This window comes from Rissa tridactyla, chromosome W (genome assembly GCF_028500815.1).
Source record: "Rissa tridactyla isolate bRisTri1 chromosome W, bRisTri1.patW.cur.20221130, whole genome shotgun sequence".
Classification (NCBI taxonomy): domain Eukaryota; kingdom Metazoa; phylum Chordata; class Aves; order Charadriiformes; family Laridae; genus Rissa; species Rissa tridactyla.
This window is the reverse complement of record NC_071496.1, coordinates 25231985-25376163: the sequence shown is the minus strand read 5'-3', so window position 1 is coordinate 25376163 and position 144179 is coordinate 25231985. Positions and strand designations below refer to the sequence as shown.

The following is a 144179-nucleotide window of genomic DNA, read 5'->3' as shown; positions in this document are numbered from 1 at the left end:
GTGACTGGAAAAGGGGAAACATAACCCCCATTTTTAAAAAGGGAAAAGAAGATGAACCAGGGAACTACAGGCTGGTCAGTTTCACTTCTGTGCCTGGCAAGATCATGGAGCAGATCCTCCTGGAAACTCTGTTAAGGCACATATCACAGAATCGTAGGGTTGGAAGGGACCTCTGGAGATCATCTAGTCCAACCCCCCTGCCAGAGCAGGGTCACCTAGAGCAGGTTACACAGGAATGCATCCAGGTGGGCTTTGAATGTCTCCAGAGTTGGAGACTCCACCACCTCTCTGGGCAGCCTGTGCCAGTGCTCTGCCACCCTCAAAGTAAAGAAGTTCCTCCTCATGTTTAGGTGGAACTTCCTATGCTCAAGTTTGTGCCCATTACCTCTTGTCATGTCACTGGGCACCACTGAAAAGAGCCTGGCCCCATCCTCCTGATACCCACCCTTTAAGTATTTATAAGCATTGATAAGATCCCCCCTCAGTCGTCTTTTTTCCAGACTGAAGAGACCCAAATCCCTCAGCCTTTCTTCATAAGAGAGGTGTTCCAGTCCCCTAATCATCTTGGTAGCCGTGGAAAATAAGGAACATGGAAAATAAGGTGATTGGTGACAGCCAACATGGCTTCACGAAGGGCGAATCGTGCCTGACAAAATTGGTGGCCGCCTACAATGGGGTTACAGCGTTGGTGGATGAGGGAAGAACAACTGACATCATCTACCTGGACTTGTGCAAAGCATTTGACGCTGTCCGACATGAAATCCTTGTCTCTAAATCGGAGAGACATGGATTTGATGGATGGACTACTCGGTGGATAAGGAATTGGCCGGATGGTCGCACTCAAAGAGTTGCGGTGAACTGCTCGATGTCCAAGTGGCAAGCAATGACGAATGGAGTTCCTCAGGGGTCGGTACTGGGACCGGTACACTTTAACATCTTTGTTGGCAATATGGACAGTGGGATTGTGTGCAACCTCAGCAAGTTTGCCGATGACACCAAGCTGTGAGGAGTGGTCGACATGCTGGAGGGAAGGGATTGCCATCCAGAGGGACCTGGACAGGCTTGAGAAGTGTGCCTGTGGGAACCTCATGAAATTCAACAAGGACAAGTGCAAGGTCCTGCACCTGGGTCGGGGCAATTCCATGCACAATTATAGGCCGGGCGGAGAACGGCTTGAGAGCAGCCCTGAGGAGAAGGACTTGGGGGTGCTGGTGGATGAGAAGCTCAACATGAGCTGGCAATGTGCGCTTGCAGCCCAGAAAGCCAACCGCATCCTGGGCTGCCTCAAAAGAAGCGTGGCCAGCAGGTCGAGGGAGGTGATTCTGCCCCTCTACTCTGCTCCGGTGAGACCCCACTTGGAGTACTGCGTCCAGCTCTGGGGCCCCCAACATAAGAAGGACATGGACCTGTTGGAGCGAGTCCAGTAGTTGGAGTTTAGTTTCTGATTTTCAGGAATGTATGCAGTCCAGTTTGTATACTTCCATGAGAAGTTGAGGTACTATTGTACATATAATTAGGCATCATAAAAAATAATATTGACAATCCCTGTTTTCCTGATAGCAACACTTGTATCATGCCATATATTTTCCAAGTGCTCTATAAACTATAATAATCTATTGTAAAGGTAATATGTATCCCACTTATAGTGCAAAGGAAAATATCAGAGCACACAGCTATAAATATTTTAAAATTAAATAAGTACATATCAGCTCTCAGGTACTTTTATCTCCTTGGAGTTAAGCAACTGGGACTCCTTTGGAGTTCTATTGTCACCTGGAGATGGTAATAATGCTTGTTCTGAAAGTTGTCTGGAGCTTTCTGTTCAAGTAAGGAACACTAGCAATTTTATATTCATTAGAGTATGAAAGAATTAATATTGACTTTTTCTGTTGCTGTTTTAGCATCTTAGCTTGCACATGCCACAGCACTGGCAAGAAAATTCAAGACGTTTTTGGCAATTTTAATGGTCCCTGTATTTTGATGTGTGCCAATAGCTTTTGCATTTTCTCAGTCCTCTTGTATATGATACTGTCCATTTAGCAACTACCTGGAAGGTTTTTGATGGGTTTGATTAACTCGATGTTTTCTTTGTGGATATGGTAATTAGAATATATTATCTTAGCACTTGATTTTCCTTTAGTTAGTCATTCTGAGGAAGAATATCCTGAATGTGTCTTTCAAATTTTTTCCTACAAAGAAAACAATACCTGTATTTCACTCCTCTTATGGAGATTTTTTTCCCCAAACTCTCCTCTCCTCTCCTCTCCTCTCCTCTCCTCTCCTCTCCTCTCCTCTCCTCTCCTCTCCTCTCCTCTCCTCTCCTCTCTTCTCCTCTCCTCTCCTCTCCTCTCCTCTTTTTTGCACTCAGTCAGATATTTAACTCTGATTTCTACAGTTTGTGTACATGTGTCTTAGCTAGCATGCAGACCCTGTATTTAGCAATAATTTTGTATTGACAAACTTTGACACCTCCAAATCAAGCTTAAGTAATTCTGCAAGCTTTTCCCTCACCTGTACTGTGTAATAAAGAGTGGGAAGAGGTTCCTCTATCACAACATACTTATATAACCATGTATTTTTCTGCAAGTCTTAGGCATTCATAGTTTTGAGACTGAAGTGTGATCAAGCATTTAAGAAGAAACTTTTTCAGAAACCATTCCTTAGAATGATTGTATTAGCTAAAGGTGGAAATATGACACACAGGTATTTTTTTATGTTAAAAAGAAAAGTTAAAACATAGCATAAACAAAATGATCAGGTAAGCAAGGAATTTGAGTGGGGATTTGAGCCAGGCAGATTGCACACAGCCAAGGCACACTTTCCCTTTCAGACCTGAGCAGTCCAGCTCTCTTATGGACTAGAAATTATATTGCTTTCCAACTTTGTGGCTTTTGTGAGAAAGCAGAAGTGAAATTTTGCTTGTTCTTGTAAGGTGCAGGTAGGAGCCCTTCTTATAGTGAGGGACGAATCTCCCTTGCACTCAGAACATCTCCATGAGCTACATTTATGTCATCTATGGGGGGGGTAGGGTGAAGAGAGACATGTCAGGTTATACACAGGATCCAGCGATATCTGGTTGCCACTCTCAAGGAATTTGAGAGCTTTCTAGCATATTTGATTGTGTTGCCTTGCACCTATGACATGCCTTCCCTCTCTGGAAGTCCAGAAAAGCAGGAGAAGCTTGTGAGTGACCTCTGCTCTCAATAAGTAAAAATAATTGACGATTTCCTCAGTTTGGAGGGAAAGGAGGCGAAAGATGAAAGAACCTATTTCAAGAAGTAGTATGTCTACCTGCATGCTGCTTTTTCGCTGTAGTTTGAAAAAGAATCATGAGCTCTTGGAATGGGTCTCTCTTTTTTTTAATTAACTTTGAGTTGCAGTTGACTATTTGAGGTTTCACCCTATGTGAATAAGACTGAAGTTGTTGTATCAGCCATGTCAACCTCAGACTTCCTGCACCTGGTACAGTGAATTCCTGGAGATCTTGTCTTTGCTGCCAGCTTCACTGCAGTGTTTGGAGAATTTGCAGACTTCACTGGTTTTGTCCTTTTTTTTTTTCTTTTTTTTTTTCTCCTTTGCTTTCATGGGTTCACTGAAAAATGAGAAACAAAGGTCCTTTTAAAAATGTATCAGCTGATTAAATTAGTGAATGAATGAATACAGATTGAGAAGACTGTTGACTCTCAGCAAGTTTGCTGGTGATACAAAACCTGGAGAAGTGGCTGATATGCTAGAGGGTTGTGTTGCCATCTGGAGGGACCTGGAGAGGCTGGAGAAATGGGCTGACAGGAACCTCATGAAGTTCAACAAGGGGAAGCACAAGGTCCTGCACCTGGGGAGGAACAACCCCAGGCACAAGTACATACTGGGTACTGCCCAGCTGGAAAGCAGCTTGGCAGAAAAGGACCTGAAGGTCCTGATGGACACCAAGTTGAACATGTTCCAGTGATCGACTGATCTCTGTAAAAAATTTCTTACTTATATCGAGATGAAATCTGTCCCATTACAACTTGTCCCTTGTCTTCTCCATGTGACTCTTTTTGAAGAGAGAACCTCCATCCTCTTTGTGGCCATCCTTTAAGTACTGGAATACCGTGATGACATTCCTCCTTAGCCTTCTCTTCTCCAGGGAGAAAAGACCTAACTCCTTTGGTCTTTCCTCATAGGGCATGTTCTCCAGCCTTTTGATCACCTTCATGGCCCTCCTTTGGACCCTCTCCAGTCTGTCCACGTCTTTCTTGAATTGTGGGGACCAGCACTGGACACAGTACTCCGGGTGCAGCCTGACAAGCACTGAGTAGAGTGGGATGATCATATCTCTATCTCTGACAGTAACGCCCCTGCGGATGCAGCCCAGGATATGATTTGCCTTTGTTGCTGCAGAAGCTCACTGCTGACTCATGTTCACCTTGCTGTCTACCAGGACCCCCAGGTCCCTTTCAGCAAGGCTGCTCCCCAGCCACACAGATCCTAGCCTGTACTGAGCTCTTTGGTTATTCTGACCCAGGTGCAGGACTTTGCACTTGTCTTTGTTAAACTTCATACTGTTCTTGCTAGCTCACTCTTCCAGCCTGTCCAGGTCTGGGTAAGATGGCTTGCCCTTCTGATGTGTCCACCTCATCACCCAGTTCAGTGTCATCAGCAAACTTGGTGAGGGTGCTTTCGATCCCATCATTCAGGACATTTATGAAGACGTTGAACAGCATGGGGCCCAGTATCGACCCCTGGGGGACCCCACTTGTGGGGTCTGCCACAAGACTGCCAGCCTGAGTAAAAACCATTGATCACCACCCTCTCAGTGTGGCCCGTTAGCCAATTTCCTACCCATCTTGCAGACCACCCATCCAGTCTTTATCTTGCCAGTTTGTCCAGGAGAAAGAAGGCTGTGGGAAACAGTGTAGAAGGCTTTGCTGAAGTCCAGGCAAACAACATCCACTGCTCTCCTCATGTTGATAGAAGATGGTATTTTACTCTAGATGGTGATCAGATTAGTCAGGCATGATTTGCCCTTATTAAATCTGTACTGGCTTTTTCCAATCACCTGCTTCATTTGGCTTGTGATAGTTTGTAGGAGGACCTGTTCCATTACTTTCCCGGGGACTGAAGTAAGACTAATGGGCCTGTAGTTTCCCGGGTCCTCTTTTGGGCCTTTCTTGTAGATGGGTATGACATTTGCCCTTTTCCAGTCATCAAGGAAATCCCCTGATCTCCACAACTTTTCAAAGATTATAGACAGCATCCTCACAGCAATGTCAGCCGCTTCTCCTAACACCCTGGAGTAGATTCCATCCTGGCCTGTAGATTTATGTGGGTTGAGCCCTTGCAAGAGGCTGCAGACCAGCCTTTCCTCCACTAGTAGTGGGTTGACACATGTGTTGCTGTAGCTACTCAATCCTGTGATCTGGGGTCCAGCTATGCCGGTAAAGACAGAGGCAAAGAAGGTTCTGAGAATCTCTGCCTTGTCAGCATTAGTAGTGATTAGCTTCCTTGCCCTGTTTAGCAATGGGCCTCTGTCTTCTCTGTGCTTCTGCTTACTGCTCATGTACCTGAAGAACCCTTTCTTGTTGTACTTGACATCTCTGGCCAATTTCAGTTCTAGATGACCCTTAGTCTTCCCGACTGTTTAGCAACAGGCCTCTGTCATAGAATCATAGAATCATAGAATTGCCTAGGTTGGAAGGGACCTTTCAGATCATCTAGTCCAACCATCAACCTAACACTGACAAAAACCATCACTAAACCATATCTCTAAGCACCACGTCTACACATCTTTTAAATACCTCCAGAGATGACGATTCCACCACTTCCCTGGGCAGCCCTTTCAGTGTAAAAAATTTTCCTAATATCTAATCTAAACCTCCCCTGGCACAACTTGAGGCCGTTTCCTCTTGTCCTATCACCTGTTACTTGGGAGAAGAGACCGACCCCCACCTCTCTACAACCTCCTTTCAGGTAGTTGTAGAGAGCGATAAGGTCTACCCTCAGCCTCCTCTTCTCTAGGCTAAACAACCCCAGCTCCCTCAGCCGCTCCACAAAAGACTTGTTCTCCAGACCCCTCATCAGCTTCATTGCCCTTCTCTGGACACGCTCCAGCACCTCAATGTCTTTTTTGTGGTGAGGGGCCCAAAACTGGACACAGTACTTGAGGTGGGGCCTCTCCAGTGCTGAGTACAGGGGGACGATCACTTCCCTAGTCCTACTCACCACACTGTTCCCGATACAGGCCAGGATGCTGTTGGCCTTCTTGGCCACCTGGGCACACTGCTGGCTCATATTCAGCTGGCAGTCGACCAACACCCCCAGGTCCTTTTCTGCCAGGCAGCTCTCCAGCCACTCTTCCCCAAGCTTCTGTCTTCCCTGTGCTTCTGCTTACTGCTCACGTACCTGACATCTCTGGACAATTTCAGTTCTAGATGAGCCTTAGCCTTCCTGACTGCATGTCTGCATGCCCTAGCAAGATTCTCGTAGTCCTCCATGGCTATTTGGACACCTTTCCATTACCAGTACGCTTCTTTTTTGCTTTTCAACACACCCAAAAGCTCTTTGTTAAGCCAGAGTGGGCTCTTGTTCCGCCTTCTTCCTTTCCCTTTGTAGGGGATGGACTGTTCTTGTGCTTTCAGGAGGCTGTTCTTGAATAACTCCTGGCACTCACAAGCTCCTTTGCCCTCCATGGATGCTTCCCATGGAATCCCTTGCAGCTGGGGCTCTGAGCATCTTGAAGATGGCTCTTCTAAAATCCAGGATCTTTGCCCTGCTACTGGCCTTCAGCATGCTCGGCAGGATCTTAAACTCCACAATGTTGTGGTCGCTGTATCCAAGGCTACCATTGGTAGTTATGTTGTCAAGTAAGTCTCCTCGGTTTGTGAGCAGTAAATCTGGCAATGCGCCATTCCTAGTTGGCACATCTAACATCTGTAGCAGGAAGCAGTCCTCAATGCATTTCAGGAACCTGATGGGCAACTTGTGCACTGCTGTGTTGCTTTCACAAAAAAATGTCTGTATAATTTAAGTCACCCACGAGGACCAGGTTCTGTTGGCCTGAGACTTCCTTGAACAGCCAAAGTAAGGTTTCATCAGCCTCATCATCCTCATTGGGAGATCAGTAACAGATACCTAACACAAGATCCCCCTTGGTGACGATCCCTCCAATCTCGATCCAAAGGCATTTGATAGAACATTCGTGGCCTCCACAGCTCACCTCCATACACTCAAATTTCTCTTTTACATAAAGTGCAATTCCACCTCCTCTTCTTCCCTTCCTATCTTTCCAAAAGAGTTTTTAGCCATGCATTGTGGTCTTCCAGTCATGTGAGTTTTCCCACCAAGTTTCTGTGATTCCTATCACATTATATCTCTCAGACTGGGCACGGAGCTCCAGTTCCTCCTGTTTGTTGTCCAGACCGTGTGCATTGGTATACATGCACTTGAGGTGCCTGAACTTAGGATTCTTGCCTTTGGAAAGGGTTGGGGAGCATTCCTCACTACTCTGGTAGTAATCGCTCATCCACCCTGTTGCTTATGGATACACAGGTGTTACAGCTGTGGACCCTATCCCCCCAAGTTTGTTGGTTTAAAGCATGATTCACTAAGTCAGCCAATCTGCTAGTGAAGATTCTCCTGCCTCTTCTAGATAGGTGGATTTCATCTCTTCCCAATAGGTTGTATTCATCGAAGAACGTCCTGTGACCATAGAAACCAAAGCCCTGGCAATGACACTAGCCATGAAGCCAGGTATTGATCTGCATGATGAGTCGACTTCTGCCTGCACCCTTATCTCTGACTGGCAAGACAGAGGAGATTGCTTGGGCACCTGTCCCTTTCATTTGGGCCCCCAGGGCTCTGAAGTCCTGCTTGATCTTGCCCAAGTTTTGCTTCACCATGTCATTGGTGCCCACATGGAAGAGAAGTAGTGGACAGTAGTCTGTACTTTGTACCAGTTGTGGCAGTCTCTCTGTGACATCCCGGATCTTAGCTCCTGGCAAGCAGCAAACTTCCCTTGACTCTATATCAGGCCAGCAGATGGATGCCTCGATGCCTCTCAGCAGAGAGTCACCCACTACTGGCACCCGCCACTTCCTTTTGCAGCTTTTAGTATGTGCTGCTGGTGTGGTTTCTTCCTATCAATCTTGCTCATTGGTTTTGTCCACTGCTAAGGCTTCATATCTGTTGCTGGTTGGCACATATGAGGAAGGGGAGTGAAGTGATATCCTGTTCCCATGGGTCACTAGAGACCATGGTGCCTTCTTCTCCAAGGTGCTGTCTGTTCACTGTGGATACTCTTTGTCTGGTAGTCCTTGGAGGACAGTGTCACAGGGACCTAGTATTTCTTCTTGCAACATCTTGAATAATACTCTGTTTCTTGTTCACCCTCCCTAATACAGCATAGCCTTCTGACTTCCTCCTGTAGCTCCTCCACCTGCTGCCTGAGTGACTCCACCATAGCACACCTTGTAGAGGTGGAGCTTCCACCATCCTCCACCCAGGAGTGTGGCGTGCAGTCTTTGCAGCCTTCCACATGGACAGCAGCTTCCCTGACAGAAAGCTCTGTCTGGGTGGCTGCCTCCACTCATCCCAGGCTAGCATGGCTAGTTAGCAGATTCCTGTCCGCTGCAGAGTGCAGCCCTTGCCTGGTCTCTACCACTATGCTTCTGACAACCTCAAAGCACTGCCTAATAAGCTCTTCTAAGTCCCTGGAGATCCCAAGCTGCTGGGTGGGCTTGCACAGCCACTAGTTAGTTGGGGTGACCATCGGGGCCTGACAGCGGCCGAGTGCACTACCTTTCTTGTGCAAATTGCAAACTAACATGCCACTCTGTTCGCATGCCAGTTATATGTGGCTTCCCGTGGTTTGAACTAGCTGTGGGGACAGCTGACACTGCTCAACTCTTGCCCTCCCTTCTCGTGAAACCTGTCACCTGCTGGCCAGTTCCTTCCCTACACAGCCCAAGGGTGCTGGGGGCCCAGAACCCCTCTCAGTCACCCTCTGGGGACCTCACAAGTCTCGCAGTCTTCTCAGTATGCAGCAACAACTGTTGCTGATGCTGCTGGCATTGGCTTCCTGTGGTTTGAACATTGTTTCTCTGAAATAGTTCTATTAGTTAGCCATGATAGCAAATCAAGAAATTCCTCTGCTGCCATTTACTGTGTATATGGTAAATTATTTGGGAAACTGATAGCATAGCCTTCAGTCTCCTTAGCACTATTGTGATGATCCAAGACTGAAAGTGGATTCTATCTGACAGTCATAGAAAAATCTCTTGGTGCTGTTCTGTTGCCTCTGATCTCAGAGCATGATCCAGACAAAGTGAAAAGTGTGGCTAATAGAAGGGAAATGCGGGGCAGTCAGGAAACCTTTCCTGTTCGGCGGCAGCGTTATACATTGTTTGGCCTTGGAGTGGTTCTTGATTATCATATTCCAGAGAGCAACATGGTTACTTCAATCTTTACAGAAGTGGAATTTCCAACTTCTGGTTCCAGCTCTGAGCTCTCCAGTTGTGTCCAGGTCTGTTTTTGTTGTGTCATTTCTATGTTTGTTCTTGAAATCTTTCTTATATATTGCATCTGTTTCAAAATTCATTAACACAACAACTTTTTCTAGGTAAGAAAATGTGCTGCCCCTAGTTCAGAAACAATATTGGCTACCTGTTACTCAACCACTGTGCACACTCAGTACATCTACACTAATTTATTGTCACTGTGAAGAGCTGTTAACTATTGTAGCATGGCACAAATTCAAACTATTGCAACAGCAGATATTGCCATAGGTAAGGAGTAATGTATGAGATAGGCAAACTAGAAATGGCTTTCCTGTTACAAAAAGAAAGAGCTTTTCTGGCAGTGGCTATTCCGCAAGTGGAAATTGAATCCTTAATAATGAAGTTAACTTTTTAAAGAGAAAATTAACATGAAGACTGATTGTTAATATGATCATTAAATGAGCAGAATTTTCATTATCAATGCCCTTCAAAATATTAGAAAAGTAATGAACATGTCATAGGAAAGCCAATTTTTTTTTTTAATTTATAATTTGTGCTCTCAGATTGAAATAGCTATAAAAATTCTATAGAGGATATTATGTTGTGAGTTTCTTTTTAAATAAAATATCATGGTAGATGGGGGGGGACGACGACTTAACAGTAGAAGCCAGGAAGTAATGAAGTTAGGAAACCTGCAAGCAAATAAATCTGGACACATTAAATTCAGAGCAGAGACATGGTAGAAATACTTGTGAAGATAATACATATAGTGTTGGACTTGACTTAAAAGTAAACACATTGCATTGCTCTGATTGCTTTAGTGATTGTGTGGCAGTGGCACTTAGGGACAGCAAATGATTGGCTACACAAATCCTGGTCCATCTACATTAAATTGAGGGAGGTTAAAAAAACAAGCAAACAGGAAGTTCAGTGTTCTTTGCATTTGATTTGGTTTGAAAGACATAAGTATGTTTTATAGGGGGCCCGGGTCAGAGACGTCACTAGAAAACTTCCCAGCCTGGTTCAGCCCTCAGACTACTACCTGCTGTTGCTCTTCCACATGGGCGGTGATGAGGTGGCAACACATAGCCCAAGAACAATCAAGAGAGACTTCAGGGCCTTGGGAAGGTTAATAAGGGAGTCTGGGGCACAGGTTATCTTTTCTTCTGTTCTCCCAGTTACAGGCAGGGCCTCTGAAAGAAACAGACGTGTGCAATATATCAACACGTGGCTCCGTGGCTGGTGTCACCGCCACAATTTCGGGTTTTTTGACAATGCCGTGCTTACACGGCACCAGGCTCGTTGGCATCAGACAGGGCTCATCTTTCTGAAAGGGGGAAGAGGGTGTTTGCTCATAAGCTAGCAGGGCTCATTGACTGAGCTTTAAACTAGGCTTGTTGGGGGAGGGGGATATTACCCGACTTCCTCGTGACAAGCCAAGGGACGATGCTCCAAGGTCTGAGGGGTGGGTCCACTAGTGAAGGCCCTCAACCTGTTGCTCCGAGATGTGCTGGGTATGCTGCAGCACACTCGAAGTCTTATGGGGACGAGCCAGGGGCTCCTGAGGAGATAGGAACCAGGGAGTCACAGATAAAACACCCCAGAGGAAGACCACCTGAAGAGCAGCATGAAGGAAAAGCAGCCACTCCAGCCAGTGAGACAGCTTCATTGGGCGCCCAGCTGAAGTGCATTTACGCAAATGCACGTAGCATGGGAAACAAGCAAGAGGAGTTGGAGATGTGCACACGCCTCCAGGGCTATGATCTTATTGGCATCACAGAGACGTGGTGGGATGGCTCCTATGATTGGAGCATTGGAATGGAGGGATACAGACTCTTCAGGATGGACAAGCAGGGGAGATGAGGAGGCGGTGTCACCCTCTATGTCAATGAACAGCTGGAGTGCATGGAGCTCCACCTGGGGATGGATGAAGACCCAACGGAGAGCTTATGGGTCAAGATTAAAGGGAATGCAGGGGCAGGTGCCATTACGGTAGGCGTCTGCTACAGGCCACCTCACCAGGACGACAGAGCGGATGAGGCCCTCCATAGACAGATAGGAGCGGCATCGTGTTCACAGACCCTGGTCCTCATGGGGGACTTCAACCACCCCGATATCTGTTGGAAGGACAACACAGCGGGGCACAAGAAATCCAGGAAGTTCTTGGAATGTGTCGATGACAACTTTCTTCTTCAAAAGGTAGAGGAGCCAACGAGGAGAGGAGCGATGCCGGACCTTGTCCTTACCAACAAGGAGGGGCTGGTGGGGAGCGTCAAGCTCAAGGGTAGCCTCGGCTGCAGTGATCATGAAATGGTAGAATTCAAGATCCTTCGGGCAGCGAGGAGAGCACGCAGCAAACTCACTATCCTGGACTTCAGGAGAGCAGACTTTGGCCTCTTGAGGGACCTGCTTGGCAGGGTAACATGGGAAAAAGCACTGGAGGGAAGGGGGGCCCAAGAGAGCTGGTTAGTATTCAAGGATCACCTCCTCCAAGCTCAGCAGCGATGTATCCCAAAAAAGAAGCAGTCAGGCAAAAAAGCCATCAGGCCTGCATGGATTAACGAGGAGCTCCTGGACAAGCTCAAAAGCAAAAAGGAGGCCTACAGAGGGTGGAAGCAGGGACGGGTTGACTGGGTGGAATACAGAGAAACTGTCCGAGTGGCCAGGAACCAGATTAGGCAAGCTAAAGCCCAGATAGAATTAAATCTGGCTAGGGACATCAAGGATAACAAGAAAAACTTCTATAAGTACGTCAGGGGTAAAGGCAAGACTAGGGAAGATGTGGGCCCTCTCCAGAAGGAAACAAGAGACCTGGTCACCCAGGATATGGAGAAAGCTGAGGTGCTGAATGACTTTTTTGCCTCGGTCTTCACCGGCAAGGGCTCCAACCACACCACCCAAGTTGCAGGATGCAAAGGCAGGGTTTATGAGAATGAAGAACCGCCCACTATAGGAGAAGATCAGGTTCAGGACCATCTGAGGAACCTGAAGGTACACAAGTCCATGGGTCCGGATGAAATCCACCCACGGGTCCTGAGGGAGCTGGCAGATGAAGTTGCTAAGCCGCTTTCCATTATATTTGAAAAGTTGTGGCAGTCCGGTGAAGTTCCCAGTGACTGGAAAAGGGGAAACATAACCCCCATTTTCAAAAAGGGAAAAAAGGAAGACCCGGGAAACTACAGGCCGGTCAGTCTCACTTCTGTGCCTGGCAAGATCATGGAGCAGATCCTCCTGGAATCTCTGCTAAGGCACATGGAAAATAAAGAGGTGATTGGTGACAGCCAACATGGCTTCATCAAGGGGAAATCGTGCCTGACAAATTTGGTGGCCTTCTATGATGTTGCCACAGCACTGGTAGATAAGGGGAGAGCAACCGATGTCATCTACCTGGACTTGAGCAAAGCGCCCTGCATGACATCCTTGTCTCTAAATTGGAGAGACATGGATTTGATGGATGGACCACTCAGTGGATAAGGAACTGGCTATATGGCCGCACTCAAAGGGTTGCAGTCAATGGCTCAATGTCCACGTGGAAACCAGTGATGAGTGGCGTTCCTCAGGGGTCAGTACTGGGACCAGTGCTGTTTAACATCTTTGTCAGGGACATGGACAGTGGGATTGAGTGCACCCTCAGCAAGGTTGCCAACGACCCCAAGCTGTGTGGCACGGTCAACACACTGGAGGGAAGGGATGCCATCTAGAGGGACCTGGACAGGCTTGAGAGGTGGGCCTGTGCAAGCCTCATGAAGCTCAACCAGGCCAAGTGCAAGGTCCTGCACCTGGGTCATGGCAATCCCAGGCACAAATACAGGCTGGGCGGAGAATGGCTTGAGAGCAGCCCTGAGGAGAAGGACTTGGGGGTGTTGGTGGATGAGAAGCTCAACATGAGCTGGCAATGTGCACTTGCAGCCCAGAAAGCCAACTGCATCCTGGGCTGCATCAAAAGAAGCATGGCCAGCAGGTCAAGGGAGGTGATTCTGCCCCTCTACTCTGCTCTGGTGAGACCCCACCCGGAGTACTGCATCCAGCTCTGGAATCCTCAACACAAGAAGGACATGGACCTGTTGGAATGGGTCCAGTAGAAGGCCATGAAGATGATCATTTGTACTACTGTATATTCATTTTGTACTTGGGCAACCTGTTTATTTTTATATCCTTCTTTGATAAGGTCACCAGCATAGTGGATGAAGGGAAGGCAGTGGATGCAGTTTTTCTGGATTTTAGTAAGGCTTTTGGTACTGTCCCTCACAGCATCCTTCTGGACAAGTTGTCCAACTGTGAGATGAGCAGATACACAGTGTGCTGGGTGAAGAACTGGCTGAAGGGCAGGGCTCAAAGGGTTGTAGGGAATGGGGCTACATCTGGTCGGCGACTCGTCACCAGCGGTGTTCCTCAGGGCTCAATTCTAGGGAGAGTTCCGTTCAATATTTTTATCAATGATCTGGATGCAGGAGTTGAATGCACCATTAGCAAGTTTGCTGGTGATACCAAACTGGGAGGTGCTGTTGACTCTCTCGAGGGACAAGAGGCCTTGCAGAGGGATCTGGATAGATTGGAGCATTGGGCAATCATCAATGGCATGTAATATAACAAGTCCAAATGCCAGATTCTGCCCCTAGGATGGAGTAATGCTGGGCACAAGTATAGATTGGGAGAGGAGTAGCAGGAGAGCATCCCTGCAGAAAGGCATCTGGAGGTGCTGGTTGCCAGCAAGCTCAATATGAGTCAGCACTGTGCCCTGGCAGCCGAGGGAAAACCGCATCCTGGGGTGCATCAAACACAGTATAATGAGCTGCTCAAAAGAGGTGATTATCCTGCTGCATTTAGCATTTGTGTAGCCTCATCTTTAGTATTGTGTGCAGTTCTGGGCGCCACAATTTAAAAAGGATGTTAAGGTCATTGAATCCATCCAGAGGAAGGCAATAAAGCTGGTGAAAGGGCTGGAAGGCATGTCCTATGAGGAGCGTCTAAGGACTCTGGTGGGTTTGTCTAGTTTGGAGAAAAGGAGACTGAGGGGTGACCTCATTGCTCTCTATAGCTTCCTGAGGAGGGGAAGTTGTTTATAGCTGTCCTGGTTCCGGCGGGGATCAGGTTAATTTTCCCTGGTATTCCATGCCATGTGAGCCATGCCCACCCTGAGCTGCCGGGGGAGGGGACAGGTAGTTGCCAACGACGCTTGGAGCGGGCTGGGGCATCCTGGGTCCGGGCGGGGAATGGCGGTTCCGTAATCGTGTTTGTATATTCCTCTCTCCGTGTTGCTGTTGTTGTTTTCTCGTTCCCTTTGCTGTTCTGTTAAACTGCCTTTGTCTCAACCCAAGAGTCTTGCCTTTTTTTTCTTCCGATTCTTCCTGTATTGGGAAGGCCTCTGAGGCTAAACCACGACAATAGCTGAGAGGCCGCTTCCCGATTCTCTCTGTCTGCAGGCAGATAGAGAACCAGTATCCCTTAGGCCAATGGGTAGCAGTCAGGCCTTTCCTCCTGCTCAAACCTCTCCCGGTTCATAGCTGAGAGGCTGCTTCCCGATTCTCTCTGTCTGCAGCCAGATAGACAACCGGTATCCCTAAATACAGGTAGTAGTCAAGCACTAACCCCTGCTCAAACCTCTCCCAGCTTATAGCTGAGAGATCACTTCCCTTAGGACCTTCCGACACCAAAGGAATCCTATCCGTGGCGCCTTTTAGAATGTCATGTCCCACTCTCAGGAAAGAGGTGTGTGTGGGGGGGTGTAAGTGACTCAGATTCGTAAATCCCCAACAGCGTGGACTGAGGTGAGATAAATCTCAAGGTCCATATGGAAACATTTATTAGCTTCCCAAAATGGTTAGTATAGGTCTTAACAAGTCCACAATAATTGGTTAGGTATATAACAAATTATGGCAAATGGTGAGGTATGCATTGTGTTACTTAACAACAGGTATAGGACAACTTATGGCAAGCGGTACTTAAGGTCGTTACTTAACAACTCTAAGAGAAAAGAGAAACCGAGGGATAGAGAAAGGAAAAGACAGAGATAAAGAGATCACTGGTCCTGGTTCCAGCGTCTTTTTCAGGAAATCTTCCCAGGCATAATCTTCTTCTTTCTTGGAAAAATCTTCCCAGGTACGGTCTTCTTTCTTGGGAAGAATCTTCCCAGGCACGATGATCTTTGTTTCTCTCCAGGGGTGCTTATTTTCCCCTTTTATGTTTGCTGAATGAGCATGGTCCACCCCCCTTGCCGAGGACAGCCTCGTCTCAGGTTTCTCCCTTCTCCCAGGTGATGTGTAGCATGATTTGGGTGGAGAGACGAGTGCCATAGTCATACATGTTTAGCATGATCTCTATAATCTTCATTAGCATATGCAGGGGTGTGCGCTTTCATATGCATTTCCCGGATAATGAAGCAAAGGTCACTCATTGGACACAATGGCCTTGAGAACTGAGAACTAGCAAGCTCACCACACGAGTGGCAGAACTATCCCGTCTTCACAAAACAGTCTTCCCACTGCTTTTCCAGCACCTGTGAGCCTTATCAGTTCTTTGAATGTCAGGCCTGAGAGAGTGTGTTGTGAGTGTTTGAGGCATTCCATTGAAGGCTTGGAGGGCCTTCTCCCCCTCGTCAGGGAATTTACAGGCCGTCTCTTGCACCACCCCGTGGCTCAAACACTCCAAGTTTTTCTTTGACCATTGTGATCCGAACATAGTGTATATGTGCAGAGGAAAGAGAAGACAGAAAGAGAGATCATACATATAACTGCTGTAAGGCCTAACATTGAATCACACAATATCATAAGGGTGATATTTACAAGCCATTTTCTCCACTCCGTCACTCCTAAGGATTTCAAGATGGAACATGTCCACGAGAGTGGATGGTAGGAGTAAAGAGAACAAACAGGTAGTCATACTTTGCATCACAGCAATCCCTACCATTAAGAATATAAATCCTATTAACAAAGCTATTACAATTTGCACTAGCCACTTTCCCCACCCCGTGAGTCCCAAAGTTTGCAGAAGAGAAGAGATCCATGATCCAGGACTCAGTCCATCAAACCAATCCTTCAGTTGGAGCGATTGGAACAATTCTCTGGTTTTATCTGCGACTTCCTTCATCCTTGCACGGTCGTCTTCTATGGAGGTAGTGACATTGTGGATGCTAATACGGGTATTTAGCATGCCACACACTCCTTGTTCTTTAAGCAACAGCATGTGCAATGCTAATTGGTTTTGGAGCATCATCTTGGAGACTTCTTGTACCTGTGCATTTAATTCTCCAAAAGCATATCTAAGACATATTTAACTGGGAATACAACTTACTAGAACTATTGGTTAAGGACTGATAACAAATTTGGTTCCATAAATATTCTCAAACAGAATTGCTCGGAAGTTGATACAAAAGCCCTTGGGTATTAAAATCCACACCCTGTTACTTTTCCATGGTTGACCCTCTTTCTGGTCAAGAAAAAGGGGTCTTAAATTATTTTCAATATTTTTGTAAGATTTAGACTAATCGTTGTAAATTTGGACTCTTCTGTTGCGGAACTAGGGAGTGTGATGCACATCCCCTAGTCCGTATGGTTCCAAATGTGCATAAACCTTTGTATTGACTCCCATGCCAAAACTGGGATTCAAATTTACAACTGACTGAGGCAAGATTATACATACACTAAGTACGAATACAAACTTCTCCCACGCCATCTTTCCCTAGCAAAGTACAAAACCAAGCATAATAAAAATCAGACAGGCAATGCAAGGAATAACCCACTTAACAATCAAAAATATAAGTCCCACGATGGTTGTTGATAACCTGTAAAACATATATAGAGCAGAAAATAGTGAAAAAGGTGATCTGCCTAGTGTGGGTCCGATGGTCCTTCCCGTGAGCGTCAGTGGCTGCCCACACATATATGTTGATGGGAGTCTTCAGGGTTTATATCCTTTTAAAAATAAAAAACAATCGTAATACAGTGATGAAAGGGTTAAGAAGGCAAGAGTTCAGTCATTCTGTGGAGTGTCTCTAAGAGGTCCACAAAAAAGGAGCAAACAAATTCATACAACAGGAGACAGCAGGAGACGAAGTTGGGGGTTTGGGGTTTTTTTTCTGATTCCCCACACACACACCTTTTTTTCTGGACTGCTGTTAGATTACTGCCATATCGCTAGATTTCCTGAGGGGTAATTTCTTTTGGTTTTTCCACGCTCGAGTAAGCTTCTCAGTTCCTTCAACCAACAACAGATTCCTAATCCGTACATTCTTCAGGCGGGGTTCAAATGGAGAAACAAGTTTTATGCATGAGGGAGGAGGTTCTGTGTCTGGGTGGTTAGAGGACGAATCTTGTATTTGGAGCACTCTGGGGGTTCCCTCCTCTGTCTGCTGTATGTGGCAATAGTGAACTAATTGTGCATACCACTTCCTCACTCTTTCTCACTGTGCGACCCTCACAGGGGAGGGGGCTCCTGCCAGCACAGGTTTCAAGACCTTAAAGGGTCATTGTAGAATGATCGGTTGTTGCTGTATGATTCTTTCAGCTATGTTAGGCACTGCAGCTGTCAAGGAGCCTGTGTTGGCATTCAGACGCTGGTAATCAATTGTCAATTGCCAATTCCCATTGGGCTTACAGACTGGCCACACCAGGGAATTATAGGGTGAGTGTGTGGGGATAATTAGGAAGCATTTCTTTACTGAGAGGGTGGTCAAACACTGGAACAGGCTTCCTAGAGAGGTGGTCCCCAAGCCTGTCAGTGTTTAAGAGGCATTTAAACAATGCCCTTCATAACATGCTTTAATTTTTGGTCAGCCCTGACTTGGTCAGGCGGTTGGACTAGATGATCGTTGTAGGTCCCTTCCAACTGAAAATCCTATCCTATCCTATCCTGTCCTGTCCTGTCCTGTCCTGTGTTGATAAGTGTCTACTAGTCTCTGCAGTCACTTCCAATCACAAAACACAGCATGAGCCTAGTCCCTGGCACATCAAATGAGGCTCCAGGCAACCTCATGCATTTGTTTAGTCCTCAGGGTCCTTAATATCTGTGTAGGTATTGCAGTGATATGCAGAGTGATTTGGAGGTACAGCTTGTCCTTACCTCCTTTTGCACAGGAAGGTCTCTGCCATAATATGAGGAGGAGTGTAGGTAAGGACTGAGTTCCAGGCAGACTGTAGAAGAGAAGGCTCAGGGGAAGTTACCAGACCATTTTCTCTCCCTACCCCTGGCCTTGGAAGAAAGAGAAGTATACAGTCTGGGCCTGTGTTCTCTCTTATGATTTTGGGAGATTTGAGTTCCATGGCTGCCAGATGCTCTTTGGCTGACAGCAATCTGGGATGGTTCCTCACTGTTTAGGAGACAGAGACATGTCCTTCCTGATCCTCCAGCATCCAAGGGCAGTGAAGTGTGACTTGGCCTCCAAGGAGTTCTGGACAGTAACATGTCACTTATTCACCCAGCAGAGATAGGGGATGTTCTGATCGGCCTGAATCCTGAGGCAAGTGAGTCTCTAAAACTGTATGCCAAGCCTGGGATTTGGTTCAAGTCCTAGATCATGAAAAATGTGTTCTCTTCCTTCTTCGGAGTTTGGTGTCTGATGCATTTCCTGTTTGCAAACACTGCTGCCATTAGGACCTCACCCCTTCCCCAAGCCACATTGGATGTGGGAATCCTGATGCTGATTGATAGTTCTGTGTTGGATGGCAGGGGTTGTGTGTGCTTGCTTTGTAGCCATCTTGATGAGTGTTCCAAGACATAGCAGAGCTGTACTTCATTTTTTCCAAGTGGTCTCTGGCATTAGTGACCAACTAGCAGTTGTTTTTGAGCCTGAAGGCATTTATATGGAAGTGAGTTTAGCTTGACAAAAGCTGTTTGAGTCCACTTAATGCAGCAGAGAAACTTGGGGTGGCACTAGTAACTTCCAGCAACTGTGCTGGCTATTTTAATTAGATTAGATTAGATTAGATTAGATTAGATTAGATTAGATTAGTATTTCTGGGAGGGAAAGGGGGGAGGGAAAGGGGGGAGGGGCACATGAGCACGGAACAGAGAGAGGGAGAGAGACAGCTATAAAGAGACAGGATGTGAGAGAGAGACAACTGAGAAGGCAGAGATAGCGAGAGAGGCAGAGGGACAGAGAGCAAGAGGGAGAGAGAAAGAATTAGAGAGGCAGAGAGAGAATGAGAAGGGAGGGAGACAGAGAGAGGCAGATCAAGAGGGAAAGAGGCAGAGAAATTATTAGAAAGTGAGATGGGGAGAGAGACAGAGAATGAGTGAGGAGTCAGGGAAACAGAAAGGTAGAGAGAGGGATGGAGAGAGCATGCATGAGCACATGTGGGGGAGACAGAGCACGGAGAGACACCGAGAGAGCATGAGTGAGAGAAGTAGGGAGAGAGAGACAGGCAGAGATAGAGGGCAAACAGAGAGACAAGAGAAGAGAGAATGAGCAAGAGCCAAACAGCGAGAGGGAAAGAGGCAAGGGGGGGGGAGGAGAGAGCGCTCAGTGGAGAGGGATGGGGGGGAGAGACATGCAGAGAGAAAGATGCAGGGAGAGCCAGAGGCACAAAGAGAGCCGGGGGAGAGAGTGTGAGTGACACTGACAGGAGAGAGAGAGTGTGTGACAGACAAGGGAGGGGGGAAGCGTACAGAGAAACAGAGAATGAGACATAGAAATAAATGGAAAGACAGACAGCATGAGAGGAGTGAGGAAAAAAAGCAAGAGAGAAAGTCAGGGAGAGCTATTGAGAGAGTGGGGGAGAGAGGCAGATGAATAAGAGGAAGGGAGACAGAGGGAGAGGGGAATGGACAGAGAGGGAAAGGCACAGAGAACAAAACGGAGACAGAGAGGCAAAGAGAGTGAATGAGAACTGAAGAGACAGAGAGGGAGAATGTCAGACAGAAAAGAGGAGCAAGAAAGACAGAGATCGAAACCAAGAAAAAAGGCAAAGGGAACAGAGAGAGGGAGACAGGGAGAAACAGGGAGAGGGAGAGTGAGAAAGAGAGATGATGAGAGAAATAAAAAGAGGCACAGCTAGAACAAGACACAGAGAGAGAGAGGCCGTAAGAGACTCCTCGATGTACAATGGTCTTCAGGATTACTACAGAGACCAAGAGAGAGAGGCAGAGACAGAAAAAGAGACCAGGGGAGAGACCAAGAGAGAGCGTGGCATGGGAAGGAGGGGAGATAGACTGTAAGAGAGTGAGCCCAAAGTAGGAAGAATAGCACACTGAGATAGAGTGTGGGACCAAAAGAGAGAAACTTACAGGGAGAGAAAGGCAGGAGAAGTTGCCTGAGGGGGCGAGATACTGAGAGAAAGAGAGGGGCACACACCGAGAAATTCCACGAGAGAGATAGAGGCACACTGAGAGTGAGAGGCACCGCATGACTGAGGAGAGACTGAGGCCTGACTGAGGAGAGACTGAGGCCGAGAGAGAGATCCAGAGGGTAAGAGGGCGGGGGGTGAGGCTGAAAGGGTCAGAGAGAGATGGAGATCAAGATAGAGAAACTGAGACTGAAAGAGAGGCCGAGGCTGAGGGAGAGATCTGGAGAGGCTGAAACCAACAGAGGTGGGGGAGAGGCCAAGACCAGGAGGGAGGGAGGCAGGAGGGGGAGACATGGCTGGGGGGATGGGAAGGAAGGGGGCGGGGGAGACACACACACTGAGACCTTCAGGGGGTGAAAGAGGGCAAGAGATAGTAGATGAGACTTAGGGGAGGGAGTAAGGGAGAAATAGAGGGGAGCAGGAATCTAAATGCTGAGAGAGAGAGAGAGGCCGAGAGAGCACGGGGGTGGGGGGATCGAAATGCAGGTGTGCAAGAGCAAGACAGAAGCATAGAGGCTGAGGCAGGGGCGGCAGAGAGAGGGCGAGGGCAAAAGAGAGACCGAGAGAAGCAGAGACTGAGATAGAGAGAAAGAGAGAAGTCCAAAGGCAGCGAGACAAAGACGCACAGGATGAGAGCAGGTGGGCGAGGCCAAGACAGTGGCCGGTGCTGAGAGAGTGTGTCCGAGGGGGAGGGGCAGAGGTGAGAGAGAGAGGGGCAGGGAGAGGGGGCAAGAGAGGTCGAGAGACTGAGGACAAGATGGGGAGGTGGAGAGAGGGAAAGAGAGGGGACAAGGCAGAGAGCCACCGGGGAGGTGGGCAAGACCAGGGGAGGAGAGGAAGAGGGAGTCAAAGATAGAGAAGGGTGGGGGGAGGTGGGGAGAGAGAGATCCAAAGACAGAGAGGGGGTAGAGACTGAGAACGAGAGACCGAGTATGAGAGACAGAGAGGGTGAGAGTGAGGAAAAGAAAGACATCGGGGGGGGGGGGGGGGGAGGAAGAGATCCAAAGACTTGAGAGAGAGAGAATGTGCGGCCAAAACGGGAGGGGGTGGGTGGGGTAGAGGCAAGGGCAAGAGAGAAAGCGATAGACCAGGGGGTGGAGGTGGGGAGAGGGAGAGAAGTTGAGACAAAAAGAGATTCAAAGGTTGAGGGGGGGCAAAACCGAGAGAGGCGGGGGGGGAGGGGGCTATGCTATGACATAGAGAGAGAGATTGAGACATGCTGATAAAGAGATCGTGATCAAGAGTTTGAGACAAGAAAAAGAGAGAGACCTAGGGAAGAAGAGGGATCTAGACAGAGTGGCTGAGGGGGGTGGGGTGAGAGAGTCTTAGAGAGAGGGCAACACCAAAAGGAGGACGAGACTGAAGGGGGGGAAAGATTGAGGTCGGAGGAAGGGGGAGAGCATGAAACAGGGAGAGGGAGAGAGATTGCTTGGGGAGTCGAGATACAGTGGGCAACGTCCAGAGAGAGGGAGGCAGGGACAGAGAGAGGTGGAGCGTGCATGAGTGAGAAAGGCCAGAGGCCATGGCTGAGAGAAAGAGGGAGAGACCAAGGGGGGAGGAGACCGAGAGAGGGGGAAGAGGCCAAGGACAAGAGTGTGCACGAGCACAAAACCAAGAGAGCACAAGACTGATCCATGCCAAAAGAGACTTAACAAGAGAGGAGCTGAAAGAGAAAGTGCAGGTGTGCTGGGGGGAGGGAAGGAGAGATACCAGGCAAGACACAATGATACATGCTACGAGAGACTTAGAGAGAGTATGAGAGGGCAAGAGACAGAGAGTAGATGGGGAGAGGGTGAGGGAGAGGGGCCAAGGCCAAGAGGAGGGGATCCAAAGGCCGAGACAGAGGTGGGGGGGGGGGGGGGAGGGAGAGGCTGTTACGTAAAAGGGGCAAAGCGGTTTTGGCAGAAAATAAACCCCCTTGCATTCTAACACTCCTCACCGAGGTGGGAGGCTAGGTGCAGCTAGGTTTAAATTCTGAGTGATGCCCAATTCAGCACTATCAGTCCAATCGCGTTTAATATGTATTAAACTATTGCGATTTGGATACACTAATAGTGGACTGCACCTTCAGTCTAGTCGTGCTCCTGAACTAGCACGGCCACTCTCCAGTCTTTGGTCGCGTTCAGTGAGAAAGCGAAATGGCTAGCTACTTAAACAGTGCAGTTTATTTAAGCAACAGATATATAGGTTCTTAGGATTGCCGGTGATAAATACACTGTCTGCAAAGCACGTGCAAATGAAAGTATTGTTACATACAGAAAACGCGCGACAAAGTTATAAACGATACAGCCTGGCTATAAATGTAGGAAAGAGAGTCTCTAGAGAAATTTCTAAGTTTCCCGAGGAAGCACTTGGTATAGTCTAAGTCTTACCCAAAGGCGTCCCTATGGAGGGGGGAAGAGAGGCTCAGCCCGTCGACTGATCCCAGAAGTCAGTGATGGAATTCTTTGCGATGGTGTCTTCCCTGGGCATCCCCCCTCTCTCGGGCTATTTTTATACTATTTGTTATCTTCAAGGTGGAGTTTGAGTGACTTTAGTCATACATAGTTTTGTCATGATTGGTGTAAAATTCTCTCGCTTCACAATTAAAGGTATAGTTTACGAGAAATTCAGGGCGCAGACTCAAGAAGGAGTGGTCGCACCTTGGAGGCGGGTAGCCTTTGGGATGGAGGTGTGTTTTGGTATTATAATGACATTATAATGAGCAAAGTTCGCACAAAGGACAGCATTTCATCAAAATTTGACAAAATGTTGGCTCTGAGCATCTAGCGGGCAGCTAATTGGCAGTTTATCTGTGTCATGGTATCATCCCATTCCCGTATCTGCTATACATCATAAGGTAAAGCCGCGGAATAATTGCATCCCATCCTGTACCTCATGTAGCTTCACAAGCATCCTTATCAGGGAACCACAGATGTTGTGTCCTTCATGCCAGCTGCAGCTATTTTCTACCTCAGAAGCCTCTTGATTTTATACTTTTCCTTAATGTGTGAACAGTGCTGTACTTTTGTATTTTTAGCCAATTTGGTAATTATTCCACAGAGGCCAAGAGGGAAAGGGCATGAACAAAGCTGGGAGAGAAAGAGACTGACACATACCAGGAGGGACAGGGGGAGGGGAGAGGGAGGGTCCAATTCAGATTGAGAGAGAAGCTAAGACTAGGGGGAAGTGTCACACAGAGAGAGAAAGAGGCAAAGGGGGGGTATCCAAAGTTTTGGGAGAGGCCAAAATGGGAAGGAGGGGCGGCCGAGAGTGTAAGAGCTTGAGTAGGGAGCTGAGACTGAGAGTCCTAGTTTGAGGTAAAACAGAACCAATTTTTTTTTTTTTTCTGGTAATCTTACTTTTCAGTTAAGTCTCTTCTAACTAACTGCACTTTCTGCATATGGGGGGGCAAGAAAGAAAGGGGCTGAGGGCAAGACAAAAAGAGGGAAGCCAAGACAGAGAGAAATGTAGAACTAGCAAGAGAGATGCAAAGGCTAAGAGAGGGTAGAGAGAGGAAGAGGTCCAAATGCGCATGAGAGAGAGGCCATAACCAAGAAGGGGGGGTGAAGGGGGTGAGACTGGGGGAGAGAGGCAGAGGACAAGGATGAGAGAGAGAGACTGAGACACGGCAAGAAAGACTTAAAGAGAGAGGGGCAGAGACCCAGAGAGGGAGGGCAATGCAGAGAAAGACTGAGACACAGTGATATCAGATTAAAGCCAATGAATAAAGGTAACCTGGTAGTTCAGCAAAATTCTTATGAGTTATAAATCAGTAGTGCCATTAGTACAAGACAGCATGAATAACAGGAAAAGTTATGAGTTTCACAGCTGGTTGGTTAAGAATAAGGCAGGTACCTAGGAACGGAAACAGACTGACCACCGAAACATACTGCAAGCCAAAGAAGAACCATATATGGCTAGATCGACTGAGTTCACCAAGCAGTCACCACAAGTTTTGGAGTCTACGGCCACTGAGGACCACCAGAGGGACCACCATGACTCGACCACGCATGCGTTCTATAGGAGGGGACTATGTAAATGAGTTCCAAGAATTTGAGTGAAGATGTATAACCATTCCGGGAAATCAAAATGCATATGTATGTGATAGCCTAATAAAAACTGTGTTGTGTTTGACATATGGTATGCACGCTAGGAGGAACGATCCCCCGTGCATCCAGCGCTGTAAATAAAGAATGCCTGCCTTCTAAAACTCAAAACAAGTCTTAGAGGGTTTTACGGTAACAACTTCAAGAAAGACTTAAAGAAAGAGGGGCAGAGACCCAGAGAGTGAGGGCAATGCGGGGGGGGGGGGCATGGGTAAAACAGATTGATACATGCCAAGAGAGGCTTAAAGACAGAGTGAGAGAGACAGAGAGGGAAAGGGGGAGGCCAAGGCAGAGAGAAAGGCCAGGACCGAGACAAGGGAAGGGGTGTGGTATTGAGTGAGTGAGACGGAGGGGGGGGAGGCTGAGACCAAGAGAGACCCTGAGAGAGAGAGAAGGAGAGGCAAGGTCCAAAGGCAGGGGGGGAGACTGAGACAAAGCAATAGGCTGGGACACAGAGAGAGAGAGTGAGGCCGAGAGAGAGGCAGAAGTGCAGAGAAAGAGAGAGAAATCCAAAGGCTTGACAGAGCTAGAGAAGGGCCGAGACAGGGAGAAAGGTGAGAGAGGGGCCAGGACCGAGGGGGGGGGGAGGGGCGAGAGAGAGGCTGAGACAGAGAGACTGGTCCAAATACTGACAGAGGGACAGAGAGAGGCGCGACTGAGAGACACCTGAGACAGGGGGTGTAGGTAGATAGGAAGAGGGAGAGGAAAAGGCAGTAAAACAGAGAGAGAGAGATTTATATTGAGGGGGGGAGAGAGAGAGATTGAGGCGTTTGGGGGGTGAGAAAAAGGGATAGATAGAGAGAAAGAGAGGGGAAAGCTGATACCAGGAGACAGAGAGGTTGAGAGTGAAGCCAAACGAGGGGGAGAGGGGTTGAGAAACACGTAGAGAGTGAGACAGAGAGACACAGACAGGAGCCAAGGGAGGGGGGAGAGCTACCTCCAAAGACTAGGGGGGCAGACCTAAAAAAAAAAAAAAAGGGAGGAGAGAACAAGAGGGGTGTGGTGAGACTGAGAGAGGAAGAGATCGATAAAAAAGAGAGATGGCAAGACCACGTGCATGAGAGAGGCCGAGACTGGGAGATAGGGACATGCTGATAGAACTCCAGAGAGGGAGAAGAAGGGAAGGAGAGGAGAGGAGAGAGAGTGGGGTGCCAAGACTGGATGAGAAAGAGAGCTTGAGACATGCCAAGGGCAAGAGAGGGCATGGGGGAAGGAGAGCTAGAGGGAGACAGAGTGAGACAGCGAGGAGTGGATGAGAGAGGCCAAGACTGACAGAGAGAAGGAAAGGAGGAGGGGTGGGGAGAGAGAACAAGGCTGTAAATATGAGAGAGATTGAGACCCGGGGGGGAGGGGAGAGAAGGCAAGAGACAGAGGCTGAGGCTAAGGGTGGGGGAGAAAGACTGAGACTGAGAAATGCTGAGAGAAAGAGCAAGAGAAGGAGAGGGGAGGAGCCGAGAGAGAGGCTGAAACTGAGGGACAGAGATTCAGAGATTGAATGAGAGCAAGAAAGATCAAGAACGAGTGAGAGACTGAGACCTGTTGAGAGAAAGAGAGGGAGGTTGCAAGGTAGAGGGGGAGATGCTGGGGGGAGGACAGGGGGGCAGAAAGAGAAAGACAGAGAGAGAGATGAAGACAGAGAGGCTGTGGACAAGAATGAGAGAGAAAGAAAGGTAGGGGGCTGCAGTAACTGAGAAGTCACTTCCAGGAGAGCAGTTTTGTTGTGTGTTTTTTTCTGTTTTGCTAGAAACAGGAAAACAGTCCCATCAGCTCTTTTATCACCACCATCCTACCTGCTACTCCTTTGTTCCCAGAAATAAATATGGTCTTTCAGCTCTGCAGCATCCCCATTGCTCTTTCTGATTCACTTGCTCTTTCTGCAGTAGCTGTGATCTCTAAGAGCATAGGGATGCAGTCTCTGTCCCAAAGCCTGGGTCTTGCTGCTTTCACAGTAATCACTAACAGGACAGTCTTGACTGTATACCCAGTCTTCTGCTTCTTCTTTGCAGCAGTGCCCTAAGGATAAGGGAACACATATAGGACCAGCCGGCACACCATAATGATCTCACAGGAAGATAGCTGCAAGATTGCCTACAACCACGGGCAAAGGGATTTCCCACACACACTCTCTGTGTGAGACACCTAAAAATTCAGTTTGGGATTCATAGTCTCATTGACCAGATATTCTGGCTTGCATGTTCTTTTTGGGAACCCCTGGGGATCCTTTCCTTATTATCCCTGTTATAGATTGTGGCCCAATAATTGACAGGAACCAGTCCAATTAATCAAATTAGTTTATTAAGCAAGCGGCAGCAAGCAAAACAGCGCTGGGCGGCCGGGGAGTCTTTGCTCCGCCAACGGCGCACACCCACTTCCCGAAAATAGCTGATTATATACTCTTCTGGTTCCCGTATATGTGTCAATCCTGGTATATTCTGTGTCTGAGCGACGTGTTGCTAGGGGGTCGGTCTTGTCCCGCCTCCTGGTGGTCGTGAGGCTGAAGGCTCCTCATCTTTATCGGTGTCCTTGGGGAGACTCTTTTCAGCTTATCGCACAACTTAGCTCTTCCCTTTGAAGTGTTAAAACACACCGGATGCCTGTGATTTAGGCCTTGAGGTGTCAAAGTGCACCAGATAGCACACTGGATGCCTGCGATTTAAGTATGTGAAGAGTCGAAACATTGTAATTTTTCACTAGCCTTTAAGAAAGCCTGATTTGATTAACAAACATGATTCTATTTATTACAATCCCCCCCCCCCTTTTTTTTTTTTTTTTTTTTATTTACCATTTTGTTCATCAAATCTTTGGAGTTCAGTGTGACTTAAAGCTAATGTTTCTTCTATTGCTGGTTCCTTATCTAATGACTCGTATTTAGCCCTGAGAAGCATTAAATGGGCAGCTTCCAGTCTGCCCTTTACAATTTCAATTACTTTGTTCAATATACAAGGGCCAAATGTTAATCCCAAAATTAATAGTATCATAGGTCCCGCGATGGTAGACAATAGCGTAGTCATCCATGGGGAATAATTGAACCAAGATTCATACCAATTTTGCTGTGCTTTTCTTTCTTTCTTTCTTTTTTCTAATCCTTCTCGTAGTTTTGTCATGGTGTCTCTAACTACTCCAGTGTGATCTGCATATACGCAGCATTCCTCATCCAGAGCAACACACAACCCCCCTTGCTGTGCAAACAATAAGACACCTACAAGATTTAGTAAAATTAAAATTAGAGTGTGGCGAGAAGGGTGGAAACCCGGCCGGTTAATAAGTTTAGTTTGAACACTCACTGCAATTACCCAGTCCTTTTCAGTGCTATCACTCCTCCCGGGGCATTTCGTGCGATTCCCTTGGTTAACACCGAGGCAGTCCTCCCAGTGTCTTTGTACAGTCCCACTCTTTGGGTTCTGTTCTCCACAGCTTTGTACTCCTCTGCCTCGCTCGTCGACTCGGTTGCGTCGAGCCACGAGGGGTATCATCTTCTCGGCAGCAGGGGTAGTCTTCAGGAGAATAAATGCAATTTTTAGTCGCTTGCTTCTGTGCATTTCAGGTGAATTGCACTGAACCCCTTTAAGTGTCTTGCGACAACACACTGTAATAATGTCAATTACAAATGGAGCAGGCTCGCGAGGGTGATAGCAATAGTACTCGGGTTTAATACCCCGTGCAAATATCTCCCGCCATTCACTAGATTGCTCCTGGATTTCACCATTAAATATTTTTATGTCTAGAGCCAATTTGGTGAGCTCACGCTCTTTGTCCCCACAAGGGTGGCAAACCCCTCGAGGGGGTATCCCGTAACGGCAATGGGTCCCCCTCCGTTCTCGACACTCTTTACAAATAAAACAAATAAAAAGGATAACAAGTACAGCTTAGAATGTCACACTTGATTCTTATGTCCCCTGTATCACTGTACCCCACCGATATGCTGTAGTCGCTCATTTGTACCACAGTTATATGTGTGTCCATTTACAACCTCCGGAAGGCAATCTTCAGATCTCCAGGCGGGCTTGTCACTTCCCAAGAATAGTCTTTTAATGGTCCTTTTACGCGGCTCGCATGAGTCCAGCCTCTCTCTGCTGTCCGGATGGCTGTTTCTGTGGTGAGTAAAACGAGGTAGGGCCCTTCCCAACGGGGGGTTAATGGGGACTCTTTCCATGATTTGATTAGCACTTTGTCTCCTGGCTTTATGTTATGCATGGCTACATCCAAGGGGGGTCTCTGTACTACTAAGCCCTTATTCCGCAGCTTTACTCTCCTAGCCATGAGTTGAATTATATAAGGTCTAATTTGTGAATTTTCAAGTTGGGGGTGGTCCTGCGGAATTTCTAAATCGTATGGCATCCCATATAACATTTCAAAGGGGGAAATTCCTACATCAGTTCGGGGCTATGTTCTTATATTCAATAGTGCTAAGGGGAGGCACTTTACCCATGACATCTTAGTTTCTAACATCAATTTTGTGAGCTGTTTCTTTATTTCCCCATTTACTCTTTCTACCTTTCCCGAGCTTTGTGGATGCCAGGGAGTATGATATTCCCATTTTGTCCCCAAAGAGGAGAGAGCTTCCCTTGCTATTTTTGAAACAAAATGGGAGCCCCTATCAGAGTCTATTACCTCAATGGATCCATACCTAGGGATTATATTTTCCAGCAAAGTCTTCACTACGGTTTGAGCGGTGGCTCTAGCTGTCGGGAATGCTTCCACAAAATGGGTTAGGTGGTCTATGATTACTAATAAGTATTTATATCGTCCCACCTTTGGAAGTTCAGTGAAGTCTAGCTGGATTTTAGCAAATGGTCTGTGAGCCAGTTCTCTTCCCCCCAGGGCTTTTTCCCGTAACTGATGTTTATTGATCCTTTTGCATGTCATACATTCGCTAACTATTCTCTTTGCTATATTGTATACACCAATGCACACATACTTTGTGGCAAACTGATCCACTAACGCCTGAGTTCCCCAATGGGTGTTCTCATGGAATTTTTGCATGATTTTCAAAGCCAGAGGTTTTGGGAGAACTTCCCGGCCATCCGGGAGTTTCCACTTTCCTTTTTCTGTCTCCCTGATTCCCATCTGAGTCAGCTTATCTTTTTCCTGCACTGTAAAACTCAGGATTGAGTGAATTTTTCCGTGTAGATGGCAATGGCTATACTTGGGGTTGTCACACTCATCATAAATTAGACATCTGCAAGGGACTGCATCGATTCCAAAATCCTTCCAACACTCATAACATGGGAATTCGTCTGATTCCTTTCCACAAGTTATACAGTCCTCCCGAGTTCTTTTAGTCTGGATCACCATTAATGCCGCTCTTTTTGCTTAAGCAAGATTGTTTCCTCTGACTAATGGGCTTAATCCTTTTTGGTGTCCTTTTAAATGTACTACGGCTATTCCCGCTGGTCCTCGTAATGCTTGTAAGACCTGGATTATTAATTCCTGGTGTATTAATCCTTTTCCTTGAGAATTTATTAAACCCCTTTCTTCCCAAATTTTTTCCAAAAGTATGCACTACGCCAAAGGCATATTTTGAATCCGTATATATGGTTCCAATTTTACCTTTTAAAAGTTGCAAGGCTCTTAATACAGCATGTAGTTCACAAGCCTGTGCAGACCAACTAGGACTCAGAGGTCCTGATTCTATTACACTAAATGTTTTTCCATCAATGATTGCAAATCCTGATTTTCTCTTTCCTTCAGCTACCCGGGATGATCCATCTACAAATAGCTTTTCTCCTTCTCCAAGTTCTTCCTCATCTAAATCTGGTCTGGTTTTTGTTTGCTCCTCAATGTTGTAAAGACAATCATGATTTATTTTGTCACTCGGCTCCCCATACAAAAACTGTGCTGGATTCTGCACGCTTGTTACCTCGAGTTCCAGTTTGGGAGAGGAGATTAGGATGCCTTCATATTTTAGGAGCCGGGCGTCTGTTATCCATTTGTCAGCTTTTTGTTGCAAAATTCCCCTGATGTTGTGAGGTGATAATACCCTCAATTCTCCTCCAAAGGTAATTTTATGGGCTTCCTCTACCAAAAGGGCTGCGGCTACTACCGCTTGAAGGCAGGTAGGCCAACCCCTACTTACGGGGTCCAGGAGTTTAGATAAGTATCCCACAGGTTTCTTTCTTCCTGCCCATTCTTGTGCTAATACCCCAAATGCGGTCCCTTCATCAACATTGATAAATAGATAAAATGGTTTCTTTACATCTGGCAGGCTCAAAACTGGGGCATTTACTAAATCAGTTTTTAGTGTTTCTAATTGTTTATCATCATCCTCCGACCATTTCAATAATCCATCCTTAGTTAATTTGGTGTAGAGGAACTTCACCTTTTTGCTATAGTTCTCAATCCATTGCCTGCAATAGCCAGAGAGACCTAATAATTGCCTAACCTGTCTTTTAGTTCTAGGAGCCGGTAACGACAATATGCCATTCACCCTTTCGGGGTCTAATTTCTTAGTTCCCTTGCTTAGTCTGTGTCCCAGATATTTTACTTCTTTCTCAACAAATTGTAGTTTTGATTTTGTTACTTTCAATCCTTGTAAACTCAAAAAATTTAGTAACTTAATACTTTCCTGCCTCACTTTTTCTTCGCTATCACCAGCTAGGAGCAAATCATCCGCATATTGGACCAGTGTGACTCCTTCACTTAACTCATACCCCTTCAGGATTTGTTCTAAGGCTTGTCCGAACAAGTTCGGAGATTCGGTAAACCCTTGGGGCAATACCGTCCGCCGTAATTGTTGTTTCCGATGGTTATCTGGGTCTTCCCATTCAAAAGCAAAGTAATCTCGGCAATCTTCTTTGAGAGGGCATGAGGGTTTGAGAGGGTTTCAAACCTACCTCCCTTCTCTAGGAAGGGGGTATTGTTTTATCCTGACTGGTATTTCTGGGTTCCTTATTGTTACTGAAAAGGGTTCAATATCTAACATACCTACTGTTTCCGGGGTGTACCAGACTTCAGGATTTATTTTCTCTTCATCTCTTACTCGTAAGGGACACAGTTTAATTTTTTAGTGTTTCATTTTTTTTACTTCTAAGCCAATTCCTAATTCAATCATCAAATCTCGGCCCAATAAATTATAGTCTGCTTCAGGCATGAGTAGCAGGGACCCCACCCCTACCTTAGAATGGGTTTCAAAAAACACATCCTTTATTACGGGTACTCCAAAAGGTTCTCCTTTTGCTCCAATAACCTGTATAGTCACCGAGGATATTTTACATCCTTGGGGCAATTTTTGAACGGTAGATCTTTCTGCTCCCGAGTCCACTAGGAACTCAATTTCTTGTTGCTGGGGACCCACTTTTAGTTTTATCAAGGGCTCTGGTTTTTTTTGTTTGTTTGTTTTTGTTTTTTTTCTCGGGTTCCCAGCAAATAGAGCCCCTGACACCCCTAGTCTTTGAACATTTTCTCATCCATCATTCTCTTTCTGCAGTCCTTTTTAACATGCCCTTTTCCTCCACAATAAAAACAAACCACAGTTCCCCATTCTCTCCCTCTTAAAGGTTTTCGGGTCTCCTGTCTTATCTGGCGAGCTTCAAACCCTTTTCCAGGGGTTGACGTCCTTTGCCCTTCTCTGACTGCAGCTACCAACATTCTGGCTTGTTTCTTATGTATTTCCTCCTCCCTGCGGACATACACTTTCTGGGCTTCCCTTAACAATTCATCCAAACCCCTATCCTGCCAATCCTCCACTTTCTCCAGCTTCTTTCTAATGTCCGTCCATGATTTAGCTACAAATTGGGTTTTTTCCTACCCCCTTGTTTCTTCTCTCTCAAGTGATATAGATTTACTCTAGTCTCTGACCTTATCCACAAGTGTGCATATTCACTCTCCTCCAGGCTAAAGGGTTCCTTAGAATTAACATAAATATGTAAAGCCTGGCATATCCAATCTTCAAAGGACCCAAAAACGGGCCAATACAGGTGGTCACTTCTAATTTGTTTCCCACCCCAAACTTCCATACAATAATGTATCATTTTTGCTTTATCCTTACCCTGCCTAGAAGGGTAATCATCCCAATATTTAATCATTAATCCTAACGGACTGTCTGGCGGTATCTGGGGTAACCTAACCTTAGGCACCGACCCACCCATGGAATCAGAAGGCTTGCTTTTCTTCTGTCCCATCTTCCGGAGTGCCTTCACACACACACACACAATCTTTTCCCCCTGTTCGTGGCCCAGTCCCTCGCGGGAGATGGGAACCACACTACTAAGGGGTCCGCACTTGCTTCGTCCTCAAGTGGACGTCTCACACAGGCACACTCCAGGATACCCAACCCCAACCGAACGGATCACCGGCCTATACTTACTCACTCCTGAGTCTTCGTTCGGGTCTTCGTGCACAAAGTTTACGGGGTTGCCGGCTTTTATTTGCTTGCTGCCGAATTTCGAGTTCGTCGGTAGAGGTTTTGGGTGTAAAAACCCCCAACAGGGGCTGCTTACTCAGCAGGGCGCCCCCCCCGTGAGGTTTACAGCCAAATTGCCTCTATCCGAGTCACGGCACCAAATTTGTTATAGATTGTGGCCCAATAATTGACAGGAACCAGTCCAATTAATCAAATTAGTTTATTAAGCAAGCGGCAGCAAGCAAAACAGCGCTGGGCGGCCGGGGAGTCTTTGCTCCGCCAACTGTGCACACCCACTTCCTGAAAGTAGCTGATTATATACTCTTCTGGTTCCCATATATGTGTCAATCCTGGTATATTCTGTGTCTGAGTGACGTGTTGCTAGGGGGTCAGTCTTGTCCCGCCTCCTGGTGGTCGTGAGGCTGAAGGCTCCTCATCTTTATCGGTGTCCTTGGGGAGACTCTTTTCAGCTTATCGCACAACTTAGCTCTTCCCTTTGAAGTGTTAAAGCACACCGGATGCCTGTGATTTAGGCCTTGAGGTGTCAAAGTGCCCCTGACAGCACACCGGATGCCTGTGATTTAGGCCTTGAGGTGTCAAAGTGCACCAGATAGCACACTGGATGCCTGCGATTTAAGTATGTGAAGAGTCGAAACATTGTAATTTTTCACCAGCCTTTAAGAAAGCCTGATTTGATTAACAAACATGATTCTATTTATTACATCCCCATGCACATGTTCACCAAATCACAGAATGGTTGAGGCTGGAAGGGACCTCTGGAGGTCACCTGGCCCAAACCCCCTGCAGACAGCTTTTGAATATCTCCAAGGAGGGAGACTCCACAATCTCTCTGGGCAACCTGTTCCAGTGCTCGGTCACCCTCACAGTGAAAAAGTGTTTCCCGACTCTCAAACGGAACTTCAGCTTGTGCCCATTGTCTCTTGTCTTGTCACTGAGCACCGCTGAAGAGAGCTTAGCTCCATCTTGTTTTCACCCTCCCTTCCGGTATTTATACACAGGAATGGACTGCACCAGCATGGGTCCTTTCCATGGGGTCACAAAGCCTGCCAACAAACCTGCTCCTGCATGGGCTTCTCTCTACAGGGCCACAGGTTCTGCCAGAAGCTTGCTCCAGCATGGGCTCCTCTCCACGGGCCACAGCTTCCTTCAAGGGCACATCCACCTGCTCCAGGGTGGGGTCCTCCAAGGGCTGCAGTGTGGATATCTGCTCTGACGTGATGCTCCATGGGCTGCAGGGGGACAAACTGCATCACCATGGTCTTCTCCACAGGCTGCAGGGGAATCTCCACTCTGCTGCCTGTAGCACCTCCTCCCCCTCCTTCTTCACCGACCTTGGTATCTGCAGGGCTGTTTCTCTCACAGCTGCTGCAGAGTGTTTTTTACTCTTTCTTAATCATGTTATCACAGAGGCACTACCACCATCGCTGATTGGCTCAGCTTTGGCCAGCAGGTGGTCCATCTTGTAGCCGGCTGGAACAGGCAGCCAGCCCAGGTCACCCAACCACAGATACAGAGACATTGTCTGAGCATACAGGGATGAGGTTAGGAAAGCCAAAGCCCAAATGGAATTTAATCTGGCCAGAGATATGAAAGACAAATAGAAGGGCTTTTCTAAGTACATAGAATCATGGAATCATAGAATTGTCGGGGTTGGAAGGGACCTTAAAGATCACCTAGTTCCAACCCCCCCCTGCCATGGGCAGGGACAACTCCCACTAGATCAGGTTGCTCAGAGCCTCATCCAGCCTGGCCTTAAAAACTTCCAGGGATGGGGCTTCCACCACCTCTCTGGGCAACCTGTTCCAGTGTCTCACCACCCTCATGGTGAAGAACTTCTTCCTAACATCCAGTCTGAATCATCCCATCTCTAGTTTTAATCCATTCCCTCTAGTCCTACCATTACCCGACATCCTAAAAAGTCCCTCACCAGCTTTCTGGTAGGCCCCCTTAAGATACTGGTAGGCCACTATAAGGTCTCCTCAGAGCCTTCTTTTCTCCAGGCTGAACAACCCCAACTCTCTCAGTCTGTCCTCATAGGAGAGGTACTCCAGCCCTCTGATCATCCTCGTGGTCCTTCTCTGGACACGTTCCAGCACGTCCATATCTCTCTTGTAGTAGGGGCTCCAGAATTGGACACAGTACTCCAGGTGGGGTCTCACAAGAGTGGAGGAGAGGGGCAGAATCACCTCCCTCGACCTGCTGGCCACACTTCTCCTGATGCAGCCCAGGATATGATTGGCTTTCTGGGCTGCTAGTGCACACTGACGGCTCATGTTGAGCCTCTCGTCCACCAGCACCCCCAAGTCCTTTTCTTCAGGGCTGCTCTCAAGCCAGTCACTGCCCAGCCTATATTGGTGCTTGGGATTGCCCCGACCCAGATGGAGGACCTTGCACTTGGTCTTGTTGAACTTCATGAGGTTGGCATGGGCCCACCTCTCCAGCCTGTCAAGGTCCCTCTGGATGGCATCCCTTCCCTCCAGCGTGTCAGCTGCCCCACACAGCTTGGTGTCGTCAGCAAACTTGCTGAGGGTGCGCTCAATGCCACTGCCCATGTGACAGTGACATAGGTGACAAAAGGAAGACTAGGGAAAAGATGGGCCTGCTGCTGAATGAGGCAGGGGATCTGGTGACATAGGACATGAAACAGGCTCATGTACTGAGGCTTCTTCACCTCAGTCTTTCCTGGCAAGACCAGCCTTCAGGAATCCCAGGTCCCAGAGACCAGGAGGAAAAGCTGGAACAAGGAAGATGTACCCTTGGTGGAAGAGGATCAGGTCAGGGAATACTTAAGCAACCTGGACATACCTAAGTCCATGGGCCCTGATGGGATGCACCCATGAGTGCTGAGTGTTGTGGTTTTGGCCGGATTGGCCAATCAGAATGACAGATGGCCCTCCCTCCCCCTCCAAAGAGAGGAGAGGAAGAGATAAGGAGATTTACGAGTTTAGAAAAAGAACTAAACTACTTTAATGAAAATAATAATAAATAAGGAAATAATAAATAATAATAAATTTTTTTTTAAAGTATACAATATATACAAAACCGTATCCAGCTCCCAGGATGATGATCACATCAACAGCAGGCACAGGGAAAGTCCCAGACTGGAGTCAGAAACAGACAGGAGCTGAATTCCAGATCTGGAGTCAGGAATGCTCAGATTGGGATCAAAGGCAGACGAACAGACAAGGTCCTCCTCAGACGTCGGCCATTGAAGAAAGAGACTTGACCTTTTGATCCCTCAGCTTTTATACTGAGCGTGATGCATATGGGATGGAATACCCTGTTGGTCAGTTTTGGGTCACCTGTCCTGTCTGCTCCTCCCTGCAGGTGGGACCCCTCTACGCTTTTCCGCTTCCAACCCTCTAACGGGGCAAATAGCGAAGTGAGCTGACCCCTTATGAGCTGAGCCCCTATGAGCTGAGCCCCTATGCCCTTTACCCTCATCCCCAGGGCTCTGTAGTCACTCTTGATACACTTTGGGATACCCTTGACAGTACTGGTCCTGCCTACATGGAAGAACAGGAAAGGGGTAATAGTTGGAGGGCCAGACAAGCCCTGGCAGTCCCTCTGCAATATCCTGGATCCTAGCTCCTGGAAAACAACAAACTTCCTGAGACATCAGGTCATGTTAGCAGATTAATGCCTCCATCGCCCGCAGGAAGGAGTCTTGAGTAACTATCATGTGCCTTTTCTCCTTTGTGCAGACAGAAGGCTTTGGCTCACCTAGCTCTGATGAATCCCCTGAAAGGTCTTGTTTCTCCTCATCAGTGCCCAGAGCATTATTCCTATTCTGAAGTGCTTGGTCACTCTGTGCCCCTGCTCTATCTGTTGTTCTCTGTAAGGAGGAGTTTAAGAGAATGGGATGTGCCAAAAGGATTGGAGAGACACAAAGAAGCTTGAACATGCACAAGGGCTATGGACTCCTATGAGGCTACTCAAGGGGCATCCATTTAACCCCTGCCCCAGTGCAAAGAAGAGACCAATCTTGTGAGCTGAAACAAGAGGCCCTCACAGCCAGACCCAAACCACCAGGATGACCATTGTGTTGGTTTTGGCTGGGACAGAGCTAATTTTCTTCACAGTAGCGGGTAAGGGGCTATGTTTTAGATTTGTGCTGGAAACAGTGTTGATAATAGAGGGATGTTTTAGTTATTGCTGAGCAGTGCTTACACAGAGTCAAGGCCTTTTCTGCTCCTCACACTGCCCTGCCAGCAAGTAAGCTGGGGGTGCACAAGAAGTTGGGAGGGGACACAGCCATGACAGCTGACTCCAACTGACCAAAGGGATATTCCATACCATATGACATCATGCTCAGCAATAAAACTAGGGGGGAGGTTGGGGGGGTGGGGCGCTGCTTGGGGACTGATTGGGCATCGGTTGGTCGGTGATGAGCAATTGTTTTCATTTGTATCACTTGTCTTTCTTGGGTTTTATTTCTCACTCTTTTTTATTTTCCCTTTCATTACAATTTTTTATTATTATTATTTTATTTCAATTATTAAATTGTTTTTATCTCAACCCACGAGTTTTCTCATTTTTACCCTTCCAATTCTCTCCCCCATCCTGCTGCTGGGGAGTGAGCAAGCGGCTGTGCGGTGCTTAGTTGCCAGCTGGGGTTAAACCACGACAGTCTTTTTTGGTGCCCAATGTGGGGCTCGTAGGGTCTGAGAAAATAACAGATTGACCAAAGCATATTAGAAGGGATTCTTGTCTGTTGGCAGTTGTGGGTCACGATATTGATTCATCGGTTCTCTAGTTTATCTGATCTGTGCCATGCTCTTTTTTTTTGCTGTACACGTGTCGTGGTTTAGCCTCAGATGGCAACAAGGAACCACGTGCCGCTCGCTCGGGCCTTCCCAATATGGGAAGAATCAGAAGAAAAAGACAAGACTCTTGGGTTGAGACAAAGGCAGTTTAACAGAACAGCAAAGGGAACAAGAAAAAACAACAATAATAACACGGAGAGAGGAATGTACAAACACGATTAGGGAACTGCCACTCCCCGCCCAGACCCAGGACGCCCCAGCCCGCTCCAAGCAGCGACTTCCTGTCCCCTCCCCCGGCAGCTCAGGGTGGGCATGGCTCACATGGCATGGAATACCTGTGTCCCTGCCGGAGCCTGGTTAGAATTAACCCTATCCCCGCCGGAACCAGGACAACATGTTAAAGATTAGTGTTGGCTTTTGTGGTTTGCTGTGCCCTGTAGTGATTAGTGGTGTTTTGCCTGGGAGATTTGTTATTAAAACATTGATCTTGATCTTAATCTTGTATTTGGACTCTGTACCGAAGCCATTACTATACTTCGGGTACCACCTCACGGAGACAATTAAAAATTATACTTCTTCTGAGAGGTTCTTTTTTTCTGGAGGAAATACAGAATGGCACCTTCACCACCTTCTTCTGTGATGTTTTCCCCCTCATTTCAATAACTTTTCAGTATCTTGAACATCCTTGGGTTGTTATAATACTTCTATTGGTATTTCTTAGGAATATTGCTTCAGTTTTGTCTAAGGTTAACAAGCAATTTAGGAATATGACCCAGGCTCCGCAACAGGATGGTCATGAGTGGCAAAGCATGTGGGAGAATATGGGCAGCTATCTAAAGAACTTCACTCACTCACAACTACAGGATCCTGATGAAGTGATAGAATGTTTGAAAAAAAAAATGCCGTGGCTATTCCAGAGAGGCACAACTTACCACATTGTGCTGGGCCCTGGTCAGCACCTACCAAACACTGCTTGATATTATGCAGCACCCTCAAGAAGATAGGGTTTCTGGATCTGAAAACATACCAACAGACACTATGGCTAAACCAGACACTATAGCAGTTACCCATATAACTAAAAAGAAACAATGGAAGCAGAAGTCAACTCGTTTAGTAAGGAATGAAGAAGCTTCTAAGAGGGAGCAGGAGAAAGAATCAGAAGAGGCAGCCTGTTCTGCAGCAGAACAGCCACAAGAACAGGAGGAGGAAGAGACTGAAATCCTAAATGAGGCAGAAGCCACCTGATCCCTATCCCAAACTGAACTGCGAGATATGCAGAAAGATTTTAGCTGTCAACCAGGCGAGCTAATTCTCATCTGGTTACTCCGATGCTGGGATATTGGGGCTAGTAGTCAGGAATTAGAGGGTAAGGAATCCCAGCAGCTGGGATCCCTTGCTAGGGATAAGGCCATTGACAAAGGGATCGTGTGAGAAACACTCCTTATCCAATAACAACGGCTCAGGCAGTGATCAATACGAAGCACATTTTATTTAAACATTCCTGCAAGAGCGGGTGTCCTAGCAGGTAGGCACACCTGAGGTCCCGAAATAACTTTTTATTCCCTATTCCCAGCCGAAATTTCCCTCCCCTGTTTCCCCATTGGCTAGGTACTTCAGGGTTTACAGCCTATCCGATTCGCCTAAAACTACTTCCATTCGCTCCGCCTCTGTTTACTTCTCCTCATCACCCCTCCTAAACCCCTTGCTTCACCTGATTATTTCTTCCCTTTTTTGGTATTATTGCCCACGGTAGCTGGTCTCAGTTAAACGTTCATCCTCCCGTTAAACTACCGATGTGGCATAGACTGGTTTCTCCTTTGTCTAAGGGATGAGCATTCCTGCATGTCTCCTGATAAGCCTTTGTGTTGTTAATCATTCCCTAGCTACATCATTGCAGACTGGCCAAGTTGTTCCTCTGCAAAAACAATACTTAGATTTCTCTTACAGATTGGAAAAAGGGCAGGAGTGCTCAGTCTTTGGCAGCGACTCCTGTCAAGTGTGAAGGACAGGTATCCCTTCAAGGAAGAACTTGCAAATTCCCAAAGCAAATGGACCACCGTTTTGGGAGGTATCCAGTATCTGAGGGAATTAGCCATGGTGGAGGTGATCTACAGCAACCTGGATGATGAGCAGGTACCCAAAGACCCAGATGAAATCCAGCGCATACAGTCCATGTGGTGAAAGTTTGCACAAAGTTGTCGTGTCCCACTCTCAGGAAGGAGGGGGGGTAAGTGACTCAGAATTGTAAATTCCCAACTGTGCGGACTAAGGTGAGATAAATCTCAAGGTCCATATAGAAACATTTATTAGCTTCCCAAAATGGTTAGTATAGGTCTTAACAAGTCCACGATAATTGGTTAGGTATATAACAAATTATGGCAAGTGGTGAGGTATGCATTGTGTTACTTAACAACAGGTATAGGGCAACTTATGGCAAGCAGTACTTAAGGTCATACTTAAGGTCGTTTCTTAGGGATAGAGAAAGAAAAAGACAGAGATAAAGAGATCACTGGTCCTGGTTCCAGTGTCTTTTTCAGGGAATCTTCCCAGGCATAATCTTCTTTCTTGGAAAAATCTTCCCAGGCATGATCTTCTTTGTTTCTCTCCAGGGGTGCTTATTTTCCCCTTTTGTGTTTGCTGAATGAGCATGGTCCACCCCCCTTGCCAAGGACAGCCTGGTCTCAGGTTTCTCCCTTCTCCCAGGTGATGTGTAGCATGATTTGGGTGGAAAGACGAGTGCCATAGTCATACATGTTTAGCATGATCTCTATAATCTTCATTAGCATATGCAGGGGTGTGCGCTTTCATATGCATTTCGTGGATAATGAAGCAAAGGTCACTTATCAGACACAATGGCCTTGAGAACCGAGAACTAGCAAGCTCACCACACGAGTGGCAGAAAACAAGACAGTTCAGGCGCCAGAAGTGTGAGCCTTATCAGTTCTTTGAAGGCCAGGCCTGCATTATTTATTTCCTTGTGAGTGTTTGAGGCATTCCATTGAAGGCTTGGAGGGCCTTCTGCCCCTCATCAGGGAATTTACAGTCATCTCTTACAAAAGTGCATTGACATCATATACCCACACCCTGGCGATAAGGAGCTGGACAGACACGGAGGCACCAACTGTAGATGAACTGGCCAGACAACTCCAAGAATACGAAGAGAATCTCACTTCCTCCATGCGGGCCTGCATCTCGGCTGTGAAGAAATTGACCCAAAAATTGTCCCAGCAATTCAGAGAGAATGTCTTCCTCGCTCGTACTGACCAATATGTCAGCTATTAAGAATCAGCTTTTTTCTGCGTGAGGAAAAGGGTGCCAGTGGTGCACACCACGTGCAACCCTGTGATTCTATCTACGTGACCACGAGGGGGACATGAGGAAGTGGGATGGTGAACCTACCTGGAGACTAGAAGCTCGGGTACAGGAACTGCAAGGAAAAACAACAGACGAAAGGCATCCATCTGGGAAAATTACTGCTCCCGTTTCTGTTGGGCAGAGTAGAAGGGCTGATTGTACTTTTGAGCCTGATGAAGGGACTTCTCTTTTGCAGCTACAAAAATCAAGTAATGAAGACTCCAACCAGGAACAGAGGGGCTCTGCCTTTGTCAAGGCGGAAGAAAGGGACAACCAGTTCTACTGGACTGTGTGGTTTTGATGGCCTGGCAAATCAGCCCCATGGGAGTATAAAGATCTAGTGGACACCGGTGCACAGTGTACATCAGACTGCAAAGGGGCAGAATCTATCCATATTTCTGGAGTGATGGGAAGATCCCAACAGCTGTATGTGTTGGAGGCTGAGGTAAGCCTAACTGGGAATGAGTGGCAAAAGCATCCTATTGTGACTCTGCTTATGTGAGAAATAAGTTCTGGTCCGAATGAAATAGGCTCAGGCAGAATCCTCTGTGAAGCACATTTTTATTCACGTTCTTGCAAGAGCGGGTGACCTAGCAAGTAGGCACACTTTCAGTTCTTGAAACACACCTTTTTATTTCATAATCCCAGCCGAATTTTTTCCCTCCCCTGTTTCCCATTGGTTAGGTACTCCAGGGTTCACAGTCTGTCCGAGGCACCTAAAATTCTTCCCGGATGTCATAGAATCATAGAATCATAGGGTTGGAAGGGACCTCTGGAGATCATCTAGTCCAACCCCCCTGCCAGAGCAGGGTCACCTACAGCAGGTTGCACAGGAACGCATCCAGGCAGGTTTTGAATGTCTCCAGAGATGGAGACTCCACCACCTCTCTGGGCAGCCTGCTCCAGTGCTCTGCCACCCTCAAAGGAAAGAAGTTCCTCCTCATGTTTATATGGAACTTCCCATGTTCAAGTTTGTGCCCATTACCTCTTGTCCTGTCCCCGGGCACCACTGAAAAGAGCCTGGCCCCATCCTCCTGACACCCGCCCTTTAAGTATTTATAAGCATTGATAAGATCCCCCCCTCAGTTGTCTTTTTTCCAGACTGAAGAGACCCAAATCCCTCAGCCTTTCTTCATAAGAGAGGTGTTCCTCTCTTATGGTGGTGTTCCCTAATCATCTTGGTAGCTCTCTGCTGCACCCTCTCCAGCAGTTCCCTGTCCTTCTTGAACCGGGGAGCCCAGAACTGGACACAGTACTCCAGGTGCGGCCTCACCAAGTAGAGGGGGAGGATGACCTCCCTCGACCTGCTGGCCACACTCTTCTTGATGCAGCCCAGGATGCCATTGGCCTTCCAATGTGCCACAAGGGCACATTGCTGGCTCATGGTCATCCTGTTGTCCACCAGGACTCCCAGGTCTCTTTCAGCTGAGCTGCTCTCCAGCAGGTCAGCCCCCAACCTGTACTGGTGCATGGGGTTATTCCTCCCCAGGCGCAGCACCCTACACTTGCCCTTCTTGAATTTCATAAGGTTCCTCTTTGCCCAGATCTCCAGCCTGTCCAGGTCTCTCTGTATGACGGCACAGCCTTCTCCTGTGTCAGCCACCCCCCCCAGCTTTGTGTCATCAGCAAACTTGCTGAGGGTGCACTCTATCCTCTCATCCAGGTCATTGACGAATATATTGAAGAGGACTGGACCCAGTACTGACCCCTGGGGAACACCACTCGTCACTGACCTCCAACTAGACTCTGTGCCCCTAATCACGACCCTCCGAGCTCTGTCTTTCAACCAGTTATCTAGCCACCTTACTGTCCATTCATCTAGCCCACTCTTCCTAAGCTTCCCTATGTGGATGCTGTGGGAGACCGTGTCAAACGCCTTGCTTAAGTCAAGGTAGACCACATCTACCACCCTCCCCTCATCTATCCATCCAGTCATGCCATCATAGAAGGCTATCAGATTAGTCAGACATGATTTCCCCTTGGTGAATCCATGTTGAGTACTTCTGATGGCTTTCTTTTCCTCCACATGCCTTGAGATGACGCCCAGAACAAGGTATTCCATCATCTTTCCAGGGATGGAGGTGAGGCTGACTGGCCTGTAGTTCCCCGGCTCCTCCTTCTTGCCCTTTTTGAAGACTGGAGTGACATTGGCTTTCCTCCAGTCCTCAGGCACCTCGCCTGTTCTCCAGGACCTTTCAAAGATGATGGAGAGCAGCCCAGCAATGACTTCCCCCAGCTCCCTCAGCACTCTCAGGTGCATCCCATCGGGGCCCATGGACTTGTGAATATCTACTTGACCTAATTGATCCCTCACTCGATCCTCCTCAACCCAAGGGAAGTCTTCTTCTTTCCCTGTTACTTCCCCAATGTCTGGGACTCCTGAGGGCTGGGCCGAGCAGTAAAGACCGAAGCAAAGGTGGCATTCAGTCTCATTCAACAGTGGGCCCACAACTTCTCTGGTCTTCCTTTTGCTTCCAATATACTTGAAGAAGCCCTTCCTGTTGAGCTTGACATCGCTTGACAGGTTTAATTCCAAGGAGGCCTTGGCTTTTCTTGTTTCATCCCTGCACGCTCTGGCTGCATTCTTGTAATCCTCCCAAGGGGTCAGTCCCTTCTTCCACTTATTGTGGACTTCCTTCTTCCACTTGAGCTTTTTCAGAAGCTCCCTGCTCAACCATGCAGGTCTCCTGCGTCCCTTGGCCGATTTCTTGCTCTTAGGGATGCACCAGTCCTGAGCTTGGAGAAAGTGGCCTTTGAATACCAACCAGCTCTCTTGAGCCCCTTTGCCTTCCAGAGCCCTAGCCCACGGGATCTCTCCAAGCAGTTTCTTGAAGAGGTCAAAGTTAGCCCTCCTGAAATCCAAGGTTGTGATTTTACTTCTTGTTGTTTTGTGCGTAGTACCCATGATCCTGAACTCTATCATTTCATGATCACTACAACCTAGGGTGCCCCCAACCTTAATGTCCTCCACCAGTCCCTCTGTGTTTGTCAGTACCAGGTCCAGGAGTGCTCCTCGCCTTGTTGGCTCCTGCACCACCTGTGTCAAAAAGTTATCATCAATGCACTGGAGGGAGCCTCCTGGACTGTGCGTGCCTGGCTGTGTGGTCTTCCCAGCAGATATCGGGGTGATTGAAGTCCCCCATGAGAACCAAGGCCTGTGATTGTGAGGCTACCTTCAGCTGTCTGTACAAGGCCTCATCAGCTTCCCCATCCTGATCAGGTGGCCTGTAATAAACACCCACAATAGTGTCCCTCTCATTAGCCTGCCCCTTAATCCTTACCCACAAGCTCTCAACCCTCTCTTCATCTGCCCCTAGTGAGAGCTCGATGCATTCCAGATGCTCTCTCACATAGAGTGCAATTCCACCACCATGCCTCGCTGGCCTCTCTTTCCTGAAAAGGACATAGCCATCCGTGACAGCATTCCAGTCATGTGAGCTGTCCCACCATGTCTCAGTAATTGCAATGAGATCGTGGCCCTGCAACCGCACACAGATCTCCAGCTCTTCCTGCTTATTCCCCGTGCTGCGTGCATTGGTGTATAAGCATTTCAGAGAGGGAGTCGTGTGTGTAGTTTTGGCCCTTGAGATGTGGTGTGCCTTCTGGCTCTCAGAAATACTGGCACACTCCCCCACAAGTGCTGAGCTACTACGCCCTGGCACCTCACCAGCAAGCCCAGTACCATCCCCACCCCCCTTCAAATCTAGTTTAAAGCTCTCTCAATGAGCCCTGATAACTCTTGTCCTAGGACCCTTTTTCCCCTGGAAGTCAAGGTATTCCCACCTGTTACCAGCAGGCCAGGCATTTTGTAGATCAGGCCATGTCTTGCCTCTGTTTACTTCTCTTTATGCTACACCTAAAAGGATTATCTGACTAGTTTATTTCCTTCCTTTTTGGTAAAATTGCTCAATGTCATTAGCCCTGGTTAAATGTTTGACTACCCTTCTAGACACTAATCCAGTAGGAATCAGTTTGTCCTTTTGTCTGTGTGATAAGAGATGTTCTACAAGCCTTTGCTGGAGCCTCTTTGTCTTAGTCATTCCCTTATCATGTCACCTCTGATGGAAACGGCTTTTCTCCTCTGCAAAAGCAATACCTGCCTTTCTTACAGCTTAGTTTCCAGCTGGGGTTAAACCACAAACAATGCAGTATTACTGGTGTAGCCTTTGGGGTTTGTGCTGTGCTGCAAGACAGAGGCAACACTGTCCACTAAAATGGAAACCCAGAACAAAACGCAACTTCAAAAGAACGCGTGATCCTAACTACAAGACAATTTACATCGAGGAGTTAGTGATCCACACAACAATTAACTAAGTAAGCAGAGTCCTGCATTGTTCTGCACATATCCCTTAGCCACAGGATAAACTTAGACAGCTTTTTGTAACAGAGGAGCCTGCAGGCAGATCCCACCTGGTACCAGTGATTACAGCCACTGCATTTCCTTGCCTTGATCTAAAAGCAGTGAGTTCTCATTTAAACATCCTTTCTGTTTGACAGTAGAAATGAACAGAATTTTTTTCTTGTAAGAAAACCCTGTAAGAGCTCAAATGACTAAAATGGGGTAACCCTATCTACAGATAGGGTTTGCATGGTGTGCTGCACCCTGATCAGAGGCCCATTCAGTGCTGCACAACTCAGGGTTCCCAGAGTCTGAAGGGATGTAACATTATCTATACTATCTTCTCCTTCTTTATAGTGTTAGCTCTAATAAATAGCATTTTAAATGATGCGTTACAGAGTGTAAGCGCCTTTCTTACCGGGATCATGATGAACCAGCACCTCCTGGTGCAAAACACTCTCCTCCCTCTCTGCTCCCGAATCCCTATCCCCCCAATCCTCTTCTGCCCTCTCCCCCCCGCCTATTTCCCCCTCCCCACACTTCCTCCCCCTAACCTCCAGTCCCCTTCTCCTTTCCCCCTCCTCCACAACCCCTTCTCCCTACTTTCCCCTCTTCCCCTTCCCTTCAACCCCACTGCGGGCCCCTGTGCCTTCTCCCCTCTCTCTCCCCCTAACCTCTTACCTACTCTCCCTTCTTCCCCCCTCCCCATACCTCCCTCTCACTTCCTGTCCCCTTCCCCACTCCCCCCCCATTTTCCCCATCTTCCTCTCCTCCTTACTCCTCCTCCCTTCTCCCCTTCCTTCCTCCCCTCCCTACCCCTTCTTTCCTTCCTTCCCCCTACCACCCCTTCCCCATCCGATCCGTCCTTCCCCCCATCTCCCCCTCCCATGATAGATGTTTTACATTTACAATTTCTTCTCTAGACCAATGTCTTTTCACAAAATACAAAAAGATGCAGGGAAAGCAAATAAAATTCTGCAAGTCAGAAACTTTTTGCTATTTCATCATTCTTTATAAGGTTCTGCCTCCCCCCTTCCCAACTATGTGGCGCTCACTTCTAGGGACATGTCTGTCACAGTAATTGGGCACGCTGCTGCTACCTTAAACCTCTCATCGGAAAGCTCCTGCAGCAGTCAGGAGCTGTGCAATGTTTGGAGTTCCCCCTTCCCATTCTGAAACACACATCCCTATCCTTTGGAGTCTAACACCAGTAAGAGGCAGAATGAAAAAAAATGCACAGAAAAGTATGGGAATATCCCACTAAAATGGCTTAGTTCACCTATGACAAATCAGTATGTTACTGTGGCCACAAGGTCGTCCTCTCTTCACCTCTCATCACTTCGCAGACTAAGCAGAAACACTGAGAATTATCAAGACTAGGTAAACCCCACACATATGCAATATGGCACCTGTTGCAGGCAGGCTGGCATTTACCTTTCTCGGCTGATTAAGAAGTTATCCGAGCACCCTCAGCATTGCAGGAGTCAGGAAGCCAGGACCGGGCAGGAAGCATCAGGGCACGTATCAAATTCATCACTGCTCGCTACACCTCCCCGAATTACAGAGAGGGTTTTGCAAGCTACACTGGAAAGTAGGGGGAATGGGAAGTACCATGAACCACCTCGCTGAACTTTGTCCCCTTCCTCAAGGCTGCTGTCGGGTTGCTGCTATTCCTCGCTCTCTGGCGTCCTTACTAGAGGATGAGGGAGGAGATCTCCGTGCATCCACAAAGGCACAGCTCCACCGCTACAGCAGCGTGTTCTACAACAGGGGCGAGCGGGGGGACTCTTCTCCCTGCCTCCCGCGGCACGCGGGCAGTTGTCATAGGCCGAAATGGTGGAGGAGGCTATGTCTCTGATGAATGCCTGGAGACAGCAGTCTTTCCTAATTTGGAGGAAGAAGGGGAGAACCCCATCCAGTACATGTAAGCTACTCGCAACCCCGCGGCTCCCCCTGCGTTGGGTGGTGCCGATCCTCCTTTCCATTGGCTATGTATTTCCTCTTCCTTCCTGCTTGCAGTAGCAGCGGCTATTGGACAGAGAAGGAATGAAGTAAAAAAAGAGAAAAAGAATTAAAAAAACACAAAAGAGATGGAGAAGGAAAGAAACGGGGAGACTTTGAGCTTAGGACGGGAAAGAGCTGAAGGGTGCAAGAAGGAGTCAGTGTTCTTACAGTAACAATAGAAGAGGAAACAGAGGCGGGGACTCAGGAAGCGGGGTGTAGATTAAAGCGGCGGAAGAGGAAGAGAGGCCTAAGATTCGCTGTATCGCGGTACCTGGGAAGTCGCTGCTGGTGGATCCGCCCCCCCGAGGGAGGGAGGGAGAGAGAGAGAGAGGCAGGCCGGCCGGCCGGCCGCCGCCGCCGTTAGAACAGATACCTCTTTGCTTCGCCCTCCCTATTTCTTTCCTCTTTTTGTTGCCTGTTCGCTTCGCGCTTAGGGGTCAGCGCGTAAGGCGGCAGGGATCTAGGCTAAAGCGACGCCCGAGCAGCCCAGCGGGAGCCTAGGGACAGGCCTGGGCTGCAGCCTCAAAATTAGGATGTCCCGACATGAAGGTGAGAGGCCCAACGCCGCGGGGCTGGGGGGAAGAGATGTCCTTGAGCCCTGTACGGCGTTAGGGCCTTGCATGCCGCCGTGTGAGGTGGGTCAACATGGCGGCGCCGTCGCTGAGAGCGGGGCCTGTAGAGTCGGTCGCGGAAAGTGGCCGTGGTGGGAGGAGGAAGGTGGAGGCTAGGCCTCGCTTTGCAGTATCGCGGGAGGGGAGATGATGGCCGTGTCCGTTACGGGTGGATCCCTAGTCTCTTTTTCTGTTGCCACTAAGCACGCGCGCCAGGCCTGCGCTTGCTGAGGTTGAAGGGGCTGCTGCAGCTTGAAGAACATGATCTCTGTTACTCCTCACTAGCCTGCGACTCGGGCCTTGCCTCACCCCGGACAAAGAGCGTGTCCGAGGCAGATAATGGAGAAGACAGGAGAGCTGATTATTTTCACTTCTCATAATTCACTGTTTGAAGGATGGGGCCTGAGAGGTGGGCCTGGGGGAATCTGTTTTGGGGAATGGAGGAAGGTGTAAGGGAGGTGGGAGGTATGTGTCAGGATGAGTTGCTGATGTGTCCCTGGAGTTGTGAATGGCATGATGTGAAGGGAGAAGGGGTGCAGGAGAGGAAGAGGAGGCAGGCTTGGCATGATATGCTCCCCGTAAGGGGAAGTACCTCCAGGTTTCTTAGGGTAGGGAAGAGGAGGAGAAGGGACTGTGGGGCACGAGGCGCGGGGAGAGTAGTGTTTGAGGGGAGGCGATACAAGGAGGGTGGCGTGGCACCCAGGAGAAGTGGATTGGGGTGTGGTCTGCTTTAGTATAATGACGGGGGAGGGGTTGCACGGCAGGTGTAGAAGGAACTCGCGCACGTAATTGGCTGTGGTGTTGGGAGAAAGAGTTTATGCTGTCTTCGTGGTTTTGTTCAGTTGTAGTTTGTATTTTGGTAGCTTTAGCAGGTTGAGAAGTAACATTCTTTTTCAGTTTTGTATTTTAAAAGAGGAAGCATGCTGATGTAGTAGCAGCTTTTGTAGAGAGTTCATCATACAATTATTTTCTGTGTTTGTCCTTGTTTCCTTGTTCTATGGTTTGGGTTTTTTTTTTTTTGCTATGGGTAAGTGAAGTGGATAGTTATGGATTAATAAAAAAAGTGAGAAGAATGGAGAGAAAAATATAAAAGGGAATTTACATAGAGAGAAGTTGTGTGTGATATTTGTAAAGAAACTTGCTTAGTTTTCTACCTCTTATTACTGGTACTTGCACTAATATAAAATATTCTGTAGAAGTTCTGCCTTGTATCTTGAAAGGATAATTTTTTGCTCTGTTAGGAACTAAGTTTAGTACCTGTATCCATACATAATTTTGATTCTTCTAGAACTGTGAGAATAATCTATTTAAAAGGAATGGAGAGATCTTTATTTAAGATTAATGTTTTGAAAGCAGTGTGCTAGAAGACTTCAGTGTTTGGGAGTAATAATACTGACTTTAGATGGGAGGGTTGGTAGCTTGATGTTGAACTAGAGTAAGTATGATGGCTATTCTTTGTATAGCTACAGCATTTTGTTGTTGTGTGTGCTTGCCTATCTAAGACCAGTCTTGCCTGAATCTACTAACTTTTTTTGTCTAGTAAATGTACCAAATCCTCTTGCTTTTCTTCTGATTAAGATGTGGTTTTATGTGTGTTTGGTTTTTTGGTGGTGTGTGGTTTGGGGGGGGGGGGGGAGAGCGGTTGTTTTGGTTTTGGGGGGTTGGTTTTGTGGGTTTTTTGTTTTGTGTTTGTTTTCTTTTTTTTTTTTTTCAAAGAGAGTGTGTGGGGTTGTTGGATTATCTGCATAGGACACAGATAATGAGGCAAATGCTAACAACAGTGAGTAAAATAAGGGTTAATAAAAACTTTGTTTGTGGTTTAGGAGAAAATGCTCTGTAAACTGCTGCTGTGATAAATATCCATGGTATGCGATTTAAAGCAGGATGCAGACTTCTTAGACTGCGCTGGTTAAAGCTACAAAAATGGTATGATGTGTTCAGTGTTGCAGTGTTTTAATAAAGGAGAAGAATTAAAAACTTTTTTAAAAATGTGTTTCTGACATAGAGGTTATGTTTTGAGGTTTTTCTAGTGGATAGTAGGTATTGTTTGTAGTGTGGGGAATAATGTTTTTCTCAGTCTTTCTGTTCATCAGTAGAAATCGAAGTATGGAAATAACATTAAGTATGGTTTTGTTAAAAATTGGAAATGGGTATATCAATGGTCTTTGAAGTGGCATGTTTTTAAAAATGAGAACAGTTATCTTCTAATAAACTGTTGATGGTAATGTTACATTGTTGACTTAAATATCTTTTTATATAAAGGAAAAAACCCATCAAAACTGAAAAGATATAAAACTGCAGCAACAGTTGTACTTTGTGATAGGATTTTTATAGGAACCTGGTTTGTCTTGAGTTTTCTTAATGTTTTTCTTTTATTCCCCATTTAGTATGTTCTAAGTGTTAATTTTATATTAGTTATAAGGGCAGAATAAGCTGCCTTGATGAAGGGTCTGTGGCTGGCTTAGAGTTCTCAAACTGTAAGTTGATGGAAGTTGTTTTTGCAAGGATAAGGTGTAAGAGAAAAGCGAGTTTCAGTCATGTTAATAAATTTTACCTCTGCTGTTTGTTTTTTGTCAAAATGGCTTGTTTTTGCCAGAATCAGTTTTGTGATGGGGAAGGATGTATTTGAGAAGATAAATGCTGGAGAACTTGGAATTCTGATGTCTCGGGACTCTAAATAAGTATTTGATGGAGGTATAAGTTTACTTTTCATCAGGGTCTCTTGGCAATTTTCTTTGCTTTGTGGCAAGAAATTAAGTCATGTTGTGGATCAGAAAATAGTTAGGAGATAGGGAAAAAAAAGTAGAATTCAGCCATTGCCTTTTGCCATTGACTGTTTAATACCTTCAGAAATGGAACTGATGTAGAACTTTAAAAATTATCCAGAGAGTGGAGGATGTGGGTGAAGGGAATAGTGGGATAGAAATGTTTGTGAATAAGACAATTATTTGAGCTGGGGGTGACTAGAAGGTTTTCCAAGTAACTTTAGAAAGTACTAAATAAGCTCAATGCATGACCACCACAAGATGAGTGAAATTAACTTGTGCTAAAAAGAAGAGCAATAGGGAGAAACTAACTTTTCATATACCTTAAAGTGTCTACTTAAGTGGTATCAACTTGGGAGAGGTTGTGGGGTATCACTGTAGATAATCATGCTTCTGTTTTTACTGCTACTGAGTTTGGTGGTGAGATATGAAAAATGTTACTGCATTCAAGAAGCTGTTCAGAACAGCAGAGTTGTCAAGCTGAGCACTTGAGAGTTGGGATGTGCCAGAACTAGCTTGTGTGGAGAGACCTAATTCAGCTCTCTGAGTATGTGCACTGTGAAATTACGTAGCTGTATATTTTCTTCTCTGTTGTACTCTGCTTTGTCAAAGGTGTATAGGGAAGGAGGTTGTTGTATGTAGGGGAGGACCAGATGAGGCATTATAGAAAGAAAGTATTTTTGTGACATTGAATTTTGTTGTGGAAAGCTGGATTCATTCCTGCCTCTCTTATGGACTTCTTGGGAAGTGCCAGGCAAATCACTTGGACAAGAGTTTACAGGTGGCTGCTATCTGTGTGCTTCTTGTTTCATGAAGGCTGAAAACTTTGGGCATTCACAGCTGCAACTCTAATACCTGCAAATGGGGTAGTTAAAGGCTGTGAAAATGAGTCATAAGATGACCAACAAACAGTTTAACTCAGATATCACTGTCAGATTTCAGTATAACAGTGTTATAAACTATTGTATGTAGCTTGAATCCCTTCCAAAGAGCTCAAGAAGTGATGTGAATTGGGGGGGGGAGGAGACAAAGGACTCTTGCATGAATAGAGACTGAAAAAATCTTTATCTTCAAGGTTGACAGAATCTAAAAAGGGAATAGCTTAAATAATATAGATGAAGAGTGCCTATAACTTTTTTCATAATACAAGAATAGGAGGTTATACAATTAGAGGCAAATAATTCAAAACCAATTGACAGAAGTGCTTTTTCACAGTGTGTAACTAGACTGTGCAATACTTTTTCCACAGAAAAAGTATTTATTTGAGATAGAATCCAAAGTTTTAATCCTTCAAACTTTGTATTTCATGTCTCCTAACTACTTGAGATTAAAAGGTTGTAGAGAATCTAATGTCTGATATTCTGTCATGTTTCCTACAACTTTTTAGTCAGCTGAATCTCTGTCCTGAACTCATGCTAATTCTGATGTTTTTACGTAAATATGATTCTTAATGTCATTCACATGTATTAGGTTTATGTGACAAGGTTTTGGGGGGTACTGCAGGGGCAGCCTCAGTGAGAAGAGACATGGGACTGCCTGTGTGCTGAACAGAGCTGGTTCTAGCTGGCTCTGCAAAGGACCCGCTGCTGGCCAAAGCTGAGCCAGTCATTGAAGCTGATGGCACCTCTGAAAACAAATTTAAGAAAGGGTAAAAATGCTGTGCAGCAGTGTGTGTAAGAAAGGGGGGAGGGGAGTGGAAGTGTAAGAAACAATCTTGCAGACAGCAGGGTCAGAAAAAAGGAGGGGAAGGAGGTGCTCCCAGTGCTATAGCAGGTATATTTCCCTGCAGCCTATGGAGAGGAATGGGAGCAGGCCAGTGGTGGGACCTGCAGCCCATGGAGAGGACCACAGTGGAGCAGGCTCCAGGAGAGAATTGCATCCTATGGAGAAGATCTGGTGCAGGAGCAGGCTAGTGGCAGAAACTGTGGCCTGTGGAGAAGACTGTGCTGGAGCAGTCTTTTTCTGAAGGACTGTAGTCCATGGAGAGGACCTGTGCTGGAGTAGGGGAAAAGTGTGAGGAGAAGGAGTGGCAGAGACACTGTTATGGACTGACTGCAACCCCCAATTTCACATCCCTCTTGGTTTGGGGAGAGGAAGTAAAGAGTTGGGAATGAAGAAGTGAAGTAGAGCCTGGGGAGAAGGGAGGGGAAGGTATTTTAGTTTTTTAGGTTTGTTTCTTGCCATCCTACTTAATTTATTGCAAATTAAAAATAAATTTTCCCTAAGTCGAGTCTGTTTTGCCTCTGAAAGTATCTTTATCTCTACTCATGAGCTTTTCCATTCTATTCCATCCCCCACCCCTTGCCCTCTTGAGGAGGGGGAGTGAGAGTGTCTGGGTGGCTATCTGGTAGCCAGCTGAGGTTAACCCATCACAAAATGTTTGTTTCAAAATTATATCACAGTGTTATCATAATTAGTAACAATGAAATAAAGTAATTCTGAATTTCTTTCAGTGCAGAGTATAGTGACGTGTTCAGTTGTTTCACTGGCTTCCAGTATGTGTAAATGAATTTTTTGGTTTTGAACTATTTCATGAAGCTTTATTTTGTAAGCTCAACAACTGTCTAGAGCCTAAAAGTGAGACCTCTGCAAGTTTAAAATATTGTTTTTTCCTTGTAGAAGTGCCTTCAACTCTTCTTATCACTTACATAAGTGCTCTTCATTTGTAGAGTTCAGAACTGAATCTCAGAAGTGAGTACAAGCACTCGCTTGACTCATACCTTTTGCAGTCTTTGGTTCAAGGTTGGAGCCCTTTTTGAAAAGAAATAAAACCCTCAAGGCACTTTGAAAAGTGACTAGGTTTGTTGTTTAAACTAAAGCTGTTTTCTCTACCTCTGCAAAACATTTGAGTTGCTCTACAGAATTATGGTAGTGTGGCAGGAAATTGGTGGTAGCCTCTGTGAATAAATATATGGGTCACATGCAAGTGTGCTAGAAAGCCTTCAGTATTATTTGGGGTCTGGACATAAGTGTCTTTTAGAGGTATCCAACTGGATAGTCATGCTCTAAACTGCTTTATTAGTGATGTTGTTGAGATAACTATCTCAAGTACCCTAGCCCCAATAGCAGTGGATCATCGGAGTTTCTCAAGGTTGGAAATGTATTAGGAGATCTTAGTAGAAGGGCTCATTGTGTACCTGTCAGTAATCTTAGTCTTGTGAGAAACGCTTCTTATCCAATAACAACGGCTCAGGCAGTGAACGATACGAAGCACGTTTTATTTAAACATTCTTGCAAGAGCGGGTGACCTAGCAAGTAGGCACACTCTCAGTTCTTGAAACACACCTTTTTATTCCCTAATCCCCAGCTGAATTTTCCCTCCCCTGTTTCCCATTGGTTAGGTACTCCAGGGTTCACAGTCTGTCCGAGGCACCTAAAATCCTTCCCAGATGTCTGCCTCCACTTCTCTTTATGCTACACCTAAAAGGATTATCTGACTAGTTTATTTCTTTCCTTTTTGGTAAAATTGCTCAATGTCATTAGCCCTGGTTAAATGTTTGACTACCCTTCTAGACACTAATCCAGTAGGAATCAGTTTGTCCTTTTGTCTGTGTGATAAGAGATGTTCTACAAGCCTTTGCTGGAGCCTCTTTGTCTTAGTCATTCCCTTATCATGTCACCTCTGATGGAAACGGCTTTTCTCCTACCTGCCGTTCCTATGGTCTTTGATGGGGGAAAGAATAAATTAAAAATACTGTTCAGACTTATTGGCTACACATTTATTGTATAACTTATATACTTCTGTGTATACTGGTTATATTTTAGAAATTTTTTTCCTTGGGTGGATCTTGAAATTGCTGGGAGTCTGAATATAGATAAGCCTTGCACCTTGGGGTCTGAATATATAATTAGGAATAATGAGACCTGGATTTTGATCCTTTCTGCTTGTATCTCAATCTATGGAGTGAGATACATGTGTGCTGATGCAATGATTTATTAAATACAATGTTGTATCGTATATTTCAACATAATAGTATAATAAAGTTTGTATTTTCAGAAAGCTAGTTCAGTAAACAAAGGAAAACATCTCTGTAGCACAGAATCACTTGAACTTAGGAAAAAAGTTTTTTTGCTTCAAGTTTAATGTTCTGATTTTTAAAACTTGGTGTTTATGTTTTGTTCAGTTAATAAATTACTAAATTTGGGATCCTGTATTAAGCCTTTTGAAAGGGGTTTATGTTGAGCATAAAACCACAGTGACTATTTTAAGGGAGCTACTTTAGAGTCATAAAATAAATAAAAATAAGTGCTCTAAATAATGGTCTTAATGTGCTTTTAATTTCTAGATGTGCAGAAATAGATAACTTTTTTTAAATTGCATGTGCTTCTGTTTTGTGAATTCTCATTGTCATGAAATTTCCTAATGTGATTTGGATTGTATGGCATTAATAATGAGGCTGATAAACTTGTATTTCTTATTTGTTCTCTAAAGTATGTTGATCCATTGCTATCTGGTGTTGACAGAAATATGAATTTGCTTTTTCCCAATTGTAATCAGTGATGTCTCGTCTTCTATCTGCATTAGACTAAAAATGAAGCTGCATAATGTTCTTGTTGTGGAACAGATTTTTATTTTTCAGAGGATGGGTTTTCACACGTACTCTAATCAAAAAAGTATAGCAGTTTCACTTAAGTGTTAAGTGAAAAACTGAATTATGAAAGATTCCTCACCAAGAGGAAGTGGTAGGTGATGATAGTTGGAGACTTCCTGTGGGGAATTGAGGCACCCATCTGCAAAACTGACTTGCAGTATTGTGAGGCTTGTTGCTTATCAGGGGCTTGGATTTGGGTAGTTGCAGAAAGAGCAAAGACTCTCCCTCTTTTGCTTGTGCACGTGGGCACCAATGATAATGCTAGGGTGATCTCGAGTGTATCAAGAGTTTTTATAGAGCTGTAGGGAGCCTAGGACATTGGCTGAGCATGCAGGGATGAAGTTAGGAAAGCCTGAGACCAGCTAGAGTTGCAACTAGAGAGAGATGTGGAGAACAGCAGGAAGGGTTACATTGTCACCAAAGGCCCAGTTTTCTGCTCAATGAACATGGAAAAGGCTGAGGTACTTGGGTACTAGATGACACTTTGCCTTGGTTTTCACTGGTAAGGTCTGCCTTCTGGCCTCTCGGGTCCCAGAGCCTACTGGCAGTCTGTGGGAGTGAAGTATTTCCCACAGTAGACAAAGATTAAGTTAGGGATCCCTTAAGCCAAGGGTAAATTGTGCCTGATTACCTTCTCTGTGATGACTGGCTGTGTGGACAAGGGGGAAAATGGTGGATGTTGACTTTAGAAAGGCTTTAGATGTGATCTCCGTATGTCACAAATTTGGTGAAATGGGTGGAAAATTAGCTGGACTGCTGGACTTGGAGGGTTGTGATCAGCATTGCAAAGTCCAACTGGTGGCCAGTTTCTAGTGGCATCTCTTAGAGATGGATATTGGGACCAATACTGTTTAATGTCTGTTAACAACTGGATAATGCAAACTTGTCCCCTATCTGCAAGTTTGCAGATAAAAACAAATTGTGGGGAGCAGTCAATATGTTATAAGGCTGGATTGTTATTCAGTGGGACCTCAACAGGCTGGAGAAAGGGGCTGGCAGGCACCTCGTGCAGTTTCAACAGGGACAAATACCAAATTCTGCACCTGGGGACATATGATGCCCCACACCAGTTCAGGCTGAGCACTAACTGGCTAGAAAGCGGCTTTGCAGAAAAGGATATGAGGGTCCTGGTGGGCAAGTCGAATATGAGACAGCAGTGTGCCCTTGTAGTGAAGGACAACCAAATACTGTGCTGTGTTAGCAAGAGTGTAATAGCAGGTCAAGGAAAGAGTTTCTTGTCTTTCTCTTCAGCACTTGGGACTCCAGATGTGATCTTGTGTGTCCTGTTCTGGGCTCCCTAGTACAAGACTGGCACGGACATGTGGTGCAGTTGACATGCCTGAGGGATGGCATGCCATCCAGAGGGACCTGGACAAGCTCAAGAAGTGGGCCTGTGTGAACATCATGAGGTTCAATGAGGCCAAGTGCAAGGTCCTGCACCTGGGTCAGGGCAACCCCCAGTATCAATACAGGCTGGGGGATGAAGGGATTGAGAGTAGCCCTGCTGAGAAGGACTTGGGGGTACTGGTGGATGAAAAACTGGATGTGAGCTGGCAATGTGTGCTCGCAGCCCAGAAAGCCAACTGTATCCTGGGCTGCATCAGAAGAAGTGTGTCCAGCAGGTCGAGGGAGGTGATTCTGCCCCTCTACTCTGCTCTGGTGGGACCCCACCTGGAGTACTGGGTCCAGTTCTGGAATCTTCAGTACAAGGCATGGACCTATTAGAGTGGGTCTGGAGAAGGATCACAAAAATGGTCCAAGGGCTGGAATACCTCTCCTATGAGGACAGGCTGAGGGAGTTGGGGTTCTTCAGCCTGGAGAAGAGATGTCTGGCTCTGGGGAGACCTTATTGTAGCCTTTCAGTACTTAAAGGGGGCTTATAAGACAGATGGAGAGTGACTTTTTAGCAGGGCCTGTTACGATAGGACAAGGGGTAATGGCTTTAAATTAAAAGAGGGTAGATTTAGACTAGATATAAAGAAAACAATTTTATGATGAGGGTGTTGAAACACTGGAATGTGTTTTCCAGAGAGGTGGTAGATGCCCCATCCCTGGAAACGTTCAAGGTTAGGTTGCTCTGAGCAACCTGATCTATTTGAAGATGTCTCTTCTCACTGCAGGGGGGTTGTACTAGATGATCTGTAAAGGTCCCTTCCAACCCTGAGCCATTCTATGATGCATTGGAGTGAGTCCAGCGGGGGTAGCCAAGTAGTTGGGGGACTGGAGCATGTGATATGTGAAGAGAGGCTGAACAAACCTAGATGCCTTGAAGAGAAGGCTTGGGGAGATTTCATTGCTGTCTAAAACTACCTAATGGGAGGGAGTGGAGAAGATGGAGCCAGTCTCCTCTGAGGCGTGCAAAGATAGGGCAAGAGGAAATGGCAACAAGTTGGAACATGGGAAATACTGATTAGATATAAGGAAAACCCTTTTTCCCCATGAGGGTGGTTAAATGCTGGAACAGGGTCCCAGAGAGGTTGTAATATCTTCATCCTTGGAGGTATTCAAACCTCAGCTAGAGAAGGCCCTGCACAATCTGTTCTCATTGTCCCTACTTTGAATAGGGGGTTAGACCAGAAACCTGCAGAAGTCCCTTCCCACTTAAGTTATTTTGTGATTGTATCAACTGTGATCCATAGGTCAGTGATGGCTCTTAAAGTCTTTATTGGTGTATATATAAAGTTGTTTTGTCATTTGTTTTTACTACTTTCCTTGTGTTTGTGTGATGTTAGGGAGGAACATTTAGGCAATTTATGTTGAGAAATAGGTCTGAGGCATGTAAAACTGATGTGAGACTGGAAGGGGGAGCATGTTGTGGTGTATTTTGGATACTTCCTGTGTATGATAACAGGAGAGAAATTGGAAGCTTTGAATCGTGAAGCTAATGGGGTGACCCTTGCTGATGAGACCAAGAGAAAGCAAGATGGATGTGTGGTATGGCAGACAGTTGTTTGGGTTGTGTATTTGTGGAAAGTACAAGCCAATAGCTAAGAAGCATGTGCAGTGGTGAATGAAAGAAGGGGGGGTGAGGAATGGAACAAGTTTAAAGCTTGACTGAAGTAAGTATGAAAGTTCTTGAGGCTTTTTATTATAAAGACTGTACAATTCCCATATTAAAGACAGTACTTTCCTAGTATTGCTTTTCCTTCTAAGCAATTGTAGTTTCTGTGAATGTATTATCTAATGGAAAAGAGAGATTTTCTGTGATGGTGAGTGGGAGTGGTTGTGAAGCCATTCTCTTTAGTATGTTTCCATTGTAAGAAAACATTTGAGAATTTCTCAAGGTAGAACATGGGTAATATTTAAATGATCCAGCATAGTTTTTTTTATGTTCTACTATAATATTTTTCAGTACACTTGTATTATTTTGGGTTCAAAGAAACCCTTATTTTTGCAAGTTAGACCACTGTCTGGGTGTGAGACATGCTGAGAGGAGTCAATGAGAGAGGCTCTCCATTTACTACTGTGCAGACTCTGGGGGGATGGGGGTGTGTGTATTTTGCCTTTGGGGATGTAGGATGCAGGGGAAGCATTTTGGGATTGTGCAAGACAGTATGGGGTATTTAGGGAAAGGCCCGAAGCGAAGGGGGGGGGGGTATCAGGGTGGATTGGAGAGGAATAAGCATGGGAAAATAGAGGGATAAGGGGATAAAAGGCCCAGTCACATGTAAACAGGTTGCTGATCAGTATGCTTGTCTGACTGTGCCCTGTGACTGATCAATACAGTCTATCCTGTCTTATTAAACTCCCTAACTATTTTTCCTAGCTGAGGAGGTTCTTTATTTTGTGTGCATGTATGTGTATGGAGGTCTAAATGTCAGCAACTGGAGAAGGGGCCATGGAATTATAGGGGCTCGTGAGCCTGAGGTCCCAGCAACTGGAGTGCCTTCCAGTTGTGTGGGTGTGTGTAATAGTGAGTAAACTTCAAGCCAGACTAGCCAGAAAGTAGGATGAGAGGCTTGGGAGCCAGGTATTGGAGAGGTTGTAAGTCTGTGTCAGTTACTGGAGAGACCAGAGGGTCTGAGAAAGGGTCTAGCTACAGGAAAGGCCATAAATCTGGACGAGTTAACAGAGAGAACTATTTGTGTGTGTGTCTGTGTGAGGCAACTGGAAGACCAGGGGATCCAGGGGCCAGCTACTGGATAGACTGAGTGTCTAAGGCCAGTTACTAGAGGAATATGCAGTATGTGTATGTATGAGGTCTGAGTACCAGCAGCTGGAGTGGGGTTGCAGGCCTTGTGAGTTCACATGTCCAGTTACCAGGAATGGGGGAGACTAGGGATCTAGGGGCCAGCTACTGGAGGGATTCATATTGCACATATGTATGTATCTTTCCATTAACGGGCTTTCATCCTGATCAGCTGGAGAGAGGAATGGGATATTGGTGCTGTTTGAGAGTGCTGCTGTATCTTTCTGTCAGTGTTGATCTGTGTGGCTGGCTTTGTGTGTATATATTGTGTGTGCCTATTGGAAATACATGGTCACTCAGTCTTGCTACTCTTTGGACCTGGGGGTATGGCACTGTGGTAGCATTGCCTTTATTGAGCTACTAGCTTCAGCACCTCCTAACAGAGTGTACCTTTTAAATAGAATAGCAAATTTCCACCTAGCCTTGTGTAAAGGTAAGAGTTCACAAGGAAAATTGAGTTGTACTATTGCCAGATGTGTTAAGTAATCAGTGGCTGAAAGAAAAAGTTTGTTTAAGTCTATAAAAGTATGAGTTAAGGTGAAGGCAGTCTGTGTCCTCAACTGACCCATACTACTTAGTTCTCCGAAGCCTAATTGGGTATATCACTTGTTCCCATTGTTTGCTTTCTCCTTTTTTGTCACTCTTCTGTGTGTGTTTTGTTGTGTGTTAAGGTAAGTTCTTAAAAACCTTCAAAGCTTTTTTTCAAGAAGACAACCTCTAAGCCTTGCAGGACTCAACAGAAAAATGTCAGTTCTTAATTTGTTTTGTCTATCCTTAGGATTTTCCATGTTCCTTCTTTTCACACTTATGTTAACGAGAAAATTAATTTTCAGGTGATTCCTTCTCCCCCTTCAGCCTGTGTTCTCCCAAGCTGAATCTTTATTGTCCTTTCTACAACTACAAAAACTTCATGACCTTGATCCCATGCTATTAAATGAGAAACTTTACCATTGATTTTAATGAGTGCAGGGTTAGGGTGCTACTATTAATATTTTCTTGCACTTGTTACTGTTTAGAGCTTTCCTCAGTTCAAGTATTCTCTGTTCATAAAATTCATGTGCTGTTTACCAATTTCCAAACAAACAGAAAAGTTAAGTAAGACCACGCACAGTGCTGATTCTTATGCTGCCACGTAAGTCTTTCTGTGCTGATACAATGCATTGCTGTTTACTTAAATTACCGTGTTTATAGTAGTTGTAGAGTGTTAGGCAAGTCAAACTTCATTGAGTGCTTATTAATAACTTCTTTCTTGCTTTCTAGATGACTTGCACTTTTTATGTATGACTTCTGGAATCTGGGGTGTGAAAGCAAAGCGAAACAACTCCTTTTAATGTTATGTTTATACCCTTATGTGTTATGAGCAGAGCTGAAACTCAGCAGTACTGGATGGTGCTCATATCTTTAGAATAGGGTCAGACAAGTATCAGGTGCTGTATCAGTGGAGTCCACAAGTTTGTTGATAACAGAGAGAACAAGATCTGGGGACCTGCTTCTACTCCAGGTTGGAGTAGAGGAGAGAAGTCTCATTTGGAGAACAATAACTCTTCTGCCACTCTGGCCTACTATAGGCCTGGCTTTCTTCCTCCTTTCTATTCAACTACAAATCTGCCTTGCCTTTGACTGCAGCCTCAGTCCAACCAATTAATTTTGGAAACACTTTATTCTGGTTCCTTTTCCATGCTGCTGTAGGATGATGATGCATGTTGAAATTCAGTGGTATTCTTGTGTGTAATTTCATTAGTCTTTGAGAAGGATCAACCCGCTTAGCGTTCCATATAAGTTAGGAAGAAAGTTTAAGTAACTGGTACTTTTTTTCTGGAGAGGAGATTGTTGTTAGGCTAATTTTGTATGTACATAGGATACCAAAAGGATTTGGTAATCCTTACTTTGTGTATTAATGAAGGAAGGACCGTAATCAAGTTAAAGGCCAGAAGGCTAGTTCTTTAACACTTAACTGGAATGTTACATTAGTGGAACTACACACAAACATCATGTTGCTTCAGTGTCCTGCTAAAACTAAAGGGTTTTAGTCTAAATTGTTTTTCTAACCTTGAGATACTGTTCTGTATCTGCAGCTAAATGTTGCTGTCTTCGTTGAGCTTCCTTAGCCAGGAACATTTCTACTTGAATACCTCAGATGCAGGTTTCATGTCCATCTTAAGTAGGTTTTATAGTGATTAGGAGATAATCTGTTCTCCCTCTGGTATTTCTAAAAGTTAAATATGTATCCCAAAATATTGCTACATGTGCAGTGCTTCAGAATGTTTCAGGCAGAGAGCAAGAAACAACTGAATATTTCAGTTTCACTGTATGATTCCCCTTGACCATGCATTCTTCATGAGAAAACTAGCTACTGAGTTCTAGTCCTGACTTAGTCTGTTGATGAGTGAAGTTAGCACTGCTTTATAGTTTTCACAGCTTAGATCTTGAGCTCTTCACTCTAGATGACAATTCATCTTTGAGACGTCTTTCATGTGGTTTGAAAATATCCATCATGTGGCTGCTTTAAGTCATGCCAATTGAAATAGAATCATAGAATCATTTAAATGGGAAAAGACCCTTAAGATCACAGAGTCAACTGTAAACCGAACACTGCCAAGTCCACCACTAAACTATGTCCTTAAGTGCCATGTCTACAAATTTTTTTAAATACCTCCAGGGATGGTGACTCAACCATCTCCCTGGGCAGCCTGTTCCAGTGCTTGACAACCCTTTCAGCGAAGAAATTTTTTCTAATATCCAATCTAAACCTTCCCTGGGGCAACTTGAGGCTGTTTCTTCTTGTCCTATCACTTTTTACCTGGGAAATGAGACTGATACCCACCTTGCTACAGCCTCCTTTTAGGTAGTTGTGGAGAAAGATAAGGTCTCCCCTGAGCCTCCTTTTCTCTAGGCTAAACAACCCCAGTTCCCTCAGCCGTTCCTCATAAGACTTGTGCTCTAGACCCCTCACCAGCTTCGTTGTTGTTCTTTGAATGTGCTCTACCTCAATGTCTGTCTTGTAGTGAGGGGTGCAAAACTGGACACAGTATTTGAGGCGTGGCCTCAACAGTGCTGAATACAGAGGTGCAATTGCTTCCCTAGTCCTGCTGGCCACACTATTCCTGATACAGGCCAGGATGCTATTGGCCACCTGGGCACGCTGCTGGCTCGTATTCAGCCAGCTGTCAAACAATACCCCCAGGTCCTTTTCTGACAGGCAGCTCTCCAGCCAGTCTTCCCCAAGCCTGTAGCGTTGCATGGGGTTGTTGTGACCCAAGTGCAGGACCTAGCACTTGGTCTTGTTGAATTTCATACAGTTGGCCTTGGCCCATCGATCCAGCCTGTCCAGATCCCTCTGCAAAGCCTTCTTACCCTCAAGCAGATCAGTGCTCCGGCCCAACTTGGTGTCGTCTGCAAACTTCCTGAGGGTGCACTCAATCCCCTCATCCAGGTCATTGATAAAGATATTAAAGAGAACTGGTCCCAATACTGAGCCCTGGGGAGCACCACTCGTGACTGGCCACCAACTGGATTTAACTCCATTTGCCACAACTCTCTGGGCCTGGCCCTCCTGCCAGTTTTTTGCCCATCCAAGCCATAAGCAGCCAGTTTCTCCAGGAGAATGCTCTGGGAAATGGTGTCAAAGGCCTTACTAAAGTCCAGGTAAACAACATCCACAGTCTTTCCCTCATCCAATAAGCAGGTCACCTTGTCATAGAAGGAGATCAGGTTTGTCAAGCAGGACAGTGCTTTATAAGTAAAGGATGTTCTTAGAGTAGTTCTGTGACCCTCATGGGCCAAACTAGTAGTGGTAGGTGTTGCTATAGCTGTTATTCCAGATACCCTGTTCCTTCAGACAGCTATCTGCAGAGCACAAGTTACTAGGCTTAATGCATGGCAGCATATTAAAGAAATCATATTTAAATGGTGTTTTCACATACATGGGTGTGTTTTATAGTCTGTAACGGTGTGAGAAAAGTAAATTATTCAGTCTTTCATGTAATGGAGAATCATGGCTTTCCAGTAACTGGTTCCTTGTAATATAGGGCTTAGTTATTCCTGTTTCTTGTAGCCTGGAAGCAGGAATGATTTAAGCAGTGTGACCAGAAAGCTGAATAAGGAGCTCATCTCTGATAAGATTGTTGAGAATGATATGTAAAAATATGAACAGTCTACTTAGCAATTAAAAAAAAAGGCAAACTTTGAAATAATAACTGGTTGAGGATACAGAACTCTGAATTCTGGCTTGGGGGGATGCCACAATGGTTTTTTGCCTAGTGATTGTGAGACTTCTCCCAGCTGCTTATAGGCTATTTCATCTGCCTCTTGATCCTGGTTGGGCGGTCTATAACAGACTCCCACTGTGATATTAGCCTTGTTGGCCTTTCCCTTTATTCTTACCCATAAACGCTCAACTCTCTCTCATCACTATCATCAAGCTCCAGACAGTCAAAACACTCCCTAACATACAAGGCTACCCTACCTCATCTCCTTCCTTGCCTAGTCCTTCTGAAGAGTTCATAGCCATCCAATGCAGCACTCCAGTTCTGTAAGTCATCCCACCATGTTTCTGTGACTGTAACTATATCATAGCTTTCTAGCTGCACAGTGGCTTCCAGCTCCTCCTGTTTGTTGCCCATGCTGCATGCACTGATGTAGATGCACTTCAGTTGGGATATTTATCCTACCACCTTTTTGGGGGGAGAAGCCCTAATTCCTATGTGACTGTTCTCAGGTGCTTCTGTGGTTTCTAACACATGAACAGCCCTTGTTTCTTTGCTGTTGCATGGATCTCCATCCTATGCCTCCACAGAGATGGCTAGGGTGCTGCACGCATTGGTAGAGAGATATTTCAAATGTGCTCCAGTGTACTCTGCACATCATGGAGCAGACTGAAGGAGCTCGCTAGCACACTGTCCCTCAAACATTGTCATGCCACCTCCATGCTTATCTCTAGTGAGCCTGTTTTTTGTCCCTTCCCCCTTCAAATCTAGTTTAAAGCTCTTTCAATGAACCCTGTTAATTCCTGCACAAAGATCCTTTCCCCCCTTTGAGAAAGGTGTACCCCATCTGTCACTAGCAGGCCTGGTGTCATGTAGACTGACCTGTGATCAAAAAAACCCAAAACTTTGCCTGTGACACCAGTCTCGGAGCCAGTTATTGATCTGCTGGCTCTTCCTGTTTCTTCCCTCATCATTCCCTGCAACTGGAAGGATAGAAGAGAACACTACTTGTGCTCCTGATCCCTTAACCAGTTGTCCCAAGGCCCTGAAGTCTCTTTTGATTGCCCTTGGACTTCTTATTGCAGCTTCATCATTGCCTATGTGAAAAAGCAATAATAGATAATAATCCGAGGACTGTACCAGGGTAGGAAGTTTCCTTGTCGCATCTTTAACCTGGGCCCCAGGGAGGCAGCAGACTTCCCTAAGAAATTGGACCTTCTGTTCCCCTCGGAAGAGAGTCTCCTATGGCAATAACTTGTCTCTTTTGCTTTATGAATGTGGTTTTGACACAGTGCATAGGCTGACTTAACTTTGGAGACATTTCCATCCTAGGTGGACCATCGTCCTCGTCGTTGTTTGGTTCCACTTGCAGAGCCTCATACCTACTGTGCAAGGGCACCTGGGAAGGTGAGCTAGTCATGGAGATGTGCCTGCTGCGCTGGGCAGGAACTTGTCACCATTCCCCTCTATCCCTTAAGTCACTGCATTCTGCTGGGTGGAGAGGGGATAGAGAATCCTCTGTATCATGTGTCCTATCTGCCTGACAGGTCTGTCCCAAGGATGGTAGGGTGCGGTTCTAGTAATCTATCTCTGACTCCCTGATGTTCCTCAACCTACTTGCCTTCTCCCAGAGCTCTGCCACTAAGCTGAAGAGCTCCTCTACCTGGGTGCACCTCCCACAGGTGTACTTGCTGCTGCCATCTGGTACTGGCATAAGAGTAAGGCACACCATGCAGTGTGACACCTGGGTAGCAGCGTGTTTCCATCGGAGCTCTGTCTGGGAAGCTGTGTCAATCACAGCGAATGCAGAGTTTAGAGATAGATATCATTGCTCCCTGGTCGGGCCGGCAGAGTTACAGCGCTATTCTTGCACGTCCTTCCGTGCAGACTACCGCGCCACGACCTGCTTGCCCGACCTGGTCGCTAGCGCTCCCTAGGGGCTTTTTATATGTGTGGGGGTTTGGCAGCTGCTGCTGCTCCTGGCCCCGCCCGGGTCTTGTCTGCCGCTGTTGCGTGAGCTGCAGGCTCCTGACGGCGCCCTCCACTCTAAGGCTTCCTCGGTTCAGGAAAACCTCCCTGTGCACCTTGCTAGAGCGCTCCGCTGCGGATCGTGCTGCTACCGGAGCTGCTCGCCTCGGTGACCATAGACCATGCCTTTTAATTTGATTGTGAAGGGAAGAGTTATTACTCTCTGCTTTGCAACTGCTACTTATTCTAATTAAAATCTGTTATCTTTCTTGAGTATACATTCTGAGTAGAAAGTAATTGTGACTTCAAGTAAAGAGTGCTTCTTTGTTTACAATGGACGTGTTCTCTTTAACTGTTTTATATTTACATCAAAGTGTTGTTCCTACTTTGTCTAGTAGTTAAGTGGAATTCAATATTTCTGTACTTTCCCTGTGAAATACTGAAATAGGATAGAGCCAGTCTTGGATAAGACTGACAAAGGAAGCAAGTTATTTAAAATTTTATATTGGACTAATGTCCTTGAAATGCTATTCCTGATGTCTTTTGATAAGCCTGAAGTCTTGTGTATCCTGTGTGAGCTGAATGTTACAATGTTATTCTTAACCTGTTCCTAATATTATCGTGATTGTCCATATTTGTGGAAGTCAAATGTTATTTCTGCTTATTCAGGGCTATTCTTTTTTTGGTTTAGATGTTCAGGTTATTTTATTAGATTTCACACCTGAGTTTTGTTTGTAGTTTTAAAAAATAATCCCAGTGTGAGGTGGTATTTGAACCCTAATATTATTCAGTACTAATCTCCTTTTCTTGATGTTAGATCAGATGTTCATCTTAATCTGAAATACTTAACTCCTCTTTTCTGTGGTGTTTTTTTATTAGGAATTAACCAAATGTTATAGCAGAAAAATAAATTATATTTGATTGTGAAGATGAGAATAAATATGGAACTATGTATATTTTTTAATATGTTAATATTAAGCATGTTGCTCATAAAATGCTTGTGTGATAACTTCTCTGAAATTTTTAGCCATGATAGAGGGGAAAAATGTGGTTAACTTTGTGTATCAGAATAGTGAGTCCAAGGTGTTAAAGGAAAACAACAACCTTTTACTTTTTTCTCTTTTCTATTCATGGGGCTGTTATGTGTCTCTTGATTTGTCCATAAATTCAAAATGCTTACCTGTAAAAAATTGATAATATTACTGAGAAAGAAATACCCTTGAAGATGCCTTTAGGAGTGAGGTTTGATCACTAAAAGGTATAATGAGTGAAAAATCTTTAGGCTTTTAGCTCAATGCTGTCCTTTAATGGAATACTGTTGCATTAAAAAGCAAGCACGTTTTTATCCATGAGCAACAAGTTTTTTAAATAGACCTGTGTCGTGGTTTAGCCTCAGACGGCAAGAAAGAACCACGTGCCGCTCGCTCGTGCCTTCCAAATACAGGAAGAATCGTAAGAAAAGGCAAGACTCTTGGGTTGAGACAAAGGCAGTTTAACAGAACAGCAAAGGGAACAGGCAAACAACAACAACAACAACAACAACAACAACACGGATAGGGGAATATACAAACGCGATTACGGAACCCCGCTCCCCCACCGCTCACCGGCCAGACCCGGGCCGCCCCAGCCTGCTTTTAAGCAGCAACTTCCTGCCCCCTCCCCTGGCAGCTCAGGGTGGGCGTGGCTCACATGGCATGGAATACCAGGAAAAGTTAACCCTATCCCCACTGGAACCAGGACAACCTGGTAGCCCCAGTTATTCTGATTGTGAGGAGAGGGTACATTGGTATAAATATTAGTTTAATGACATCATCTACCTGGACTTGTGCCAAAGCATTTGACACTGTCCTGCACAACATCCTTGTCTCTAAATTGGAGAGATGTGGATTTGATGGATGGACCACTCAGTGGATAAGGAACTGGCTGTATGGCCGCACTCAAAGAGCTTGCGGTCAATGGCTCAATGTCTGTGTGGAGACCAGTGATGAGTGGCATTCCTCAGGGGTCAGTACTGGGATCAGTGCTGCTCAACATATTTGTCAGTGTCATGGACAGTGGGATTGAGTGCACCCTCAACAAGTTTGCCAATGACACCAAGCTGTGTGGTATGGATGACATGCTAGAGGGAAGGGGTGCCATCTAGAGGGACCTGGACAGGCTTGAGAGGTGGGCCTGTGCAAGCCTCATGAAGCTCAACCAGGCCAAGTGCAAGGTCCTGCACCTGGGTCATGGCAATCCCAGGCACAAATACAGGCTGGGCGGAGAATGGCTTGAGAGCAGCCCTGAGGAGAAGGACTTGGGGGTGTTGGTGGATGAGAAGCTCAACATGAGCTGGCAATGTGCACTTGCAGCCCAGAAAGCCAACTGCATCCTGGGCTGCATCAAAAGAACTGTGGCCAGCAGGTCAAGGGAGGTGATTCTGCCCCTCTACTCTGCTCTGGTGAGACCCCACCCGGAGTACTGCATCCAGCTCTGGAGTCCTCAGCACAAGAAGGACATGGACCTGTTGGAGAGGGTCCAGAGGAGGGCCACGAAGATGATCAGAGGGATGGAGCACCTCTCCTATGAGGACAGGCTGAGAGAGTTGGGGTTGTTCAGCATGGAGAAGAGAAGGCTCCAGGGAGACCTTATAGCAGCCTTCCAGTACTTAAAGGGAAAGATGGGGAGGGACTCTACGAGGGAGTGTAGTGATAGGATGAAGGAGCTTTAAACTGGAAGAGGGGAAATTTAGATTAGATACTAGGAAGATATTCTTTACTGTGAGGGTGGTGAGGCACTGGAACAGGTTTCCTAGGGAAGTTGTGGATGCTCAGTCCCTGGTGGAGGTGTTCAAGGCCAGGCTGGATGGGGCTTTGAGCAACCTGGTCTGGTGGAAGGTGTCCCTGCCCATGGCAGGGGGGTTGGATCTCGATGCTCTTTAAGGTTCCTTCCAAGCCAAACCGTTCTATGATTCTGTAATTATTTGGGCCTGTTTATCAGTCTACGTGTGTATTTGTGTATTGATAATTGACAGTAGAAAAACTGAAAGTCTCGTTGCTATTCTCTAAGGTAAAATGCTTAAAACCTTTATTTAAAAAATAAACTAGATTACTTCTCTTCTGTGGTCATTTCCATAAGGTCATGCTGGAGAAGATGTAGGAGAACAATTTCCATTGAATAGGAATTAATTTTAAAAGCTTTAAAAAAAAAAAAGGTCACTAACATATCACATGAATCATAACTTTGTGAGGAATCTGAACTCTTTTCACAACTTGTTTGCTCTCTTTGTTCACTGCTTATAATGGAACCCTTCCTGAGTGTGTTTTTCCTCAAAACCTGAGATTAATATGGATGCATCCAGTTCAATTTGGTATTCTGTTATCTTTCAGTGTGGGGTGGTTGTTTGGGGTTTTTTTTGGTTGGTTTGTTGGTTTTTTGTTTTTTTTTTTTTTTTTTTAGGAACAGAGAGGCAAAGTTCTAAAACTGTAATTAACAGTGTATGGGTTAAAAAGAAGAGAGCTGAACTTATGAGGCTTTTATTTTTCTTGACACTTTCCTTTCATGTTACACTAAAGGATATGAAAGTAGTGTGTTAGTCACCTGCTGTCAGGTTATCAAAATGAAACATGGTAATTTTAGAGTGATATGAAGAAGTACTAGCCTGGAGAGATGTTGAGAGAATTCTCTCTATGTAATTTAATTTTGTCCTCAACCTGACACTGCAAGTAGTAGTGGTGACTTGTGTTATACTAGATTTTTATCTGATCATAAATTTATAGTCAGGAAATGATCATTGGGATATTTGCAGTTTTGAGACCACCTTCTAACTAATCCTCTTGGAGTCAATGTCAGTGCTTTCTTCCAATAACATTGTTTCTATAATGTTTTCTGCATTTGCACTGAAGTATGAAAGCTTGTTTAAATTGATCCTGAAAGAGGACTTAGATCAAAATACTTCCAAAAAGAAGAAGCTGAAGAGCTGATGCAACATAAAATTAAGATGTATTCAAAGTTCTTCTGTACTTCAAAATAGAAGACCCAAATTTCTGCTCCCAGATATGTGTACATTGTGAAAAACTATTGTGGCACTCTTCAGAATTGAACTATTAGAAAGTATAAAAATAAACACAAAAGCTAGAAGGGATGGTGTTATGTGGTGGTGGGGTGTGTGTGTGGTTTGTGGAGTGGTCTGCTGTGGGTTTTTTCTTTGTTTGCTTGTTTTCACAAAACTTCCAGATCAACTGCTGTATCGTTTAATTTCAGGAGTGTTTTGGACCAAGCTTCTGAACAGGGGAAGAAAGCAATTAAAAAGAATTTATAGCCTAACCAATTATCATTTTGAGTGCTTGACTGGTTTTATTTTACTTTGAGTTAGACTTTCACTTTGGATGATTATTGTCTTTTTAAAGATATAAATATGCTTAAAACAGAGTCTTATTGTGCATCAGCTGCATAAAAGCTTCTCGGCTGAATCCCTTTTGTTGTTGGGGGGCAATAGCAATAAATCTGTACCATTAAAACAATGTGAAATTGTTGTTTTTAAGCAATTTCTTTGTTCGCAGGTGTCAGCTGTGATGCATGTTTAAAAGGAAATTTTCGAGGTCTCAGATACAAGTGTTTAATTTGCTATGATTATGATTTGTGTGCAACTTGTTATGAAAGTGGTGCAACAACATCGAGGCATACAACTGACCATCCAATGCAGTGCATACTAACAAGAGTAGATTTTGGTAAGTAATAATTTAATTCATATTAGAACTTTTTGCAGTAGTTAAACTTGTATTTTTGTTTCACTACTCAGTAACTTTTTTCCCCAAATAGCATGCTGAAAACTATAGCAAGCTCCTATTTCTGTGAATAAAAGCTTGTTTTCTCTTTGGTTCTAGCATATGAAATCTGCTTGATTCTTCTGGGTTAAGTGTTTTGGCACACAGCAAATTATCAGACTATTAGATATCTATCTGATAATTTAAGAGTAATACTTTTTTTTAACTTCTAATTCAAAAGGTACGACAAAACTACATGTACCCACCCACCCTTTGCCCCAATACCTTGTACCAGAAAGTACCACGGTGAAGAGGAGAAATAGTGGTGAGAGTTTGGGAAAAACATTGTTTTCTAGTTACATCATGGGATGTTAACGCAGCAGGGGTGGTAGGCTGTACTGAATGTAGAAGACTAGTGGCAAGGGCTAGGAAGTAGTCCTCTTTAGTTGCTCTTTTCTCTTCCCTGAGTCATTTCTATCACATCATATTTATAACACCAATGTTGTAATTCAGGAGGTACTTCCATAGCAGATCTTCACGTTAAGATGATGTTGCCATTGGATGCTTATTTCTCTTTATACATGTTTTAAGTCCACAAGGCTAATGTTTTAGTAAAAAGTGTAGTGATTCAAACTACGTTTTTTTTTAGTCAAAAAGGTAAAAATTACTGAAAGAGCTAAAAACTTCAAAAACAAAGTATTGAATGTACACATTTATGCTGCTTCCTATATGCATTTAAAGCTTAGAGCAGCTGAATATACTAATATACAGCTGCTTTCTCAGAGCACTCTCTGAGCAGAGAAGCATTCCATTCATGTGTAATTCACAAGTAGCTGCTTGCCCTAAGCCTGCTTTGTTATGACTTTGAAATCTGTGCTCTGAGAATCCAGAGTTTGGAAAGACAATTTTAAATATACAAATATATATATTTTTTTAAAATCATATCACTTAAGTTTCTTGATATTTCTTCTCGGGCTTCACTTTTTTGCTTATTCATGAGGTAAAAATATCTTTGTTCTGGTCACTATTTGAGATAATGGTTCAAACTTATTTGTCCCCCAATGACAGTTATTCTTGTATATTACATATAGGGTTAAATGGCATCATAAACATTAAGTGTAGTGATTCATAGGGAAGAGAGGACTGATGTATGCTTGCTATGGAGCCATTAGTTAACATTCAATGCTAACAGCCTGAAGGTAATAGAATGGGAAAACTTATTGCAAGTCATTCATCTTCTTAAAAGTCCTTCCAACCAATCTTGTGAATGTTCTGTGCATCTAGAAAACATTTTGTTTCTTGGAAACCTCAATGCTTTTCTCTGAAAGCCTTTAAGTAAAAGCACCTTTGGATTAGGGTGTGTTACTCACATAATTAAAAACACCATGAGGGGGTAGAGGCTTGTCTGAACAGGGGGAGTTCCCCAAGCAACTGACTCTGGACCTGATGATTGGAAGAGACAGCAAGGGATGGAGCCTGTACCTGGCAGCATGGGAGACTCAAACAGGTGAAAACAATCAGCCCAGCTGATTGCAATGACAAGCATATATATTCCCAGCAGGCAGGTGTAAGGTGACCACCTGGCAAAAAGCAGTATTCTCTGCCTCTCTTGAGCTTCTTGGTACCTGGTAGAACCAGTGCGGCCACACAGACAGAGCTCTTGTTCAAGCATGCGACTACCCAGGTTTCTGACTGTGGGATGTGTGAAGGGATATTCCTAGAGGTGGAAAGTGATTGCAAGAAAGCCTGTGGGAGGTGTCACCAGATCAATGAACTGCTTTGCTTGGTGGCTGAGCTGCAGGAGGAGGTGAGCAGACTGAGGAGTATTTGAGAGCCTGAGAAGGAGATTGATCAATGGAGCTGTAATCTGGCATCTGTGACGCACAGAAGCCAACTCAGTGTGGCCACTATGGAGGCAGGTCCTGGATCTGCTTTGTGCCAGGAGGAAGGCAGTGTCACAAGGGATAAGGAGGGGTGGAAGAAGGTTACAACACGAAGTGGTAAGAGAAACCCTTCCTTACCCTCTAAGATACCCTTACAGAACAGGTATGAGGCCCTGGGTGCAGTAGATTAAGCACATAATGAGAAGGAGGAGGAACCTGCACAGGCAGTCTTGCCAAGGTCAGAGAGACCAACCCCTTGCGATAAAACCTGCATTAAGACCAGTGCCGAGAAGAAACAATGGCGAGTTGTGGTCATTCCCTCCTGTGTGGAATGGAAGTACCCATATGCAGACTGGACGCTCTTTTCAGGGAAGCTTGTTGCCTCCCTGGGGCCTGAATTAGGGATGTCACCACAAGACTGAAGAGCAGAGTTCAACCTTCAGACTACTGTCCATTCCTGTTCTCTCACATGGGTACAAATGATGTTGTAACAAAAAGTCTGAGGTCAATCAAAAGAGAATTCAGAGCCCTGGGAAGAATGCTAAAGAAATTCAGGAGCACAGGTAGTGTTTTCCTCAGTCCTCCCAGTAATGGGGGAAAACTTTGGAAGAAACAGGGAAGCCCAGGATGTCAGTACCTGGCCCTGGGACTGGCACCTGTGCCAAAACTTGGGGTTCTTAAACCATGGAGGAGCCTTTGAGAGACAAGGTGTGCTGGGGCCTGATGGGATCCACCTGTCCCCATGGGGAAAATGGGTCTTTGGGCATAAGCTGGTGGGGCTGATTGAGAGAGCTTTAAACTAGAATTGATGGGGGAAGGGGACAGCAACAGGATTGCAGTAGGTAAGACAAGGGTTGGCATGTCATCGCCTGAGGGTGGCAATGCTAGTGAGAACATTTACACTGCTCCTGGGAGCATGGAAGGCTCAGGAGCGTATCTGAAATGCTTGTACACCAATGCATGCAGTATGAGAAACAAACAGGATGAACTGGAAGCATTGGTCAGCTCCCAGAGCTTACGATATCATTGGTGTCAGTGAAACTTGGTGGAATGAGTCCCACGATTGGGGTGCTGGGATGGAGGACTACAGGCTGGGCAGGCAAGGTGGAGGTGTCGCGCTATACATAAGGGAGAGGTTTGATTGTACAGCCCTTAGAAGTTAGTGGTGATGTGGTTGAGAGCCTCTGAGTGAGGATTAGAGGGATGGAAACAAAACAGGGTGTTGTAGTGGGTGTCTACTATCAATTACCCAGCCAGGATGTAAGCACTGATGAGTTATTCTATAGGCAATTAGGGGAAACTTCAGGATTGGTAGCCCTTGTCCGTATGGAGATATCAACTTCTCAGGCATTAGCTGGGAATATCATGTTGCTGTGATGAGAAGGTCCTGGAAATTCTTGAAGTTTGTGGAGGATAACTTCTTGTCACAAGTACTCAGTGACCAACTAGGAAAGATGCTCTCCTAGACTTATTATTTGTGAATAGAGAAGGACTTGTGGGGGATGTGATGGTAGGTGGCTGTCTTGGCCACAGTGATCGTGAAATGGTTGAGTTCTTAAAATTTTCAGTGTAATGAGAAAAATGGACAGTGGAGTTGCTACCCTGGACTTCAGGACAGCAAACTTTAAGCTGTTTAGGGAGCTATTTAGCAGAGTACCCTGGGAATCTGCCTTTGAGGGCTTAGGAGTCCATGAGTGCTGGTCAGTTAAGAACCACCTTTTAAAAGCACAGGAGCAGGCAATCCCATTGTATCAGAAGTCAAGCAAGCGGGGCACAAGACCAGCTTGGCTGAACAGGGGACTCCTTGTGGAGCTCAAGAGGAAAAAGAAATTGTATGACCTCTGGAAGCAAGGTCGGGCTTTGCAGGAAGAGTACAGAGCTGTAGTTTGTTTATGCAAGGAGAAGACCTAAAAGTCTAAAGCTCAGAGTTGAAACTGGACAGTGTTGCTTCAGGCAACAAGGGCTTTAAGTAAATTAATAGCAAGAGGAGGTCTAAGGAAAACATTGGACTGATACTTGTTGAAGATGGTCACCTGACTAATATAGGGATGAAGAAAAAGTGGAGGCATTCAGTGCATTTTTTGCCTCAGTCTTTAATAATACTGATAGGCCTTGGGCTGCCCAGTCCCCTGAGTTTGAGGTTACGAGTGTGGGAGCAGTGACTTTTCATTTATGGACACTGAAATTGTAAGGGACCAGTTATATCAGCTGAATGTTCACAGGTCCACGGGGCCTGATCGGATTCATCGCAGAGTATTAAAAGAGCTAGTGGATCTTACAGCAGGACCCCTCTCGATCATCTACCAACGGTCTTGGGAGTCTGGAGAGGTCCCCACTGACTGGAAGCTAGCCAATGTTATTTCACTTTACAAGAAGGGCGTGAGGGAAGACCCAGGAAACTACATACCTATTAGTCTAACCTCAGTACCTGGAAAAGTTATGGAGAAGATCATACTGGGTGCTGTTGAAAGGCATTTAAAGAATAATGTGATCAGCAGGCACAGTCAATGTGGGTTCACAAAGGGAAAATTCTTTTTAACTCATTTGATAACCTTCTATGATAAGGTCACATACCTAGTGGATAAAGGGAAGGCAGTGGATGCAGTCTTTCTGGATTTTAGTAAGGCTTTTGGTACTGTCCCTCACAGCATCCTTCTGGACAAGTTCAACTGTGGGATGAGTGGGTTCACGGTGTGCTGGGTGAAGAACTGGCTGAAGGGCAGGGCTCAAAGGGTTGTAGGGAATGGGGCTACATCTGGTCGGCGACTGGTCACCAGCAGTGTTCCTCAGGGCTCAATTCTAGGGCCGGACCTGTCTATCAATGATCTGGATGCAGGAGCTGAATGCACTATTAGCAAGTTTGATGATACCAAACTGGGAGGTGCTGTTGACTCTCTCGAGGGACAAGAGGCCTTGCAGAGGCATCTGGATAGATTGGAGCATTGGGCAATCATCAATGGCATGTAATATAACAAGTCCAAATGCCAGATTCTGCCCCTAGGATGGAGTAATGCTGGGCACAAGTATAGATTGGGAGAGGAGTAGCAGGAGAGCATCCCTGCAGAAAGGCATCTGGAGGTGCTGGTTGCCAACAAGCTCAATATGAGTCAGCACTGTGCCCTGGCAGCCAAGAGGGCAAACTGCATCCTGGGGTGCATCAAACACAGTATAACCAGTCAGTCAAAAGAGGTGATTATCCTGCTGCATTTAGCACTGGTGTGGCCTCACCTTTAGTATTGTGTGCAGTTCTGGGCCCCACAATTTAAAAAGGATGTTAAGGTCCTTGAATGCATCCAGAGGAGGGCAACAAAGCCAAGGACACTGGGTTTGTCTAGTTTGGAGAAATGGAGACTCAGGGGGTGACCTCACTCCTCTCTACAGCTTCCTGAGGAGAGCGAGTGGAGGGGGAGGTGCTGATCTCTTCTCCCTGGTATCCAGTGATAGGACATGTGGGAATGATTCAAAGCTGTTCCAGGGGAGGTTTAGACTGGACATTAGGAAGCATTTCTTTACTGAAAGGGTGATCAAACACTGGAACAAGCTTCCTAGAGAGGTGGTCGATGCCCCAATCTTGTCAGTGTTTAAGAGGCATTTGGACTTTGCCTTTATTAATATGCTTTAACTTGGTCAGCCCAGAATTGGTCAGGCAGTTGGACTAGATGATCGTTGTAGGTCCTTTCCAACTGAAATAGTCTATTCTATATTAAATTTGCATGAAGAATCAAGCCAGGAAGGTGGAAGAAACTTTGCAGTGAAGTAGGGAGGGGGGCTGATCCAAAAGGACTACTTCCAAATTATTTAATTTTTTTGGAGTGTAGGAGGTGCTTCTGTTTCTGTAGCTTTTTTTTAAGTAAGAAGAACTAAAAATATATTCTAGTGTTTTCATGTGGCTTAATGCACTGTTCCCTTAGAGCCAATGTTACTAAGGGGAGAAGAAAATGTTGAAGCTTTGCTCTTCAACAAGACTTTTTGTTCTATTAAACCTGGAACAGCATGAGGGGAAAGCACAACACTGTTTTCTGAACCACAACTAGGACTAATGGCAGAGAACACCAAAGTACAAGTTGCCTTGTTGATTTATGCAGCAGAGTAAAATAAAGAATGTTTAAATGTCTTTCTGCTTAGGCTTTAGGAAGGTTTATGACTTCATTCTGAAAATATGCCTTGTGTTACAGCCCTGTACAGAATGTAAGGTAAGAAAGAGTATGTACAGTGTGGTTAAAAATCGGATGCCTAGAGAAAGTGTTGTAACTTTTTTAAAGGGCATTTTATAAATAAGGAGATCATGTGACTTAAAGGAACATAGATGAATTTACTAGATATGGAAAAAATATAATTAATGATGGAGTTAGTCTAAACTTGTTTCGGAGTTGTCAGGTTAGCTGTTCCAGTGAAACTAAAAACTGTGAAGCAAAGATGTGCAAGAAGGTTAAAAGAAAACATCCTGAAGGGAAACATCACCAGTATAAAACTAAATGGAAAAAAGATGGAACTGAATGGAGATGTCACTTGCTGTCTATGGAAGTATGAGTGGAAAACATAAGAATAAAGAACACTGGGAGGAAAACACCTGAAGTAAAAACATAGAATAGAAGACTCTTAATGGAGGTAGATGTATGACTACTAGAATACCTTTCCATTGACAAAATTCAGAATTATTGCTTTCAGTCATATTTGAATAAAAGATGTAAGGTTGTGCGTGTGTGAAGACTGTTTTTATCATAAAATCATAGAATGTGTTGGGTTGGAAGGGACCCTTAAAGGTCATCTAGTCCAACCCCCCTGCACCAAGCAGGGACATCTTCAACTAGATCAGATTGCCCAGAGCCTCAGCAAGCCTGGCCTTGAATGTCTCCAGGGATGGGGCCTCCACCACCTCTCTGGGCAGCCTGTTCCAGTGTCTCACCACCCTCATTGTAAAGAACTTCTTCCTAATGTCTAATCTAAACCTACCCTGCTCTAGCTTAAAACCATTGCCTCTCATCCTATTGCTACATGCCCTTGCAAACAGCCCCTCCCCAGCTTTCCTGTAGGCCCCCTTCAGGTACTGGAAGGCTGCTATAAGGTCTCCCCAGAGTCTTCTCTTCTCCAGGCTGAACAACCCCAACTCTCTCAGCCTGTCTTCATAGCATAGGTGCTCCAGCCCTCTGATCATCTTTGTGGCCCTCCTCTGGACCCTCTCCAACAGGTCCATGTCCTTGTACTGAGGGCTCCAGAGCTGGATACAGTACTCCAGGTGGGGTCTGACGAGAGCAGAATAGAGGGGGAGAATCACCTCTCTGGATCTGCTGGACACAGTTCTCTTGATGCAGCCCAGGATGCAGTTGGCCTTCTGGGCTGCAAGTGCACATTGTTGTCTTAATGGGCATGAACTCATTGTGGTTGTCACTAGTTGATGGAGTTCAGGAGTGGATGGTAGGCAAAACAGTGAACACTTTGTGGTAAAGAGGGAGGCAGGAGACTATTTCTTTTAATTGCAAAATTGAAAGCAAAAAGCTTGTCAGCATTCAGTTTCTTCAAATTTTTTAGTTTAGTTCAAATTTTTTAGTTCAAATATTAGTGTGAAATCAGCATATTACTTGTATGATGTCAACATTTTTAGTTTATGTATATTAAACTGAAATGAAGTTGCACTTGTATGAAAATAAGTGTTTTTAAGTAGATACACAGAAGACAGAGGAATTTTAAAGTAATATGTCTCCTCAGTCTACAAGGACAAATCATTACTTTTAGTTCTGAATCAGCTCCTTGAAATACTGGTTTTGTCTGAGGAATGCTAGTGTTCTTTCTGAATGAGTGCCAGGAGGTTTACAACCAGAGAGAAGAACGTGCTAGCTCTGTGGTTGATGAAGCAAAATTGTTCTTTTCCTTCCCTAATGAGATTGTCAGATGTCCTAAAGCCATTTCCTTTTGAAAACACTGTAGTTTCCAAATACCCTTAGGCTTGAAATCTGATTTAGTATGCCATCAAGTCCCTTTTAGAGAGCCCCCTTTAGAGGGCGTTCTGAGCCTAAGCATCTTCTTAATGCTCTTCCTCTAATAAACAGTGAAGGCAACTTTTCCTGGGGTGATGCAATTTTGTATGAATTTAGCATGGTTTATTAAATTTTCATGATCAGTTTGGCTTATGTTAATTGCTAAATTGGCAGCTTAAGGGAGGCTGCTACTTTGGTAGTCAAGAAGTGTTGAAGTATTGAAACTGGTAGGTAACATCTCGCTCCTTTTGCTTCACTAAATTTTCCCCTTATTGCTAAACACTGGTTCAGCTTTAGCACCAATATCAACTTATGGAGTGCTGGTGTCACTGAGGCATTTTAAATTACAGTATTTAACATAGTTTTGCTGTGAATAAGGCTGTGAGAGCACACTGCATCTACAGTGATCTTATCTGTACTACAGGCTCACCTATGGTAAAAACAAGAATGGGGGGAAAAGCGATAGTTTGGCAGCACCATCAGACTTTGCTCTTCCTGAATATTAGAAAGTTATGTTGTTTGCTAGTGAAAACTGTATAATCTGTCTATTCTTTTGGAAGTTGAGTCACTGAACAACTTTAGAATATTGGCATATGCACTTTGTGCAGAATTGAAATGTTTATTTTGATTAAATAACTAATGAATTTGACAGTGATTATATGCACATAGGCATATATATATAAAGAGGTTATATAAATAAAACAAGGAGCTATGCTGCTTGAAAATAACCCCTCCTAAAACATCATCTTTTTCCAGATTTATATTATGGCGGAGAAGCTTTCTCTGTAGAGCAGCCACAGTCCTTTACTTGTCCTTATTGTGGAAAGATGGGTTACACAGAAACAACTCTTCAAGAACATGTTGCTTCTGAACATGCAGAAACATCAACAGAGGTGGTAAGCCACTTCAACATTGTTTTTCAATTACAATGAAAGTATATGAAAATTGTCAGAATATGAGTGTGTTTTTCCTGAAATATGTGTTTATTTAAATGCTGATTAGGAAGATATGTACCATACATACATACGCACATACCATGCTGATGTTTTCCTTCTTGACTCCTTGAGCTACTAACAATCCACAACTCGATGATCCTACATCTGCCTACATCATCACCTTTACCCTCCACACCCCCACACCCCCCCCCCCAACTTTCTCACAGTGTGCTCTCAACAGTCTGAGTCAAGGTTATGCAGCTGGATCCTTGGTACGGAGGCCACTAAATCTTAGTGTTACAGAGAGGGTTAAACCCTTGTAAAAATAAATAGCTTTTTTTTAATATATTGACTTTTTATAAAGTGTCCGTTGCTGTTTCCCTTTACCCTACCGCTTGATTTTCCTGATGATTTCAACAGTAGTAACTGGTGCAGAGCAGTTATACACTATATAATAGACTACTGGAACAATTGTTTTGCTTCTGGTTTTGTCAGTAAGCATTCTGATCTCATCAAGTTTTTTATACTAGATGTTACTATTGCTTGTGTCAGATGATCTGAAATTTTTCTGAAATGTGAGGTGACTTTGCTATGTAAACAATAAAATAATAAGTAACTTGGATTTTGATACTATTAGAAATGGTTTGTTCTCAACCTTCATTACAATGTTAAGCAGTACAAGCATATAGTTTCTCAATGTTCAGATTACTTTTTAGAAAAGTCTGTATCCCTGTTTTTAGATTTCCCTTTATGGTACAGGGGTATGCTTTGTATTTATTTTTAAAGCTTCTTTACTAATTCAACAGTTAGGTTAAATTCTTGACCAAGAAGTTTGGGTATCTTTCCAGCAGTGGGGAATATTCATGTTTGTGTGTGAATACTGTTTATACCTGAGGAATGTATGATTATAAAAGGACATTCAGGGAACTGTTGTCTAGTTATTTTTTTATGTAGAGTCCTATAAAAATGTGCATGCTTGAGGAAAACTATTAAGATTTTAATAAGTTGTGGAGAAATGACTTGTGGTTTGTTCTGACCTCTAAGACCTCTTCACTCTTTGAGAAATTATGTGGGAGAAGGAGAATCTCTCTCCTTGGAGTCTGCTAAGGCCCTTATGTGAAGGGATAGCAGAGGTGGTAAAATTGGTCAACCTATTCTGAGACTCAAAGGTGTCATGGTCTTCCCTAAGAATGTATGAACTATTGGCGTATATTTCTTTACTTTTAGAATTAAAAACTCGGTAATTATTTCTGTTAAATGATCATGGATAATGGTCAGCAATACAGGGCAAGTGCAGATGGATGTGGCTGGCATTATGGTGATTGTTACTGTTGTTGTTAGGTTTTAGTAGAGTGGAGTGATTAACAAATAAAACACAGCATTCGGGTAGAAGTTTTCTAGGATTGCAGCTCAGAAAATTATAAGAAATGCCATTGGATATCATAATTGAATCAAGTTTCAGAATGAAGGCATTGGTCTTCGGCTACTCAGTCATGCTTAGTGGATTCATTCTGTATTTAGTAAGGCAGCAACTAGACTGAAAAAAGGACCAGGTGGGGTGGGTTGTCCTTGGATGGCTGCCAGGTGCTTGCCAAGCTGCTCTATCTCACCTCCCTCCCCAGCAACAGGATGGGTAGAAAATATGGCAAAAAGCTCATGAGTCAGATAAGGACGGGGTTGTTACTCATCAATTACCATCACGGGCAAAACAGACTTGCCTTGGGGAAATTAGTTTAATTTATTGACAATTAAACAGAGTAGGACAATGAGAAATAAGAACAAATCTAAAAACACTTTTCCCCCACCCCTCCCTTCTTCCAAGGCTCAACTTCACTCACAACTCTTCTACCTCCTTCTCTCTCACTGAGCAGCACAGGGGGATGGGGAACGGGGGTTGCAGTCAGTTCATCACACATTGTCTCTGCTGCTCCTTCCTCCTCACATTCTTCCCCTGCTCCAGCATGGAGTCCCTCCCATGGGATACAGTCCTTCATGAACTGCTCCACCATGGGTCCTTCCTACAGGCTGCAGTTCTTCAGTAATAGACTGCTTCTGTGTGGGTCCCCCGCAGGGTCACAGTTCTTCCCAGAAAATCTGTTCCTCTGTGGGCTCCTCTCCATGGGCTTGCAGCTTCCTTCAGGGCACATCCCACCACCTCTGGCGTGGGGTCCTCCATGGGCTGCAGGGGGACAACCTCTGTCACCATGGTCTTCTCCCCAGGCTGCAGGGGAATATCTGCTCTGTTTCCTGGAGTACCTCTTCCCTCTCCTTCACTGACCTTGGTGTCTGCAGGGATGTCTCTGAGGAGACCTTATAGCGGCCTTCCAGTACCTAAAGGGGACCTACAGGAAGGATGGGGAGGGACTCTTTATCAGGGAGTGGAGTGATAGGACACGGGGTAATGGCCTCAAGCTGAAAGAGGGTAGATTTAGATTGGATATCAGGAAGAAATTCTTTACTGTGAGGGTGGTGAGGCACCGCAACAGGTTGCCCAGGGAAGTTGTCAATGCCCCATCCCTGGAGGTGTTCAAGGCCAGGCTGGATGAGGCTTTGAGCAGCTTGGTCTAGTGGGACGTGTCCCTGCCCATGGCAGGGGGGTGTTGGAACTAGATGATCTTTAAGGTCCCTTCCAACCTGAACCTTTCTGTGTTTCACACTTCCTTGCTCCTCTATCACAGCTGCTGCTGTGCAGCTTTTTCACCCTTTCTTAAATATGTTCTCTCAGAGGTGCTGCCACCATCACCGATTGGCTCAGCTTTGGCCAGGGCATATCTGTCTTGGAGCTGATTGGAACTGGCTCTGTTGGCCATAGGGGCAGCTTCTGGTGCATTCTCAAGCTAAAGAGTCTTGAACATGTACAGCAAAAAAGGGAGCATGGCACAGATCAGATAAAATAATATCGTGAACAGATAAGCTAATATCGTGGTCACAATGGTTAAACAGCTATAATAATTATATGTTCCCTATAATATGCTCTGATCAAATCAGTCATTGTCTCAAACCCTTTGAGTCCCACACTGGATGCCAAAAGTGCTGGTTGTGGTTTAACCCCAGCTGGCAACTAAGCACCACACAGCTGCTTGCTCACTTTCCCCTGCCCCTGATGGGATGGGGAGGAGAAGAAGGGTAAAAGTGCAAAAACTTGTGGGTTGAGATAATGACATTTCATAGGGAAAGCAAAAGCTGCCTATGCAAGCAAAGCAAAATAAGGAATTAATTCACTCCTTCCCATTGGCAGGCAGATGTTTAGCCATCTCCAGGAAAGCAGGGCTCTGTAGTGGTTACTTAAGAAGACAAACACCATAACTCTGAACATCCCCCCACTATCCCCCCCTTCTTTCTTCCTCGTGTTTTTTATTGCTAAGCATAAAGGCATATGGTATGGAATAAGTAAGTTGAGATCAGCTGTCCCGGCTGTGTCCCCTCTGAACTTCTTGTACATCCCCAGTCTATCTGCTGCTGCAGCAGCGCGAGAGACAGAAAAGGTCTTGATGCTATGTGAGAGCTGTTCAGCAATAGCTAAAACACTGGTGTGTTACCAACACTCTTTGGGCACAAAACCACAGCATAGCACTATATGGGCTGCTATGAAGAAATTTAACTCTATCCCAGCCAAAGCCAGTATACTTGTATAAATAGGGAGATGGTGGTGTCATGTCCCGCTCTCAGGAAAGGGGGGGGGATAAGTGACTTGGATTTATAAATCTCCATGTTGCGTGAAAGGGGCAAAGCGGTTTTGGCAGAAAATAAACCCCCTTGCATTCTAACACTCCTCACCGAGGTGGGAGGCTAGGTGCGGCTAGGTTTAAGTTCTGAGTGATGCCCAATTCAGCACTATCAGTCCAATCACGTTTAATATGTATTAAACTATTACGATTTGGATTCACTAATAGTGGACTGCACCTTCAGTCTAGTCGTGCTCATGAACTAGCACGGCCACTCTCCAGTCTTTGGTCGCGTTCAGTGAGAAACCAAAATGACTAGCTACTTAAACAGTGCAGTTTATTTAAGCAACAGATATATAGGTTCTTAGGATTGCCGGTGATAAATACACTGTCTGCAAAGCACGTGCAAATGAAAGTATTGTTACATACAGAAAACGCGCGACAAAGTTATAAACGATACAGCCTGGCTATAAATGTAGAAAAGAGAGTCTCTAGAGAAATTTCTAAGTTTCCCGAGGAAGCACTTGGTATAGTCTAAGTCTTACCCAAAGGCGTCCCTATGGAGGGGGGAAGAGAGGCTCAGCCCGTCGACTGATCCCAGAAGTCAGTGATGGAATTCTTTGCGATGGTGTCTTCCCTGGGTATACCCCCTCTCTCGGGCTATTTTTATACTATTTGTTATCTTCAAGGTGGAGTTTGAGTGACTTTAGTCATACATAGTTTTGTCATGATTGGTGTAAATTTCTCTCGCTTCACAATTAAAGGTATAGTTTACGAGAAATTCAGGGCGCAGACTCAAGAAGGAGTGGTCGCACCTTGGAGGCGGGTAGCCTTTGGGATGGAGGTGTGTTTTGGTATTATAATGACATTATAATGAGCAAAGTTCGCACAAAGGACAGCATTTCATCAAAATTTGACAAAATGTTGGCTCTGAGTATCGAGCGGGCAGCTAATTGGCAGTTTATCTGTGTCATGGTATCATCCCATTCCCGTATCTGCTATACATCATAAGGTAAAGCCGCGGAATAATTGCATCCCATCCTGTACCTCATGTAGCTTCACAAGCATCCTTATCAGGGAACCACAGGTGTTGTATTCTTCATGCCAGCTGCAGCTATTTTCTACCTCAGAAGCCTCATAGAATCATAGAATCTTCATGGTTGGAGAGGACCTTTGAGATCATTGAGTCCAACCATACACACACAAAAAAAACCAACCCTACAATCTCTGTTACTAGAGCATGCCCTGAAGTGCCACATCTAGATGTTTCTTAAATACCCCTAGGGACGGTGACTCAACCACCTCCCTGGGCAGGCTGTTCCAGTGCCTGACCACTCTTTCAGTAAAGTAATTCCTCCTAATATCTAATCTAAACCTCCCCTGCTGCAACTTCAGACCATTTCCTCTGGTCCTGTCATTATTCACCTGGGAGAAGAGGCCAACACCCACCTCTCTACACCCTCCTTTCAGGTAGTTGTAGAGGGCAATGAGGTCTCCCCTCAGCCTCCTCTTCTCCAAGCTAAACATGCCCAGCTCCCTCAGCCTCTCCTCATATGACCTGGTCTCCAGACCCCTCACCAGCCTGGTAGCTCTCCTCTGGACATGCTCCAGCACTTCAAGGTCCCTCTTGTACAGAGGGGCCCAGAACTGAACACAGCACTCGAGGTGAGGCCTCACCAGTGCTGAGTACAGAGGCACGATCACTTCCCTACTCCTGCTGGCCACGCTATTCCTGATACAGGCCAGGATGCTGTTGGCTTTCTTGGCCACCTGGGCACGCTGCTGGCTCATGTTAAGCTGGCCATCCACCAGCACCCCCAGGTCCTTTTCTGCTGGGCAGCTTTCCAGCCACTCTTCCCCAAGCCTGTAGTGTTGCTTGGGGTTGTTGTGACCAAAATGCAGGACCTGGCACTTGGCCTTATTGAACCTCATACAGTTGGCCTTGGCCCATCGATCCAGCCTGTCCAGGTCCCTCTGTAGAGCCTTCCTACCCTCAAGCAGATCAACACTCCCACCTAGTTTGGTGTCGTCTGCAAACTTACTGAGGGTGCACTCCATCCCCTCATCCAGATCATCGATAGAGATATTAAACAAAACTGAGCCCTGAGGGACACCACTGGTGACCGGCCGCCAAGAGGATTTCACCCCATTAATCACAACTCTCTGGGCACAGCCATCCAGCCAGTTTTTAAGCCAGCAAAGTGTACACTTGTCTATGCCATGATTCACCAGCTTCTCCAGGAGAATGCTGTGGGGGACGGTGTCAAAGGCCTTACCAAAGTCCAGATAGACTACATCCACAGCCTTCCCCGCATCCAGAAGGCAGGTCACATGGTCATAGAAAGAGATCAGGTTGGTTAAGCAGCAGGACCTCCCTTTCCTAAACCCATGCTGGCTGGCCCTGATCCCGTGGCTGCCCTGCACTTGCTGTGAGAGCTCACTCAAGATGATCCTCTCCATGATCTTTCCTGGTACCGAGGTCAGGCTGACAGGCCTGTAGTTCCCCGGATCCTCTTTCCGACCCTTCTTGTAGATGGGTGAAACATTAGCCACCCTCCAGTCATCTGGTACCTGCCCTTTTGACCAGGATTGTTGATCAATGATGGAGAGAGGCTTGGTGAGCTCTCCCGCCAGCTCCCCGAGTACTCTTGGGTGAATCCCATCCGGCCCCATAGACTTATGTGCATCTAGGTGCAGAAGCAGATCGTTGACTACTTCCTCCTGGATTATGGGTGGGTTGTTCTGCTCTCCATCCTTATCTTCCAGCTCAGGAGGCTGAACACCCTGGGGATAGCTGGTCTGACTGTTGAAGACGGAGGCAAAGAAGGCATTAAGTATCTCAGCCTTCTCCTCGTCCTTGGTTGCAACTTTCCCCCCCGCATCCAGTAAGGGATGGAGATTCTCCCTGGCTCTCTTTTTGTTGATGTATTTATAAAAACTTTTTTTTGTTGTCCTTAATGTTAGTGGCCAAGTTGAGCTCCAGCTGGGCTTTTGCCTTCCTAATCTTCTCTCTGTATAACCTAACGAGATCTCTGTACTCCTCCTGAGTTGCCTGTCCCTTCTTCCAAAGGTGGTAAACCCTCCTTTTATTCCTAAGTGTCCCATCAGAAGTTCCTTATTCATCCAGACTGGCCATTTTCCCCACCCTTTAGACTTGCAACGCTTGGGGGGGACAGCCTGCTCCTGGGCCTTTAAGATTTCTTTCTTGAAGAGCGTCCAGTCTTCCTGGACCCCTTTTGCCCTTCAGGACTATCTCCCGAGGGACACTCTCAACCAGTGTTCTGAACAGGTCGAAGTCTGCCCTCCGGAAGTCCAAGGTGGAGGTTTTGCTAACCCCCCTCCTTACATCACTACCAATTGAAAACTTGACCATTTCATGATCACTAAACCCAAGACGACCTCTGACCACCACATCTCCCACTAGTTCTTCTCTGTCAACAGTAGGTCTAGCGAGGCACCTCCCCTGGTAGGCTCACTCACCTACCAGTTGTGTCAGGAAGTTATCTTCCATGCACTCGAGGAACCTCCTAGCCTGCCTGCTCTCTGCTGTGTTGTATTTCCAGCAGATATCCAGCAGGTTGAAGTCCCCAACCAGAACAAGGGCTGGCAATTGCAAGACTTCAGCCAGCCGCTTACAGAATACTTCATCTGTCTCCTCATCCTGGTTGGGTGGTCTGTAGCATACTCCCAGCACAAGATCTCCCTTATTTGCCCTCCCCTTCATCCTTACCCATAAACACTCGACTTTATCATCACTGGAATCTAGCTCTATAACATCAAAACACTCCCTAATGTACAGAGCCACACCCCCACCTCTCCTTCCTTGCCTGTCCCTTCTGAAGAGCTTATAGCCATTCATCGCAGCATTCCAGTCGTGACAGTCATCCCACCATGTTTCTGTGATGGCAACTACATCATAGCTGTTCTGCTGCACAGTGGCTTCCAGCTCATCCCGTTTGTTGCCCATGCTGCATGCATTCGTGTAGATGCACTTGAGCTGGGCTACCGATTTCACCCCCATCCTTGGCCCTTGATTCCTAGGCTCATTACTAGTGGGCCTGGTTTTATCCCCTTCCCCCTTCGATACTAGTTTAAAGCCCTGTCCATGAGCCTTGCTAACTCTTGGCCTAGTACCCTTTTCCCCTTTTGGGATAGGGTTTTCCCATTCTTAGCAAGCAGGCCCAGTGTCCTGTAAAACAAACTGTGATCATAGAAACCAAAGCCCTGCTCGTAGCACCAGTTTCAGAGCCAGGTGTTGATCTGTCCGATTTTCTTGTTTACCCATTCGTCAGTCCCCAAAGCTGGAAGGGCAGAGGAGAACACAATTTGTGCTCCCGAACCCTTGACAAGCCGTCCCAAGGCCCCAAAATCTTTCTTCGTTGTCCTCAGACTTCTACTCTCCAGCTCCTCACTGTCTGCCTGTAAGATCAAAAGAGGGTAATAATCTGAGGGCCGTATCAGGCCAGGAAGCTTCCTGGCTATATCCTTAACACGGGCCCCAGGCAGGCAACAGACCTCCCTGTGGGAAGGGTCTGGCCTGCATATGGGACCCTCAGCTCCCCTCAGAATGGAACCCCCTATGACTATTGCCCTCCTCGTGCTCTTCACAGAAGCAGTCTTAATGCGTGGAGCTGGCTGCTTTGACAACTCCCTGGATGGGGCTTTGTCAGCATCCTTAGTTCCCTCATCATCTGTCTCCAGAGGCCCATATCTGTTCTGTATGGGCACCTGGGGGGGCATGGGGGGTCTGGAGGGGGCTCTCCTGCTGCCGCGAGCAGGCACCTGCTTCCATTCCCCCCCATCCTCTCCTAGTTCCCCTCCTTCTGCCTGGTGACAAGAGGGCAGGGGATCTTCTGTGTCTCATGGAGCCTCCTCCTGCTGCTTTTTCCCTAAGGATGACAGGGCGTGATTGTTTTATACTTTTCCTTAATGTGTGAACAATGCTGTACTTTTGTATTTTTAGCCAATTTAGTAATTATTCCACACCCCAGCGGCACGGACTAAGGTGAGATAAATCTCAAGGTCTATATAGAAACATTTATTAGCTTCCCAAAATGGTTAGTATAGGTCTTAACAAGTCCACGATAATTGGTTAGGTATATAACAAATTATGGCAAATGGTGAGGTATGCATTGTGTTACTTAACAACAGGTATAGGACAACTTATGGCAAGCAGTAATTAAGGTCGTTGTTACTTAACTCTAAGAGAAAAGAAACCTAGGGATAGAGAAAGGAAAAGATAAAGACAGAGATAAAGAGATCACCGGTCCTGGTTCCAGCGTCTTTTTCAGGGAATCTTCCCAGGCATAATCATCTTCTTGGAAAAATCTTCCCAGGCATGATCTTCTTTGTTTCTCTCCAGGGGTGCTTATTTTCCCCTTTTATGTTTGCTGAATGAGCATGGTCCACCCCTCTTGCCAAGGACAGCCTCGTCTCAGGTTTCTCCCTTCTCCCAGGTGATGTGTAGCATGATTTGGGTGGAGAGACGAGTGCCATAGTCATACATGTTTAGCATGATCTCTATAATCTTCATTAGCATATGCAGGGGTGTGCGCTTTCATATGCATTTCGTGGATAATGAAGCAAAGGTCACTCATCGGACACAATGGCCTTGAGAACCAAGAACTAGCAAGCTCACCACACAAGTGGCAGAACTACCTCATCTTCACAAAACAGTCTTCCCACTGCTTTTCCAGCACCTGTGAGCCTTATCAGTTCTTTGAAGGCCAGGCCTGCATTATTTATTTCCTTGTGAGTGTTTGAGGCATTCCATTGAAGGCTTGGAGGGCCTTCTGCCCCTCATCAGGGAATTTACAGGCTGTCTCTTACAGGTCGCAATAAGAGAACAGATCTAGAAACTGTCAAGTCAACTGTGATGTTTGGAGTCTGGCTTAAGGCTTTTTAATCATCTCGTGGATTTCATTCAAATAATATGGTGATCTGTTAATTTTAAGGGATGTTAAGAGTGTGTCTGCCTTCTCCAGCCCAGGACTCCCTTCTGCTTAGCTGCCGAAGCCCAGCCCGGGGACCTGGGGCCTCTGCCTAGGCTTGAGGGATGCAACTGCCACTTTCCCATTTGCAGATTCAACCAGTAGTGAAGCTGAGCACATATTCCAGAGACCCATACACACACAGAGGACATTGACATGGCCCATCACACAGTCACAGATATGGTGCTGCCTTCAAAAGCATCTACGTGTAAGACTTGCATAAAACATAAGTATAGGCAGCCAAGTCCCCTTCTTCCTCTTCAGCTGGTAGAGATAGAAGGTCACTAGTGAAGGTATACACATGATACTATCTAGATTTACAAGCACGCATACATTCAATGTGATCCCTCAAGTACTGGCATGCCCCCCTTTGTCTGTCCAGTACCCATGCCTGGATCCCAGGCACTTACCTGCTTCACAGGTCTCCTACTTGCCAGCTAGTCCAACTTGATGCTCACTAGCAAACACACATGCACTTGTGCACTCATGCACTCATCTTGCAGGCACTGCATGCTTGCAAGTGCCCCGAGCATACCAGCACAGACCCTTGCCTGCTTCATATTCCTGCCTAGACTCAAGGCTCCTCCCTACTCATTAGCTAGTCCATCTTGAAGTTTGCTGGCCAATATGCGTGCACACCAGGTTTGAGGAAGATGCAGACTCCAGGCACAAAGTTTGTAGTACCCACCCTAGGTCTAGAGAGCTATGGCCCTTCCAACTGCTGATGCTAGGACCCTTGCTTGTTCTAGTAGCTGACACCACAGGTCACAAGGGCACCTACAGCCTCAATCTGACTCCAGTATCTGGCACCAAATTTTGCTCACACATACACAAGTCTCACTGGTAGCTGACACTTAGTCCTTGCAGCATACATACGCATGGGATAGAGAATGAGATTACGCAGAGAGATTGTTAAGATTTAATAAGAAGATATAGGAAGACAGGACGGACTGCAGTGATTAGGCTCAGCCAGACAAACATACTGACCAGCTGTTTTACATGTGACTGGCCCACTTTATACTCCTTTCTGTCTACCCCATCCCTTTGTTCCTTCCTGCTCTTTCTTCCCCCTGCATGTGTGTCTATCGGTTTGTATGTTTCTATTGATTCTCTCACCCCTCCCAGTCTGATATCTGGGGTCTCCCCCCAGTTTACAGTCTTATCACTTACAAAGTCCAGGTTGATCTTCCTGGAAGAGTAGTTAAGACCTAACATGCTATGTGGAAGCTTCTCCTTTCTGGCTTATTAACCTGTGATCTGTCAAATTTTAAGGCTGGCCTGCAAAACTGTTGCAAAGGACTTTTAAAGCACACTTCTCTCAGGTGTATGCAAAGTCATTGGGAGGAAAAATAAAAATAATAAATGAAGGTTGCTATGGCAGTAAGTGTCCCTAGACTTTTTTTAAATATGTGTTTAGGCTTAAGAAAAAAACCAAAACTATAATGCCATCTCCCATAATAATTGGTAGGAATAAGGAGTTTCTCTTCTCTGCCAAATCTCTACTTGTATGTTACCTCAGTAGGTGGTCTCAGTGGTGATACTTTAATGAATATTCACATCTGGTTTCATTCTCCTTCCCACGCTTCCCTGGTGAGATGAATGAGAAGTTGCTTGGGGATTCAAAGAACAGTAAATGGATTCAATAGTGTCTTATGTAGGTACATAAAAGCAGTGATCCTGTGTAACTAGACCTACTGTCTATGCTGGAATTGACATATAAAGACAAGTTTGAAAGCTGGAACATTGAGATAGGATTTGAAAATTTTACTTGTTGGTTTCTATGGTATTATTAAAAGCATAATTACAAGGAAAAGTGGGTCTTAAAAAGATACTAAAATTAACAGCTGCATTTGAACATGCTTACTGTTTTAAACTCGTGGCTGTTTAGATATAGGATTAGAATGTGATCTTTAAAGTATAAGAGTCCATGTCAAGTGATCAACTCTGAATTATGTGTTTTGTGATTTGTGTAAAGTTGGTTGTGTTTGTTTTTTTCTCTTTGTTGTTTCAGATCTGTCCAATATGTGCAGCATTACCTGGAGGGGATCCTAATCATGTCACAGATGACTTTGCAGCTCATCTTACACTGGAACACAGAGCTCCTAGAGATTTAATATCCTTTCTTAAGTTGTGGAAAAAGGGATAGACTGTTCCTTATGATAGCTGTAACTATTTGTTTTGACTTATATGGTCAAGCGGCTACATCAGTTTTGCTTATTTTTTAGAATTGGTGTTTATAGGGGATCTGTAGGTCTGAGGTTTCTTTATACGTATATATATTTATATCTATCAGAAAGTGAATGGGCTTTAGGTGTAGCTTGACAATGTGGGTGTGTGTTTTTGTTTTATTCCTGATAGCAAAACCTTTTAAAGGTGCCCACCTGCCTCTTTTTGCACTGCAGTTTTTACCCTTCTTGGTCATTAGTTCTGATGCCATTTTGTGTATGGGAAAGCAGCAATCTAGATGCAATAGTGTATTATAGATAATTGCAAGACTGAAAGCAGTAAATTTCACCAAAAGCAAATGTGTTAGAATGCTTTGGACTTTGAGTGATTTTAAGTGTTTTATTAGTTTTATCACTGTATTTCAATAGGGTAGTTTCGGGCTGTTATTTATTGACTTTTTTTAACGCTGTAACTAGAAGAGCTATCAGGAGACTTCCTAGAGATTAGGGCTGTCTTTTGTTATCTGCAGGTTGTAGCGATGTAACTACTCTCGATGACTGAAGAGCTCAAACTGTTGGTTTCTTTGCACTTTAAGTTCAATTTTCTTTTGCGTTACTTGGTCTTAGTAATAGTGATGTGGCTTTTTTTGACTGTGCAAATAGCTACAACATTTCAGAAGGTACTCTTCGTGGAAGTATAGGCTATCATGAAAAACTCTTGTTAAGTGATCACTATAAATTATTTATCTTTCTGTATCTTATTTAAAAAAAAATACTCTCCTAGTGTAACTTGATAGTGCCTTTTTTGTTCAAGGCTTCTTAGAAGAAGGGAAAAAAAGGCCTAGCAACTCAAGTTCGTTATATCTACTGCTAGCAACATCAGAGGAAATAGTTTCACTTTGGTTGTAGTCTGTATTTACATTTAAATTTGTTAGTGTTTAAATTTGTTAGCATTTAAATTGTCTGTTCCAATTACACAGTCAAATTAACTTCCTATTGAAGTGGATGAGGTGTTGGATTAGAATTCATGCTTCTGGAGCTGTTCTTCCCCCTCCTGCATCAGTGATGTCAGATAACTTTTAATTGGGAAATGTGTGTTTATTACTAGCTGCATAAGAGCTAGAGAAATAAGAACAATCTCTTCAGTTACTGAATAAGGCAACAGTGACAGTCATCACAAAACTGATGGGGGGAGCTTTGTAAATTGGACCACGTTATAAATAATTATAGAAAATGCATGTGGAAGTTTCTGTACAGTGTTGCTTTAGCAATCTGTTGCCAAGTGCACAAAACTTGATTGAGAAAATTTTTCTGGACTAGCTGTTCCATGTTGGGTGCTATTTCATGTCTTCTAAAAGCTAAGATTAAAAGCAAGAAAAAGGGGGAGAGATTTCCCCCTGCCCAGTTGCTAGCAGTTTAGGAAAGGATATCATCTTCTGTGTAGCAGTTAGAAGGGTTTTTTAAGCTGTTTTAAATGGCCACACATATTTCTTGTGAAGAATTCTGTGCAGCCATGTTGTGGTTTGGGCTGGATTGGCCAATGATGAGATGACAGATGCTGCAAGGTATCACCTTTATCCCTGGAGACTCCAGACAGCTCTTTAAATTCCAGTTTTTCTTAAACAATTTTCAACTGGTTTACTGTTTAAAACATGACTTCAGTCATGACCATGTAAATGGTTCTAGCTTGGTTGTTTTCAGTATATGTTTGCAATGAGTTAAGAGTTCTAAATGCTTTTTTTTAACCCCAGCACAGTTGGGTGAGTGTCATGGTTTTGGCCGGACTGGCCAATCAGAACGACAGATGGCCCTCCCCCGCCTCTCTCCTCAGAGAGGAGAGGAAGAGATAAGGAGATTTACGAGTTCAGAAAAAGAACTAAACTGCTTTAATGAAAATAATAATAAATAAGGAAATAAGAAATAATAATAGAATAATAAAAATTAAAGAAAAAAAAGTCTACAATATATACAAAACCATACCCAGCTCCCAGGATGACGATCGCGTCACCAGCAGACACAGGGAAAGTCCCAGACTGGAGTCAGCAATGGACAGGAGCTGAATTCCGGAACTAGAGTCAGGAGTGCTCGGATCGGGATCAAAGGCAGACGAACAGACAGGGTCCTCCCATCGGCCATTGAAGAAAAAGCGAGCCAGAGCAGCCTTGCCCCTTTGATCCCTCAGTTTTTATACTGAGTGTGATGCAGATGGGATGGAATAGCCTGTTGGTCAGTTTTGGGTCACCTGTCCTCTCTGCTCCTCCCTGCAGGTGGGACCCCTCTACGCTTCTCCGCTTCCGACCCTCTAATGGGGCAAACAGCGAAGTTAGCTGACCTTGGTTGTTATAGCAATAAGTCTAAGCAAGAGCCTCTGTGCATACCATTCCTTGGTATAATCAGGTCTTATCACTCTGAGAGTGAACAGTTTCTGAACAATATGCTGTTAATTTCAGACTTCAGTCAGTTGGAAGAGGCCCAGCTAAAAAGTAAAATTACAAATCAGAAAATTGGTTCTGTTTTACCTCAAACCAGGATAGTGAGATATCAATATACTCTTAGTATTTAACTAATGTCGTTTATCTTAAAAACACTTTGAAAGGTGCAGTTAGCAAGCCACTAAGTTTCTTTTCTAAATGAGACCAAGGCTGGAATTTTTCAAAGGATTTATATTAAGGGTGTTCCAGTAATTTTATTTCACAAGTTTAATTTAAAAAATATCCCAGAATGGGGGCATTTTTCTGTCAGGTGTAGCTGTGGAAGCTTCCCAAACTGCATGAGAGCAGTAGTCAATCAGTAAAATATTAGTGACAGAACACTGTCACTACCAGTATCAACAGATTCAAAGGAGGAACAAACCAATCTGTGCTAGACACCTATATTCTGTCCCAAGGGAGAATTCCCCCCCCCCAAACCCTGCAAGTGAAATGTTTTATGCTCTATAGCATAATAGATTTGAAAGAAGTCTAATAATTTTTCAGTCTTAAATTTATCAACTCAGTGATATCATGAGGAAATGAATTCTACACCATAATTGTATGTTGTGGAATAAGTACATTGGGCACCAGTCTGATACAAATAATAGATTTTTATACAAGTGATAAACATGGTATTTTTGAAAATAAGAAAATGGAAGATAACGTGAGCTAAAGTTACTAATTAGAAACTGGAAAAATAAGATATGTCCAAATACATTATTTCCTAGCTTAGTAGTTAATTGCACTAGTGCTTCTTAAGATAAAAGGAAGCCTTAGCTAGACTGTCTTGGGAGAACTCATATATTAACGCTGTTCTGGAAAAGATCATCTTCAAATGATTTTCTGATAGTCTCTTAGTATATATGAAAAAGCTTATATTTTAAGTCATAGCTTTTATAGACATCTCCTAAGAAATGTGGGAAATAAAGTGAAATGGCTTGTTTTCATAATTGGAGCAAATGGAATTTTTGTGGAGAAAGAGAGGGCAGATGGAGCAAAGGGGTATGAGAGAAGTGCTGAATCCTCTGTTGACCTGCAATTCCTTGAAGACTGGATTGGGTGAAATTCCTTAGATAAAAGTATAAAATGCAGTAATTACTGTGTGTTCTTGGTAAAAATGGCAATAAAACTTCATAGATTATTTTCAGTATTTAAATACCCTTCTTTACCAATTTTGATGTTAAAATCCTATGTTTGTTGAATAATGTGTTCTGCTGAATATGCATCATCAGTTTAAATTACCTAGTAGAGAACTTTGATCCAGAAGGCAGGAAACCCATCCTGACACTTTTTTTTAAAACGTGATAAAAAGCCTGGGAAAGATGAATTTAGTGCAAGCAGCCCTGGATGCCTTAGGTTCAGATCTATAGGTCTGACTGGCACCATAGCTATGATTGCATTACATTTATAAAATGGAATAATTGTTTTATGAATGAGTAGTGTCGCCTGATTATTCCACTTAGTAAATGTTCTTGCTGTTTAATACTTGATAGCAAAAGACTTTTCTTAACTGCTTGGTTACGATGAATCTAGTGGTGTTCGGCACGTACGTAGAATGTTTCACCCAGGCCGGGGTTTGGGAGGCCCCCGTGCACGTAGATCAAACATGCACTTTACTAGCAGTTCCACTGGTGGACTTTCATCTTCTCAGAGTTCATATTCTCCAAGCAATAGAGAAGCCATGGATCCTATAGCTGGTAAGAGCTGTAACCACTGAATTTAGCTCAGAGTCCTTGACAGAGACTTTGAAACAAAATCCAAGATGATAATAGTTGCCTTGCTTTTCTGTGTTTTGGAAAAAAATATTCTTCCTGATGTCGTAATTGATGGGTGTTTACTGATGAAAAGTATCCTTAATTGGATTGCCTACAGGGACTGAACCTGGAACTTCTGAAATGAAAAACACTGCCCCTTTAGCTTGTGCTTTTAAAATTAGAGGCTTCTAGGCTCATTCCTGTGACTGACCTGTCTACAGGTGGTATCAAAGAATGGTTGAGGTTGGAAGGGACCTTTCAAGATCATCTAGTCCAACACCACCCCCTAAACCCTAAAGCAGGGCCACCTAGAGCAGGTTGCCCAGGACCATGTCCAGTCATGTTTTGAATATCTCCATGGATGGACTCCAAAACCTCTCTGAGCAACCTGTTACAGTGTTTGACCACCCTCACAGCAAAAAGTGTTTTCTTGTGTTCAGATGGATTTTGTTTGTTTTAATTTGTGCCCATTGCCTCTTGCCTTGTCAGTGGGCAGTACAGAGAAGAGTCTGTCTCCCTTTCCTTCGTTCCCTCTCATCAGGTATTTATATACACTGATAAGATTCCTCCCCCTTGAACCTTTTCCAGGCTGAAGAGTCTCAGGTCTCTTAGCCTCTCATATGGTATGTATTTTTAAATGTAATTGTTTCTAACCACTATTACCTACTTCAATGCATCTCACTTTAATTTGCTGTGTGCATGGAGGTTAGAGGTTAATCTTAATTTTTTTAGCACAAGCCAAGTGCTGTACTTCAGTTCATTAAGATGAAATTGATTCAATTGGAATATTATTGATAGACATTTAAAATGTGCTCAGTTTACTTTCAGATGACAGGCTTGCTGATTTTTAGGAGGTCTTTTAACTCCCTTTAAAAATTCTTAAATAACTGTATTTTAATAAGCATTTTATATAGAGCTGAGCAACAGCTTGTCCTTAAGGTTGTGTAAGGGGGGAAGGTAAGCCTGAATTCAACCTTGAGCTGACTGACACAAGTAACTCACAAGATGAATGAGACTGAACCCTTGTCTCAGCTCAGGGGAGGAGAAAGAATCTTTCCCTAAAATGCCCCTATGTAACAGATATGATGCTCTGGGGTTGGAAAACGAAGAGCACGTGAGTAATGGACAGGATCCAGGAAGAGCTGACCATGCAAAGTTGATCCAACCGCATTAGAACCAGCGCCACCAGAAAAAGCACATAAAGTATTAGTAATTGGAGACTCCTTACTGAGAGTCACAGAAGCACCCATTTGCCATCCAGACCATTTCTCTAGAGAAGTTTGCTGCCTACCAGGAGATTGCATTTGTGATGTCACTGAAAGGCTGCCGAGCCTGGTAGACCCTACAGATTATCATCCGCTCCTACTATTCCATGTAGGGTCTAATGATACTGCGACAAGGCAACTTGGAACCATCAAAAGAGACTATATGTCCCTCAGAGCGATGTTAAAAGGATCTGGAGCACAAGTGATGTTCTCCTCTATCCTTCCAGTCAGAGGAAAGGGGTTCAGGAAGGAGGAAATGAATTCAACAGGTGAATATCTGGTTGCATGGCTGGTGCCACACTCAAGGGTTTGGTTTCTGTGATTGTGGATCAGCCTTTGAGAAGATGGGTCTGTTGGGAGCTGATGGGATTTACCAAAGTGAGGCAAGAGAGTCTTTACCAACAAGCTGGCCAGACTTATAAGGAGAGCTTTAAATTAGATTTAGTGGGGGAAGGGGACTGAGTTTTGAGCACCAGGCAGAAGCTAGGGCTTACTGATGTATTAGGAACCAACAGGGAAATGCCTGTGAAAAGCCTCAAAGGAATTAGGGTATGTTCCTTTAAAAAGGTTCAAGGCTGATAGCCCAGCTGAAGTGCCTCTATACTGATGCACTAAGCACTTAAAGAGGAGCTGGAAGCCACCATGTAGCTAGAAAGCTATGATGTAATAGCTATTACTGAAATGTGGTAGGACAAATTGTGCAACTGGAGTGCTGCAATTGATGACTATAAACTCTTCAGAAGGGAAAGGCAAGAAAGAAGGGGTGGAGGGGTTGCCCTGTATGTGTGTGTTTTTAAAAAAAAAAAAAAAAAAAGGAGACTGCACAGAGCTGCCTTTGAAAAACAACAATGAATGGGTTAAGAGCATATGGGTAAAAATTAGGGGCCAAGACAACAAAGAAAACCTTGTGGCTGGTGTTTACTACAGGCCACCCAATCAAGGGGAGCCTGTTGACAAAGCCTTCTTGCTTCAACTGCAGGAAGCATCATGCTTGCAGGCTCTGATCCTGCTGGGGGACTTCAGTCACCCTGACATCTGCTGGAAAATTTGGATAATTTTTTTAATCCAGATGATAGACAGCCTGACCAGAGGAGAAATAGTAAACATTACTAGACCTGTTGCTTACCAACACAGGTCAAGATTGGTGGCAGCCTGGACTGCAGTGATCATGCCCTGGTGGAATTCACAATCTTGAGGGAAATGGGCCAGGTGAAGAGTAGAGTCAGGACCCTGAATTTTAGGAAAGTGAACTTTCAGTTGTCAAAGGAACAAGTGGATGGGATCCCTTGGGAAACTGCCCTCAGGGACAAAGGAGCAAAAGGGAGCTGGCAGATCTTTAAGGACGTTTTTCTTAGAGCACAAGTGCTCTTGGTTTCCATGTGCAAGAAATTGGGCAAGGAAAGCAGGAGACCAGCATGTCTGAGTAAGGACCTCCTGGTCAAACTAAAGTGTATGAAGGAAATGCACATGCAGTGGAACCAGGGATGTGTACCCTGGGAAGAATATAGGGACACTGCCTGGATGTGTAGAAATGGGACCAGGAAAGCTAAGGCACAGCTGGAGCTGAATTTGGCAAGGGATGCAAAGAATAATAAGGGCTTATACAGGTATGTTGGCCAGAAAAGGAAGATTAAAGAAAATGTACCCACCCCCAATAAATAAGACATGGGAACTAGCGACAACTGACATGGAGAAGGCTGAGGTATTCAATGATATTTCGTTTGTTTTTTTTTTTTGCCTCAGTTTTCAATGGTAATCTCTCCCCACATTCCTCAAGCACCCTGAACCTCAGGGCAGGGACTGGGGGAGCAAAGTCCATCCCACTGTAAGAGAAGATCAGGTTCGAGACCACCTGAGGAACCTGAAGATACAGAAGTCTGTGAGACCGAACGAGATGCATCCCGGAGTCCTGAGCTGGCTGATGTAGTAGCCACTCTCCATGATATTTGAAAGGTCACAGTAGTCAGGTGAAGTCCCTGGTGACTGGAAAAAGGGAAACATCACACCCATTTTGAAAAAGGGTAAAAATGAGGACCCTGGGAACTACCGACCTGTCAGCCTCACCTCTGTGCCTGGGAAGATCATGGAACAGATCCTCCTGGAAGATATGTCAAGGCATATGGAAGACAGGGAGGTGATTAGAGACAGCCAGCATGGCTTCAGCAAGAGCAGATAATGCCTGACTAATCTAGTGGCCTTCTATGAGAGGGACAAGGGAAGAGCTACGGATGTCGTCTACCTGGACAGTTCCCCGCAACATTCTTGCCTCTAAATTGGAGAGAGATGGGTTTCACAGAAGTACTGTTGGATAAGGTATTGTCTGGATGGCTGCGTCCAAAGAGTTTCAGTCAATGGCTCAATGTCCAAGTGGAAACCAGTAACAGGTGGTGTCCCTTAAGAGCCTGTACTGGGACCAATGCTATTTAATATCTTTATCAATGACGTAGACGGTGGGATTGAGTGTACCCTCATCAAGTTTCCAGATGATACCAAGCTGAACGGAGCAATTGATTTGCTAGAGGGAAGGGATGGCATCCAGAGGGACCTTGACAGGCTTGAGGAGTGGGCCCATGGGAACCTCATGAAGTTCAACAAGGCCAAGTGCAAGGTCCTGTGTCCGGTGTGTGGCTAGATTTGGGGTCACCAGTACAAGACAGACATGGATCTGTTAGAGTGGGTCCAGAGGAGGGCCACAAAAATGATCAGAGGGCTGGAATACCTGTCCTGTGAAGAAAGGCTGAGAGTTGGGGTTGTTTAGCCTGGAGAAGAAAAGGCTCCAGGGAGACCTTATTGTGGCCTTTCAATATATAAAGAGGGCTTATAAAAAAGATGGAGAGAGACTTTTTATCAGGGTCTGTAGTGACAGGGCAAGGAGCAACAGTTTTAAACTGAAAGAGGGTTGATTTAGATTGGCTGCAAGGAAGAAATTTTTTTTTATGATGAGGGTGTTGAGACACTGGGGCAGTTTGCCCAGGGAAGTTATATACACCCCAATGTTTGAAGTGTTCAAAGTCAGGTTGGGTTGGTCTCTGAGCAACCTGATCTAGTGAAAGATGGCTCTGCCCATGGCAGGGGAGTTGGACTAGATGATCTTTAAAGGTCCCTTCCAACCCAAACCATTCTTTGATTTCCATGTTACATTTTGGTCAGGTTTAGGAGAACTTTCAAGGGGAATATGTCTCACAACAATCACACAAGCATGTTTTTAGGATTTATAGATATAATCTGTAAGTATTTTCTCAGCTTTGTGATTTTCAAGAATAAGTTCTCTATAAAGAGATAAAAATTGACCAAGAAGTTGCTTTTAAAAAGAGCTATAATTTGTCCTAATGTAAAATCTTAAGATATCAATCTTGCACTCATATAGTGAAAGATAAGTGTCAGAAACTTCAGAACTTCCTGCACTTATCTGAGTTCCTGCTATTATCTGCCTTTGCTTCAGATCCTGGAAGAATGTGAATGTTTAAACTGGAGCTTTCTTATTTTTTAGGTTATGGTTCCTTGAGAGGCAGTGAACCAACTTGAGTGCATTGCTTTTGAAAGAGGAAGCTGCAGCTCCATGCCCCACCCCCTGCTTCTATAGGCATAGTTACTTTGCCTCTATTGTGCTGGCAGCTCTTCAGACTCTCTGTGAGCTGATTTAACTCATTGAAATGGCAAAAAAATAATAGGAAAAAATAGTTTGGAATTAACCTCTGTGGATTGTGTATTTCCAACCCCTTTTCCAAAGGAAAAGTGTATTTAGATCAGGTCGCTCAGGGCCTCATTCGGTTGAGTTTTGAATGCCTCCAAGGACAGAGATCCTACGACCTCTCTGGGCAACCTGTTCTAGTATTTAAAAACCTTCATGTTTTAAAAGAGGGGAGTGGGTGGGATACAAAAAATAAAACCCTTTGGATGTAACTGTAATTTCCCATGTTCCCTTGCCTGACTCTTGTCCTGTTGCTGTATGCCTCTGAGAAGAGTCTAGTTTAGTCTTCACTGTATCTTCCAATCGGGTAGATTCAGACAGCAATAAGATATCTTCCAAAGTATTCTTTTCCAGGCTGAACAAACACAGTTCTCCCGCTCTTTCCTCATGTACTGTGTTCCAGCCTCTTGATCATCTTGGTGGCCATCCACTGGACTTGCTCCATGTGTCTCTTGTCCTGGGGAGCCTAAAACTGGACACAGCACTCTGGATGTGGCTTCGCCAGCGCCAAATAGAGGGGAAGAATCACTTCCCAGGATCTGCTGGCTGCACTCCTACTATTAAAATTAACCCAGCAAAAGAGGATGAAAAACTTTGTCATCTTAGTGAGTTAAGTTAGGTCATGGGTCTGTAAAGCACTAGAGTTGGTGCAAGAAGGGGAGGGGAGGATGTTTGTTTGTCCTGGAGTGCAAGGCTTCCTCTTACTGTTATAGTGGGTGTTAGTTCAGCTGAGCTAAATGTGAAGTGGCTGCCTTGGTTTGTTTCAGCCTCACAAGGCCATTTAGGAGCATGTGTAACAAAATGGTGTTCCTTTGAGTCTTTTTTTTTTTTTTTTTTCCTCTTCTCTTCCCCCCCCCCCCCCCCCAGGTGTGTGTGTGGAAGCAATGTGGTTTTTGCATTCAGAGAATGTAGTGCAGCCTGGCTGGGTGTCTGTGTCATGCCAAGCCTGTGTCTCAAATTCACATCTGCTACCAGGCTTCTATTAAGCTGTACTCAAAGTGATCTTACAGTCAGTGAGGATAAATACATCTGTCTTACCTGGCAGTGTTATAAGCATTCCTTTGTATTTGGGATAATAATTAGTACGTACTACCAGAAGTTAGAACTTGTGCTTGTAACAGACCTGTAAATGTTATTTTTTTACCTTGTGGTGGTTATCAGTAATTAGTAAAATAAAATATTATTGGTAGTTAATCTTGATATGATTATCTGTGCTAATTAAAAGTCACTTGAGCATTTACTGTTGGCATTCCAAGTGTTCCTGATGCAAAGAGCTAATGCATTGTGCTTTATTCCCCTGAAAAAAAGCCTAGTTTCAAAGGATTATATCTTGAAAGTAAGACGGAAAGGATTTTTTTATGACCTGTAATAACAACTTGCAGCTTTAATGAGGGTTGGATGGATGGGGGGGGAAAAATAATCTTCTACTGCCCTCCTTGCATTAAACACTACAAAGTAGTACTCACAACTTTGTGTGGAATATTGCTCAGTGATTTTTACTACAGACTATAATTTATTATTGACGCTTATTTTGGGAAGTGCTTAGCATGGACAGAACTTGTCAGTATCTTGAACTTTGGAGGAAAGGAATGCAGGCTAGACTTATTTAAATTTTTTATCATTACAATTTATCTTTTTCCAGCAGAGGTCAAAAGTCTCACAAAAAGCCCTGCTGTGGTCAAATATCTTTCATATAACACAACACTTGAAAAAACCTTTCTGAACTGAATATTTTCTAAAATATCTGAAATGATGCTGTAATATTTGTCTTTTCTGCTGCACAGCTTCCCTCTGGAATATGCATTGAAGGTGCATGGGGGGATATAAAGCCACCAACTGAAGTCAGAATTGAAGTGGTTTCTTAGTCAATAACTATTTTGACTTGAAGATAAAATTTTAGAGAATTGTTGCACAGGATATTACTTATATGGTATTCCCCATAGGTTGACTCTTATTGGTTTAAAAAGTTTTAAGCTTTGACTCTCTTATTTGTGCACAGTTCTTCACTCTAGATGATTCCTTACCCTGTGGGTTTTGAGACATGGGATGCTTGAGACATTGGGATAGCCCGTGAAGTTTTTCAAATCGATACAATTTGTTCATTAATTTAATTGATGAAAGGTTTTAGAAAGCAAAGGAATTGATATACTGGTATTCAGGACGTATTTATGCTGTTGTGTGATATGTATTTAAGGAGATTTCACTGAAGAAACTTCTCTCTCTTCTGGCAGAGCTTTTATCTCAGTTATCAGGTGTGAGACGTTCTGCAGGGCAGCTCAATTCTTCTGGCCCTTCTGCTTCTCAGTTACAGCAGCTGCAGATGCAACTGCAGTTGGAGCGACAGCATGCACAAGCAGCAAGACAACAACTGGAGACTGCACGCAATGCAACTAGACGCACTAATACAAGCAGCATCCCCACCACTCTTACACAATCTATAGCAGCAACCAATGCATCTAACACAGAAAACAATCAGCAAACTCTACAGAATTCCCAGTTCCTTCTCGCGAGGTAACTTGTTCAGTGGTTTTAACTCTTCTGTCATTTCTGTTTTTCTTAGTCCTATTATGGACATAAAGTTCAGTGAAACTACTGCCAGATCCCTAATGAAGTTTGTAGTTGAGATACTGTGCTTCTGTTTGCATTTGTAAGATCTTTTCATCCCTGCTGTGTGCTTGTTCCTAGGCAATCAATAAATATTACTTGCCGTTTCTCAATTTTAAGAGAAAGATAAGGGATGTTGCTTTGGTAAACTGTGCTTGTTTACCCTACTACTTCTGATAAAACAAGAGCCTTTACAATAATATGTTTTGAACTTTTATGCTGATAATGTGAGGGGAGAGCACTTAAAAGGTAGTTTAATAGGAAATGAAACTTTAATGAAGGCTGAAGGTTGAATAGATGTTTTTGGATGAAAAAAAGCAAATAAGGAATGTACTGTAAATAAGCAGAATACATATCTGTTTCAGAAAGTACAGTTAGATCTTAAAGTTCCATAGAATAGAATGGTTTAGTTGGAAGGGACCCACAATGACCATCTAGTCCATTCTGCTATAGAAGAGTTGCTCGTTCTCATTCCAGCTCTTTTAGGAAGTTTAGAATATTGATTTTCTGGATTCAAGGGGGAGGGTGTTCTTCAATTACATGTTGAGAAAGAGCACAGGCATTTAAACAGTTTCTGTGTTGAGAAACCTGGGTTGGGACAAGTTATTGCTGTCCTGACGATTTTTTTTATCAAAACTTGTGATAATATCTCAACCAAAACTTTTTGAAAATACCTTCAGTGACAGTATCTGCGAATGTCAGTCACTGATCTTGTGAGCTAGGATAGAACTGGAGCAAGGAATTTCCTTGCTTCTATTAGGTGATGGTGCACGCACTAATAAGTGAAGTGAATGATGTACTGTGCTTTGGGAATCTCTGGGCATTAATGTGTGTATTAATGTATTTTGTGTCATGCTTGCATTTAGAAGTTGTCCTGGGGACAAAATGAGCACTTAAGTGATAACTAGAGAATTTTAACACCTCTTAAAACAAAACCCCTCTGAAGGGAAAGAAACTTCAAAAATCACATTTTTTTTTTTTTTTTTTCATTCAGCCTTAGAATCTATTTCTGTGAAGCTTTTCAAAGCATCTAGGAACAAGTTTGCGTCCTGGTTTGAGCAACACAGGATTAATATCTCTTTCAGTAATTTTACTTTTCAGTAAGGTCTCTTCTAATGCCTGGGAAAACTGCACTTTTAGAGGACTCCAGTGTCTGAAAATACTGTTGTGAAAATATTTAGCCAGCTATGGTATGTGGGTTTCAAGGTCTCAGTGTTTTTGAGCTAGCCAGGTGCAGGGATGAGGAGGAGTGAGACCCAGGCACTCGTCCCAAGCTGGCCAACAGGATTATTTCATACCATGAATGTCACATTCAATATAAATTAGACAGTTTGCTGAGGAGCTTTTCTCTTCTGTAATGTCTGCGATCCTGAGAACTTGCCCAGGTGCCAGACCCCTGAGGCCTTCCCTTCCTCCCAAAGCTGTAGCTCTCCAGTGTCCGACATTTGCTGTCCACTGCTGGGAGTGCACAGCTTCCTACTGATATGATTGGCTGAGTATAATCCTCCTATATTTTATATTGGAATCAATATTGGTTCTTTAGTATTATTAATGTTAACTATTTAGTCTTATTCTATTAAATATGTTTAAATTTCAGCCCTTGGGTTTCCTTGTTTTTTCCCCGATTACCCTTCCCGGGTGGGGAGGGGTCATTGGGTGATAGAGTAATTGTCTAAAGGACAATAAATTGTTGTGGGTTCTTCAAACCATAACAGTTTGTTAAATGTCTGTATTCTTGCATCAGGAGTGCCGGGTGTTGTCAGATCTGTACATGTCAAAAGAAGTGCAGGAGTACCTAGGTTGTTTCTCAAGTCTTTCAGATGTTATTCAGCATGCGTCAGTCCAGCTGAATTAGTGAAAGTCCAGTTTGTTGATGATACTGCTAAGCCTGTCTTCTCTCTTTCTGTGATGCTATGCAGGTTGAATGATCCTAAGATGTCAGAAGCAGAGCGTCAGTCAAAGGAAAGCAAACGGGCAGACCGCAGCTTGTTTGTTCAAGAGCTTCTACTGTCCACTTTGATGCGGGAAGAAAGTTCCTCCTCAGATGAGGATGAACAGGGAGAGATTGCTGATTTTGGTGCTATGGGCTGTGTAGATATTATGCCTCTAGATGTTGCTTTAGAAAACCTAAATTTAAAAGAGAATAATAAAGGAAATGAGCCTCCTCTTTGATGGCATCCCACTTTGCAGACAGTGTCCTCTGTGCTGTATTTGCCAATGAAAGTGGACAACAACTATCTTTGGTTTGTTTTGGTGATTGTAATTTCAGGTCTGTCACTCTTGTTACATTGTGTACATTCAAAGGAAGAGAGAAAAGATATATACGATAATCACTTCCACTTAACCGATTTTTACTTTTAGCAGGTAAATATAGGTTGCAGTGCAGAGAGAAAAGCTCTGCATCCTGTAGCTTGACATGCAAAAAGCTCTCCTAATACTCCACATTCAAACTGTAGAGGAAAAAATGAAAAGTCTCTAATGAAGCTGCTGTGTGTATTTATGAATATTAATGAATAAAAATTGCTTGGATGGTTTACCTTAACTACTGCATGATGTGTTTTTGCAGCGTGCATGATTTCTAGTGACCTTGTCATTAAAAATAAATGTAAATACAAGGAGTAAAACTATAAAACCCCAAAGCTTTCCCATTATTCAAAGGTAATGTGACAAAAAAAAATAATAATGCTCACTAAGTTTGTGGCGGTGAAGTAGCCTTTGAGTAACACATGACCTTTTTATGTGCTCTCCCTGCATATTAATGCAAACTCCCCAGTGAGCTTTTTTTTTTTTTTTTCCTTCCAGTGTGTGACATTTTGCTATATTGTGACTACTATGTTGCCCTGTTCAACATCGTATCCATGCAGAATTGAATTTTGTATTCATCTGTAGGAGACAAAAAAAAAATAAGGGCCACTACTGGAATCTACCACAAAGGGCTTCTGTGTGCCCCAAAACCAAATTCTGTTCAGCTTTCTTTAAAGTTTTCCTTTTTGTATTAAATATACTTTATTTAGGTGTAAATGATTCATATATTCACTGTTTGGGGGGTGGGGTGTTAACCTGGATTATGTTGTCTTAGTTCTAAGCCTTCAAAGTCCTTACCATTTTGAGTTATTTATGTATTTGCTTCATAGCTTGCAGAGACTCCTGGTATCAGGAGAGCTTGAGGATTTGACTTCCTATATGTTACAATTGAATTCTTAATGCTAACTTCCTATCAACCTTTATTTATTGGGGTTTTAGGTTATATTTCTGATATAAAAAAATAAAGCCTTTTTAAGTGAGCATCGTGGTTTAGCTCCAGCCATCAACAAAGAACCATGCAGCTGCTTGCTCAGCCCCCCCACAGCTAAAGGCAGTCTAACAGAACAGCGAAGAAAAAACAACAACAATAATGTTGACGTAGGAATGTACAAAGCATGATTACTGTACTACCACTGACTGTACCAGGGAAGCCCCAGCCTGCTCCAAGCATCGACTTCCTGAATCCAGCCAGCTCCCTGGCTATAGACTGGGCATGGCATTACATGGTATGGAATACCTGTGGTCTGTACTAGCTCCTTGGGAAAATTAACCCTATCTCTGCTAGAACCAGGACATTATCCACCCCTTATTCTATACCATCTAGGTCATGCCCAGATCTTACACTTTCCAATTAATTACCACTGCTTTTCCCTGTCTTTGATTTACATGCATATATATATATATATATATATATATATATACACATGCCCTTAGTCTATGGGCCATCCCTCCACAATGTCTGCTGAGTTCATCTAATCCATGACTTTGGGCTCCATCTGTTAGAACAGTCTCTCAGGGCAGGTGAGGTGGTGTGTGGTCCTGGACTGTTGCAATGCTGTATTTTGGAGTTTGAGGCTGGTGTATCAGGTGTGGCTCATGCCCATGGTCTGCAGGTTGAAGATGTCGATCTTGAGGAAGTTGCTGGGTGCCAGCTGCTGAGGTCAGTTCTGATCCCATCACCACTGTACTTGACTTGGTTTTCATCAAAGTCCATCTGTCCTTAATTTGGATGATTCTTACTGTAGTACAACTGATAGCAATTCTAGTAATGAGGACGTACAGTGACAGGGTTACTTAGCAATTAACATCATACCATTTGATTCATTGGCTATTTCAATCCTTAGGTTTCCTTGTTTTTTCCCCTGATTCCCCTTCCCAGGTGGGGAGAGGTCATCCACTGATAGAATAATTGTCTAAACAACAATAAATTGTTGTGGGTTGTTCAAACCATAACAGTGAGTCACCTCCTCTGGCAACACTCCAAATTTTTGGCTGTCTGGCCAGTCCATGGTCTCTTTCAGTATTTCTAGGCAGTTGAAGTTATCTATTCAAGCCTGTTGCATGACCAACACTACCCACTTACTCCACATAGCAAGAGTTCCATGATGTGTAGAGAGGACCCTCCCTTTGAACGTCCAACCCAGGCCAGGCAATCGAGGCGCCAGAAGGAGCTGTGCTTCAGTACCAACTACTTCTGAAATAGCTTGAAACCCTTCATATGCTCCTAATATTTCTTTTTCAGTTAGAGTGTAAAGGCTTCAGATCCTCTATATCCCCAGCTCTAAAACCCTAGTGGTCGTCCTCACATCTCTCCAGGTGCTTTCTGCCAGAGGCTCCAGGTGGGGCCATTATCCCTGGCTGAGGTGTAAAGCACATTTTTCACATCTTGTCCTTTCCCAACTGGCCCAAGTGCTACTGAACCAACTGTCTCCCATTTAATTTGTTCAAAGGCTTGCTGATGTTCAGGGCAACATTCAAAGTCATCATTCTTCTGGGTCACTTGATAGAGAGGGTTTATGATCAGACTATAACCTGGAATACGCATTCTCCAGAAACCCAAGACACTTAAGAAAGTTTGTGTTTCTTTTTTGAGACATAGCTATTATTTTATTGATCACATCCAATGAGATATGACAATGCTCATCTTGCCTAAAAAGTGGATCTCCTGTGCGGGTCCTTTGATCTTACTTTGTTTTATAGCAAAACCAGCTTTCAAAAGAATCTGGATCATCCTTCTCCCTTTCTCAAACACTTCCTCTGCTGTGTTGCCCCACCCAATGATGTCACCAATACACTGCAGGTGTTCAGGAGCTTCACCCTTCTCCAGTGCAGTCTGGATCAGTCCATGGAAAATGGTAGGGCTGTGTCTCTACCCCTGGGGCAGTTGATTCCAGGTGTACTGGACACCCCTCCAGGTGAAAGCAAACTGTGGCCTGCACTCTGCTGCCAAAGGGATCGAGAAAAATGTGTCAGCGATATCAATTGTTGCATACCATTTGACAGCCTTTGAGACTCCAGTTCATATTGGAGTTCTAGCATGTCTGGTACAGCAGCGCTCAGCAGCAGCAGCATGACTTCATTCAGGCCTCGATAGTTCACTGTTACCCTCCACTCTCCATTAGATATTCACACTGGCCATATGAGACTATTAAAGGGTGAACGAGTCTTACTGATCACTCCATGACTCTCCAGTCACCGGATCAGCTTATGGATGGGAACCAGGGAGTCTCAATTGGTGCGATATTGTTGCCAGTGCACTGTCATGGTAGCAATTGGCACCTGCTGTTCTTTAACCCACAGCAACCCCACCACAGACGGATCCTCTGAGAAACCAGGCAAGCTAGACAACTGTTTAATCTTCCCTGTACAGAAGGTAGCTACACCAAAAGCCCAGTGATACCCTTTTGCGTCTTTGAAGTATCCTCTCCTGAGGTAGTCTATGCTAAGGATACATGGAGCCTTTGCAACAGTCACAATAGGATGCTTTTGCCACTCATTCCCAGTTAGGCTTACCTCAGCCTCCAACACATACAGCTGTTGGGATCTTCCCATCACTCCAGAAATATGGATAGATTCTGCCCCTTTGCAGTCTGATGTACACTGTGCACCGGTGTCCACTAGATCTTTATACTCCCATGGGGCTGATTTGCCAGGCCATCAAAACCACACAGTCCAGTAGAACTGGTTGTCCCTTTCTTCCGCCTTGACAAAGGCAGAGCCCCTCTGTTCCTGGTTGGAGTCTTCATTACTTGATTTTTGTAGCTGCAAAAGAGAAGTCCCTTCATCAGGCTCAAAAGTACAATCAGCCCTTCTACTCTGCCCAACAGAAACGGGAGCAGTAATTTTCCCAGATGGATGCCTTTCGTCTGTTGTTTTTCCTTGCAGTTCCTGTACCCGAGCTTCTAGTCTCCAGGTAGGTTCACCATCCCACTTCCTCATGTCCCCCTCGTGGTCACGTAGATAGAATCACAGGGTTGCACGTGGTGTGCACCACTGGCACCCTTTTCCTCACGCAGAAAAAAGCTGATTCTTAATAGCTGACATATTGGTCAGTACGAGCGAGGAAGACATATTCTCTCTGAATTGCTGGGACAATTTTTGGGTCAATTTCTTCACAGCCGAGATGCAGGCCCGCATGGAGGAAGTGAGATTCTCTTCGTATTCTTGGAGTTGTCTGGCCAGTTCATCTACAGTTGGTGCCTCCGTGTCTGTCCAGCTCCTTATCGCCAGGGTGTGGGTATATGATGTCAATGCACTTTGTGCAAACTTTCACCACATGGTCTGCATGCACTGGATTTCTTCTGGGTCTCTAGATGTCCAGTTGTTGTCCAGGTTGCTGTAGATCACCTCCACCATGGCTAATTCCCTCAGATACTGGATACCTCCCTTAATGGTGGTCCATTTGCTTCGGGAATTTGCAAGACCTTCCTTCAGGGGATACCTTTCCATCACACTCCATAGGAGCTGCCTTCAGAGACTGAGGACTGCTGCCCCTTTTCCAATCCCTTTGTCAATGGCTTTATCCCTAGCAAGGGATCCCAGCTGCTTCCTTACCCTCTAAGTCTATTGGCACCGATATCCCAACATAAGAGTAACCAGCTGATAGTTTTCCAGCCTGGTTGATGGCTGAAATCTTTTTGCATATCTTCCCACTCACTTAGTGATAGGGATCAGGTGGTTTCTCTCTCATTATTTCTGTTTCTTCCCTCTCTTGTTCTTGTGTCTGTTCTGCTGCAGAACAGGCTGCCTCTTCTGATTCTTTCTCCTGCTCCCTCTTAGGAGAAGCTTCTTCATCCCTTACTAAACAAGTTGACTTCCATTGTTTCTTCTTGACTATAGGGATGACTGATATAGTTGAGGGTTGGGTCTCTGTTTTAGCCACACTGTCTGTTGGTATGTCTTCAGATCCAGAGACCCTCTCTTCTCCTTGAGGGTGCTGAGCAGTACTAAATAGTGTTCAGTAGTGCAGTGCGTTGACCTTGGTGGAGGCCAGGTGCCCACCAACCCCCCCCCCTCAACTGGACAGGGGGAGAAAAAAAAAAAACAACAAAAAGCTTGAGGGTCAATATAAGGACAGGGAGATCACTCACTGCTTACCATCACAGGCAAAACCTTGGGGAAATTAATTAAATTTATTACCAATCAAGTCAGATTAGGGTAACAAGAAATAAAATCAAATCTTAAAACACCTTCCCCCCACCTCTCCTTTCTTCCCAGGCTCAACTTCACTCCCAATTTCTCTACCTCCTCCCCCCGACAGCACAAGGGGACAGGGAATGGGAGTTGTGCTCAGTTCATCACACATTGTCTCTGCTGCTCCTTCCTCCTCACGCTCTTCCCTTGCTCCAGTGTGGGGTCCCACTCACGGGAGACAGTCCTCCATGAACTTCTCCAACCCGGGTCCTTCCCACAGGCTGCAGCTCTTCACAAACTGCTCCAGCGTGGGTCCTTTCCACGGGGCGCAGTCTTTCAGGAACAGACTGCTTCAGCGTGGGTTCCCCTTGTGGTCACATGTCCTGCCAGAAAATCTACCCCAGCACGGGCTCCTCTCTTCGTGGGGTCACAGGTCCTGCCATGAGCCTGCTCCAGCACAGACTTCCCACATGGTCACAGTCTCCTTCGGACATATCCACCTGCTCCACCATGGTGTCCTGCATGGACTGCAGGTGGATATCTGCTCCACCATAGACCTCCATGGGCTGCAGGGGGACAGCCTGCTTCACCATGGTCTTCTTTACAGGCTGCAGGGGAATCTCTTCTCTGGTGCCTGGAGACAGTTTTTTCTCCCTTCTTAAATATATTAGCACAGAGGCACTACCACCATCGCTGACTGGCTCAGCCTTGGCCAGCAACAGGTCCATCTTGGAGCCAGCTGGCACTGGCTCTGATATAGGGGAAACTTCTAACAGCTTGTCACAGAAGCCACCCCTATAGTCCCCCCTCCCCACTACCAAAACCTTGCCACTCAAACCCAGGCCCCAGCACAGTGCAAGAAGTTGTGTCTCTGGCATAGACAGGGCCAGGTCATCCTTTTTTTCAAGCATTTTATCACATCATCAGGATCCCGCACTTGTTCAGGAATGAAGTCCCAGATCATTGGAACTGATAACCATTCTATGTACCTGCTCATGTTCTCCCACATGCCTTGCCACCCATAACCACACTGCCTCGGGGCATATCCCTTGGTGATATTACTAAATAGTTGGTTGACCTTATGTCATCATCGGCCAACCTGGCACAAACAACAAGCCAACAGATGCTCTACCAGACAGATGGAGTACCATGTCGCCACAAGACTTGCCTTTCAAGGCCCAGGATGGTATTCTGGGCAGTGGCATGGGGTACGGCATAGGTTTCCAACCATCTGGTGCTTCCTTCCACCATTGTCAGCACGTAATGCTTACCCTGGCGCGTTTGAGGGAGTGTGATGCAGTTAATTTGCCAGGCCTCCCCATACTTATATTTCAGCCATCGTCCCCCATACCACAAAGGTTTTAACCATTTAGCTTGCTTGATTTCGGCACATGTTTCACAGTTGTGGATAACCTGCGCAATAGCGTCCATGGTTAAATCCACCCCTTGGTCACGGGCCCATTTATATGTTACATCCCTTCCTTGGTGACCTGAAGTGTCATGGGCCCACTGAGCTAAAAATAGTTCACCTCTATGTTCCCAGTCCAAATCTGTCTGGGAAATCTTAGCAGCCTGGTCCACTTGCTGATTGTTTCGATGTGCCTCAGTGGCTCGACTCATGGGTATGTGGGCATCTACATGGCATACCTTCATGTCATGGTTTTGGCCAAATTGGCCAATGGCCGGCGACAGATGCTCCCCCCCAAACTCTCATACACGGAGAAGAGGAGGAGAGATAAAGAGAGATTTACAAGTTTAGAAGGAACTAAACTACTTTAATGAAATATTAATAATAAAATAAAAAAGGAAATAATGAAATAGATACAGTATATACAAAACCATATTAACCTCCCAGGATGATGTCACCAGCAGGCACTGGGGAAGTCCCAGACTGGACTCAGCAACGGGTGGGAACTGGATTCCACAGCTGGAGTCAGGGACACACAGATCGGGATCAAAGGCAGATGAACAGACAGGGTCCTCCTCGGCCATCGGCCATTGAAGAAAGAGAGCTGACCCTTTGATCCCTCAGCTTTTATACTGAGCATGGGGAAGATGGGATGGAATACCCCTGTTGGTCAATTTTGGGTCACCTGTCCTGTCCGCTCCTCCCTGCAGGTGGGACCCCTCTACGCTTTTCCACTTCTGACCCTCCAATGGGGCAAATAACGAAATTAGCTGACCTTGGTTGTTATAGCAATAAGTCTAAGCAAGAGCCTCTCTGTGTACCATTCCTTGGCACTAATTGTAAACATTGGTCTTATCACTCTGAGAACGAACCGTTTTCGGCACAACATGCTGTTAATTTCAGAGAGTTAGAAGAGGCCTAGCTAAGAAATAAAATTCCTGAAAAGAAAGTTGGTTCTGTTTTAACCATCCCCACAGAACATTTGCCACCATCCATGAGTCAGTACAGAGACAGAGTATTGGCCACTTTTCTCACTCAGCAATGTCTAAGGCCAGCTGGATGGCTTTTACCTCTGCAAATTGACTCAATTCACCTTCTCTGACTCATCATGTAGGACTCCACACAGCAGCTTTCCACCTTCAATGCTTTTCTACAGTACAACAAGATCCATCCATGAATAGAGCACACTGTTTCTCATTATCTGAGAGTTCATTATATGGTGGGTCTTCCTCGGCACGAGTCACCACCTTCTCTGGTAGCATTCCAAAGTCTTTGCCTTCGGGCCAGTTTGTGATCACTGCCACGATTCCTGGATGATTGGGGTTTCCTATTTGAGCTCGCTGTGTGATTAAGGCAACCCACTTATCATGCCACTGATGCTACCTGGAGTGAGTAGAAGGAACTTTACCCTTGAACATCCAGCCCAGCACTGGTAATGGGGGCACCAGGAGGAGCTGTGCTTCCGTACCAATTACCTCTGAAGCAGCTCTGACTCCTTCATATGCTGCCAAGATGTCTTTCTCAGCTGGAGTACAATTGGCCTTGGAGCCTTTGTTGCCTCCACTCCAGAATCCTAGGGGTCGACCTCGAGTCTCCCCTGGTGCTTTCTGCCAGAGGCTCCAGGTAGGCCCATTGTCCCCGGCTGCGGTGTAGAGCACATTTTTAATGTCCCATCCTGTTTGGACTGGTCCAAGTGCTACTGCTTGCACAATCTCTTGTTTAATTTGCTCAAAGGCCTGTCGTTGCTCAGGACCCCACGTAAACTCATTTTTCTTTTGAGTCACTTCATAGAGAGGTTTCACAATCTGACTGTAACCTGGAATGTGCAGTCTCCAGAAACCCACAATGCCTAAGAAGGCTTGTGTTTCCTTTTTGTTAGTTGGTGGGGACATAGATGTTATTTTGTTAATCACATCCATTGGGATCTGGCGACGACCATCTTGTCACTTAATTCCCAAGAACTGGATGTCTCATGCAGGTCCCTTGACCTTACCTCTTTTTATGGCAAAACCTGCTTTCAGAAGAATCTTGATTATTGTCTTACCTTTCTTGAAAACTTCTTCTGCTGTATTACCCCACACAATGAGGTCATCAATGTACTGCAGGTGTTCTGGAGCTCCACCCTTCTCCAGTGCAGCCTGGATCAGTCCATGGCAAATAGTAGGGCTGTGTGTTTCCACCCCTGGGGCAGTCGATTCCAGGTGTACTGGACGCCTCTCCAGGGGGAAGCAAACTGTGGCCTGCACTCTGCTGCTAAAGGAATAGAGAAGAATGCATTAGCAATGTCAATTGTAGCACACCACTTGGCTGCCTTGGACTCCAGTTCATACTGCAGTTCTAGCATGTCTGGCACAGCAGCACTCAGTGGGGGTGTGACTTCATTCAGGCCACGATGATAGTCTACAGTTAGCTGCCAGTCTCCATCAGACTTTTGCACTGGCCATATCGGGCTGTTAAAGGGTGAGCGACTCTTGCTGATCACTCCTTGGGTCTCCAGCCGACGAATCAGGTTCTGGATGGGAATCAGGGATTCTTGGTTGGTGCGATACTGTCATTGATGCAATGTGTCAGAAGCTATTGGCACCTGCTGTTCTTTAACCCTCAGCAGTCCCACCACAGAAGGGTCATCTGAAAGGCCAGGTAAGGTAGACAGCTGTGTAATGTCCTCAGTCTCTACAGCTGCTATACCAAAAGCCCACCTACACCCTTTTGGGTCTTTGAAATACCCTCTCTTGAGGTAGTCTATGCCAAGGATGCACGGAGCCTCTGGGCCAGTCACAATGGGGTGCTTCTCCCATTTATTCCCAGTTAGGCTCACTTCAGCCTCCAGTACAGTCAGTTCTTGAGACCTGCCTGTCACTCTAGTATTAGTGATGGATTCTGTCCCTTTATGATTTGATGGCAATAGGGTACACTGTGCACCAGTGTCCACCAGGGCTTTATATTTTTGTGGCTCTAATGTGCCAGGCCATTGAATCCACACAGTCCAATAAACTCGGTTTTCCCTCTTCTTCTTACTGAGAAGGACCCCCTCTTGGATTTTCATTATAAGGGACAGGGGAACAAGCTGATTTCTTTTTCTGCTTTCTGATCACCAGGGCAACTTGTACCAGTTCCATTTGAGTTTGAATAGCAATAGTTCTTGTTGTCAAGGCTGGAGCAACTGGTGCCAGTGCAGGCAGCAGAGTAACTTTTACTGCACGCTGATGAGTGCCAGGATGGGCTGGAGCATAGCCTGCACTGGTGGTGGGGGTAGCTGGCATGGCCAATACTGCTAGGGCTGGTGGGGCTAATGCTGCAGCTTCCCACAGTACAAGCAGGGACAGAAGCATGGACAGTCCGCATTAGGGGGGTAGCTTGTGTCTGTGCCAGCTGTGAATTGGCCCATGGGACATGAGTAGCAGCAGCACATGTCACACAATACCCACTCCTGCAGCGATGTTTAACACAAAACCACCCCTACAACACATTCAGGAGCACCAGCAACAAAATCACAATCTTTTGAAAGTAACATTCATTTCCTAAGCAGCCCAAAAGGTTTCCATCCCCTAGCTCTTTGACATAAGCATTGAAGGGCAAGATAAACCTTTCCCAGGTGAAACCAAAAGTGTAATTAGTAATAGAATCCATCACATGATGCCCAAAACATGCAGGTACAGCCGTTATCCAAGTAATCATATTATACATCTGAATGCCAAACCATATAAAAATAGCATGTTTAAACCACCACATAAAAATACAAAGAGCACGTAAACCATGCAACATATTCAGCATGTTCAACAGCATTGTATCTATTAACTTCAAACAAAGCTCTCTAAAGGCATGATATAACATTTCACTTACGAACGACATTCCCTGAGCAAGCTGGAAGCACATACCCCACTGGTTACCAAGCAAAACATCAGTAAGTGCTACAGAGCACAGCAAACTGCAAAAGCCAAAAAAATCTTCAAAATATACAGCAAAAAAGGGAGCATGGCACAGATCAGATAAACTAATGTTGAGAACAGATGAGTCAATATCACAATCAGCAACTGTTAAACATATAATAATTATAAGTTCCCTCTAATATGCTCTGACATTATCTCAAACCCTTCGAGCCCCATGTTGGGTGCCAAAAAGGACTGTCGTGGTTTAACCTCAGCTGTAAACTAAGCACCACACAGCTGCTTGCTCATTGCCCCTGCAGTGGGATGGGGCAGAGGGGGGATAGGAAGGATAAAAGTGAGAAAATGCACGAGTTGAGAAAAAAAACAGTTCAATAATTTAAAAAAAAACCCAACAAACCAATGAAGAGAGAGGAAAATAACACCCAAGAAAAACAAGTGATGCAAAATAAAACAATTGCTTAACACCAACTGACTGATGCCCAGCCAGTCCCCGAGCAATGGCAGCCCCCGCCAACCTCCACCCCCCACAAATTTTATTGCTGAGCACAATGTCATATAGTATGGAAAATCCCTTTGGTCGGTTGGGGTCAGCTACTATGAAGAAATTTAACTCTATCCCAGCCAAAACCAGTACATTCTCCACCTCTTATTCCATACCACGTGACATGCTTAGCAATAAAAAGCAGGGGGCAGAAGAAGGAAGGGGGGGATGTTCAAAGTTTAGCATTTGTATTCCCAAGTAACCATTACACGTGATGGAGCCCCACTTTCCTGGAGATGGCTAAACATCTGCCTGCTGATGGGAAGGAGTGTATAAATTCCTTATTTTGCTTTGCTTGCACATGCAGATTTTGTTTTCCCTATTAAACTGTCTTTATCTCAACCCACGAGTTTTCTCACTTTTACCGTTCCTATTCTCTCCCCATCCCACTGCAAGGGATGGGGGCGAGCGACTGTGTGGTGCTTTGCTGCCCACCGGAGTCAAACCATGGCAGTCAGCAACAGTTAAAACATCGGTGTATTATCAACACTGTTTTGGTCACAAATCCAAAACATAGCATCATATGAGCTACTATGAAGAAAATTAACTCTGTCCCAGCCAAAACCAGTACAACAGGCAATACAACCTCAATTTGGGAAAAATTAATTTAATTTATTGCCAATTAAAATATATTTCAGTGGTGAGAAAAAAAGACAGAAATGAAAACAACACCTTCCCTCTCCCACAGCTCTTTCCCAGGCTCAGTTTCACTTCTTCACTCCAGGCTCCTCTACCTTCCCCATCCCTGAGCAGTGCAGGAGTAGAGGTGGGAAATGTGGGGTTATGGTCAGTCCATAACAGTTTGTTTCTGCCTCTCCTTCCTTCTCACACTTTTCACTTTCTCTGGAGTGGATTCTCCACAGGCCACAGTTTCTTCAGGAAAGTCTGCTCCAGCATTGTCTCTCCACAGTCTGCTATTCCTTCAGGAAATATCCAACTACTCTGTCATGGGGTCTTCCACTGGCTGCAATGTTGTCGCGGGCAGAGTGATTAACTTCACTCCTAAGAGAGAAGTAGTGAAATATTTATTAACATAAAACAGTGATTTAACAAAGTTAGTAGTGAATGCGACAGTGGTTTATGAGATTCGATGCCAGGGTACGCTTGATTATTTACTGCATAGAGGACAGGGTCAGACAGAGCTGTCAGGGAGACCCTCCTGTTGAGTCACGAGGCTCAGAAAGGGCCCCCGTGCTTTCTAAACTTCTCAGAGAGGCGTCTAGGTGCGGCTAGATTCAATCCCAGTCCCAGACTTGGCCAATGCTTTATGTCTAAAGGATTATATAAGCGCAATCAATCCTTTATATCACTTAGCTAAGATTTCAAAGTTTAGCATGCTATTAGTCACTTACCGAGAATCTGTTGTGGCAAGGAATCTCTCAGCCTCGAGGAGTAGAACCTTAAGCGAGCGTCCCCACTCAAGGGGAGATCCTGTCGTGCAGCCCCCTGCCATGCAGGAGAGCTCAAAGGGGCCCTTAGGCTGTCCACTATTTATAGAGTAAGATAATTGACCTATAGTCATATTCGCAAGGGAACAAAATACCTAGGTCCCCACTCCAAACAGTGTTTTGACTATGTTGCCAACCATCCCCCCAAAGTTCAAGTGCAACTCATAACAACTCCTGCTGATGGCCACGGCTTGAGCAGGAGCCAGAGGGAGAAAAGGGGAGAGTGCACCGCCACACTCCACCCCGTTACTATAGTCAATTCATCTTACCTTCACAGAGTGGTGGTACGGTCACCTCTTGCCTCTGTGCCATAAATAGTATACTAATAGTTTGTGTGCTTAGAGATTCACGGTAAGTAGACAGTAAAGCACTGCTATTTGTTATTAATTTGTATGTTTTGGGTGGTTGAAGTTGGGTTATTTGTTTGGTCAAGTACCAAACTTTTATATACAACATAACTATAAGCAACAAACATATTAAAATTAGAACTAGCAAGATCACAGCTGGATCAAGCATACAATTAAACAGTCCCGATGCTGTTCGTGACCATCCAAAAAGAGTGTCCCACCAATGGTGTTCTCCATCCTTCTTCACTCTTTCAAAGACACGGTGTATCTCTTCTGTATCATGCTGAACAGTGATTAGAGTTTTGTGTCCATTATTTTGAATTCATTCTAGCAGCTGACACAGGTCATCATGCTGTAGTAGTATCTTCACCAATGTAAGATTCATTCCGATGGGGTAGGCAACAAATCTCGAATCAATGTATAATTAGATTGTAGCGACTGATAAGACATAACAGGAGCTGAATAATTGAAGTCACATCCCATAATTTTAGTAAAATTGCAAACACAAACATTTGAGTGATTACTTGTATCTGCAGTAGCATTATCTACGAATATAGTATTACAAAGGGTTCTCATACAAACACATCCTTTTCCAACATATACAAGTACAGTTTCAGGATTTTCATCGAGGTGTATTTCAAAATGACAAACATTCTGTTCAGCGTCAAGACAAACGTCTTGGGCTTTGATGGTGTTACTCTCACAAATCAGTCCTTGTTCTTCTCGTACAATGCATGCATTAACATCAACAGTTTGCCATTTGTTCCCATTCCATTGGGCCCACGCTCTGTGTTCTAATGGATAGATTATAGTTCCATTGTGATTTAATCCTAGTGCAATGATTGGGTATATGGTGTACACCGAAGCATTGCGTATTGTTAGGACAAAAGCTGTAGCCTTGTTGTTGATGGGGTTGTAAGTAAAATTGACTAAACACCACCAGGATTGGAATTCCCTTTCAAATTCAGTTGCATTATCCCAGATTACTTTTCGAATTTCAGTGGGTAAGGTACCTTCTTCACCTTCTCGTACAATTGCTGCTACCGTAGATTGCATCCACAGCTGAGCTTGGATACAAATAAGAGCTAGAGAAACATTGGTTTGGGCTACACCAAGTGCATCCACAATCAATTGGTGATCCCTCTTATTAATTCTTTCCCACTGAGGCAACACATCAGATAAGAGCCATTGGTTAGTTCCCAGTGCTAATAGGGAAGATCACAATGGGTGTTCCAATTTATCAGTTTATTTGCAAGTACTTCAGCATCTATACTATTTAAGACTCCCAGTCCTGTCCCTATGATATCGGTCACATCTCTCCTTGTTCGTCTTGGAGAAGTGAGTGTTCGCCCATGTAACCATGCTAACCATTCTGCATAGGATGTACTCAGGAATGATGAACAGGCTGGTTTGATGGTAGAGATGTTAATTTGCATCACTAATTCTACTCATTTAAGAGACCATGGTGGATTAAATAACACTCGTTGTCGGCCTGTATTTTTGATCACATATGGTCCAATTTCAGAAATTTGTGGGGATAGAGTTTTCTCATCCTTTACGATCGGTGTGGATGTTGTCATATGAGGCTTGGTAATGTCAATTTTGAATTTAAATGATAGCCCCACACTATGGCGAGCCCGGAGACAGACTACAAAACCAGGTTGTACTAAGGTAAAATTGTACCAACAGTCCAATTTTTCAGAGGCGCAATGTTTCGTACCATTGATTATTGGGTTTGATACAGTGCTATACACTGAAATCTGAGATGCTTTCTCATGGGTAGACCCATTGATCATCTGGCACCCTATTTGAATTCTTTTCCCTGACATTCCCTGAAGTCGGAGAACTCCATTAGTTCCATCTGTATCCCAGCTCCATTCGTTTTCTAAGTATACTTTGCTTCCATGCATGACCACAATGGAAAGATTTAAATCTCCCTTCCTAGAGTGTATTCCCATATTCCCGGTATACTTAACACGAGTTTGAGACCATGGCCACTCTAGAGTTCTTCGACCACAGGTTAGAAGCAGCATTGCTAAGGTTTGGAATATTAACACGAACACAGCATTTCCGTTTGCCATCCTGCAGGGTGCTGTAAGAGAAAGCAAAGACTTGTTTCGGTGGGGAGAGGCTGAACAGATTACCCCATTAACAAGAAGGAAAAATCCATCGTGCACTAATTCTGTGTTTTGCACCACTGCTATCAGTAGCTTCCCAGGCACGTGGGCCACGAGGTTTAGTTAAGGTCATAGGCACAGTACCTATGGCTGGTAAATTGACCATCACAGGCTGTCTTGGCTGTAATGTTGTCGGATATTCTTTTTCCTCATTGGATGGGGCACTGAGCTCAGTTTTTACAAAGAATGCTCAGCTTACAGGGCTTCCAGTGGGCCCATATCGATTATTTAATTGATGGACTACTTTGGAAAGTCTCCTATCCCATTGAGCCTCGTGTGGTTTGAGATTCTTTTTCAATAAGCCATTAGCTCTTTCTACCATCCCATGTGATTGAGGGTAGTATGGAGTATGGAATACTCATTTAATTCCCTCTTGTTTTGCCCAATTTTGTACTTCTTTACATGAAAAATGTGAGCCATTATCACTTTGGATAACATCAGGAGTAGGTAGATTTGAGAACCATAACGATAGTGCTAGGATTGTATTTTTCCATCAGCTCTCTGACACTTAGTGGCCATAAGCAAGCTGGAGATGACCTCCACTCCTGTGAGGATATATCGATATCCTGCAGAGGATGTGAATGGTCCAATATAATCAATTTGCCACATAGACCATTAAGTTTTCCCTTCATTGATATGTAGAGGTGGTGCTTTAGCAGGATTATCCGCCTGCAATCGCAGTCTACACTGGGGACATTGTGTAAGAATAGTTTCACAAGTTTTTCAGTTTATAGGCCAGCCTTTATTCTGTGCAGCAAAGTAAAGTGATTCTTTACCTGTGATGCCTAAGTTTTGATGTAACTGTGAGAAACGCTCCTTATCCAATAACAATGGCTCAGGCAGTGAAGCACGTTTTATTTAAACATTCCTGCAAGAGTGGGTGACCTAGCAAGTAGGCACACTCTCAGTTCTCGAAACACACCTTTTTATTCCCTAATCCCCAGCCGAGTTTTTCCCTCCCCTGTTTCCCATTGGTTAGGTACTCCAGGGTTCACAGTCTGTCCGAGGCACCTAAAATTCTTCCCGGATGTCCTGCCTCTGTTTTACTTTACACTGTTTTATGGGAAATGTTTTAGGTTCACTGACTGCCTTGGTGAATCAGAAGTGGTCTCGTATCCTAGCTGTATGCACAATAGACTACTTGGGACATGGTTGGTTTTCAAGGAAGCCCTATAAAATGCCTTGCCTCAGCTCCATGTTATCTTTACAGTCCATGACTTCAGGCAATGAGCTTACAGGCTCCCATATCATTTGAGATATACTGGGATCTAGGGTCTAGCTTCCTGGCAGGGAATCTGGAATCCCTATTAGAGCAACAATATGGCCCCTGAGACTGCTGGAACTGACTCTCCAAGACTCCTAGGCAGAGTCTTCATGTACTGTGCTCAAGAGCTTTTAGACACTCAAGAATTCTGGGTGGCTAGTCTAAAGCATTAGATGGCCAGGTAGTCTGGGAACATCATGCTCCCTAGCTGGAAACAAGTGGAACAGTGGGGTTGTGTAGAAGACCTAGCCCCTGACATAGGGAATGACCTGTTCTTATCAGCTTCACTCATCAACAGAGAGTTCCAAGGAGACAGATTTCATTTCAGAAGCATCAAGCTGTAGTGTTTCTTGAATTATTTTTAATTTTATTTTTAATTTTATTATCCAAATTTGTTCTCTAGGTCCCAAGAAATTCTAAAAGTTTAACATGAAACGTGCCCTTTAGGTGAACTTGACTAATTATAATATGAGAACCACTCCTCTAGAAGTTAGGATACCCGCCTCCATGACCTCCCGCATGATCATCAATGCACTGGAGGAGCCTCCTGGACTGGACATTCCTGGCTGTGTGGTCTTCCCAGCAGATATCGGGGTGATTGAAGTCCCCCATGAGAACCAAGGCCTGTGATTGTGAGGCTACCTTCAGCTGTCTGTACAAGGCCTCATCAGCTTCCCCATCCTGATCAGGTGGCCTGTAATAAACACCCACAACAGTGTCCCTCATATTTGCCTGCCCCTTAATCCTTACCCACAAGCTCTCAACCCTCTCTTCATCCGCCCCTAGTGAGAGCTCGATGCATTCCAGATGCTCTCTCACATAGAGTGCAATTCCACCACCATGCCTCGCTGGCCTCTCTTTCCTGAAAAGGACATAGCCATCCGTGACAGCATTCCAGTCATGTGAGCTGTCCCACCATGTCTCAGTAATTGCAATGAGATCGTGGCCCTGCAACCGCACACAGATCTCCAGCTCTTCCTGCTTATTCCCCGTGCTGCGTGCATTGGTGTATAAGCATTTCAGAGAGGGAGTCGTGTGTGTAGTTTTGGCCCTTGAGATGTGGTGTGCCTTCTGGCTCTCAGAAATACTGGCACACTCCCCCACAAGTGCTGAGCTACTACGCCCTGGCACCTCACCAGCAAGCCCAGTACCGTCCCCACCCCCCTTCAAATCTAGTTTAAAGCTCTCTCAATGAGCCCTGATAACTCTTGTCCTAGGACCCTTTTTCCCCTGGAAGTCAAGGTATTCCCACCTGTTACCAGCAGGCCAGGCATTTTGTAGATCAGGCCATGATCAAAGAACCCAAAGTCCTGCTGGCAGCACCAGGCTCAAAGCCAGGCATTGATCTGCTGGCTCCTCCTATTTACCCCCTCGTCATTCCCCGCAACTGGGGGGATAGACGAGAACACAACTTGTGCTCCTGATCCCTTGACCAGGTGTCCCAGGGTCTTGAAATCTTTCTTCATTGCCCTTGGACTTCTTTTTGTTACCTCATCGCTGCCTACCTGAAAGAGCAAAAGTGGATAGTAGTCTGAGGGCCGTACCAGGGAAGGAAGCATCCTCTTCACGTCCTTGACCCGGGCCCCAGGGAGGCAGCAGACCTCCCTATGTACCGGGTCCGGCCTGCATATTGGGCCTTCCGCTCCCTTCAGTAGGGAGTCACCTATGACAAGGACCCATCTTTTCTTCTTTACCGCAGAGGTTTTGATGTGGGGGGAGGTCTGACTAGACCTCACTGACACCTCCAAGGCAGAACTATTGTGCTCATCATCATCCAGGTTCCTCTGCAGAGCACTGTACCTGTTACATAATGGCACCTGGGAAGATGGGGTTGTCGCTGGGCAGTCCTGAGTGCGGCGCCTGTTGCGCTGGGCAGGAACTTCCTGCCATTGCCCCCTGTCCTCCAGGATACCACCTTCAGTCCAGGGGAGAGAGGACAGGGAGTTCTCTGTTGCAGGGGTTCTGTCTGCCTGCGGGGTTTCTGTCGTGGGATGCAGGATTCTACTCCAGGAATCTATCTCCCTCTCGCATTCCCTGAGGCTCCTCAACCTACTTACCTCCTCCCTGAGCTCCTACACTAATCGGAGGAGATCCTCTACCTGGGTACATCTCCCACAGACGTGCCCATCACTGCCATCCGACACTGGCATGAAAGCAGGGCACACCCTACAGCCTGACGTCTGTGTTCCCACAAGAGTTCCGTCTGAAAGAGCTGTAACAAATGGAATGTTTTGTTTATAACTACATTAAATTGTGTGGAAACACAATTTTGATAGTACTGTGGAACCATAGCTATTACAGACTCATGGAATTGTATTTAAAGGTGATGGCGGGGGAGAGAGGGGAGAAATAGAATTTAGCTCCTGAACTGTGTTAGCACAGTTATGGTGCTTGTATTCTCACAGAGATTCTAGGTTACTGCATAATATTATATCCCCTATGTAATGAAACCTTCTTCAGTGTAATTGAGCTAAGACTGACATGCTCCCTACACATGTGGATGCTTTAAAACATTCACCTTTACTGAAGAAAAAAATAGCATTACATTCTTAAAACAGAGTCCCTAAAAGAATGGAGAAGATTAGTTCTATATTGATAAAGGGAAAAGTATAATAATAGAAAGGAGACCAGTCTTAAGTCTAATGCACCAGATGTAATTGCTAGGATTATCTTTCTCCTGCTTTCTCTTCCAGGCTCCAGAAGAAAGAATAATCAATTAGCTCCCAACAGAATATAACTTTGAAGGATACAATTTTAAAGGGAATATGCTGAGTAAGATAGAAAAGAGAGAAAAGGATTCTGAAACTCATAGAAGGGGCTGCTTCAGAAACAATGTCAGTCGCAGAATGAGATATAACAGCTCTTTCTTGGTTCTGGATTAAAAAAATATCATTAGTTCAAAAGAGAAGGGATTTCGGGGCTCTTTAGGAACAAGTTACCTTGCTCTGCCTGAAAACAGAAAAACCAACACTGAAAGGCAAAAAAGGGGGGCAATCCAGTCTACAGATATTACTTCTCAAGGCATTTTTCCCAAAATTTTTTACTTCACAAAAGCATACATAAAAAAAAAAGATCCAGTCTGTCAACCTTTTAAAAAAAAAGCTTTTCTGCATGAAACACCGTGATGTGCTTGAAATGCAGCTTCTTCTTCAAAAAAAAACACAACAAAGAAGACAGTATTTTTAGAGCGGTTCATAAAGCATATATATTTTTTTTTAGTCTTTGAAGACAGATATTTAGCAACATACTTTTCCAGCTATATTTTCATACATATGCAAGGAACTTCAGCGTCTTGCTACCATTAGAATTTATTTCCCAGATCTGAACAGAACTGAATGCAGATAATGGCTTTTTGCTGGTGACTGCTCCAAAGATTAATATTTTTCCTCTTCATTTACTTCAGAGCTCAAATGATCAGGTGAAGAAAAAGGCTCTGCTCTCACGCAGAAATCTGAAAGCAGGGAGGCTGGTTCTAGCATAACTGGCTCTTGGTTCTTTTTCCCTCTTTTAGGCAAGAAGCCATTTTAACTGTAATGTATTCCCTGGTCGCTCTATGAGATGGTGACTACAATGAGATCTGCCATATTTTTAACACCACTTCTGAGATGCAGATGAAAACATTACCGAAAAGTTATTTTCTGCATTTGAAATAATAATTAAAAAAACCTTAGCATAATTTTGGTACTACTGCAAAGCTGGTTTGATGTCCTAATAACTCTGGTAATGGATTACAATCACACAGACAAAATAATCTCTCATTTAAATGCTTGGCTATATTTCTCTGTAAGATCACTGCCTTCAGAAAAGTGGGGTTTTTTTTAAATTTCCTTTCAGTTATTCTGGAATTGCATCCAACAGTAAGCTATTTGGGACTGATTCTCAGATGGTAGAAATGGGTGAACCTCCACTGAAATAACTAGACCTATGCCTGTTCTCACCAGCAAAGCAGATGGTCCAATATACCTTATCTAATATAATTGTCACACATCTATACTGAGACTGATCCTGCTGGGGCTAAATTCAGTGGCAAATTTCTGAGGGCATAAGGATGAGGTTTGGTATGTACTAACCACCACACAGTGGCTATCCTAAAGTATTACAGGAAGGGAACAGGGAGAGAAATGAGATGGGGTTCTGCGAGACAATTTATAAGGAAACAAGTTGCTCATTTTGACCACTGCAGCTTTCTACTGAAAGTCGTAGCCTTCTGTTCTCACAGTACACTGCCTTCTGTTTTACTAGAGTTGCACAATTCTTTACACAGCTCAAATAAATTACACTTCAGCCATGCAGTGTTCTGATGATTCTGAAATCAGTGATTCTGAAATGCAAAGAAATGTGTCCTCTGCTATGAAGGAAAAGGAAAGATCATAAATGTAAGTGCTACATTAACAACTCCACTTGAAGACCCTCACCCAGTGTCTCTGGCTGCTTCAAATACACTGTCACTCTTTCCCACTGCTCTCTCTGAATGTTTCAGGAAGGTGATGTTTTCCAGCAACAGAATTCAAGGCAGCAGATGTGCTCTTCAAGCAGGGCAGAGAAAATGCACGTGCATGGAAGATCCACTACAAGAGAGAGCGGCTGCTAGACCATGTGGAACAGCTATTAGGTAAATGCGTATCAAGCAGCCTAACTCCATGCTTCCCTACACTTGGATGCAGAGAAGTGGCTTGCACTGGCTCTTTAAGAAGATCCCAATACAAGCCCTGTTCACCTATGTGAGAAATAAGTTCCGGTCCGAATGAAATAGGCTCAGGCAGAATCCTCTGTGAAGCACATTTTTATTCACGTTCTTGCAAGAGCGGGTGACCTAGCAAGTAGGCACACTCTCAGTTCTTGAAACACACCTTTTTATTTCCTAATCCCCAGCTGAATTTCTCCCTCCCCTGTTTCCCGTTGGTTAGGTACTCCAGGGCTCACAGTCTGTCCGGGGCGCATAAAATTCTTCCCGGATGTCTTGCCTCTGTTTACTTCTCTTTATGCTACACCTAAAGGGATTATCTGGCTAGTTTAGTTCTTTCCTTTTTGGTAAAATCGCTCAATGTCATTAGCCCTGGTTAAATGTTTGACTACCCTTCTAGACACTAATCCAGTAGGAATCAGTTTGTCCTTTTGTCTGTGTGATAAGAGATGTTCTACAAGCCTTTGCTGGAGCCTCTTTGTCTTAGTCATTCCCTTATCATGTCACCTCTGATGGAAACGGCTTTTCTCCTCTGCAAAAGCAATACCTGCCTTTCTTACAACTTCCCCCTTTCCTTTTTCATAATCTTATTGTCTTTTGCATTTCTAGGGCATGGTTCCATATGAGGCCTCTAGGGCCGACAGCATGATGCTACATTCTTCTTCTTCTCGAGAGTTTTTATTTTCTTCTTCTTCTTCTAGATGAAGCATTTTTCCAGGGTATGGGGGAGGGTCTACTTCCATTCGTTTCGTTAGGGCAGTTTCAATTAATCGTTGAACTAATCCTCGCACACAGGGAATGATACAGCATCCTACAGCCACTAACATTCCCGCTACCATTATAAGAGAAGTCAATATTGATACCACCCTACCTTTCCATTTCCCAAACCAGGAATCCAGCCAACCTGTCAGTGAGGTGTCTATTCCAGAGGTCTCAGCTAACTCATCAGCTAGAGTGGTGAGCCCTTGAAGGGCTTTAGTTATAGTACCATCTGGAGCTGCATTGTTGGGGATGAAGGTACAGCACCGATTCCCTAACATTACACACACACCTCCCTTCTCTGCTAAAATCATGTCCAGGGCGATCCTGTTTTCCCATGTGTCCTGGTTCCGGCGGGGATAGGGTTAATTTTTCCTGGTATTCCATGCCATGTGAGCCATGCCCACCCTGAGCTGCCGGGGGAGGGGGCAGGAAGTCGCCGCTTGGAGCGGGCTGGGGCGTCCCGGGTCCGGTCGGTGAGCGGCGGGGAGCGGCGGTCCCGTAATCGTGTTCGTATATTCCCCTATCCGTGTTATTGTTGTTGTTGTTTGCCTGTTCCCTTTGCTGTTCTGTTAAACTGCCTTTGTCTCAACCCAAGAGTCTTGCCTTTTCTTTCGATTCTTCCTGTATTTGGAAGGCGCGAGCGAGCGGCACGTGGTTCTTTGTTGCCGTCTGAGGCTAAACCACGACAGTCCTTTTTGGCGCCCAACGTGGGGCTCGGAGGGTTGAGATAACGACAGAATCCAACTAGAACGTGGAAAAAACGGTTTTGGTTTTTTTTGTATGCATTTATTTTATTAGGGAAATAGTCGCTGGTCATCATGTTACTTGGTTTGTTCTCATGGCTGTGTTATATAAATTCCTATATGGCTTATGTACTCCCTGCAATGCTGTTTACCATGTCTGGAAGAGGGATGAGGATTATCATTCTGCTGTCCTGTGCGATATCTGTTTATGATATGATAACATCACTGTTCAGACAGCTATTTTCCTGTCCGTACATTGGACACCGTCTCTCAGAATTTATTAATAATTACACCCAGTCTGTGGGGGAAACAGGGGGGGGCACTTTCCCCAGCTCTTTTGCCTCCCTTTTCTCCTTCGGGTCAGGTATGACAACTTTTGAGAATTTTGAATATCCTTGGGATACTCAAACCAGCGTGTTCCTAGTGTTATGTCTGCTGAATATGTTCCAGGTCTTGTTTAGGGTTAAGCGACTATTTAAGACTACCACCCGGAGATCTGCCCCGAGCCTCGATAGTCAGGGGTGGCACGGCATGTGGGAGAGCATGGGCAGGTACCTAGAGAACTACTCACCTCCAGTGGTCTGGGACTTCACCCCTGAACAATTACAGGACCCTGATAAAGTGGTAGAACATTTGAAGGGAAAATGCTGTGGCTATTCTAGAGAGGCACAACTCACCGCGCTGTGCTGGGCCCTGGCCAGTATCTACCAGGCACTGCTGAGAATTATGCAGCACCCTCAGGGGGAAGAGATGGAGACCAGACCAGCAGCCACTGCGGCTACTGCAACCCCTGCGGCAGCCACTGCGGCTACTGCAACCCCTGCGACGGACACTGCGGCTACTACAACCCCTGCGATGGACACTGCGGCTACTGCAACCCCTGTGATGGACACTGCGGCTACTGCAACCCCTGCGGCAGCCACTGTAGCTACTGCAATCCCTGCGACAGACACTGCGGCTACTGCAACCCCTGTGGCAGCCACTGCAGTTACTCCAACCCCTGTGGCAGCCACTGCCACTGAACCAGGGAACCAACCCGTGCCAGTATCAGTTGCCCCCATACAGAAGAAGAAGTACACAAAGAAATCAGTTCGCTTAGTAAGAGATGATGATGAACCAGGGCCATCACGAGAGCAAGAGGAAGAGGCAGAACCAGAGGTAATTACTCGATCCCTATCCTTGAGTGAGCTGCGGGATATGCGAAAAGATTTTAGCCGACTTTCAGGCGAGCACATTGTCACCTGGCTGCTCCGGTGCTGGGATAACGGGGCCAGTAGCCTGGAATTAGAGGGTAGGGAGGCCAGGCAGCTGGGATCCCTGTCTAGGGAAGGCGGCATTGACAAGGCGATCGGGAAGAAGACCCAAGCCCTCAGCCTCTGGAAACGACTCCTGTCAGGCGTGAGGGAGAGGTACCCCTTCAGTGAAGATGTTGTATGTCAGCCAAGCAAGTGGACTACCATGGAAAGAGGTATCCAGTACCTGAGAGAATTAGCCGTGCGGGAGATGATTTATTATGACTTGGACAATGCAGACTTACCCACAGACCCTGATGAGGTGCGATGCACAAGGCCCATGTGGCGGAAGTTTGTACGGAGCACACCATCGTCATATGCCAACTCACTGGCAATAATGGAATGGAAAGGCGAAGAGGGACCAACGGTGGATGAGGTGGCTGGCTGGCTCCGGCAATATGAAGAAAGTCTCTCTTCCCCCCTTGTCTCAGCTGTGGAGAAACTGTCGCGGAAGGTCCAGCAACTTGAAGAGAATATGTCCTACTCCCCACCTGCACGGGCCAGCATCTCAGCTATTAGGAGCAGGCGTTTCCCCACTCAAGAGAGAGAGTACAGAGGGTACACACCACGAGGCACCCTGTGGTTCTACCTGCGTGACCACGGAGAGGACATGAGGAAGTGGGATGGACAACCTACTTGGATCCTGCGGACACGGGTACAGGAGTTGCAAGGAAGGACAACCACAAAAGGGGATCCCTCCAGGAAAAGTGCCGCCCCAGTTTCCAGTGGGCCGTTCCCCAGACAAAGCAGAAGGCCTGATCTTGCTTCTGATCCTCTTGAAGGAACTTCCAAGTCATTTATGCAAGAAGTGAGTAATGGATACTCTGACCAGTATTAGGGGGGCCCTGCCTCCGCCCAGGTGGAGGAAAGGGACAACCGGGTTTATTGGACAGTGTGGATTTGATGGCCTGGCACATCAGACCCACAGGAGTATAAGGCTCTAGTGGACACGGGTGCACAGTGTACTTTAATACCATCAAGCTATAGAGGGGCAGAACCCATTTGTATTTCTGGGGTGACAGGGGGATCCCAAGAGTTGACTGTACTGGAGGCAGAAGTGAGTCTAACTGGGAATGAGTGGCAAAAGCATCCCATTGTGACTGGCCCAGAGGCTCCATGCATCCTTGGTATAGATTACCTCAGGAGAGGGTATTTTAAGGACCCAAAAGGGTACCGGTGGGCCTTTGGCATAGCTGCCTTGGAGACGGAGGAAGTTAAACAGTTGTCTACCTTGCCTGGTCTCTCGGAGGATTCTTCTGTTGTGGGGTTGTTGAGGGTCGAAGAACAACAGGTGCCGATTGCTACCACAACGGTGCATCGGCGGCAGTATCGCACTAACCGAGACTCTCTGATTCCCATCCATGAGCTGATTCGTCAACTAGAGGTTGAAGGAGTGATCAGCAAGACTCGCTCACCCTTTAACAGTCCCATATGGCCGGTGCGAAAATCTAATGGAGAGTGGAGGCTAACCGTAGACTATCGTGGCCTGAATGAAGTCACGCCACCGCTGAGTGCTGCTGTGCCGGACATGCTAGAACTCCAGTACGAACTGGAGTCCAAGGCAGCCAAGTGGTATGCCACGATTGATATAGCGAATGCATTCTTCTCAATCCCTTTGGCAGCAGAGTGCAGGCCACAGTTTGCTTTCACTTGGAGGGGCGTCCAATACACCTGGAATCGACTGCCCCAGGGGTAGAAACACAGCCCCACCATTTGCCATGGACTGATCCAGACTGCACTGGAACAGGGTGAAGCTCCAGAACATCTGCAGTACATTGATGACATAATTGTATGGGGAAACACAGCAGAAGAAGTTTTTGAGAAAGGGAGTAAAATAGTCCAAATCCTTCTGAAAGCTGGTTTTGCCATAAAGCGAAGAAAGGTCAAGGGACCTGCGCAGGAGATCCAGTTTTTAGGAATAAAATGGCAAGATGGACGCTGTCAGATTCCAATGGATGTGATCAACAAAATAGCAGCTATGTCTCCACCAACTAGTAAAAAGGAAACACAACCTTTCTTAGGCATTGTGGGTTTTTGGAGAATGCATATCCCAGATTACAGTCAAATTGTAAGCCCTCTGTATCAAGTAACCCGGAAGAAGAATGATTTTAAATGGGGTCCTGAGCAACGACAAGCTTTTGAACAAATCAAACAGGAAATAGTCCATGCAGTGGCCCTGGGGCCAGTCCGAGCAGGACAAGATGTTAAAAATGTGCTCTACACCGCAGCCGGGGAGAACGGCCCTACCCGGAGCCTCTGGCAGAAAGCACCAGGGGAGACCCGAGGTTGACCCCTAGGGTTTTGGAGTCGGGGATACAGAGGATCCGAAGCCCGCTACACTCCAACAGAAAAAGAGATATTGGCAGCATATGAAGGGGTTCGAGCTGCTTCGGAAGTGGTTGGTACAGAAGCACAGCTCCTCTTAGCACCTCGACTGCCGGTGCTGGGTTGGGTGTTCAAAGAAAGGGTCCCCACCACACATCATGCAACTGATGCTACATGGAGCAAGTGGATTGCACTGATCACGCAGCGAACTCGAATGGGAAACCCCAGTCGCCCAGGAATTCTGGAAGTGATCATGGACTGGCCAGAAGGCAAGGATTTTGGAATGTCACCAGAGGAGGAGGTGACGCGTGCGGAAGAGGCCCCACCATATAATAAACTGCCAGAAAATGGGAAGAAATATGCCCTGTTCACTGATGGGTCCTGCCGTATTGTGGGAAAGCATCGAAAGTGGAAGGCTGCTGTGTGGAGTCCTACACGACGGGTTGCAGAGGCCAGTGAGGGACAGGGTGAATCGAGCCAGTTTGCAGAGGTGAAGGCTATTCAGCTGGCTTTGGACATTGCTGAGCGAGAAAAATGGCCAGTACTTTATCTCTACACTGACTCATGGATGGTGGCAAATGCTCTGTGGGGGTGGCTACAGCAGTGGAAGCAGGGAAATTGGCAGCGCAGAGGCAAACCCATCTGGGCTGCTGACCTATGGCAAGATATTGCTGCCCAGATAGAGAATCTGGTTGTGAAAGTACGCCATGTAGACGCCCACGTACCGAAGAATCGGGCCACGGAGGAACATCAGAACAACCAGCAGGTGGATCGGGCCGCTAGGATTGAAGTGGCTCAGGTGGATCTGGACTGGCAACATAAGGGTGAACTATTCATAGCTCGGTGGGCCCATGACTCCTCAGGCCATCAAGGGAGAGATGCGACATATAGATGGGCTCGTGACCGAGGGGTGGACTTGACCATGGACACTATTGCACAGGTCATCCATGAATGTGAGACGTGTGCTGCAATCAAGGAAGCCAAGCGTTTGAAGCCTCTTTGGTATGGAGGACGATGGCTGAAATACAAATATGGGGAGGCCTGGCAGATTGATTATATCACACTGCCACAAACCCGTCAAGGCAAGCGCTATGTGCTGGCAATGGTGGAAGCAACCACTGGATGGCTGGAAACATACCCTGTGCCCCATGCCACTGCCCGGAACACTATCCTGGGCCTTGAAAAGCAAGTCCTGTGGCGACATGGTACCCCAGAGACAATTGAGTCGGACAACGGGACTCATTTCCGAAACAGCCTCATAGACACCTGGGCCAAAGAGCATGGTATCGAGTGGGTGTATCACATCCCCTATCACGCCCCAGCCTCTGGGAAGATAGAACGATACAATGGACTGTTGAAAACTACACTGAGAGCAATGGGTGGTGGGACTTTAAAACATTGGGATGCACATTTAGCAAAAGCTACCTGTCTAGTTAACACCAGGGGATCTACCAATCGGGCTGGCCCTGCCCAATCAAAACTTCCACGTACTGTAGAAGGGGATAAAGTCCCCGTAGTGCACATGAAGAATATGCTAGGGAAGACAGTCTGGGTTAGTCCTGCCTCAGGCAAAGGCAAACCCATCCGTGGGATTGCTTTTGCCCAAGGACCTGGGTGCACTTGGTGGGTGATGCGGAAGGATGGGGAAGTCCGATGTGTACCTCATGGGGATCTGATTTTGGGCGAGAATAGCCAATGAATCAGATTGTGTGCTATTAATTGCTAAGTAACCCTGTCACTGTATGTCCTCATTGCTATAATTGCTATCAGTTGTACTACAAGTAAGGCACAGGGATGATGGGATAAGAACTGACCTCAGCAGCTGGCGCCCAGCAGTTTCCTCAAGATCTACATCTTCAGCCCACGGACTGTGAGCATGAGCCACACCAGGTGCACCAGTCACAAGCTTCGAAAAATACAGCATGCAACAGACCAGCACCACCCAGCATCTCACCTGCCCTGAGAGACTGTTCTAACAGATGGAGCCCAAAGCCGTGGATTAAAAGAACTCAACGGACACTTTGGAGGGATGACCCATAAACTAAGGGCATTATATCTGCATGAATATATATGTGTATATATATATATGACAGGGGAAAGTGGTGGCAATTCATTGGAACCTGCTGGGCATGGCATAGATGGTATGGAATAAGGGGTGGATAATGTCCTGGTTCCGGCGGGGATAGGGTTAATTTTTCCTGGTATTCCATGCCATGTGAGCCATGCCCACCCTGAGCTGCCGGGGGAGGGGGGAGGGGGCAGGAAGTCGCCGCTTGGAGCGGGCTGGGGCGTCCCGGGTCCGGTCAGTGAGCGGCGGGGAGCGGCGGTCCCGTAATCGTGTTCGTATATTCCCCTATCCGTGTTATTGTTGTTGTTGTTTGCCTGTTCCCTTTGCTGTTCTCTTAAACTGCCTTTGTCTCAACCCAAGAGTCTTGCCTTTTCTTTCGATTCTTCCTGTATTAGGAAGGCGCGAGCGAGCGGCACGTGGTTCTTTGTTGCCGTCTGAGGCTAAACCACGACACCATGCCATTCGGCTGGTTGCATCCAATTGTTCAGCTATTCCTTTTAATGCATCCCTGGTATAATTAATAAACCTCTGTTGGGTATAGTAAATATAATTTATCCAGTCTACATTTTTGTTTATAGTTACCCACCAGAAAAAGACAGACTCGAATCCTGCTCCTCTCTGATTCCTTGCTTTGTGTTCATCTGGGACTCCTCTAGGGACTCCAATGGGATCTATATCTATATCCGTTCATCAAAGGATACACCCAAACTTCTTCTTACTCTACTGCCTGAGCTCAGGGATCCTGTTCCTTTCTCAAATGCTAGGGTGAATGGTATTGCCAATTGTACCATTCCACATGTACCTTTCCAGTTAGCCGGCAACACAGATCGCAAGGTCTTCCCTCCACAATACCACCAGAGATCCGCCCGAGGCACTCGTATCGCTGAGTAGTTTCCTTTCACATCCTTGGTCACATTCAGAGTTTCAGTGCATAGGGTAAATCCCCCCCACAGGTTTGGTAGCCTTCACACCCTGCCGTGAGAGGCACGCTGGATGGTTACCAATTGCTGTGGAAAATACTGGTGGCACTTTAACATCTCTAGACTCCAAGGCAGGAAACAGTAAGGAAAGTGAATGACAAGTCTCATTTCCCCAGGCGGTCTTTTCTTGGTATAATGCTATCATACACCACATCCCTATGGAATCTTTCCTCCACCCTAAGGGAAAAGGGACGATCTGTGCTGGGGGCCTTCCTGAGGCACAAGCAGAGCAATTGCTTTGGTTCAAACTACTAACAGTATATTTTACCCATTCTACCCAAGCATTTGTCTCACCGTACCCTGTCTCAATCCCAAATGTTTGTCTAAGGTCTTTAATCTCGGTAACCGTTACCAAAGCTGGATCATTCGGTGGTTCCCGCTGTTGTATTACTGGGAGTTTAGTAGTCATAGTTGTCCCTTCTGCTTAACTGCTGTTTTCCAGTATGTCTATTCTAAATCTTCCCCTTGGATCTCTTCCAGACACATCTGCTCCTATTCCATACATTAGGTTAGCCGTATCATCCCCCTGGGTTATAGTTATCAACAGAGGATTACATTCTACAAGGCCACACTCTGGGGAAGGTGATCCTTTGTAAAAATGTATTTTCTTTTTGAGAGGGTAATAATAGGAAGACTTGATCCACTTGCCATCAACGGTCCACCCTCCAATTTGGGTGGTCCACCACACTTCACTCCATCGGTCACAAGGTGCAGCCTCGTGATATCCCTCTGCGACCCTCCAAATTTCTGGGCACAGGTACTTGTTTTCACCACTCAGCCATCTTTGGGCCTCTAGATTCCCACACTTCAGTACTTGACAGGCATCAAAGTGTACAGTCTGTGGGGTATCTGGATGTATACTCCATAGGTGATCTGGGCATACACTCCAGCTTCCTAGTGGGAAGCACAACACCGCCCCTATGACCAGTATCATCACAAAATGCTTCTTAAAATTCATGGCGTACACAGATTTATATCTCCCGACTGGATCATCCCGCCCCAACCCATGGCTTATTGTCTCTTTAGGGTTACTCGCAGCGGGCTGTCAGTAGAATGTACAGTCCACTGTTCTACCGGATCTGTTGGCGGGGGTTCAACTGGTCCTTTTAGCTGAGTGTAGTGAGTCCAACCCCTGTCGGCCGTCCTCACTGCAGTCTCAGTGGTCAGTAACACTTGGAACGGGCCTTCCCATTCTGGTTGGAGCTTGGTTTCCTTCCACCAGGATTTGATCAAGACCCAATCTCCTGGTCGGAAGGCATGGACTGCAAATTCCAATGGGTGGAGTTTGGGCAAGAAGTCTTTTATTTCTGAGGAGAGAGAAAGAAGACGAGAACCCCAGTATATAGTTCTTAAGAAACACATCTTTAGTTTCCAAAGTGGGCAAGTCTTCTCTGTTACCCATATAAGGTAGTTCAAGAAGCATCTCATAGGGCGAGAGACCTGTATCTTTTCTAGAAGTCTGGATCCTCAACAATGCTATTGGTAAACATTTAGTCCATGGTAATTTGGTTTCTAAAATCAGTTTCGACAATGGTCTCTTAATGGTCTGGTTCATCTTCAACTTTTCCTGATGATGGGGGATGCTAGGGGACATGAAATTCCCACACTATCCTTAAACTTTCCAGAATTCCTTGAAGGATTTTAGAAGTAAAATGACTGCCCTGATCTGAGTTTATATGCTCCACTAACCCGTATCTGGGAATAATTTGTTCTAGTATTATGTAAATTACCCCTGCTGCAGTAGCTGACACCAAGGGGTAGGCTTCCACCCATCCAGTAAGACGGTCCACTAGGACTAAAAGATCTTTTAGCCTGCCTGTTGGTGGTAGTTCAGTGAAGTCTACCCGTATACTTTGGAACGGTCTCAAGCCGGGCTCTCCTCCTCCTGAAGATTGCTTTCTCAAGGCTTTCTTGTTTACTTTCTTACAAATAATACATCCCTCACAAATTTGTTTGGCTATTGTGTATATGCCAAAGCATCTGTACTTCCACAAAACTATTCGGACGTTGCATGCGTTCCCCAATGGCTTCCCTGTTGTAACAACACTGTCACTATTTCTCTCATTGTTCGTTGACCATTTCCCTTCCATCAGGCACAATCCATTTACCACATTTCTCCACTGCCCCTGCTTCTGTCATTGCTTCTCCTGCCTCAAGGCTGCCTCTTTTGCCACCTTGTCCGCTAATCTGTTTCCCCTTGCGGTAATTGAATTGCCTCTCTGGTGACCTTTAACATGTAAAGCTGCTATTTCACTTGGTATTAATATATTAGCTAACACCTGCTTTGTAACACCTGCTTTGTAAGTTCTTCGTGTAAAAGTTCTTTCCCTTTGCTATTTATTAGTCCTCATTCTTCCCAAATTTTACCAAAGTTATGCACTACCCCAAGGGCATAACAAGAGTCTGTATATATATTGTTCCTTCCCCTTTCTCCAATTAATTTAAGAAGTGCCTGGTTTAAGGTATACATCTCTCATGTTTGAGCAGACCATGCACTAGGTAATTTTTCAGATGCTTTTACTTGTTGGTGTTGTGTTAAAAGGACTGTAGTTTCAATATTTGTCTGTCAGAGTCCCAGGACTTTCACTGATTTACTATCAGAGTCCCACCAAAGGACTTTCACTGAATCAGATTCACAAATAATCGAAATTAGTTATTTTATTGAGAGCGACAGTTGCAGATTCGAGATTGCCGTTGATAAATTCACTGACTACAATAGCGCTAATTACTTAAGGTTAATATTGCTAGCAAAAATAACGATAGTACAACAACCCGGGGTAACATTCCCCAGAGGGTGAAAGGCGCAGCGCTTACCCAGAAAGGCGTCCCTGCCTGGGGTGGAGGAAGAGAACACAGCCTGTCGACTGGTCCGTCAGGTAACAGTCATTTTCTCCATCCTTTTATCCCCAAAATTATGAGGTTTCCCTCCCCTAGGTGACATGTAGTATGATTTGGGTGGAGAGACGAGTGCTATAGTCATATATGTTTAGCATGATTTCTAAAATCTTCATTAGCATATACAGGGGTGTCAACTTTAATATGCATTTCACAGGTAATGAGGCAAAGGTCAATTATCAGGCATGGTAGCCTCTCAAGGAAACAAAGAGCTACACAAAGTCTCTGTTATCTTGATTTTACTGTCTCTGCTGACGAAAAGCAGGGCTGTCCTGGCTCCCCAAGACTACCCCGTCATTTATGTATCCTGCGATAGCCGGACAAGCCTTCACTCCCCTGGGCTGCACAAGAGATAGCAAAGCCAGTCTTAATTGCTCTTTGAGCACAGAGACTTCACCTCATTATCCAAATTCCACAGTCGACTCACTCCATGCACCACTGCATATCCATTACACCTCTTTCCTTCTATCACTCTTGAAGAACCATCTATGAACAAATGAAGACCCCCAGATAGGGGTTCTTCCCTTAAGTCAGGTCATATCCTAGTCTGGTACTCGATTACATCTAAGCATTCGTGTGCAAGTTCTTCATCCTTTGCCTCTATTTTTCCACAAAAAGCTTGCTGGGTTAAGGCAAGGGCTGGTGGTTAAAATCAAATCTTCCTTTTCAACTAAAATTCCTTCATACTTCAGTATTCTTGAATTGGTTAGCTGTTTTCCCGTGGTTTGGGCTAAAATGGTTTTTACTTGGTGAGGGGTGCTAACTTCTATCATTCCCCTGGCCACCCTCGGGAGACCGGATCTAAGAGTTTAGATAAATAGGCCACTGGCTGCCGCTTATCCCCCCCCACTCTTGAGTTCCTAACGCAGCCCCTTTGTCTACAGTTACAAATAGTTGAAAAGGTTTCTCCAAAGAAGATAAGGCTAAAACTGGAGCTCTGATTAGGCTCTGTTTTAAATCTTACACTAAATCCTCCTCCTCTTCTGTCCAAACCAATACATTTGGTTCTTCAGCTAACAGTTTGGAATATAGTCCTTTAGTCTTTTGAGCATACCCCTCTATCCACAGTCTACAGTACCCAGTCAGCCCCCAACATTTTCTCAGTTCCCTCTTGGTCTTTGGCAGAGGTAAGTCTACTGTTCCTTTGATCCTCTCAGGATTTATAGGATTTATTTTTTTCGACTCCCTTCACTGACTAGATGTCCCAAGTACTTCACTTCTGTTTCCACATATTGCAATTTTTTTTATTTTTTTTTTTTGAGACCCTCAAACCTTGCTGTCCCAAAAAGTTCAATAACTCATTTGCGGCTTCTTTTACCCTGCCTTCTTCCTCCCCAGATACCAATAATCACCCACATACTGAAGCAGGGCTACTCCCGATGGAGGTTTGAGTTGTTCAAGCACTTGTTCTAACACTTGCCAAACAAATTAGGGGATTCTGTAAATCCCACAATGATAACACCCTACTGGTGAACCTCGAGCTGCTGGTAGGAGTGGTCGGGGCAGTCCTCATCCCCTGTTATTCACCCCTCTTCCTTGCCCCCAAGTAACAGTCTAAGGGGTCCCACTTTGGGGATTCAACTTCTTTGTTGATTGAAACATCACTGACAGTCTGGGCTGGGAACATACAAAATGGATTTGGGTGTCCCCGAATCCTGAATCTATTCATCTTGACCCAGTGTTGTGCGAAAAGGGGCCAAGCGGTTTTGGCAGAAGATAAACCCCCTTGCGTTCTAACACTCCTCACCGACATGGGAGGCTAGGTGCAGCTAGGTTTAAATTCTGAGTGATGCCCAATTCAGCACTATCAGTCCAATCACGTTTAATATGTATTAAACTATTACGATTTGGATACACTAATAGTGGACTGCACCTTCAGTCTAGTTGTGCTCCTGAACTAGCACGGCCACTCTCCAGTCTTTGGTCGCGTTCAGTGAGAAACCGAAACGACTAGCTACTTAAACAGTGCAGTTTATTTAAACAACAGATATACAGGTTCTTTAGGATTGCCGGTGATAAATACACTGTCTGCAAAGCACGTGCAAATAAAGATATTGTTAAGTATACAAACGCGTGACAAAATTATAAATGATACAGCCTGGCTATAAATGTACGAGTGAGATTCTCTAGAGAAATTCCTAAGTCCCTGAGAAAGCACTCGATGTAATCGAAGTCTTACCCAAAGGCGTCCCTATGGAGGGGGGAAGAAAGGCTCAGCCCGTCGACTGATTCCAGAAATCAGCGATGGAATTCTTCGCGACGGTGTCTTCCCTGACATCCCCTCTCTCTTGGGCTATTTTTATACTATTTTTTTATCTTCAAAGTGGAGTTTGAGTGACTTTAGTCATACGTACTTTTATTATGATTAATGTATTCAAGGAGGAGTGTTCACACCTCGGGGGCGGATAGCCTCCGGGATGGAGGTGTGTTTTGGTACATTGTGGTGAGCAAAGTTCACACAAAAGGACAGCATTTCATCAACATTTGACGAAATGTTGGCTTGGGTAGCATGTAGGCCGCTTATCTGTTCCGTAGTACCATCTCGTCCCCATATCTGCTATTCGTCACAAGGGAAGGCCACGGAACAAGCGCGTTCCATTCCATCCCTCGTGTAGTTTCGCAAACAACCTTGTACAGGGAATCACAGATGTTGCATTCTTTGCGTGCCAGCTGCAGCTGTATTCTACCTCAGAAGCCTCTTGATTTTATGACTTTCCTTAATGTGTGAACAATGCTGTATTTTTGTATTCTTGGCCAATTTAGTAATTATTCCACACCCAGCAAAAAGCATATTCACCCTTCTAATTCCTTATTATTCACATACATGTTTAAAGTCTGACAGACCCAGTCTTCATCAGATCCAAATTTGGGCCAAAACACACTATGAGGTCTTATGGCTTCTTTGGTCCAAACAAATTCAAATGCAAATGCAAACATGTCCCCCCTGGGACACCCCGAAGATCTCCCGTGACAGACATAGGACCCCCAGGGATGTCCCCGGGATCCCACCCCAGGACACCCCTGGGATCCTCTAAGACAGACACAGGACCCCCTAGGACACCCCTGGGACCCTCCCCAGGATGTCCACCGGCCCCCCCTGCCCCGGCAGCCCCCGGACCCTCCGGGATGCGGTCCGAACAAAACAAATCATTTTCTTTTTATCTTTATCCCTTGTACAAGAAGAATCATTCCGAAACCTCAACATTCTCCCCTAAAGGACTGTCTGGGGGAATGTTCCCGGGGTCTGTCTTATTATCCCCTTTTTCATCCCTAGGCCTAGAATCCTTATTTCCCATTCTGAACAGAGACTTTTCTTACAACCCTTCCTTTCGCTTCGTCCTTCTCCGGCTGCGCCCCTCGCGGGACTACAGAACCGCGGATCTGGACTCCACACTCGCTTCGTACCACAGTACGTCTCAGTCGCTCACACACAAGTCTCTTAGAATGTCCCGACCACCAAGGCAATACTTTAACAGTCCGATTTTTCTTACCTTGGTCTGTGCACGGAGTTGCCTGGTCGTACTCTCTGTGCCTACTGCACCTATCCCTTTTCCCCCTGTGGTTCACAGAGTCTGCCATCCAAATGGGTCTCGAGATCTTAGTCGATTCCTCCCGGAATCCCTGCCGACGATCCACGAGACCGTTGAAATCAACGGGACGCGTCTTCCCGTCCTTCGGCGACAGGGACTCCCAAGAAGATGACTTCTTCTCCCGGACGAGCCCCCAAATTGTAAGAAACAAGTTCCGGTCCAAATGAAATAGGCTCAGGCAGAATCCTCTGTGAAGCACATTTTTATTCACGTTCTTGCAAGAGCGGGTGACCTAGCAAGTAGGCACACTCTCAGTTCTTGAAACACACCTTTTTATTTCCTAATCCCCAGCTGAATTTTTCCCTCCCCTGTTTCCCATTGGTTAGGTACTCCAGGGTTCACAGTCTGTCTGAGGCACCTAAAATCCTTCCCAGATGTCTGCCTCCAATTCTCTTTATGCTACACCTAAAGGGATTATCTGACTAGTTTATTTCCTTCCTTTTTGGTAAAATTGCTCAATGTCATTAGCCCTGGTTAAATGTTTGACTACCCTTCTAGACACTAATCCAGTAGGAATCAGTTTGTCCTTTTGTCTGTGTGATAAGAGATGTTCTACAAGCCTTTGCTGGAGCCTCTTTGTCTTAGTCATTCCCTTATCATGTCACCTCTGATGGAAACGGCTTTTCTCCTCTGCAAAAGCAATACCTGCCTTTCCTACAGTTCTACCTCAAACCAGGACAGCCTGCAATGGGTCCATTGCCAAACCAAGTGGAACCGGCTGTATCTGGCACAGGACAGCCCCTTACCTCTACTCACAGAGGCCACCCCTGTAGCTTCCCCCACTACCAAAACCTTGCCATGTACACCCAGTAAAGCACACAATTCATAGACTCTCTAAATTTTTTACGCATGAAACTAAGCAAACTTCACCAAGCTTTGTGTATCGAGGGCTGCAAAGGTTATTTCCCCCATTTTTTCAACACTGCTGAAAATCAGAGTTATGTAGGCCCTCTTCCACCACAGGAATATTATGGGGTGGACAGCATGATGCTTGAGGGGAAAAAGCAATTCTTTGCATAGCACACAGCTATTCAGGAGAAGGTGTTTGACTTGCACAAAGAACTGAGTTGCCATTGCCAGGAAGATGTAAACATTTTGAGGGAGGCCTGCAGACATTACAGGAATGAGGTTATGGTTATAACCCATTGCACATTCTATAAGAATGAGGGCAGTAAAAAAGGTGACAGTTTATTGCTGGATAGCTCTCTTTCAGTATACTACACTGGCCTCTACTTGCATGGCCACATACCAGTTTATGTTCCTTAAATCTAGTATGGTTGCACTCTTCCCTCCAGATGGCTGTCATCAAAGGAAAAAGATATATTCAACCTCCTCTATTCAATGGTTTATGTATGTGGCCGCAAAGTAAAATATTCAAATCCATATAGGCATTACAAGGTGGTGAATATCAAGTAGGATATTACTTCTTGGATGGCTATGCAGTCATTGATGGGGCACCAACAGCTTTTGAACTGAATGGGTACTTTTTCCATGGCTGTATCCAATGCTACCATGAAAATGGCTGGAACCCTCTGGCGGGGGCCACCTTTGGATATTTGTACCACACAACACAACACAAGATGGACCACATAAAGAGACTGTGTTTTAACATCAGATGTATATGGGAGCATGAGTGGGTCACCATGAAAAAATCAGATGGGGAACTTGCAGAGTTCTTAGCCAGGATCGAACTGCCCATACTGCCAATCTCCAGAGATGCATTTTTTTGACAGCAGGACAAATGCCATTTGTCTGTATTGCAAAGCAGCCCCTGAAGAAAAGATATGATACTACGAATTTATTAGCCTCTATCCCTTCATCAAAGAACCCCAAAACAATACTGTCTTGGGCAGTGCAAAAGTATTTTTTTTTTTAATTTTTACACCCTGACAGCCTACTTTGGGACTGTCAAAGTAAAGGTGTACCTGCCTCATGGGCTCTTTTTCCCTGTGCTTTCCATGAAGGTAAACAGCAAGCTATCATTTCCCTTGTGCCACGCTTGTGCTGAAACCTGCCAGGCCCTCTGCACCCACAGTGATGAAGAAAGAGCCCTTGTGGGCACCTGGTGTTCCCTGGAACTGAACAAGGGTCTGGAAAAGGTTTACAGGGTTTCCTAAATCTATGAGGTTCAGTATTTTGAACAGAGAGGTAGCAGTCTTCCCAGATTATGTAAAACTCCACCTCCACCAGAAGCAGGAAGCTTCAGGTTATCCAGACTAGTCCATAGATGATGACAAAAAGGCTATAAATATGTTGAAGATTACAGGAAGAAACAAGATGCCATTTTGTGGCCTGAACATAATTAAGAAAAACCCTGCCAAATGCCAAGTTGCAAAACTTTTTTTAAATTATCTCTGTGGAAAGTTTGGACAGAGATGCAATCTGCCCAAGACCACCATTGTGAGAGAACCAGACAAGTTGTATGGTTACCTCTTTTCTCCAGCTTACAATGGGTCTTCTTGTGATTTTTATCAACAGATCCTCCTGGAGCTCTTGATCCAGTCCTCCCCCGGCAATACTCTGCACTGCTTTTGATGACCTCATAAAGGTAATTTCTGAAATTGCCCTAAATACCTTGACGGGGACCATTCCATTAGTAGCTCTGGTGACAGGGAAAACTCCATACTCATATTTTCCAAAATTAATCACCATCATTTTGTACTAGATCATTATATTACAGTTCTCAACCCACGAGTTTTCTCACTTTTATGCTTCTGATTCTCTCCCCCATCTGTGTAAGGGATAATAGAGGATGGTCAGAGTGAGACATGACGGAAAATTACTAGTTGAACCAAACCCAGTATACGTGCTGAGAAAAAGGACCTCAGTACTGTTGCTGCAAAAACTATGTACATATGCATGAGAACCTGACCTTCGAAGAAGAAGATAACAAAAAGGGAGTACAACAATGTAGTCACGTATCAGACAGCCGCTGTTAGCAAAGCTGGATCGTGAGTCTGGTGGGACTCGCTGCATGCGCTGGCCATGCGTGCAGCGACTCTAGCCTGTACTTTTCCACTCAATCCAGTGCAGGATATAAGGGGGCTGTCTCGGGTCAGAGAGGGGGAGAGAGACATGAGCACACTTTGAAGATAGAGGGGACGCCCTGAACATGCTGTGCCTTGCCTCCCTCTGCCGTACTGATGCAGCTCCTCGTTATCCTGCTGCTCAGCAGTGCTACTATGGT

The 144179-nt window shown here is 45.2% G+C and overlaps 1 protein-coding gene across 4 annotated transcripts; it reads left to right on the top strand.

Moving 5' to 3' along the window:
* The first annotated feature begins 47517 nt into the window (after positions 1–47517).
* On the top strand, positions 47518–105665 carry LOC128901962 (E3 ubiquitin-protein ligase KCMF1-like). 4 transcript variants are annotated; one of them, XM_054184170.1, is made up of 9 exons: positions 47935–48217; positions 65363–65437; positions 70540–70707; positions 79358–79497; positions 91203–91304; positions 95350–95524; positions 100879–101142; positions 102769–103048; positions 105061–105665. In XM_054184170.1, exons 1-9 carry the CDS (start codon positions 48202–48204, stop codon positions 105311–105313), a joined length of 1473 nt encoding a protein of 490 aa, XP_054040145.1. In that variant the 5' UTR covers positions 47935–48201; the 3' UTR covers positions 105314–105665. The 4 variants fall into 4 exon arrangements, with proteins under 4 accessions (XP_054040146.1, XP_054040145.1, XP_054040147.1 ...); XM_054184171.1 differs by lacking the exons at positions 47935–48217; positions 65363–65437 and adding an exon at positions 47518–47588; XM_054184172.1 differs by lacking the exon at positions 65363–65437 and having other exon boundaries at positions 47937–48217.
* Positions 105666–144179: the final 38514 nt, after the last annotated feature.

Excerpts from the sequence above, each read along its gene's own strand:
- LOC128901962 (XM_054184170.1), top strand. Across the intron at positions 79,498-91,202 it reads CAGAAACATCAACAGAGGTG|ATCTGTCCAATATGTGCAGC; the intron begins GTAAGCCACTTC and ends TTGTTGTTTCAG. Across the intron at positions 103,049-105,060 it reads TCCCAGTTCCTTCTCGCGAG|GTTGAATGATCCTAAGATGT; the intron begins GTAACTTGTTCA and ends GATGCTATGCAG.